The sequence below is a fragment of the Colossoma macropomum genome, unplaced genomic scaffold (genome assembly GCF_904425465.1).
Source record: "Colossoma macropomum unplaced genomic scaffold, Colossoma_macropomum, whole genome shotgun sequence".
Lineage (NCBI taxonomy): Eukaryota > Metazoa > Chordata > Actinopteri > Characiformes > Serrasalmidae > Colossoma > Colossoma macropomum.
Genome location: NW_023494798.1, coordinates 29,036,720 through 29,180,898, shown reverse-complemented (window position 1 = coordinate 29,180,898; position 144,179 = coordinate 29,036,720). Strand labels below are relative to the sequence as shown.

The following is a 144,179-nucleotide window of genomic DNA, read 5'->3' as shown; positions in this document are numbered from 1 at the left end:
TCAAGTAAAACACACACACACACACAACACAACGCATATAGAAAACACATATGCACACATGCTCACACAAACACATATACACATACATACACACTCACAAAACATACATACAACACAAACACAGACAAAACATATGCAAATGCACAAAACATACATACAAAAAACACACACACAAACAGACATCACACAAACACACAAACCACATACACACACAAACCACACACAAATATACACACATCCATATACACACACAAAACACACAGACACACAAAGACACTCATGCACACACACATCCATATACACACACAAAACACACACACACAGACACACACAAAACACACACACACAGACACGCACAAAACACACACAGACACACACAAAACACACACTGAGACACAAAAAACACACACAAAAAAAACACGCAATGCACACACACACAGTGCCTTGGCAGAGACTCGATCACACACTGAGTTTCATGCTGAGCATTTCATAACAACATTACTACAGAAGAAACTAAATGAAACACTGACCCTCTAGTACTGATGTGATAACACTGCCCATCAAATGTTCCTGTGAAGTTTACTTGTTTCCTTACTGTTACTTATCATTTAATTATGAAAAAATACACAATATGGCCAAAGTTATGTGAATACCCCCACTAATTATTGAGATTCAGTCACACTCATTGCTAACAAGTGTGTTTGCAAGTTCAAACGGAAGGTGCCTTCAACATATGGTGGTATTATGAGGGAAGACTGATTGCAGGAGGGGAGAGAACTCCGAGAACTTGGGCTGGAGATCTGGGCCTAGAGATAAAAGAACTCCATGATGAGTTTCAGAACGGCTTGTGCCTTGGACTGAGTGAGATGTATGAATGAGGCTTCTTATGGTTTAGTGGAAGAGTTTAGCCTAAGCAGGAAGAGAGGCCTACTTGAGTTGGCCCTTCATATGGCGAGGTTCATATGGCAGGGTGTGTTGCAACTAAGGTTGTAGATTGAAGAGGATGAAGAGGGTGAAAAAAACGGCATGAAGAAAGAAGGAGGGGAGGGATGGGGGATGAAAGGAAGGGAGAAGAGAGAAGGAATGGAGGAGTGGGGATGAAGAAAGGTGGGACAAAAGGAGTGAGGGTGGGATGAAGAGAAGGGGATGAAGGGAATTTGACTACAGGAAGGATTAGATCACCAGGTCGTCCAGTGCAACATAACTAAGTATGCAAAACAATATGAAATGGATTGTAGGATAAGATGTAGCTCTAGGGAAAAAGTTAAGTACCCAAGATCAATTAATTCTATCAACAGTGCACTGACAGAGAATGCTATAAACAATAGAACTGAATAAATGATTCCTCAGCAAGAGCTCAGGCAGCCAGATTATAACTAGTAATTTAGGTAGGTTTACACCATAGATAATCTGACAAGCCAAACTGGTAAGCGGAAAAAAGAAGGAGACACATCCTACTAAGCAGAAGCATAGCATAGTATGGGACAGACTGGAATTTTGGCTTTGTGCTAGGGAGCAGAGTAGTGGGAAAACATGAAAAAGGACGGAAAAGGAAGCAGGCATGAAGGAGGGACCAGACAATAGCAAGAGAGTGGAGCCATAGCGGCTGTGTCACGGCTTGGAACAGCTGTCAATGGAGTGATGTTGTTGTGTAGAATGCATGCTGGTGCAGATGTCTTCGTGTAGGGCGTGCATGGATGTGGTAGCGTTGTCATGGGGGTTGCACACCCATGCAAGCTGAGGGTGGGCCTTGTTTACTGAGACAAAGTGGAGTAACTCAGTTCTGGTAAGTGATTTGTCCTACAGAATGCATTGGTTCTTGGTCACAGTTCAGTCAGGGGTACAGTGGGGACGAGGCTTGCAGGTATTGAGGCAGCGCTAGCCAGGAATACAGGTACAAAGAAAACTGTTTTGTTGGATGTTGGCTAGACTGTAACAGTGGAAGGAGCAGGCAGCTGGCCAAGGAGAATTCAGGAGAGGCCAGTCAATGTCTGTGGCAGATTGGCTCGTAGCAGTACTTCTGTCTAGCTGCTGACGGCAAAAACTTCATTACGGAAAATGGAAGGTAGGGATGGGAATTTACAGGGCATTAGATTGGAAGGAGGAGGGGTTTCAGGTATGGTCTTCCTCTCAAATTTCAGTTATTCTATAACTCCATTAAAATCAAGCACAAGTCCATTTCTCCATAGACATTGGCAGTAGAATGGGTCCTACTGAAGAGTTCAGTGATGTTAAATGTAGCACTGTAATAGGATGTCACAGTCTGAATGTGTTTTTAACTCTTTATATATATAGATATATATCTCTGCTGTCAGACCAAAACCTCATATCTCCATTCCTGTCGTTTTTCAGTTTTTGACATAATTTGAAAATACCTGTCCTTTACATTTTGTGTAAATTTCAAAATGGATGGACAAAAAGAAACAGGTCAACATTTTTACTTCTTACTTTGCGCAAAAACGGAAAATGGATGCTTTTAAGATCAGATTTGACTGACAGCCGATTTGGTCAGACTCTGAAGATGAGACTACACTAAATTCCCAAACTGTCAGTTGTTCGGTGTGGAGCTGAAGAACGAACTGCCGGCTGGGCAGTGAGTAAGCGGAGCTCATTCTTCTGACGAAGCAACAAACTGCTTATTAAGGAGCTATACTTTGGCTGAAGGAACTGCGAACATTAAAACATATTAAACGCCGCGTTCACAGCCCAGTTTATTAATTTCTTACTTTATTTATTTAACTGTTGTATAAAAGCAATAGAACACTCGAGGTCATGTGTTATCACGAATAACATCACAGCTGTGATGATCTACAATGGTGATATATATATATATATATATATATATATATATATATATATATATATATATGTATACATGTAAACACATGTACGTAACCTAAGTAACCTACAACAAAAGGCAAGACACAAGGACATTTCATGTATGTCATTTCACACAAGTACTGTATTTCACTTTCTATACCTCTCTCTCTCTCTCTCTCTCTCTCTCTCTCTCTCTCTCTCTCTCTCGCTATCTCTCTCTGTTTTTCCTGAGTGCAGCAGTTTTGCTCTCTGCCTCTTTGTTCATTAACCTCAGTGTGAACTGAAATAGCACCTCATTATGAACAAGGAGTGAGGAGAGAGAGAGAGAGATAGAACACACAGAGTGACTAATCACACCGGACTTACATATTGGAAAGAGAGGCCAAACGCTATTCATACTCCCACGAGCCTTCACTGGTCCCAGAAAATATTTGGACTCTTCAACTATGTAACCATTGGTAAACTTTAATGAGGTTCTATAGGTTCTACTCAGAGAAAAACACCTTTAACACTTATTTCTCCACACAACTATCAGCCTGGAGAAGAAGCCCAACCAGACTGCATCAAGGCTACTGTAAAGTACAGAAACCTGGGGCTGTTTTTTTTACAATGAGTGTAAATGAGTGTTTACTGAAGGGATCATGAGCTCAGAAATGTGCAAAGACAAACTTGTCTTACAGAGACAGGTTAAAGACACCCTTATAGCTTGGACAGCAAGCTTTGCTTTTTTAAGGCATGTGTTTAGGTTGAAAACCGCACACATATTAGGTCTCATATGTCATCTACAACCGAATAGTCTTTACAGTCAATCCAACGTATACGAAAAATTCTATTCTTGCTTTTCTTTCATTTATTTGTGGATTTTGTTATATAAATCTAAGGCTTTGCATTTATTATTATATATCAGTTTTTTAAAATGTTTATTGATCCTCTTAAGTCTGCAAAGAAACCGCTCATGACAGCCACCTTATGAAAGAAAACTTTGCCAAAAAGAAAACGATGGTCTTGGAAAGGATTGATCCGGCATATGGTTTTCGTACAATCTTCGTTAAATCAGATTTTTTTCCAGAAGGAATGAATGGGGTGAAAAATTCCCCAAGGGTCCCCAAGCTCTAATCCACAGCCTTACTGACCCTCAGTCCTGTATGTGTCATTTTTTCATCATTCAATCCTGTCATAGACTCCCATTTATTTTCAACAATGCTTAATAACCATTTGACAACCCCCTAACAACCACTCAGTAAACACCCTGTACACCATGGCAACAGCCTAGCAACACCTTAGCAACCACATGAGATAACATAGCAACTGTGTAGCAATACCTTAGCAACCACTTGGGATACCATAGCAACTGCCTAGCAACACCCTAGCAACCACCTGGGATACCATAGCAATGACCTACCAACACCTTAACAACCAACTGGGATAACATAGCAACCACCCAGCAACACCTTGGCAACTACCTGGGATACCATAACAACCGCCTAGCAGCACCTTAGAAACGAACCAGGATGCCATAGCAACTGCCTAGCAACGCCCCAGCAACCACCTGGGATACCATAGCAACCACCTGTCAACCTTAGCAACCTCCTTGCAGCACCGTCGCAACCACCTGGAATACCACACAATGGATGTGCTAAATTGCCCCTAGGTGTGAGTGTGTGTGAATGTGTATGTCTGTCTGTCTGCCCTGCGATGGACTGGCGACCTGTCCAGGGTGTATCCTGCCTTCCGCCCAATGACAGCTGGGATAGGCTCCAGCACCCCACCGCGACCCAGAAGGATAAGCGGTTTAGATGATGTATGTATGTATGTATGTATGTATGTACTTAATGGCTGTTTTGACAGGTAATTAAGTCAGTGAAAGGTGGTCTCTGACTTTTGCACAGTACTGTACCTGCTTACATATATACACACCTAGATGTACACACTTACATGCACCCATGCAACCACCCACCCACACATCAGTGCACACACTGAAGCTAACACACATGAGCTGTGGGTTTTGTGCGGCCCGGTGGGATTTTCATGACTGCAAGGAAGACGGGAAATAATGAAATAAACGCTGAAGTGGCTGAAGTGGCCATTTAAGGGGATTAGAGACAGAAAGAGAACGGAGAAGTGTTCCTGAGCCCTACAGGCTTACAGGGAAGAGGGGTTGGGGGGGTGGAAGAGAGAGAGTGAGAGAAAGAGAGAGAGAAATACAGAGAGAGAGAGGGAGAGAGAGAGAGAGAGAGAGAGAGAGAGATACAGCAAAAGAGAGCGTGGAAGAGAGAGAGATGTATGCGGGGGTCTCAAGCTCTTTGGCAATTAAAGTGATTAATAGTGTGAGCTGAGGAATGGAGGAAAGCTCTTAATGGAGGCAGATTAAGAGTAATTGCGACTGAGCGCATTGCAGACCAGAGAGAGAGAGAGAGAGAGAGAGAGAGAGAGAAAGAGAAAGAGAGAACAAAAAAGAGAGGGAGAGACAGAGTGGGTGCGGGAGCGATAGCAAAGAAAACAGAGAGGTGAAAACCACCCATATGAAAATGAAATAGATTGTTATGTGTCATCCATATATTACTCTGTGTGTCACTATTAATGCATTATGCATTGTATTTCGACTGAAACCTGTTTAGGCTGCCAATCACATTCACAGGCAGTGACGTATTTAGGACTACAGTGATGTTTTTTTTCTATGAAAATTGGATTCCACTGTCAGTTTCTAATTATCTTAGAGGTTAATCTGGTATGTTAGGCCTTTCAGTTCAGCTCCTGAAGATCTGACCTATGGAAGAGCTCACTCAGCTGTATTATCTAGAAAAAAATCCTTTTTTGTTTCAATAATTTAACCCTTTTGTTTAGTACCAAAACTTAACAATGAATTTAGAGTATTAGTAATTATATTTGCTTATTGAAATTACAAAGTTTTTAAATCATTCGCAATAAGCATGATGATTATATTAAATAACAAAGTAATATTACAGACATGTATTTTTCAGTTCCCGGAAATCATTAGGCCTACTCACTGTCCACTCTATTAGACACTCCTACCTTGTCAGTCCACCTTGTAGATGTAAAGTCAGAGACGATAGCTCATCTGCTGCTGCGCAGTTTGTGTTGGTCATCCTCTAGTCCTTCATCAGTGCTCACAGGACGCTGCCCACAGGACGCTGTTGGCTGGATATTTTTGGTTGGTGGACTATTCTCAGTCCAGCAGTGACACTGAGGTGTTTAAAACTCCAGCAGCACTGCTGTGTCTGATCCACTCAGACCAGCGCAACACACACTCACACACCACCACATCAGTATCACTGCAGTGCTGAGAATGATCCACCGTCCAAATAGTACCTGCTCTGTGAGGGTCCATGGGGGTCCTGACCACTGAAGAACAGGGGGCTAACAAAGTATCAGAGAAACAGATGGACTACAGTCTGTAACTGTAGAACTACAAAGTACACCTATATAGTAAGTGGAGCTGATAAAATGGACAATGAGCGCAGAAATATGAGGTGGTCATAATGTTACGCCTGATCGCTGCATATACAGAGTGAGTGGACATAATGCAAATGCAGGCAGTAATTACTGTAAGAGCAGCGTATGTAAAATGATAAGTATGCAGAGTAAAAACATAAACAGTAACTCTGTGCAAATATGAATAGTGCAGTAATACCAGGACATAAAGTACAGTAACAGTGCAGTGGGTGCAATAATGCGGTTAAAGTGGTGGTGTGGAGGTCAGCAGGGTCACAGCCTCAGGGAAGAAGCTTTCCTGAGCCTGCTGGTGCGGGAGTGGAGGCTCCTGTAACGTCTGCCAGATGGGAGGAGGGTAAAAAGTGGTTAGGATGAGAAACGTCCTTGATATAGAGTTTAAATGATTTGTACATCACTGCATTCTGTTTTTATTTACATTTTGCACAGCGTGCCAACTTTTTGGGAAATGCGTTGTATGATAGTACAAGTTATTTCCGCAGTTCTTCATAATGCTCCCCTCTCCATAGTGGGTGTGTGTGCACTAGAGAGGAGCTGACGTCATTGCTGCAATCCTGTGAGTCGGACAGAGAGGACAGAGCGGACAGGAGGGACGGAGAAAAAGTGAAAAAACGCAGAACACTGATTAAAAATGGAAAAGTTCCCTTCAAGATCCACTGAGAACTCGAGACAGAAAGAAAGTGGTTGTAAGCAGGACATGCTCTTTTGCTGCATAGGGCTATCTGGGGTCAAAGGTCAAAGTGGACAAACAGATGGGGGTTGACAGTGAAAGAGGCAGAGAGAGAGAGAGAAAAAAATGTTACAGAATTCAGAATTAGACCTTTTTAGGACAGCTGTTCTGTCTGCAGTTCTACTTAAATTATTTTACTTTCATCTCATTCTTTACTGCTATTAATATCAAATATTTTATGACACAATTTGAAGTCATTTATTTGACAAATATTCACATGATTCCATGTTAAAGCCAGCAAAGCCATCGGAAACAAACTGAACCTGACTGACATTTAACAGAGGTCAACAAAAGTCAGGTATTTAAATTGATTTAGAAAACCCATATTCTGTATTTTGCTTGTTTTATTTATTTATTTATTTATTTATTTATTTCTGAAGTCCACTTATAAATCGTCTGAGAGTTTATGTCCAACAGTCATATTTTTACATGATAAAAAGTATGAAACCTGCATGAAGCTAAATTGCACAAGAGTTGCACAGTGTAAAGCATCCTGCAACTCACTTGAAACTCATTTGCAACATTTGAAAGCATCTCAACCTCATGAAACAAGAAACAGCCAATCAAAACACCTATAATGCTTTACATCATATCAGATGATATAATTTCAAATATAGTGACCAGGTTCACTGGATCAATGTGAAGGAAAATAAAACCAAAAATCAAAAAACTTTTTTTTTGAACTAGACATATGTACAGATATACAAAAAAGCCAATCACAGCTGGAAAAGACATATAAAGATGGTAAATATGCTGCAAATATGTAAAGAACACTTCACAGATTTCTTTATAGTGCAACAGTATGGTTTGATATGTTGTCAAAAAGTAGTGGAGTAAGTGACTGTTTCATGCAACTTTCATTGTTTTTTAATTGCCTTATGTAGCTATCAGGTTGCATAGAGATTGTGTTGCAGGCAACTCATAACATGCAACTCTTTGCAAGTTTCACAGTGTAAAGCCAGTCTTATAATTTAACAGGTGAGGTGCAGAAATTTTAAGCAGAGTACCAATGACGTCATGTAATATGATATGCTTTTATTCATTAATTACATGAAACTGAATATGTATACAGGGCCATATGAATGTCAGACAGGATAATATATATATATATATATATATATATATATATATATATATATATATATATATATATATATACATATATATATATATATATAATAAACATAATAAACATGACAGAACCAGTCAGATGCTTGCAGCAAAACTCAGCGAATCAGACTTTATTTGAAGAGTTTGCCAATACTCATAGTCCTTAACCATGTGTGGGTCAGATCCAAAAAGGCAATCAGGTAAAAGAGTATAAACATAACCAAGGCAACCACAGTAAAAAGGGTAAAGATCAAAAGGCAACGTCAGAGAATCCAGAAAAAGGTCAAAACACCAAAGTGGCAAAAACAGCAAACAGAAAAATGCTCATTAGTTCTACTGGAGTCTGAGCCGGACATACATATACATGTACATATACATATACATATACATATACATGTACATGTACATATACATATACATATACATATTCATATTCATATACATATATTTATTTAACACAGAGCTGCACACAGAGCAGGAGATAACAGGCAATAAAAATTTCATTATTACGTTAGATGACTTTTTAAAGTTTAATCAACAACATTAGGCCACTTGGCTAGAAAAAATACATAGTTTACTAAAACAGTGCACGACTACTGCAGATTTTTAAAATATAAAAGTACAAACCCCTCTCTAAAACACAAACACACGGGTCTATACTACACTCAAATTATAATAAAGTTTAGGTTTTATTAACATTATCATTTTTAACAGTTGAAATCTCCGCATCCCTGGGCTGCTGTTGTTACTGTGCCTAAGACCGATGTATGTAAATGATTTGTGTTATGATGGGCTGTCACTTAAATAGTGTTCCAGGCCGAAATGTACGGAACAAACTGAAATCCTCAGGAAACAATCTTCAGCCACTCTTTTCGGGAGTGTGGAGCCTTTGGAAGGCTGCAGTGATGCATTGGCTTCCTGACAACCATGAACAGCACAACATTTAATCATTTTCCCTCCATTTTCCACTCTAATTACTCTGCTTCACACTGTCTGCAGGAAAACGCTCCACATCACTCCAACATGACTGGGCAGAGCTGAACTACTGTAGGCTGAATGGGTGGTCATGTATTAATATGTTCATGCTGTGACATCACAGCCATGACAAATTCAAAAGGAGCTGATTTTGCAGCTTTGTTTCCACAAATGGACTGTATGGCCTGGGGAGCAATGTTCTGAGACTTCAACAATGTTTACATTAAACACTTTTATTACAGAAAAGCAAGGGAATTTCAGTTTTCTATGGCATGGCCCTTTCAAAGTGGTAGTTCTCTTTGTCTATACATTTCCCATTCACTGCACCAGCAGAACATGTCTATGGGCATGCATTCCTCTGAAACTTTTAGGGGAGAGAGAGAGAAAGGGAATCAAAGATTCAGACAAAACAGAGAGAGCTGTGTGTGAGAGAAAGAGAGAGAGAGCGAGAGCGGAGGGGGGTGGATGAGGGTCTTTAGTAGTTCCCCTCTTTACTCGGCTCTGACAGTGCTGTCGTCCTGCAGCTCTGAATGATTTATTAAAGTGTGGAGAGAGAGATGAGTGGAGGATGAGCGGAGGAGAGGAGAGGGCAGCCAGGCGAGGCCTGATTAACCGGAGGAGGGAGAGAGGACAAGCATCCCTCTATTATTCATCACTCCAGAGGGAAGGAGAGAGGGAGTGCAGCCAGGACAGAGAGAGAGAGAGAAAAAGAGTGAGAGAGAGATGAGAGATATTTTTATTCAGTGCTCCGTTTTGTTGCCCCTTTTAGAGCAGCCCACTAAGAGACGTGTGTGCGTGTGTGTGTACACAGGGGTGTGTGTGTTAGAATGTCTCTCTAAGTGGGTGTATCATCAATAACATGCAACTGGGTCAGTAATGTACGGATCATATAGATAAAACAGAGAGAGAGAGAGAGAGAGAGAAAGAGAGAGAAACAGAAAGAGAGTCAAAGAGAAAAAAGATGAAAAGGGAGAGTGAGATGAGTAAAGAAAAAAACAGGCCCAGAGTAAGAAAGAGAGGGGAGGAAAGAGAGGCGAGAGAGAGAGAGAAAGAGAGAGAGAGAGGAATGAAGAGAAAAAAGAAAAAGAGAAAATAAGAGGCTGAAAGATAGAGAGATAGAGTAAAAAACAATGCAAAACAGATGAAAAGAGAGAGGAAGAGAGGAGAGAGAAAGCAAAAAAAGTGAAAACAAAAAAGAAGAAAAGAGAGAGAGAGGCTCAGAGAAAGAAAGCGGGAAGAGGAAAGAAGAGAGAGAGCGCAGACAGCAGACAGACAAACAGAGAGAAAGAGAGAGAGAGCAGACAGACAGAGAGAGAGACGCAGAGAGAGAGAGGGGAGAGAGAGAGAGAGGGAGAGAGAGAGCAGACAGACAGACAGAAAGGGGGAGAGAGAGAGAGACAGAGAGAGAGAGAGCAGACAGACAGACAGACAAACAGAGAGAGAGGGAGAGAGAGAGAGAGCAGACAGACAGACAGACAGAGAAAGGGGGAGAAAGAGAGAGACAGAGAGAGAGAAAGGGGTGTGATAAAAGCTTTTGGATGCTCAACGGAGAATCAGCACAGCAAAACTTAGTCACCCCAACACTCTCACAGAATCTCCTTTTCTCCTCACAGTCATAAACTGTGACTGGTCTGAATACATTATGTGACCTCATGATGACCGTGTAATAGTGCTCGTCTGTTAGCTTCCTAGTACTCCTTTCTCTAAGCAGAGTCATCCTTATTAAGTACAAAGTGACCCCAACCCAGCCACTGAGACAGCCAGACAGAGAAAGTCCTGATTACCCAGAGAGGAAAGGTTGTAGTGGTCAGTCTAATACAGGTTTGTATAATATATAAACATGATATAGCAAACATAACAAAAATGTAGTACAAATAACAGTATTACTTTTTAATATATTGTATTAGGTCAGGACTGGGTCAGGGATGCAGAAATAAAAGGACAGTCTGTTAAAAAGATGGAAACATATATTTGACAAAAAATTACACACATGCCTTTAACATCAGACCTATCAGTATTTAATTTGTCCACTCTTTCCTTTTTAGGTTTGCCACTTTAACTCTTATATCCTTCCAATCTTAAAACCAACCAGTTCCAGCTGAATCCTCCCAACAAAAGCTGTTCCCAAAAATTTCACTGACATTATGTTCTCCTGCAAAAAGACACTAACCTTTACACAAGCAGCTACCCAAACTCACCTGAGCTACCTTTAAATTTCTTTATTATAAGCATCTAAAATGGCTAAAGGAGAGATTTCTGAGTTGATTAGAAATAATCTAATCCACTTGCTTATAGAAGGAGAACACCAAAGCATAATAAGTGAAAAAACAGGAGTTTCCAAAACTGTAGTTCAAAAATTATTAATGGAAATAGAGAAAATGGGACTCCTAACAACCAAGCAAGAGCTGGTAGACCACCGAAAACTGTCCCCATCAGATAAACAGCACTTAAAGCTTTCGTCCTTGAGAGAGAGGAGAAAATCAAGGTGCTCCAGATCTGAAAAAAACCCACAGGTGTTTCTGTCCATCCTTCCACTGTGAGAAGACAACTCGGCACTATGGGTCTGAAAGGATGTGTAGCTGTCAAGAAGAACCTCACTGAGGAAAGGAAACAGACAAAAAAAAAACATTTTTAACTAGAAAACCAAAACTTGACACCTGAGATGTGGAGGAAGGTTTTATGGACCGATGAGTCCATTTTTTTCTTAATTGGGATTATTTGGATTGAGAGAAAATGCAACCAACTTCTAAGACTGAACTTTGGAGGTGTGGAAAAACATCCCCGCAGATTTCTTTTAAAAACTGAAAGCAAGTCTCTCGAAAAGAATGGAGGCCAAAATAAAGGAAAAGGCTTAATATGGTCATGCAAATAAAGATTGGTTGAGTTTAATTGAGTGCACTTGTTCTATGCTGCACTTGCTCTGCCCCGTCTGCAGGGGATGCTGGCAGGTTTGCCCCCCCATCATTGCTTTGTTGTCTTTAAATCATTAAAAGCTGTGCTTGTTTGACTCATATTTGGAGCCATTCTGCTGGCGCTGATCTGGCGGAAGCGTTCTCCTCGGCTCCGGTTGCTCTCTACGCTGCCTCTGAAGGCTTTAATTCTTTAAAGCAAACGTTGTACATTTATGACCAACATTCAGAGCCAGAGAAGATCAAAACCTGAATATGTGATGCATGTCTTCATAATGAAGAGGTCGTGTATTTCATAGCCTAAAGGCATTTTGATCCAATGCCCAATGCTTCAACTAAAGATGGATGATATGGCAACAATATATCAGTGAACTTGAAGACATCATATGTATACACAACATATGTATCACAGTATTATGTTATCCTTAAGTATGAATGGATAAAATGCACCAGCAAAACAATAAAGGCACATTTTAGAAAAGGCTATGAAAAACTAGGATTTTTTTTCATTCAACCTTTACAAAAATAACCTATTTAGGAAGGAACAGTACAAAAAAAGGTAAGAATAAATTAGTAAAATAAGATGATGTCATTATGGACCAACATTAAATCAGTTACTTGTTATTACGCAGTTTATGCAGTCACTCTGTTTACAAAAACTTTCTATAATTGATCTATATCAATTATATTTCTGCCAAATTCTCATCTCAAAACTATCATACAACAATGTCTCAGACGTAAAGCAGAACATCCAGAATCATTTAGTGTAACAACTTTGTGTGGTGGAGCTTCTAGAGGCATTGAACTCTTCAGACGTCTGGTTCTTATCACCACCACTGTGAACAATTCTGACTCGGTGAGTTTCTCTAGAACGGAGCATTTTACACCAAACCACTCTGAATAACTTTGTTTACATCTCATAATGTAAAAATGTCAAAAATCCAGGTTTTCTTTTAAATGTTTGAAATTTATTTCCAAAACACACACATTAGTAAATTTCTACCAACAGTATGTAACAATTTTACCGTAAAATAACAGCTTATAAATGATTTTGATGGTACACTTAGTTATAATAGGGAGAATGGAGTCGTTGCCACTCCAGGCTGGAATGCTTGCTATAGCGTTATGTAACTTTGGAGGAGCGAGAATGAGACCTTGTGAGAGGTCGCTTTAGGGCACCACGTCACACACCATGTCACACACAACTATGGGTCTTCAGCTAGCTATAAGTAGCAGCTCAGTATTCCCAGCATGACAGAGGCTGTTAAAAAGCCGAAGAAGATCATTGGAGGAAGCAATGAAGAGAAAAAGAGAAAGTTATCAGGCAAGAGACTAAATCTCTGACCGGCTTTTACTCGTTGGTGAGAGTTAAGAGAGATAAAAGGATGCAAAATAGTCTTATGGCAAATGGCAAAACAAGAAAAATCTGTAAATTCATGCCAGTGTCATTTATGAAAGATTGTGATATAGGCTGTAACCTTATCTGTGTCATTCCTGTCTCACAGATTTTGTAGTTTTTCCATGCCAAAAGTCTAATCTGACCTCAGTCCCATTTCCGGCTAGCGTGCAAAGAAATAAACTCATCTCATTTGTTTTTTGGTCAGTCTTTGTCATTCTCACTCCAAAAAAGCCTTGAAAGTTTGTAACCTCCTGCAATAAAATCCTGTAGTATTACTTCGCCTTGTAACCCATTGGGGTTTTTTCTCTTCTGATGTTCTTTACAGGTGTTGTGCTGAATTCTGACTTCCCGGCAGAATCCGACTCCTCTTTACGTACGCGTGCATCATGCAGACATACATATGCTGCTGATTACACACACAATAATGGTGATTCACACATAGAAACAACCAAAATCTATGAAATCTGTAGTGTTCATATGCCTGCGTGTTGTGCGTGCACTCAAAGGGGAGTCTGATTCTGTATCCTTCAGCTCGTCAGAAAATGTGTGTACAGATGTCCATGAGGGGGCGCTCAAAGTGAGATTTGTATTCATGACAGTGGTGTAAAAGTGAAATGCACTCCACAACTGTAGGGGGACCCCAAGAGCAAAGAATACCAATTTCCGCATAATGCTGCTCTAAGGAAACCCCTTCTATGAATAGATGTGTCAAAAACCTAGAAAAAAAGTGTTATTGATGGTTTACTTTGTTGGAACGCCTTCCTCTGTCATTGATTAGAGTAAAAAGAATACAGTTAGGCTGTCTGGCTCACTGAGCTCTGCTCTTATCTGTGGGTTTAGGATTTTCAGCCAGTGTTTTGAATAAGGCCATGTGTTAGTAGGACGTGGCAAAAGAATATAGATGGTGTTCATGTTCATGTGACAGGTAGCCTCTCCGAACTAGTAGCTCTCTCCTCTCCAATCAATTGGCAGGCAAGTGCAGGACAGAGCCGAGTGAGACAAAAACCCATCTGTTGGAGGCTGAGGATGTTTATATATTCATTTGAGTGCAGCTGGAAGTGCTGTCATGTGAGGCAGACCTGTCAGGAAGAGATGGGCCAAAAAATGTCACTGCTGATAATGGCCATCTCATCTGCAGACTAGCACTGTGAGGAAGAGAGGAAGAGAGAGATAGAGAAACTGTCTACTACACAGAAGGTTACATGGGTTGATCCTGGCTGGAAAACAAAGAGAAACACTCTAAAACAGAGGTCTCAAACTGAAATCACCTGAGACCTGCTAGCCAGGTGGTCCTTCTTCAAGGAGGGCCAGTTGTAAAAATGCAGGGAAAAAACTCCTACAATGTTTCAATAATAATAATAATAATAATAATAATAATAATAATACATAAACACACACTTTCTAAGCTGCTTATGCTTCTGGGTCGCAGGGAGAGCTGGAAACATAGCAGTCATTGGGCAGAAGGAAGGAAACACCCTGGACAGGTCACCAGTCCATCGCAGGGCAGCCAAACAGATATATACACTCACTCACACACACACACACACACACACACACACACACACACACACACCCACACACACACACACACACACTCACACACACACACACTCACACCTAGGGGCAATTTAGCGTGTCCAATTGGAACTGAACCCAGGCCCTTCTTGCTGTGAGGCAACAGCGCTGCCCACTGTGCAATGTGCCGCCTGGTAATAATAACAATAATAATAATAATAATAATACACTATTATTATTATTATTATTATTATTATTATTATTATTATTATTATACTATAATACTATCAAAAACTATGAATCTAATAACTTATATTCAACATTTCACAAACTGTGCTGCACTAAATCCAATCAAATGGGCTAATTATGCTCTCCTTTTAATCAAACACGCAGTTGGGAAGTGATTCAGGAAGTACTGACCATGTCCATGATGTGCTCAGAAAAGCATATTGTGACATATTGTGATGTAATTTATCACAATAATAATAAATATTGACACACTATTCACCTCTAAATGTCTAAACTATCTAATTGTAGAGATTATTTATCTTTAGAGGTTTTTATTGAATGCGATGCTGGTTGTGTTTTTGAATAGGCTGGTTGTGATGGGGTTCAGATGGCCTTGTTCTGTTTATTTCTAGGTTGATGTGCTTGGTGCCCATAATATGCACTGTTTATATGTCTTTATCTAGGAACATGCATTCTGACTAATTTTGCTATTAGGTATCTGGAAGCTTTAAAGAAGAAATAGAAATAGGCCTACCTTTTTAGGTGACAGCACTGGTGTTACACAAACTTGTAACAGCATAGAGGGTGCCTCAGGTGAGCTAATCAGCTAAAACTGTTACAGCTAATCATTCATTCGTCATCAGAGTATGATGTGTCAACATGTTAGTTTGTCAGAGAAGTATGTTTTCACTTGTGGCAAAGTTAACACATTGTTTCTGGTCCTAGCCAACGTCAGCAAGAGCAGGGTTGGAAGATTGCTTCTGTAGTTTTCAGCCAAAGAAATGTCCAAAGCCCACCAAAATGCATAAAAAATGACAAAAAATGACAAAAAAAGACAATTTTAACATTCGATATAATAAGAATAATAAAAAATAATTTTTATAAAATAATTAAATTATTCCATTTACATAAATTAAATCATCGTATTTCTGTAGCAGAACTTTGTACAGTCAGTAATGCAGAGTGAACTAGGTGATCTACGCCATGTTAGGCCTCAACGCACATCCATTACATCCACAATAAACTGCTGGGTACCTTAACTGCTGATGTCGATTGCGATCAATACTGACGTGTGTGGCAAAGGCCTTCTCTTAACAGGAGCAGCTAAAACTTATGTCAGTTAAAGTTTTAATAACTGATCTGATGTGGGGAGAAATTAAGCCCCTTCAAATTTCAGCTACATTACTAAGTATTAATTGCATTTTATGTACTTTTTTTAAATACCTATCAAAATAATGAAAAAACAGGCCAAATTTTTCCTCCCTGAAAATCCAACTAACCCAATATGCCTAGTTTGGCAGGACCTTACCCAATTTGGCAATATTGAGCTAGTTAGCCTAGTTAGCAATACAGCCTTCTCAGTCACATCCTTAACAGCATTCCCTTTGCAATGCCAATAAAAAATAATTTAAATGATTAAATGTATCTGGCTGTCAGAAAGCAAATGGATCATTGCAGCCGTCCAAAGGATCCACACATCCGAAATGAGCACACACGTTACCTAAGCCGCTTATCTTTCTGGGTCACAGGGGTGCTGGAGCCAATCCCAGCGATCATTGGGCAGAAGGCAGGGAACAACCTGGACAGGTCGCCAGTCCCCGAAATGAACAGTTGAAGTATTTTTTTCCAATGTTTATGAGGATTTCAGAACTTTTTTGCTATTTGAATGAAAGTGGAGGTCATTTGTGTATATCAGTCTTAAAGGCACAGTAACAAAAACAGCTAAATAAAGAGATAAAGAGAGATTAAAAATTAAATTCAAGTTTTTTTTTTATTGTAGTGCGTTTTGACAACAGGATATAACAAAACAGGCAGATATGACAAGAGCACAGTGATCCATGACATAACATCCACCCATGACAGGATAACCATGACATGGTGTAAGTGAAAAAATGAACTGGAAAGAGCAAATAGTGGCCTGCGAGCCAGATATGGTGGCCTATGAGCAGGTTTTCTCCTGGGTCTCAAACCCATCCTCCAAAATGTACAGTGAACTGCCACTTCATTAAGTACTCTGCACTGTATCTACACTCACCGCATGTTAAAGCACTCGTGTTTAGGAACAGCAAAATTTAACATACTACACAGTCTGTATATTTTGATGAAACCTGACAACTATCCAAATAGTGATTTGAGTAGTCGACTACTGGCACCTCAAATGGTTAAACTAGTACTCAAGTACACATGCACATCCCTATTTTTATATGCACGGCACCTCATGGACCTGGCTTGTAACTCACACTCTTAAGTAAAGCAGACTTCAAATTTTCCACCAGGGGGAGCTATTAGCACATAAGTGGGTTGTGTGTGCATCATTAAAACAGAGAAAATGGCATAGACTATCACAGGAACAACTATGCAAAACATTTACTTCATCAATTAGCCTGTGGAAGACCAACAAAAAGAACAGGCAAAAAGCAGTAAGGGTGCTATGGAAGAGCGATACTTTGAATTAGTGACACTGTGTGGATAGGATGAGGTAGCAGGGCCCTGTATAGGACTGAGCCTCTGTATTAGAGTTATGAATAACAGCACATACCTTGGTGTTGGTAAAACAATGCCTCAGAGCTGAATCCCACACTATTGAATATTGTAGCATTTTATTTGCTTAAAAACCCACAACATGTGTAAAATTTGGAATCGCTGTTTTTGTAGACCAAGAGCCAATTAAGACACAAGGTTAGCAAATACAGTCATATATTAAAATGTTTGCCCCCCTAATCAAAGTTTAAAATTACAGCACACTTAAATTTAATGTTTAATTTTTCTACAATATGTTAAATTGGGGACTAAAATTTGCAGGTTTGCGTATTTAAGTTTGTGTCCACTTATTTTCACTTACAGAATTATCAAAACATGTAATTTAATCAGGCATTTTCAAACTTTTGTATACAACTTTGCGATGGCAAGTAATAATGAGAATGCCAGTAACAAGGGAAAATAGTGTTTAAGCTCTGTCCCTGAAATGCCAGGCAAAATTAAATCCATGTTGTGATAATAAAAGGTGTACGACCGTTGCCCAGCTGTGATGGATGTAAACACATAAACTTGGAGGGAGGTTCAGAGGGCTTACCAGAGGAAAAAGAGTGAAAAGAAGAAAAGACTGAAAAATACAGACACGCGTCCATGACCACAGTACATTTGTGAGAGAAATGCGCTGAACGTGAACGTTTTGGCTGCTGCCCACGCCAACAGCCCTCCAGTCCGCCCCCTCGCTGCTATAATGGGGCTCCAATGAGGCTTCAAATGAGCTCAGGCTGCACAGAATCAACATTCAGCACAAAACCGGCCTGTTCCTGCTGACTGCTCCGAACAGCCAGCCACATCAACACAGCGCTGACAAAGACTCAACACTGTGTGTGCATGTTGATTTTTATATGCACTTCTCTAAAAAAGCTGCTTTGTGTCAGAGCCTATTGTGAAAAGCACTACACAAATAAAAATGAGCTGAACTAAATTGAATGCAGTTATGTGATGTGAAGTGTTTGGATGCTAAATAAAGAATTCAGCTGAAATCTGCTGGGAAGGCCCCCAGCTACAGCAGTGCTGAGCCTGGCAGAGGTGTGATTGGGTTTTTGAGTGCTATGGCCATTTCTCTTGCTTTTTGCAAAATGTACTAGTAACTGTCCAGTCCACACAGTTCATATATCGTCCAATGAAAAACATATGTCTCCATTTTTTGTGATTTTTACTTTTCTGCATCATTTGAGCTCCACAGCTGTCCTTTACATCGTGTGAAAATTTCATGATGATTGGACCAGGAGAAATGGCCCAAAACTGATTAAAATAAAATCTCTTTCCATTAACTTACATTGAAAGTAAAGAAGGTTTTTGCCCTCTCCTGTAAAGTTACTATTTTGGAGATACTTGTTTTTCATTGGACAGCGACGATATGTAAACTGGCACGAAGAAAGTACATAAGTCATCCAATTTTTTTCTAATATTCCTACTGTCTTATTTATAATCCAGAGTTGTGTCCAGTTACAGTTTAATTTCAGTCGTGTTTTTGTTTGTGTTTATGTAAACACTGTTAAAATGTAAAAACTTTAAAAACAGTGAAAAAAAGTTTCCTCAGTCCATACAGCACATATATGGAAAGTTATGCTGCCAAAACAGCCTGTTTTGAATTCATCAGGGATGTGATGTCACAACCATTCAGGCTACAGCATTTTTAGCCCCTCCCATTCATGTTGAGGTGCTGTGGAGTGCTGTTACTGCATAGAGTCTGTAGCAGAGCAATTGGTATGGAAGTTATGGGAAAATGGTTAAATGATTAAATGTATCTGGCTGTCAGAAAGCAAATGGATCATTGCCGGCCTCCAAAGGATCCACACATCCGAAATGAACACACACATTACCTAAGCCGCTTATCTTTCTGGGTCACAGGGGAGCTGGAGCCAATCCCAGCGATCATTGGGCAGAAGGCAGGGAACAACCTGGACAGGTCGCCAGTCCCCGAAATGAACAGTTGAAGTATTTTTTTTCCAATGTTTATGAGGATTTCAGAACTTTTTTGCTATTTGAATGAAAATGGAGGTCATTTGCATATATCAGTCTTAAAGGCACAGTAACAAAAACAGCCTGATTAATTCTAAGATAAAGAGAGATTAAAAATTAAATTCAAGTTTTTTTTATTGTAGTGCGGTTTGACAACAGGATATAACAAAACAGGCAGATATGCCAAGAGCACAGTGATCCGTGACATAACATCCACCCATGACAGGATAACCATGACATGGTGTAAGTGAAAAAATGAACTGGAAAGAGAACATAGTTGCCTGCGAACCAGAAATGGTGGCCTATGAGCAGGTTTTCTCCTGGGTCTCCAACCCATCCTCCAAAATACAGTGAACTGCCACTTCATTAAGTACTCTGCCTTGTATCTACACTCACTGCGTGCGCTTTGTAGTTACAGTTACAGACTGTAGTCCATCTTTTTCTCTGCATACTTTGTTAGCCCCCTTTTACCCTGTTCTTCAATGGTCAGGACCCCACAGCACCACCACAAAGCAGGTACTACTTGGGTGGTGGATCTTTCTCAGCACTGCAGTGACGCTGACTGATCAGACACAGCAGTTCTGCTGGAGTTTTTAAAACTCTGGCCCAAACATGTGCATACGATGGTTAAAGTGTGTGGGCAGTGCAGTGTTAAATGTGGTGCAGAACACAAATGCAGTTACAGGGGCAGTGAAACATAATGCTAAATCAATAGAATCCAGTAAAAGAAGCTGCAGTTAGTACAGTTAACAATAGCACATGCACTGAGGACATCTGGCCTAGTTCTGCAACAACAGCCTCCTCACCTTCATGAGCACACAGCTGCGCCTGAAGAGCAGAGGGAGATTCAGGCTCCCTGAGTATTGAATGCAAAGAACAAAGCCTCCTGAGCCTTCTGCAATCCAACAACAGGCTCAAAGATTCAACTGCCTCACCACTTGAGCAAAATACATACCCTTAATATTTGTATATTAGACCTGTATGTGTCAGGTTTAGGCCCCACTGCCTTCTTTCATCATCATTTTATGATGTATCATTTTATCCATGTTTACATAACCCATGTTGAGGAGTCCAGACTTCACGTCCTCACTCTTGTAACGACACAGGGGAGCATGGGGCATATACTAACATGGGGTAAAATATATATTTAATGTAGTTAAGCTTTATTATCCAGTAACTACAATAAATTACCCAGGAGCTACTATGAAACTACCAGTGGGGGGGACCTAAGGGCCTTTTAGGCCTTAAAAAGGCCAAATGATTTCTGAGAACTGAAAAAGAATCATTTATGTATGTCACTGTTTAGTGTTAGTTGGAAAAAAAGGGTTAAATATTTACAGAAGGGTTATGAGTTTTAATCTTTAGAACTATCCAGTCAGAATATTTTTCTCAGTGGTATCTAAGTAGATACAGCACAGTGAGCTCCTCCACTGGTTAGGGCTTCAGGAGCTGAACTAAAGGCCATACACATTAGATAAACCACCATTATAATCAGGAAGTGATCACATTTTGCTTTGCATTGAGTGGTTTTGTGAGAAAAAAAAACTCACTCTAGGCTTTCAAGAAGTTGTAGATATGTCACTAACTGTGAATACGAGCGGTAGTCCAACCAGGTTTCAGTTAGTCATTAGAAAAGAAAATCAGGGCAGCAGTTCAGGGCTCTTTACTGAAAGTCTCTGTAAAACTGCTATACAAGATAAAAATATGGTAAAGTCTCTTACAAGCTTCAAATAAAACATAGAAAGCTTTTTACAAGTTTCAAATCTAGAAAATGTCCATGTGTGCCAGTGTTAGCTTACAGCTAACATACCACTAGAAATCTCATAGGTGTGCTAGCAGAAATTATCATTATTTTGTAACATTTATGGCCCAAACTGAAGGCCCAGCTCGAATAGTCATGGTTCAACCCTGGTTACTCCTGCATAAGCAGCGAGATGGGGCAGAACATACTGAATTATTTGAATTATTTAAAAATTATTTGAGCGATTTTAACATTTTCATACAGAGAACCTAAACATCTCTGGCACAAATGAAAATACAAACTTTGTTTCAAGCACAACTAAGGGGTTGCTTATATTGCTTCAAAACAGTGCCATATTACAACCACCAAGAGGAAGATTAAAATAATATAGATATTAATTCTTCTTCATTCAACTCAGTAATCACAATGGTAAAAGATACTTTCATGATACAGGATGAAGAAATATCTGCCTGATTGCTGTAAAAATTCGCAAATGACCTAAAAAATCACTATGTGAATACATGACCAACAGCACATTCTACTAGACCCCGTTCATAGGAATGGTTTGAATGGTGGGACAGATTAGAGGCAGAAAAGTGTAAGACTGATCTTACACTTGGTTGTTAGCTTTTGCTTTATACTTTTTTTCCGACTTTAACACAGAGAAACTGCAGAGGAGCTCAGTTTTGTTAATGTTGTCTCTGTGGGACAAACCACATTAGACTGGTGAGGATATACACGTGTGACCCAAGATTAGGAAAGTCCAGAGTAGAATTTTGGCAAAATACATCAGCCATTTAGTGTACAGTGATGATGAATTATCCAGTCTCTCTGAGTGTTTGTCACAGAGCGAGCTCTCTCAGCGTGTATGTAGTACAGAATATAAAATGGCATGCATGTGTATACGAAGTAACTCATTTGCTCAGACAGAAGAAACTAACCGTGTTGAGGTAAACACGCCTGTCCCTTTTTTCTCCAGCAGCTGGAGAACAGTTGGCAGATCAAAAGAGTCCACAGAAACTTCATTAAAAAAAGATTAACAACAAGCTCACGCTTGCCTTTATTACACACTCGCACCACACGCACATGCATAATGAAGCAGGATAATTGATTAATTAAATATGGATAAAATCATATGTTCCTCCACACAACAGTAAACAGCTTAAGGAAAGTCATGCATCAAAGACAGAAAAATGAATATTAGATTTCTATTATCTAATGGGCTAATTTGACTCTGAGGGTCATGTAAATGAAGCAAATTTGTCTTTGTTAGGCTGAAATCAAACTTTAGCGTTAAAATAAACAGGCCTGAGGAATCAGGGGCGGCGGACATCGGGATTCAAGGCTGATTCAGTGCTGCCATCTGCAGGCACTATGTGAATATAGCAGTGAACAACAGTACAGAGTGAAGTGAAACCAAAATAGGAATTGGGGGCTAAATGAGAAGGACTGACAATGGAACTGGGGCACTAGTCTAACAAGACAGCAACATCATATATATATATATATATATATATATATATATATATATATATATATATATGAAAGTTTAGCATGTTCTACCATATTTTGGTAAATACACTAATGTTCAATGTTTCAAAACTACATTTCTTGGCAGTCAGTGTGTTTTTAGCAGTGAAAACACCATATAACATGAGAATAAATACAAATAAACATACAGTGAGTGTCATGTTTTTGTTAAAGTTATTGATGTACAGGTTTAAAGAATACAGTTAGAAGAACACAGTTTTGGTTACTGACTTCTTGTTGCACTCAAGACATTGCATGGATCAGACTTCTTGTTCCAGCACATCCTACAAATGCTCAATCGGATCGAGATCTTGTAATTTGGAAGCCAGGGCATCGCCTTCATCATGTTCCTCAAACCATTCCTGGACAATGTGTGCAGTGTGGCAGGGTACATTATGCTGGTGAAAGAGGCCACTGCCATGAATGAGTGTGTCTGGTCTGCAACAATGTTGAGGTAGGTGGCACATGTCAAACTGATGTCCATGTGAATGCCTGGGCCCAGCAGAAAATTGCCCAGAACATCACACTACCGCTACCGGCTTGTCTTCGTCCTCCAGTGCATCCTGGTGCCATCACTTCCCCAGGTAAACGCCGCACACATACCCAACCATCTCTGTGATGTAAATGAAAATGGGACTCATGAGATCAGTCGAACTGTTCATTGCTCCAAGGTCCAGTTCTGATGCTAGCTTGCCCATTGCAGGCGCTTTTGATGGTGGACAGGGGTTAGCACTCTGACTGGCTACGCAGATCTTTGTGCAGTCGGTGTGCGGTTTGTCTCTCCTCAGACCACTGTCGTTAGGTACCACTGCTGACCAGAAGCACCCCACAAACCTTGCCGTTTCGGAGATGCTCTGACCCAGTCGTCTGCCATGACAATTTGGCCCTTGTCAAAGTCGCTCAAGACTTCACACAGTCCCGTTTCACCTGCCTTCAACAGTTCACTTACCGTCTAATATATCCCAGACCTTGACATGTGCTGTAGTTACAAGATAATCAATGTTATGTGCTTCATCTGTGAGTGGTCATAATGTTTTGGCTCATTTGTGTATCTAATTCATATTAATTTTATTGATGTAATATAACAGAAAAAAACACTTTCTTTTTGTTCTGTAACAGTCTAAATCTGCTACACACATGCATACACACACCTTTCACATGTACAGGACAATAATTTTGACAAACTATCTGAAATCTCCCAAACACTAAAGCACTCACACTAAATATTAAAGTCAAGTTACATACTGATCTGCACCTAATTATTTGGCCTAAAAATCACAACGGTCATTCTCACATAGTCCAGACAGAAGAGTTAACATAAATGGATAGGTTCAGGATAAGCACTACTCATTCATAAACACATACAGAGACTGGCAATTTCACAAAATGCATTCAAAGCAAATACTGTACATAATTATTGTGCACTTAGAACTGATCATACACTTTTACAATAAGACACAAAAACACCCAGGGTACATGAAACCCATTCAACACCACTTTCCTCACAATGTTTGTATAGTCATACAAAACAATATGATTTTTCAGCATAATTCAATGGTTGAGATGTAAACAACATGTATTTCTAAAGTGGTAACTTTATAGGAGAAGGCACATTTTATTAACGTCTGTCATTTTGAAGCATTTTTATTGGTCCATTTAGTATAAAAATTCCCATCCAATATAGTGATGTGTTTTTTCTGGACAGCGATGTCATATAAAGTTGATAATTTAGGACCAAACTTTATCATAATTATCATAAAACAAAGATACAGGCAGCGTATTCATAACCATTTCATGTGATCACTTTCCATGAGAGAGCTTTTAGAAGCATTAAACTCTTCAGACGTCCGGTTCCTACCACCACCACTGTGAACAATTCTGACTCGGTAAGTTTCTCTAGAATGAAACATTTCACATCAAACCACTCCGAATGACTTTGTTTACATCTTAACCATCTAATTCTGCAAAATTTGAAAAATAGGTGGAATTCTCCTTTAATAACATACACAAACAGAAATAAATCAGGATGCACAAAAGCAATACTGAGAAGTTAGCTGCCAAGACAGCCAACCAGCAGAGAGGACAAGGCACAGTAATACAGGCTGTACATTTGCTGTAATCTCATGTCAATCAGTTCTAATGAGGATACTGCAAATGTGAAACTTCATACGTTCTATCTCAACAGTAGGGCTGGTCTTAAAATGTACATGAATGGATATTTATATCAAATCAATACTTCAAAACTATGACTGCTGATTCGCAAATAAATGAACCAGACCTGATGGTCAGTCAGCCGCATAAACATGGCAGGAGGGAGTTCATAAAATGAAAGAAAGTTGCTGAAATTGCCATTAAAAAATTACTGGAGTGAGCAAGTTAGTGTACAAATTCAGATACAGGTGACCTACAATGGTACGGATTGAGAGACAAAAGTCTTTAGTGTCGTATAAAGTACATAGTCTACATCACTTCAAAGCCAGAATCCATTAAACACTACTACAAACATGTCCTTGGATTATCCACACATTAGTCAATGTTTAGTTCTCAGTGATTCAGTAGGTTGAGAGCTGTTGTGATGTGGTAGGAGGAGCTCGGCCTGTAGAAGACGCTGTCCTTCAGCAGAGTGACCGGGGACGCACCTTTGGAAAAAGCTACAGCAGATAAAAAGGATTAGGTCAGACTTCGTGAACAAAATTGAACACATGCACAGCATTTTAGATCCATCTCTGAGCCAGTATCTGCCCCAACACGCTACTTTTAAATGGAAAACTCCAGAACAAAATGCTGTCAAACCTGATTTGTTAAGTGTTCTTTTTAATTACAGAGTGAAAGACAACTTTGCACCTAAATGCACCGGCACAAACTGCAGCTTCTACATCCTGCCAGAACTTTTTTCGGTCACCGCACTGTTGAGTTTAAATGAAACTATAAACAAAGTGCAATACCAACATCTAAACCATAACACGTTGCAATGAATTAAAGATTAAGGCCATCTGAGTCTTTGCATTACAGTGATTTTTTTACGGTATTGTATTGTAAACGGTATTGTAAACTGTGTTTACACTGTTTACTCAAGTTCTACCTCAGTAACTGCTGTGTTTATGTATGTCATCTGACTGCGTTAACGCACAGATCACAACATGTTAAATATCTCTGCACCTTATTCCACAACCCTACCTCATGTCCAGAAATGAGTGCTGTGTCGGCGCTGCACCGTGTCTGTTTACTGTGTCTAATGTCTGTTTTATTTATCGTATTTATTGTATTGTTTCTAGTCTAATTTTTTATTTGCACACTTAAATCTGCACGTTTGCACTTTGTACTATTTTGTTCCATGTTGTGCCGTGTCGCTCCTGCAGGAACGTAATTTCACTCCACTGTGTACTTGTACATAGATGGAATGACAATAAAAGCCTCTTGACTTGACTTGACTTATTTGCTAGGTACACTCTCAGAAAAAAAGGTATGAAACTGTCACTGGGACAGTGCCCCTCTTGTCACTGGGGTGGTACCCTCAAAGGTACATCTCAGTTATTTTAGTCATGGAACATAACTGTACCATAATCCATTGAAACTATGCTTTCTAAGTTGTACTGACTCCACACACCCCGTCTCGTCTCCAGGCTTTTTATTTTATTGTTCTGTTTTATAATATTAGATTATGAAAAGGTACGAATATGTACTTTTCACCTGGAAAAACTTATTTAAGGTACACAGCTGGACCTCAAAACCACTATTGAGGGTACATTTACATGGTTTGTACCTTGGTGAACAAAAAATGAACCTGCACAGAACCTTTATTTTGAAGAGTGTATTCCGCAATGCTGTAAAACCCCCTTTATTGTGCGTAATTCACTGTAATGTGCTGTAACTTAAATGTAAGAATGAGCAATATGACAATCCTTACTGTTATCCTGATCAATTACATCAGAGTATGTTACAATATGCACTTCTGAGCATTTCATGGATATTGACTGTACTTGAAGAACACTGAACTGCATGTTTCATTACAAAGACAGCATAATTATCCTGTTTGACTGAATTTACTGTAGCACAGCACGTGAAACATTGAGTAACATACATGTAGTTTTCGATAATATTTTAAAATGTGGCACTACTTTTTGTTGCCTGTTAAAAGTATCAGTCTTCAAAACAATTAAAGACTGTAATGAATATTATATCCTGTGAAAATATCTGATATATGTTATATTGTTGCCATCCCAACTTTAGTGGCTATTTGTTTTTATGAAACGGCAACAGAATACAATATGGTAAGATACACCAATGTTGAATAAATAAATAAATCATCTCCTTTTAATAATCCCAATGAATTTTTCTGGTAAGCAGTGTAGCTTTTTAACAGGCTCAAGTCAAAAACGATTCCTTGAATAGTACAATAATGTAAAAATGGCTCGTCAGATCAACCTACAAAAATGACTTCTTGTACGTTATTTTTACGATATCACTATCAGGTATAAGGTCTGATCTGACAAGACATTTTTTACAGTGAATGTTTAATATTTTTTAAAAACTTTGTTCATTAATAGAGAATTCAACTGTGTGTGTTCACGTGTGTTTATTGGGTATATTATAATAGCACCATGTGAAAATGGAAGTCTGTTTCATAAACTTTACTACAACAATTGAAAAAACGTAATATATTTTGCATTTAAACACACTGAAAATATAATAATATAATAATAATATAATAGTGATAACATAAAAATAATGCAAAAAAATGTTTATAGTTTCTAAAAGCATTTTTAAGAGATGATATAATAATCTGAATAATGTAACTATTGGTTAGTTACTACATTACAGGTTGCTATGGGCACTCAACTTTTAAATGAATACTCAAACAGTCCTAAACCTAATCTCTATCTGCCACATCTGTATCATACAGTCAATCATTTCTGGCATGATTATCACAGATTATCTCTGTACTTAGAAAAAAACAGAAACCTGTTGACTTTAAACACACTCATAATAGAAGCCAAAGGAAAAGTGCTGAAGCAACAACACTAAAAAAAAGTATTGTCTGTGTAATAATGATCTGGCAGACAGACTTTAGGCTGAAAAAATGGAGAGTTTAGTCCAAGAAATTAAGAGTATTAATTGAAGTCCTCTTACCCCGAAGTAGTTGTTTGGGATGAATCCCTCTCTGCCGCAGAGTGAAGCCCACCACCAGTCCACTCCCTCTGGTTTCTGCAGGATGGTCACCATGTCTCCTTCTTTGAAGCTCAGCTCATCAGGAGCCTGCGCCGGGTAACTCCAAAGAGCGTATAAAACCCCGCTGTTCTCCACCCCCATGGCCTCCTCCACTCCTGATACAACATACACATGCATATACATATTACTTACAACATGTATATATTATTGTATTAAAAGCTACACTGTGTAAGATTTTAGGGATTTGGAGACCTCTCTGGTAGAAATGTGTAATTGCATGCGACATGTGGAAGAGCATTTTGTAATGTGGGCTGTGGTTTATCGGACTCTTCCCTCTATCAGATGCATCTGATTATTGCAAGCGAGTTAAATAAGTATTTAACGAAAACTTCTAACGACAACTATCTGCTACTGGCATCATATTTCAATTACAAGTACAATGATGATTTTGCATTTGAGACCAAAACATCGAGCAGAACCTTTTGAGTCTGTGAGTGTGACGTTTATATGTAAAAATGTAGTGACGTGGTCTGAAAAACTCTCTCGAAATCTGAACTGGTGCCTCTGATTTATAAATGACTATTTCAGGCTTTAAAGGGTGAATCGCAGCAGCGCAGTCACACACCATAATTGAGTATTTTTGTTTTTTTACTCGTATAGCTTTAACATTAGAGCCGGACGTGTCAGTTGGCTGATAATGTCCGATATTGACGATTTGTGGTTTCATCAGTACGGCCGACAAATGTTGCAAATAATGCGTCAATAATTTTCAATTTTTTGGTCGTGGGATCACTTTGATCTCCAGACTATAATGCAAAACATCTGAAAACCCTGTGTTATGCCCTCTTTAATTACTTTCCAGCAATACACAGCGAAGCAGCATCATAGTTAAATAATAAAATATGTAAAATGTATTCAAACCTATAATGTTTGTATTAAATATTTGTAAGGCTGAGTTTCTGCTGTTTATTTCAGTTTAAGCACCGTCACAACTATGTGAATATAAAATTAATATCTAAAACCAAATATCTAATATTTTATCTCCCAAAATTATCGGTTATTATCAGAATTTTTAGCCCGTTAAAATCAGTATCATCCACACAATTTCCACATTGGTCAGGCCCTACTTAACACATACAAATCACTATACATACTTTCCATTGAACTATCTAATGTAACTAAAATGTTTGCTTTGTGGCAATGACTTGTTAAAGGTGCCATAAATAAAGTGTAATTAGAAATTTAAATTAAACTTATCAGTAATAATAATCTTAAAAAAAGTTTTTTATTTACTTCTATGATTGTTATTATTACCTTGGCAACATTGTAAAAGAGGATCTCCCTCAATGTATTCAGAGTTTCAATAAAGTTTGATTGATTGATTGATTGATTATGTAAGACAACTAAAAATGTAACAACAACCAAAAAAGTCTAATACTAACCATACCTAAGAAAAGAAGCTTTGGGCTGTGTTTATTTAATATTTTTTCTAATAAAAATCACACTTTGCACAAAAAACAAATATTTTTTCTCAAGGGAGAAACTGAAAATATCCCTGTAATCTTAGAATGATCATGTTTCCTATCATTGTAGATGCACTTCTACACTTCTAAAGTACACATACACACACCGTGCTTGCATGAATGTCAGTAAACACGACTCTGTGCAAATGTCTGTTCTGTTTCTCTCTGACTTTTGTTTTCTGGTCCCGTGTGCCGTATGTACGGAACCCTCCCTCACCTCTGAGGAAGCTTTCACACTCTTCGTATCCCGGGGCATACGGGTCACACTTCTGAGCCGCTGTGGCTCCGTCGCTCTCTGTCACGGCCATAACAGCAGCACCGTTACGCACCAGAAACTCGCACAGCGCCCGGTCATTACAGGAGGCGGCGCAGTGCAGGGGGGTCCTACACCCACCAGAGAGAGACAGAATGAGTTCAGATACATCAAAAAACACAAATACGCACACAGTCTGAAGTCTGGAATCACATGACTTATTAATGATTATTAACTTGCTTGAAATACTGAAACTGGACACCAGCGTTCTCATCACTATAACCACTTATAACTATTACGAAAACAACAACTAGCAGTAAAATTAAATTATTCACTGTTTTAACTGTAAGAAAATAAAAAGTTTCATTCATTATAACATCCACTGTAACACAAAGGAAAGCGAAGCAGAATTAAGGTGCAGAATTAAAATCCTTCAATGCATGAAGGATAGTTTCTTTTGCTTTGGCTGGGTCATTAAGGAAAACGTACAATGTGACAGGACATAATCTACCATTGTGCTAATTGATGATTACTAAAACTGAAAATCTGAATGAAGGGAACAGTCCAGTTTGAGATTAGTCTTGAGTATGATTTGGTTTCTAACAGAAACAGATGTGCATCTGTTGACAACGATGATACAACAGAATTTAGTGATGCTGAAAGTAAAAGTAATGATGCCAACCATGCTGTGACTCGCTCCCTGCCTGGACAACAAACACAGCACACCAACCAACTCAGAGCTTTCAATGACTCGATAGTCAGCGGTACATGAAGAGCAATATCTGAATATTACAAATAAAGAGGTATTTTTTTCATAGAATTCATAGGTTCACAAAGACAAGGATTTAAACAAGACTGTGTTGAACCTCGTATCTCCAAAATGGGAACTTTACAGGAGAAGGAAAAAACATACTCTACTTTCAATGTAAGTCAATTGAACCAGATTTTTTTCCCAAGTAATTTGGAGTCATTTCTTTTGGTCCATTACTCACGAAATTTACAAACAGTGTAAAGAACAACAGGCATTTTCAAATGATGTCAAAAACTGAAAAACAATAAAAATGGAGATACGAAGTTTTGTTCCGACAGCAGTGATATGCAGTGTATAACAGCTGTGTTTAGAGCTGTTTCAATAAATATCAGTGCACAGTTTTGTAGTTTATACAGACACCATGCATTTTCAATAGTTTATCTTACCGTTTTAAAATACCTACTATCACAGCTTTTAATACTGAGAACTAAAACTGAAACTAAAGAAAAACTCAACTAAAACTTGTCCTTTTTTAAAGAAATTAAAAACAACCTAAAACTACTAAAGCATCTTTACAAGTAACTGAACATAAACTGAAATAAAAAAAATAAATAAATAAATAAAAAAGCAATATAAATTAAATTATAAATATACTGAAATTTTAAAAACTATAAATAAGCTATAAACTATTGCAAGACACCAGAAGTTATTTTTATATGTTTTATTCATTTTTTAATTCAATTATAAATGATATACTGTGATATATATTTATGGTAATTTCTTGTCAATATATCTGCCTTGAAATTTAATCACTACTTTTGTAATATTAGGCTTTCTGGAGTTTACTTGTACTATAATGTCATTCCTGTTGTTATACACTTTCGAATTATCAACAATGATTAGAACTATTTTGGTTTTATATTATTATATTATTATGGTTTTATATTATTAGACACGATTCCAAACCTTTGAACAGTAGAGCACATTCTGCACATACACTCACAGAAAAAAGGTGGTAAACTGTCACTGGGGCACCTTTTTTCGCTGGGGTGGTACCCTCAAGGGTATATCTCAGTACCTTTAGTCAGGGAACATAACTGTACCGTAATCCACTGAAATTATATTTCGAAGTTGTATTTATTCCACACACCCCGTCTCGTCTCCAGGCTTTTATTTTATTGTTCTGTTTTAAGATATTTGCTTATGAAAAGGTACAAATACGAACTTTTCAACTGGAAAAACTTACAAAGGTTCACAACTGGACCTTGAAACCGCTGTTGTACCTTTGAGGGAACATTTACATTGTTTGTACCTTGATGAACGAAAAATGTACCTGAACAGAACCTTTATTTCTGCACACAAGTGAACGAATCAAACTCACCAGCCGTGGCTGTCTGGGGCGCTGACGTTGGCACCGATCCGCACGAGGAACTCTACCACAGCGTAGTGCCCCCCGCAAATGGCATTATGGAGGGCAGTGATGCCTTCATCGTTTGACTGACTCGGGTCGCTCATCTGTTGAAAAAACGCACGTATTACACACAAGTACCACATATTTTAATCCCCTCTCTTCTGTGTTAGAGTAGAATGTGTTAACAGGCTGACCTCCTGCACCGCTCTCTGCACTGTGTCCAGCTCTCCAACCAGCGCTCCGTCCAGTAGCAGCACTAACGGACTGAGACGGGCTCGGGGGATCTGCGCCTTACCAGCAATCCCCTTGTTGGACTTCCGCAGGATGGAGTGAAGACCCTGATGCACATAAAGAGCAATCACAACAAACAACACTGAATTATTTCTGATTCAGAAGTACTTGCATATTTTAAAGCAATAGTTTGGCCAAAAAATGTAAGTTATGCAATTTTCCCTTTACTGTAAATGTAGATCAGCCAAGGCATGTTTGCACTTGCAGCTAACGAGTAATGAAAGCTAATGGATGCTCTAACCACATTGTTTCTATCCAATTTCTGCCCAAATTACAAGCAATAAAATGAAAATACATACAAAATTAATTTTTGTAATAAAAATGCTCTAGTTAATGGCACCTGCAAAAAACTGTTGGTCTGTGGTTTATTGATAAAAAGAGGTTTTTATAGATGTTCTATAGATTTTATAGATGTTTCAATCTTTAATATTATGTACGTTGCAACTTGTGTCTCCAACTTCCTCATAATCGTATTTAATCTTATTTAACTGCTCATAATTGTATTTTTTATTTTATTTGACAGGGTGATTCAAAAGATTCAACCAATTTCAAAATGATTTATTGCACTTGTAAATCATTACAGAACAGTGCAGTAAATTGTAAATGGGTTATGTGAGTATAAGGTTTATTATGTAATTTTACAAGTGCTCAGTATGAACCTCCTCCAGCTTTACAGACAACATCAACACCATAGTCAAATTCATCCCACACTCGATTGAGCACGTAGGGTGTCGCTGCACTCACGGCTCTTTCAGTGCGATTTCAGAGATCATCCAGTGTCTGAACTGTTGGAGGTTTACTGCTGACGAAACAGTCAGAAACTCTATGACCCCCTCTTTCAATTGGTATGTGATTGGTTCCTAAGCACCTCACGGTTGTAAAAATATGGCGCTTTGAAATCGGATGAACCTTTTTGAATCACCCTGTGCTTTATTTTTTTCTATTTTCAAGTCTATTTTTTCAGCCATTGCGTTCTTAAGTAACTCAAAATGATGTATTTACAAGGTGTCTGCCCATTTTTTAGATGACAGTATGTCATACAGTGATGTGTGTCATAATTTATGATTATGAGATAGTATGACCCTATCTCATAATCACAAGCTCGCATAATTTGTTAGCAACATTAGCTTCATAGATCAAAATTAAAGAAGCAAATTTCAGACCACAAACATGTCTTGGCTGGATTTTCCAAATTCCTGCATCACTTTAATAGACATAAACAAAGTTATTCAGAGTGGTTTGACGTGAACTTTTTTAACTGTATGAAAACTTCTTAGCTTTTTATATATTATCCAGAACCACCAGTCAACATACATTTTTATGTGTAATGTTTTAAATCCCCAGGCCAACATTCCTTGGCCACACCACCACCCCCCCTTTTCCAGGGGACCTATATACTTATATATTTTTTTTCTTTCACTTCGCTATTAATATCGCAACTCATCGTTTATTAATGATCATACAGATATAAGGTGATGTGGCACCACAACCACCCAACACCCCTCCAAACACCACCCCGCCACCCTCGCACCCATCCCCTGATTTGAGTGAAACAATGAACAGAAATAACAAAAAAAAACAGAAGTATATAATAATAATAATAAATGATAATAATAATAATGACAAACTGGACATACAGAATAGACAAATACAGACACTTAACAAAACAATAAACAAGACAGTAATGCCCCTTTTTTATGTAATTATAATGTGGGTAGTTATCAAATCCTATGTAGGTGTTTTAACCTTCCCCTGATGAGTTTGGAGAGAGAAATCAGCTCTCAATATATTGTAAAAATTGTGACCAGGTTTCCTTGAATAATTTTGTGTTATTTTTAAAATTTGCTGTGAGTCTTTCCAAGTTGCAGTGATCCATGAGGAGATTAAGCCAATGCTTTATCGAAATTTTGGTTCTGTCCTTCCAGTTCAGCAGTATAACTATTTTGGCAATGGTAAGTGATATGAATATAAAGCATTTGAGGTGATTGGGTGCTGAAAGTGAGGAAAGGTCATTAAGTAGCGCTATAATGGGACATAAAGGGATGACAAGGCCCAAAATCTCTGATAGCCTGTCCATGACCTCTGACCAAAACTGCTGGGTCGGGGGACAATTCCAGAAAGCATGATAGTAGTTGTCTGTTAAAGCTGGACAATGTTGGCATTTATCACTGTGACTAAATCCCATACGGTGTAGTTTAGAGGCTGTGATATATGTTCTGTGAAGGGTTTTATATTGAATTAGCTGGAGTTTTGAATTGCTGGACATAGAGAAGATATCACAGCATATATTTTGCCAGTTGACATTACATGTTTCTTTTATATCTGATATCCATTTTTCAGTTGGGAGTGAGATAGTGTTGTCCTTTGAGGCTGTAAGTTTATATATTTGTGATAACATTTTCTGAGGTTTTAGGGAGTGTAGTTTTAAGTAGAGGGGAGGAGTGTGATTGCAGAGATTTCCACTATTAACTGTCTTCTTTAGAACATCTTTGAGTTGTATATACTGAAAGTGACAATTATCTGGTATATTGTATTTTTCTTTGATGTCATCAAAGGTCATTTTATGTGTAATGTTGATGATGGTAAAATAGTGGTAAATCTGAAAAAAAAAACCTCTCTTAGGGACTATTTTTCCTCACAATGCACTAATGTACCTCTCCGGCATTAATGGATTTTAAAATTAGGTTTTAGGCCAAAACGTTATCTCAAAACTATCGTAAACTTTTGGAAGCATTAAACACTTCAGACATCTGGTTCCTAACACCACCACTGTGAGCAATTCTAATGGAGCATTTCACATCAAACCATTCTGAATGACTTTCGTTACATCTTAACCATTTAATTATACAGGCATTTTGAAAAATCAGTTAAGTTCCACTTTAAGTGTGATTCACTCCATGTTCCCTCACCTTCGGCTGGGCTATGTTGGCATTCATTAGTGGTGGTGGGCTTGGTGTAGGTGGTGAGTTGCTCTCCTCCCCCTCAGAGGAGCTGCTCTCGCTCCCCGTCTCGCCTTTCAGCTGGAGGCCCTTCCTGCGGAACAGTTTATTAATCATCTGCTTGTACTGGTTGGGCTGGATGATGGGCAGCTTCTTCAGCGTATGTGACTGATCCACAGAACCGCGCTTCTTCAGGGCTCGGGGAATTTCTGCCCGGAGCCGCAGTAACTCCTCCAGATCAGGGACTACTGGGACTTCTGGGGCCACCACAGGCTGAAGGCGTGTGGGGCTGAGGGGCCGAGGTGGCTCAGGGTCCTCTGTGCTACCTTCCACCTTCATCTCTTTGCTTTGATCTGCAGAGGGCACTGGACCGTCCAGGACTGAAGGAGGCTTCACTGTGTTTAATCTCTCCACCTCTGCATCCACATCAGCTGAGCTAAGAACTGAGACAGACAGGGTCAGAAAATTAAGTTTCCACATATGTGTTTTGGCTATTAAGTCACTTTATTTACTGTTTGTTTATATATATATATATATATATATAAAAATGTATATGCACACATTTTGACAGTGTAAATGGCAGCTGGTGCTTAAAAAAAATAAAAAACAGAAAAATGTGAGGTTTTATTCTGAGATGTGTGTGTATATACGTATATATATATATATATATATATATATATATATATATATATATATATATATAAAATGTATTCCATGCCTTGTCGTATTATGAATTCTGAATTGTGATATCAGTGATAATCATCAGGTTACCCACTGTAATGGTGCTAAGAATAGATAACTGCTCATTACCTTCCCCATAGTATGCAGGCTGTCTCTGCTCAGAAGGCTGGGGCTGAAATTGATACATGAAGTCTCGGGGCAGGGGCGGCAGAGGCTGGCGGTGCAGGCCGAGATCTATCTCTCCCTCCAGGAGGCCGTGAGGATAGTGGGTGAATGCAGTGTAGTAGGGGTTCTGGAGCCTCATGATGACAGAGAGCGGGATGGGCCTGTGCTGGCGGAGCTGAGGGGCGGAGGGAGGGATGGAGATGCGGGAGATGATGGGCTGAGGGGCGTAAGGTGACTGTGTAGGTGAGGCACGGTCAGGTGGCACGGAGATACGGGTGTTTCTAGGCAATGAGCCCTGAGTTGGTTGGAGATGACGGGGCAAAGGGTCCTACAGAAAGAGGGGTAGAGAGAGAGAGATTAGAATTGCTTTTGGTGTGAGTACTCTGTTGTGGTTAGTTAGAACAAATGAGAACACTGTCATTTTGACCCTGGTGTGCACCAAAAAAGTGCAAAATAGTGATTCTTGACCAGAATATATACACACACACACACACAAACACACACACAATCGAGCTAAAATATTGCAACCACTTGGATAAATCGTATAATGTTGATTAATGTGTCACAATAACCAGTGCATCACACCCTGCTGTGTATGGCACAGACACAGACCGGTCAGAGTGCCCATGCTGACCTCTGTTCACTGTCAAAAGTGGCTACAGTGGCCATGTGGGCATCAGAACTGGACTTTGGAGCAATGCACACACACACACACACACACACACAAACACACACACACAATACAGTATTTAGGCTACAGTGCATGCCACAAAATCAAGCATCCAACTTTACAGCACATCGCTTGTCTAATGTCCCTCTTAATAACCGTGAAATTATTTCAAGCAGCCAACATTTTCACTGTTGATCTGCTGCCACACAAACTGTTTGAACATGTCTGCACTTAGTGGTGCAGGTGAGCAAAGAAAACAAAGGCTGCTTTTAATCACTGTTTCCTTGTTCATACATACATACATCATCTAAACCGCTTATGCTTCTGGGTCGCGGTAGGGGTGCTGGAGCCTATCCCAGCTGTCATTGGGCGGAAGGCAGGATACACCCTGGACAGGCTGCCAGTCCATCGCAGGGCAGACTGTTTCCTTGTTCATTACCATTAAATTATTTGTTGTGTTAAGATTTGTTTTCTGTTTCATTTTGACACTTCGCTGTAGTCCTACTTAATCTTTTTTAAGCCTTGTTTCTCTTTACCGATGGCTAAAATGTTGGTGCATTCCTTACGCGAACTCTGGTGCGAAGGCATAACAGACTAAAGCTGTCTGTACGGACCAAACACAGAATGAACTCACTGAAAATCTATGCCAAGTGCCGATTCTCAATTTTCTCAAAATTTGTGCTTATAAATAAAAGAGGACATATTTTATTAGGATTTAACTTGGACGAAGTTATTGTCGTAGGTACAGTCTTTTGCTGTGGCAAGATGAATCATCCTTTCCATTTTTGCCATGTTTTTGTCAGTAAAACAAATTGAAAAAATTTGGAAATTCTGACTCAAACCTATTCAGTTTAAAATATAAATAGGCTGTAAATGTAATTAATCACCTAATTAGGTCATCAAAATGGAATGCACAGAAAACTAGACTTCTTTAGGAAACAAGACTTCAGAGGGGTCATTAAACAAAGCAAAAGCACACACAGAAGGAGAGAGGAGAAGCAAAACAATGGTGTTTTGTTACTGAATAAACTTGAATCAGCTTCACACTGGCAGGTTAACTTGAGTCGGCTTCCACTTTTAAGTTAATCGGTGGACAACATGCAATTATACTGTTCTGCTGGATCCTAAACAAACATGCTCACACACCTTTCTGGGTGTAGAGGGTGAGTCCAGGTTGGACTCTCTCCAGTTGCTGTTGGGTACGGATGGCCGGATCCACTCGTTCTCTGGAATGGGAGGAGATGTGAGAGAACAATTTTACACTTTGCTGCCTTGTCACTGGTGAGTCAGAGCTTATCGTAGGCTCTGTTTATCTCAGGCAGGGTCAAAAGTACAGAACAGTATAGAACAGTATAGTACAGTATAGCAGTGATAGGAGAACCATCTGCTGCGAACTCACTGTCATACGTGTGGTGTGGTTTTTTCTCATATGAAACGTCCAGGTCTGTTTCATTCCACTTAGAAGGACTCTTCTGCCTCTGCATGCCCTCATCTGAGAGAAAAACAAAGAGAGAATGGTTTAGAGAGGCACTGAACAAGAGGCAAAGCTTTGGTCAGTTTTGTGAAGCTGCAACAACTAGTGGACAAAAGTGGTTACTGAAAAATGTTGCTGCTTTATTGTGTCTAAATGTAAATTACAGACTACATAAAGTACTCTATAAATTAGATAAAACATTCTTAATTGCAGTACAGGTGTAGGGGTGATATGGTTTCTTTTATTCTTTGCGGTATAAAGAATAATGATGGAGGCAATAATATGGAATTAAATTTGTTTTCATTTGACTGCATTACATTTGATATGTTAAACAATTAGAGAAATAATTATTAGAGACACGGGAAGTGGAGATGCTGTGGACGCTGCAGCACCCCTAGATTTCAGGACTGCTGAACTGCGACTGCTAAAAATATTATAAAAAACGAATTAAATGAATAACTATGTATACTATGTAAGACTGTGGTGATTTGGAGTCCTCTCTGGCAGGAAAGTGTAATTGCGCAAGAACATTTTGTAACGCTAGTTGCGCTTTCGACTCCTTCCCTGGGTGGATGAATCTGATGATGGTGAGGGCACTGAAAGAGTATTCAAAGAGAACTCCTGGTAAGGCATGTGTCTTCTGAGGATATAAGGGTGCGTTTATCCTTATGGTTCGGTTCTCTTTGTCCAGACCAAAACAGAAAATGATCGCTGCATTTTAGTTCTGGTTCACTTAGCGTTCATACTGACATATTTAACATCGAACCAATAGATGTAAACAGAAGTTTTTCTATCTTGTGTTCCTTTGGTTGTGCACGATGCAAAGCAGGTTGAAATCCCTGTAACAGCCTCGAGTGGCTTACTGCTTTTACAGAACAGAGAACCCTCAGGACCTTCATGCATTATATACTTTTTATGTGCAGTCAGATGAGTATATTGAGTATTTTATAATGACTTCAAATGTGCTGCAGCCTCATTTTAATACCAAAACTATCTGTTCTATAATTACAGATTCAGAGCTTAAAAACACAAAAAACACATGCACATATCAAAACAGCATCAGAAACTCATCTTTTCCACAAACCAAAAAATTCAGTACAGTGAAGAAGACAGTTCACTGTGTCTTTGGTCCAGTTAAATACCTTTGGTCTGTACTGTATTCATACTTCTAATAAACCACAAGAGTTTGTTCTGAAGTAAGCCTAGACCGAACTGCTCAGGGGGTCTCAGTCTGCTTGTTTGGTGTGCACCAGAGTTTGGATGGTTCTAATGAATTACACTACAGTTCCTTTTAATCAAACCAAACCTGCCAAAGCTGAACACACCCTAAGTGGATTATCTACTATTGTCACCATATCTTCATTAGTATAATGTTGATTTTGCATGTGAGACATTAATATCAAGTCGGACCGTCTTTTAGCACCTGTGCATATGACTCTAATGTGTAAAGACGTATGACGTGGTCCATAATAAACTCCGGCCAAATCCAACCTGATGCCTCTGACTTTTAAATGATTATTTCAGGCTTTACAGCACACTCACAACATATTTTAGTCTGTTTTTTTGCCTCCTGACTCAATGATGCTATTTCTTTCAATTTTAACATAGAACCATCTTTAAAGTCTTTTGAGCTTAGTAAAGACCTGTGTGTGTTTGTTTTAGGGTGAATTTTGCAGTTTAATTCTATGTTTTATTCATATATCTTTCATGCAGTAGCTATGCGCTGTTTAAGTTAATGCTGTATTTTCATTACGGTGAGCCGAATCATTTCCGTTGCCAAGTGCTGGCGCGTTTGTGGAAATGGATGTTGTTTTATCTCCCGCTCGTTTGTGTTTAAGTGTGGAATCTCTGTTCCTGGTTGCTGCCCTACAGTTTTGCTCTTTATCTGACCTGTATGTATTTACACCAACCTGAAAGTTTGAAGGGTATGAAGTTCCTTGGTAGCGTGTTTGCGGCTGGTTGACTTAAAGGACTGGGAGAGGGGGCACGGTCAATCCTTGGAGACCTGCGCCCTGTGCTGGATGATTCATATCCAGCCACTGGATTGGCTGGGAATTGAAGCATATTCGGAGCTGACATGTGGTCATATTTTTGACTGGGCATAGGATTGAGCTCAGAGTAGCTGAAGGATCCGCTCATGCTCCGCTCATGTGACCTCACGGGGGTAGGTGAGGCCCGCCGTTGAGTGTGTGGGGACATGTTGGGAGGGGTCAGATGCCCATGGACTTTGAAGGACTGGGCAGAGGTGTATGGGTAGGCCTGGGGTGTCTGAGGGCTGGGGGGGAAGGGTGGGTTTCTGCCACTGGTGATAGTGGAATCCACTGAGCGAGTGCTGGGCTCTGTAGACCTCGTTATGGTTGAAGTCTGGGGGAGAGACATGGTGGCTCTGCTGCTCACAGTGCCAGAGGAGCCAGACATGCTGGCCCCAACACTGCTGCCGCCGCTGCTGCTGCTGCTGGTGGTGGCACTGAATGTGTTGGTGGTGGCCAGGGGATTGGAGCTGATGGTGGCCTGGGGATTGGAGCTGGAGCTCTACCATTATAGAGTAACAAAAATGTTCAATTATAAAAAACATATAAAGGTAAGAATGTAAAAGAACAAACATAATATGATACTGGTGATAGAGCCCAAAAGAATACAGATGAACTGGAATCATTAAAAGCATATCATTCGCTGTCATAGGAAAACCTCATCAATGATGACCGTCGGAACCATGAGGCAAGCATGGAATTGGACAGACAGAGTCGCACTCAGTGGAAGAACCAATCGAAATCTCCATTTCAGCTGCGGACACTGCCTAGCCAATGACCCTTATTGTGCGTGTACAATATTTTAACAGCCTGAAAAATGCCCTGATTTGCAGTTAAATAATCGAAGTGACTATCAATAATATCAATATCAGCAATAAGAGTAAAAATAGAAAATAACAATAATATTAATAACTTTTCACACAGCAAAGCTGGCACTAAAGTGTATGTACTTATTTTTTCTGTACACACTGATATATAGTAATATTATTACTGAAGCAGCCAGTGTGTTGGGAAAATGATCACACTACACAATCAGATCGGTCTACCACTAAAAAGCAATGCCATTTTGTTCATTTTCACTTTTCTTTTGTTTTTTTCAAATCGTGTGATTGTAACAAGACTATTTAACCTTTGGTCAATGGGGGGCGGAACAATTATATGTATAAGAGGGTAAATTAGGATGTGTCCATTGCAAATGACATGTAAATGAGGTACCCATGAGTGGGCCCTTATGTCCATGCACTGAGGAAACTTCAGTTTTCCATGATTTTTCCTTTAATGTTTTATATACTTAATTTACTGCACCCAATTAAACAAGGCGAATTATGCTGTCTTTGTAATGAAACATGCAGTTGGTCAGCGTTATCTACTGAGAATATCCACAGTATGGTCCGAAAAGCATACTGTGACATACTTTATTGCAATAATGAGTTTAAATGCACTTAATATTCTGATCATAATCAGATTTTGGTAGTTATCTGATTATTCAAATGTCATGTAAACAGCATAGTCTGATTTCTTAGATCGGATTAAGGCCTAGAAATCTTATTAAGAGATCTGATGAAGAAAGCTGGATTTTAGCTCAGTAATCGGCTCAGTCTGTGTGTGTGTGTGTGTGAAAATAGACTGTTGTACTGAAAATAGCAAGCAGCGTTTAACACAGCGCTCGCGAGATGCGACAGAAAACTTTTGGAGCGATGCTGAAACCAACTACATACTTGACAAAACAAAGAATTTGAATATTCGTCGTCTCGTAGATGATATATATTTATATTTTCCACTAAAGTGACTCATTGTTTAAAGAAAAAAAAACTTTTGTTTTGTTTGTGCCACGTCTTCTTCTGTGAGTTTATTGGCGGGTTGCAAAGCAGAAATCTGACAACCGCCTGCATGTAAACCTGTTGAAAGGATTACTTACAAAATCTGATTTCCTGCAGTTATCGGATTATTAAATGCATGTAAACACAATCAGTGATACCGTTTCTAATGCTCACGCCTACATAATTACATCCCATTAAATATTAAACACTTTAAAATGGTCAGTAAAAAAATAGGAAAATTTATTCATCATTTATTATCGGTGCACTCTGCAAGTCAAAAATAGGCTGAACAAATTCATTAAATCAGTCACTTAGTGAGAGCACAGAACAGAACATGGAGTGGGTGACTCTGAATGAGTGCGGCCTGTGGTACCTGTGCTGAAGAGCATTGGGGAGGGACAGAAATCTCCTGCAGGAGAGCGCTAAACTCACGAGACAGCTCATCTGCTGTGGCTAAGGATGCGTTCAGGTCATCATTGATGGTCTGGACTGTGGACAGACACACAGAGAAAGACACAGACAGACAGACAGACCCACAGAGGGCATGAGTGTAAACAGCTATTAAACCCTTAACGGGAAATAAAGTCATGTCAGCTCAAGCCTGGTATGAAACCATGTGACTTCAACTGAATTAAATAAAAGAAAATTCTCTAGTGTGCAACAACTATTGGTAAACTTGCTGCAACACGTTTATGATGCCTGGATGTAAGGGCAAATACAGCAGGTTGTGTTTGATACTCACACAGCATGCTGCTGCCGAAGTTGCCTTGGGAGCTCATGTCGTCAGGCTTCTATTCGGACACGTATGATCGAACTTCTCACTTATTCTGTGCACTTTCTGGATGGTGTAAAGAAAAGACAGTCAGTTGCGATTACACAACATAAACAAAAGATTAGTATTAAATTGCTAGCATTGTATTGCTACATATTTGTGATTGAGACATGCCTCATATTAGGGTTGGGCGATCTGATGATATTTAATTGTAATCGAGATGAACAATAGGCATTTCTGAGAATATCGCAGATATCGTCAGTACTTAAAGAACACCAACTGAATGATTCATTGCAAACAAGCATAATTAGTCAGGTCAAACTCAATTTAGTGCAGTGCAGTATGTAAAATATACAATATAAAATATAAATATAAAATAATAATCACCATATTTAGAGTTCGATGGTTTTTAAATGTGACACTACCAGCACATTTTGCCTGTGTAGCACATTATCGTGTACCGTGAAAATGTCTGTAAGCATCATGATAAACTATTTTGTCAAAATTGCCTACTCCTAGCTTATATTATTAAAAAAAATCAGTTAAAAATTGGTAAAAAGTCTAGGATGGTGATTGGTTAAAAGGCTCATTTGCATGTTGTAGCTTCCTGACATATCAGTATCACAAAGCTGCTATCATGATAACAATTAGCAAACAATGTATTGTGCAGGCATTTCAGACAATCTTGCACAAAAGTGGGAAATACACTAGAACTTATATAACAAAATAAAGTACACCAAAGTAAAGGACTGACACTCAAGTGTGAACCTCAAATATCATTATTTCTTATAATACATGACTTTTTGCTGGGGAGCAAATTTCTATGAATTCTTTTTAACATCTGCTTTCTTCACTTAAACCTAATAGTAGGCCTATGTGTGCTTCTTTCATCAGTTACTTACTGTGTCAAGAATGTGTCAAGAACAAAAGTTTGGTAGTTCTAGCTACTGCACACTGAACACTTCATCAAAATCCCCAGCTCCTGTTATACTGTCAGACTATCGTTTGAAGACTGTACTGTGGTATGAGAACCTCAGTAGCACTCTGCTATTACTGTCTTCAGAAATTTCTGACAGTACTATAAATCTTTCAGCTGTTCCATCTGAAAGGCAGTAAGACCCACGTTACTACATGCACCAAGTACTACATGCAACTGCCCTTGGTATGGGGCAGCGGTGTAGCTGCATACCGAGTTTTACTGGGCTGTTTCGACATACAGATTGCTAAAGGTGCGTTTTTGATTAAGCCCACTCTTGCAGTCAGTCAACAGACATGGTGATGTGATCAGAGGTAAAAATAGACACGTGCTATTCTACACTAGCAGCATGACACACTGACTAACCTTGAGTAAGGTTTGCTAATGTGAAATATGCAGCATCTTAGCAGCTAAGTAGGCTATTAGCGACTTTGTAAAAGATAGACTGGCGTCAAAATGAGGTCAAAACATACAGAAACGGTTTATAAACGAGTGATGTCAAGGGCAAAAAGGTATAACCGTTTATTTTGCACTTTTTTATGTTGTGTCCATTCTAAAATGGATGGACGAGAGTTTGTTGACCGTGTGTGCTGGGCTGGTGCAGATTTATAGTATACCCACTTTTTTCTTTGGACTACACCACTGGTGCAGGTGCTCCACGGAACACTAACTTTAGAATAAATTCAGACATACATAATATGGCCAAAAGTATGTGGACACCTGACCATCACACCTATATGAATGTGTTGGACATCTCATTCCAAAACCATGGGCACTACTATGGAGTTGGCCCCCTTTGCATCTATAACAGCCTCCACTCTTCTTGGAAGCTTTCCACAACTTTTTGGAGTGTGTCTGTGAGAATTTGTGCCCATTCAGTCAAAAGAGCATTTGTAAGGTCAGGCGCTGATGTTGGATGAGAAGGTCTGGGTCACAATCGACATTCCAATTCATCCCAAAGGGGTTCAGTGGGGTTAAGGTCAGGGCTCTGTGCAGGCCACTGGAGTTCCTTCACACTAAACTCATCAAACCATGTCTTTATGGAGCTCACTTTGCGCACAGGGGCTCAGTCATGCTGACACAGGAAAGGGTCTTCCTGTTGCTACAATGCTGGAAGCAACTAATTTTTTAAATGACTTTGTAAGCTGTAGAATTAACATCACCCTTCACTGGAACTAAGGGGCCCAAACCCTGAAAAACAGTTCCAGACCATTATCCCTCCTCCACCTAACTTTACTGTTGGCACTATGCATCCCGGTATGTAGTGTTCTCCTGGCATCCGCCAAACCCAGAATCATCCATCAGACTGCCAGATAGTGAGGCATGATTAAAGAACACACTTCCACTGCTCCAGACTCCAGTGGCAACGTGCTTTATACTACTCCAGTCGACACTTGGCATTGCACATAGTGACCTTAGGCTTATGTGTAGCTTCTTGGACATGGAAACCCGTTTCATGAAGCTCCTCATGCATAGTTCCAGTGCTGACACTGCTTTCACAGGCAGTTTGGAACTCTGTAGTGGGTGATGCAACTCCCACCATCAAGGCCATTTTAACAGGCTTAACGCTTCAGCACTCTGCAGCCCTGCTCTGTGAGTTTGTGTGGTCTACTGCTTTGTGGATGAACTGTTGCTGCTCCTAGACACTTCCATTTCACAATAGTAACATTTACAGTTGACCAGGGCAGATCTCACAGGGAAGGAATTTCACAAACTGACTCGTGGCAGAGGTGGCATCTTATGACAGTGCCATTTAAAGTCACTAAGCTCTTCAGTATAAACCATTCTAATGTCATTGTTTGTCTATCTAGATTACATGGCTTTGTGCTCGATTTTAAACACCTGTTAGCAATGGGTATGGCTGAAACGTGAATAATCAGGAGGTGTGTCCCTATACTTTTGGCCATACAGTGTAGTACGGCCTGTAGCTGATGATTAATTGCCCTGTAAATAACTGCTTCAAAAGTAACCAAACTGGTTTATTAGCAATCTTTCCTTGCCATCTTTTCTTTGGGGTTTATACTATGTTGTACTGGCATGGATCAAACATGTCAGCGAGAAGATACACTGCACTACACTTAAATGGCTGCGGTAAGTCAAGCAGAGTTGAAATGTTTCCCAGTGAGAAAATGAGCAAATGCACTGGTTCTGCAACATTAGCTACCTGGCTGACAGAAACAAACATTACTTAACGATATCCAGTTAAATGACGTCTCTGTGAACGCATGACCTACTTTCTTTTCACATTTCGCACTCCGCTTATTGTGAGAATAGGACTGTGAAATCTAATGACTGTAAAACAATGCGACTGCAATCATCTCGCAATACTGCAACTCGATGACTGTGTAAAACTGACAGGCCTATAAATGAATATGACAGAACTGAGAAAAAAAGACTGAAAAGATTGTCTATAAATGTTACAGCACATGTATATGCAAAATAATATCAGTCTATAGAATATGTATATATACACCGATCAGGCATAACATTATGACCTTGTTTCTAAGCTCATTGTCCATTTAATCAGCTCCACTTACTATACACTGAGGTGTTTAAAAACTCCAGCAGCACTGCTGTGGCTGATCCACTCAGACCAGCGCAACACACACTAACACATCACCACCACATCAGTGTTACTGCAGTGCTGAGAAAGATCCACCACCCAAATAGTACCTGCTCTGTGAGGGTCCATGGGGGTCCTGCCCACTGAAGAACAGGGTAAAAGGGGGCTAACAAAGTATGCAGAGAAACAGATGGACTACAGTCTGTAACTGTAGAACTACAAAGGGCACCTATATAGTAAGTAGAGTAAATGGACAATATATAAATTCTACGCTCATTGTCCATTTTATCAGCTCCATATTTATACACACACATATATATATATATATATATATATATATATATATATATATATATATATATATATATATATATACACATATTGCTACTAGCCAGAATATTAATTTGCCTTTTACATTATATGAACTTATAACAATGATCAAAATAAATGGTCCAAAATTACTTTACATTAACATAAACTTGAGCATGTTTATTTACCCGTCCTTAATAAAACTTGCCTTTTAGGAGACACACAATTTTCTCATGATACAACTCAAAACCAACCACTGCAGCATCAGTGTTACTTGACCAAAGTGAAGTAAACACAGGTGTGTCCACAGGCCTTAGTGCAAACTGAAGGCTGCACTTAAAGATAACATACCAAACCATAAAGATTAGATAAGACAGGCTACAGTTTCAACAGGAGGGAAGAAAAAGCCCGACTGGCATTTCCCTCCAGTGTGTGTGTGAGAACTTTATGGGCTGTTTTATTACCCTCAGCATAGTTTCAGCTCATTTCTATTCACTGGACCTCTTTGACTGTCCCATAATTCTCTGAGCCCAGAGCTGGTGTACAAACTAGCATTGCACCAACTTCCAAACAGCTTCTCCTCTCTCTCTCTCTCTCTCTCACACACTTTTTTGTTTCTTTCTGTTTTTCTGTCTCTCTTGCTCTTTCTGTCTCTGTGTATCTCTCTATCCTTTCTCTCTCTCTTTCTCTCCTTTTGTCTGTTTCTCACTGTCTTTCTCTATTCTTGTCCCCTGACTCTTTCTCCTCTCCCCATCTTTCTCTCTCTCTCACTTTCATTCTCTTCTCTCAGTCTCTTTCTCTCTCCCCTTACCTCTTTCTCTTCCCTCCCCCTTTCTCTTTCACTTTTTTGTTTATCTGTCTCTCTCCTTCTGACTCTGTGTATCTCTCTCCCTTTTTCTGTCTGTTGCTGATTCTGTCTCTGTTTTTCTCTCCCGTTTCCCCTTCTCTCTTTCTTTCTTTCTCTCTGTTTCTCACTCTTTCTTTCTCTGTTCTTGTCCCCTAACTCCTTCTCTTCTTCCCATCACTCTCTCTCTTGGTCTCTCTCTTTCTTTCTCTCAGTCTCTCTTTCTCTTTCCCATTACCACTTTTTCTTCTCCCTGTCATTCTCCCTCTTTCTCTTTCTCTCTCTCTCTGCCTCGCCCAGGGCATGACTGCACTTTCAAAAGCCAGCTCAGGCATCCACTCATTTTGTGGTTTCAGAAACAGAAAAGCGTTCGAGTTTAAACAGGCCTCTGCCGTCCCGCTCACCCCCCCGAACCGCTCACACCCACGCAGAGGCACTGAGGAACACACACAAACACACATGGTGCACAAACACACTGCCATGGCATGACGTCACTCCAGTGCTCTAATGCTTCACCAGGCACTCTGTCAGCAAAAAACAGCATCTAACTGCAATTTATGAAGTACCTGCTTTTCTGTCTTCAGCCTCAGGTACTGCTGCACTAACCCTCTCTGACTGACAGTGCTGTTTTATTCCATGGCAGTGAATCCTGTTTTACTGGCTGGGTGATGTACTGGACAGGTCCAACCCAAGGCCCGAGGGGCAGGTGGCCAAAATCCGCAACACCTGCAGATGCAACCAATAGAGTCAACCAACAGTATGAGACACCATCTGTTAAACTCACACCAACTGAGACCATTCTGCAGCTCAGGATGAGTCAGCTATGAGCTGTAATACAGCTGTTCTCTGCACTTCAAGACAGTGACATAAGCTGATTACTTACACTTTCTGGACAAATTAAAAGCAATAAAAGACGTGCTTATTGTATTCATCAAACTGACTTACAGTGATAAAAATGCTAATATTGATAGAAACATTTTGCAAAAAACTCCTAGATGGAAACACAGCTATTGATACTCACTTGCAGATTTACATTTACACCTAATACACTTATTTAATGTGACTTACAGTTAAATCATGTTACAGAGGCCGGTGAATGTAGCAGTAAGAGCCTTGCTTAAGGACTCTTATTGGAGTAGTGTGGTTCGGTCTTGTCCAAGTGGGGACTTGAACCCAATCAGTCATGTGGAGGACAATGGTGTTACTTACTATGCTATACCAACTGACCAATAATCCCCTCCCTTGTAGTTCCTTCTTCCTTGAGATTTACAGTATGTGTTCATCAGTGGCCAGTTTCTGACCAAAAGTCACTCCTAGCTGGATATTTCTGGGTGGTGAGCCACTCTCAAAGCCTCAGCAACAATAAATATATAATGAGGATGCACTGACAAATTTCAGCTGAAGTTGTTAGAATGTGGCACAAGGTTTCCATTGGAAAAAGAAAAAAAATGCCAAAAATGTGGTTAAAAATTCTGTTTTTTTTTTTCTTACTTTCAGTCACAAATCAGTACAGACATAAATCTAAATAGGTTGAGTAGCAGCAGCAGATCAACAGTGAAACACAAACTGAGGAAATCACAAAACTATTACCGTATTTTTTGGTAAACTTCACCTCTCGTTTTTAAACGAGAACATGTGTGCTCTAAGCAAGGAACTCTAAAGAGACTTGCCTTCCAATGCTGAAGAAATGTCAGACTGCTAGACGGGGGTTCTAATGCCACGTCCATGTGCTTTACATGTTAAAAAAAAACGGGTAATTCAGAATTAGACGGCTTTGGAAAACCATGAAGTATCATCATCATCATCACCATCATCATCTTTAACCGCTTAGTCACGGTAGCAGTTGGGAGAGCAAAGAATCCCAGACAACCCTGTCCACCGCAACTTCCTCCAGCTCATTCTGCTGGACCCCGAGCCGCTCCCAGGCCAACTTGGAGATATAATCCCTCCAGCAGGTCCTAGAACAACCCTGGGGTCTTGTCCCAGTAGGCCGTGCCTGGTAAACCCCCAACCGGGAGGCGGCCAGGGGGCATCCTAATCAGATGCCCGAACCACCTCAACTGGCTCCTCTCAATGCAGAGGAGTAGTGGGTGCACTCTGAGCTCCTCTGGACTGGGCATGCCATCCTTTTCTGGTACATGATATGAAGTATTATATTTTCATAATTTTACTTTTAAATTTTAAATATTAAATTTTATCTTGCAGGTCATTTACAACTAAATTAGTCCTGAACATTTTACAGTTTTCTTTCCCAACATGGTGATTATCACCTCTGAAGCATAGCAACAGCATTACGTTATTTCAAAAACACATGTTAAACAGCTAATTCTACATAAAATAACTTAGTTTTCCGGTTTTGGCCAAGTATGTCCTGAATGTCGGTTTTGATCAAGAATTTTTTCTTTCGGTGCAGCACTCATATATAATAATGCATAAATATAAAGGACATATAAAAAGGGGCTAGTCTGTGGAGCCCGTTTCCTCGTAGCAGAAGGTGATTAATCCTCTTTCCTCTTGCTTCAATGTCGTACAACAGTTTCATGAATCAGATTGATAAACTGTACGTCATTCTAGGTGCTTAAATCTGTGCTCTGCGCAACTTTCACAAATAACAATGAATTATCTTTTGTCTTTTACGTCAGGATGTATCTGTCAGTCATTTCTCAACCAAAGTTTCTTCCAGGATGATGTCATGATTTCTCTTAAACACTGAGCTGGTGAACACTGAGCGGCACATGAGTCTGGCAATATGAGGAGAAGTTTCGTCATTTTGATGATTATTCTTTCATATAAACAGATGATACAACCAGGAACATGCACAGACAAACCACGGAGGTTGGAGGCTGGAGCCACTCTAGTTTTGGCCTCTGTACCAGCGTCCTCATGTACAGTAACCACTATATGGTATACAGTGTATGAGTTTGCTTTACATTGAGTTTGCTTTAGAGTTTTATTTGACAAAGAGTAAGCTTAAACTTTTTTCACTTCTTATCGCTTCAGAGTTAGGAACAGTCTCAAAATTACACAAAGAAAAAGTGATGTCTACTATTATTATTTGGCTTATTACAATACAATATATATTCAATTTTTGACCTTATTTAAAAGCGCCTGTAGTCCTTTATACAGTGTGTAAATTTCAAGATGGATGGACCAAAAGAAAAGGGCCAAACTGACTTGGAAAAAAGTCTGGTTCCATTGATTTACATTAAAAATAAAAGTGTGTTTTTTCCTTTTCCTGTAAAGTTACCATTTTGGAGATACGAGATTTGGTTCAGACAGCAGCAATATGTTAATAGATATATAAACTCCATTTTAATCCACTTAATTTTAGCAGCAGCCAGTAATAAAGGGATACGACAGAGATTAAAGCCCTTGTCTGCTCATTTTGATTATTTTTTGTATATATGTATAGTTTTTGTAACGTGTTTACTATGAACTGGCAGAGGAAGAATAATGTTGATCTTTTCTTTTGAGAGGCTTTTGAAATGACTTTTTGTGTCATTTTCTGTGGCCTGCGATGGACTAGCGAGCTGTCCGGGGTGTTTCCTGCCTTCGGTCCAATAACCGCTGCTCTAGCACCCCCCGCGACCCAGAAGGATAAGCGGCTTGAAAAATGCATGTGTATGTGTGTGTGTAGTTTTCCCTTTGGCCTTTTCAGCACATTTAAAAACCCATGCGTGAAGCAGGAGGACTGTTTTGTCCCGTTTGCTGCGCAGGTTGTGTGGGCTCTGGTTATTTCAATGCAAAAGCTCTGTTGGAAGGGAAATTCAAGCTTAACCGACATCCAGTGCTCAAATGCGCAGGGAACATAACATCACTGCTTAGGGATCCTGTGGAATGGAATGCAGCTAATGGTTATGCTAGCCTAGGGCGACAGAATGTCGAAAAACAAGCTGACATCAGCTGTTGAAAGAGTTGAAGCCATTAAAAAGGAATTAAAAGGGAACAACTGCTCTGTTTCGGCTTGACGGGTGGGTAAAATTAACTTATTTTTGTTGTTTCACAGAATCAGAAGGTCAGTATTGTTTTGTCCCGTTTGCTGATGTTTGTGGTTAGTTTCGCAGCAATTGTAGTGGCAGTTTGCTAACCCACAACCTAGCTAACGTTAGGTAACATTATATCACAGCATTTGTCCGTACAACATCTGTGAGGAGTTTTAAAGCTATGAACATCCAAAAAGTCTCGTTTGCCTTCTGCATCTTTAAATGTAGCATCCAGCCCCGGCCTCAATTGGTATCGGCTATCGGCCGATCGGTATTGGACCCGAAAACACTGATCGGTCCATCTCTAATGACAACTCATGACAGCACATGACATCTACCATGACATGTTTATGGCAATGTTGTGCATCATGGTTCAAGTAAAGTTAAAGTGTTACCCCATATCAGTACATCCAACAACAAAGGCAGCATGGAACTTCTTTTATACAGTAATAGGGATCAATTTCACTATGACCAGTGTGGACATTCATGCACACTAACTGCAGATTTTAATCAGAAGGGACAAAGACAAAGACACGGAATGTATCGCATGCAAGACATTACGAAAAACAGGGTTCAAAAGACCTGCAAGTGTTAACATGGCTGTCAGCCGACGGTGTGTAAATGTGCGCTGTTGATTACATTCCATTCTATGCCACACCAGGCTGAGTCAGGCCTCATGCCATTATCTATATTGATCTAGTGCAACATCAAGATTGTCTACAGAGTAACAGACACACTGAGTCACAGGTCATTCAGTCAAACCGGTACTCCATAAAAACTCCTTTCAATACAATCCTCCTCACTCCTTCATCTATATTCCTTTCTTCTTTTTCATCCTCCCTCTGATGTTGGCTCATATTTCATCATGAGTTATTCTCTTCAGCTCTGACCACAACACACACCCCTCATTACCAATGCAGCAGGTATTCAATCAGAGGCGCAGCCTGATTGACAATTCAGTTACATTCAGTTCACTGCCATTTAGTGCTGTGTATACAGAACATACAGTGGCCCCTAAAAGTATTTGGACATTAGTACCACACTTAAAAATGTATTCAGTTCATAGTGTTAGAAGACAAAATGTCAAACCAAGTGGGATTTATTTTAAAGAGGATTCCACACTTTTTCCACCAATTTGCATATTTGCACAATCTGCATAATTACATCGTTTACATGTAAACTAAATGATTCAGAGTGGTTTTATTTGAAATGTGCCATTCTAGTGAAAATTACGGCATTGCTCACAGCGGTGGGGACAGGAATTATGAAGAAATTTTGAATTCTTGTTTAAACATCATTCCGAGATGTTTCAAAACGCAGCTGGTGAGTAATCGTTTGAACAGTTTCTTCCGCAGGTTTTACATCTTAAATTGTCTTTGTACACATTCGAGTTCATGATCCCATCAATGAGCACAATCTCACCAAAATCACTGTTTTACATATTGACAAAATTCATGCATTTTATGAAAAAAAACCTAAAGAATATCATTAAAGTTAACCCACAGTTAAACATTCTCACATTCTCTGTCAGTCTGAAAAACCATTTCACCATGCAAAGAACCCTTTACACATTAAAGGATCTTTGAAGAGACCAACTTTGAGAGTGTACTTGAGCAACTTTGTGAATGCAAACTGAGATATCGTTTGATACCAAGATATACCTGGAAAATAGAGTGATATTAATATTAATATGATATTAATACTAATTCAGTCCAAATGTAGGGCACACTGCACGTAATTACAGTTAGTGGTGGGCAATATGACGATATTTTATCATTATTGTGATAAATTATGTTACAATGCACTCTGAGCATATCGTGAATATTTACTTTAAGACCACTGACCAACTGTTTCATTACAAGGTGAGCCTAATTAGGCCTGGTCAACTGGATTTAGCGCAGTGTTGTATGTAAAACACTGAATAAAAATTGTTGTAGTTGTAAGTTCATTATTATTATTATTATTATTGTTGTTGTTGTTGTTGTCATTATTATAGTATTTTTTTATGCGGCACTACAGGTTCTATTTTGTTTGTCTTATTAAATCTCAGAAAAACATATTTTGATTATGTATATTGTGTATTGTGAAAATGTCAAAGTATGGCGATATGATTTTTTTGCCACATCACCAACACCTAATTATTGCTCTGTTTCACTCTGTTAAGGGGAGCTGGTTTATTGCATGTTTGCTGTGGGAATCAGGGAGGATTAAATGATTAAGATGATGCGGTCAGGGAGTGACAGCTGTTATTCAGTACAGCATTATTCAGACAGGCTCTCCCTCACTGGTCAATTTCTTGATCACTCACTCTCTCTCCGCACCCTAATTTTTCAGAAATTAAACGGTTCCTAGGAAGGCTTTTGTTCATCCAAACCCTTTTTCTCTGCTTCTTCCACGCTTCTGTAACACAAACCACTTCCTATGCTTTATTAGGCATTTGAACAGTCTTGGTTTGTTAAATCCCACTACACTTCCTCTCACCAACTAGCCAGGAAATGTTCCCAACCAATCCCACCAAAATTACGTTGTTACTAATGATGATGTTATGTAACAAAACGTGACGCTATACAATACTCACATTTAGCCGTATTCAAACCAGACTAGTTTTACCTGAGGAGATCCTACAGCTTAAATGATTACTGACGAGATCTGTGATTTTAATCCAGTATGTATCTGCAGTGTGTGTAGTTTTTATAGTCCATCCATCCATCCATCCATCATCTAAACCGCTTATCCTTCTGGGTCGCGGTGGGGTGCTGGAGCCTATCCCAGCTGTCATTGGGCGGAAGGCAGGATACTCCCTGGACAGGTCGCCAGTCCATCGCAGGGCAGACAGACAGACATACACATTCACACACACACTCACACCTAGGGGCAATTTTAGCATGTCCAATTGACCTAATTGCATGTTTTTGGACCGTGGGAGGAAACCGGAGTACCCGGAGGAAACCCACGCAGAAATGACCCTGGTCACCCGGCTGGGAATCGAACCCAGGCCATTCTTGCAATGAGGCGACAGCACTACCCACTGCACCACCGTGCCGTCCGTTTTTATAGTCTAACAAGAAAAATTGTGGAGTGATTTTAATCCAGTATGAATCTTTAGAGTGTTTTCTACATTCTAACATTAATAATTGTTGAGTGATTTTAATCCAGTGTGAATTTGCAGTGGAAGTGATTTTTACAGTCTGACAGTAAAAATTGCGAAGCAACTTTAATCCAGTATGAATCTGTAATGAGGGTAATTTTTTTACAGTCTGACGGTAATAATTGTGGAGTGATTATAATCCAGTATGAATCTTCAGTGTGTGTAGTTTTACAGTCTGACTGTAATAGTTATGGAGTGATTTTAATCCAGTATGAATCTGCAGTGTGTGTAGTTTTACAGTCTGACAGTAATAATTATGGAGTGATTATAATCCAGTATGAATCTGCAGTGTGTGTAGTTTTACAGTCTGACAGTAATAATTGTGGAGTGATTTTAATCCAGTATGAATCTGCAGTGTGTGTAGTTTTACAGTCTGACTGTAATAATTGTGGAGTGATTTTAATCCAGTATGAATCTTCAGTGTGTGTAGTTTTACAGTCTGACAGTAATAACTGCGGAGTGCATGGCTGAATCTGGAGCTCCCTCATCAGTAGTATTCCTGTTCCAATCCACCTCATGTTACTAACATAATAAAGCCTGCTAACAGCAACAGTTATGCACTGTGTTGTATTTATTGAGTATTATTTGTGGAAATTACATGGATTCTGAATCAATAAGCCAGTTAAATCTCTAACAAAGTATAATACAAAACAACAACTGATAAAACTAATCCAGCTCCAGATGTGCTAAAATTCAAATGCCACATAAAAAAAGTTGGGACTGACACTGATTCAGCTTCGTAAACTTTAATTCAACGAGAGCTCAAATCCACAGGAGAGTGTTTAAAGTGGTTAAATGAGAACACAGTGGTTTCAGATCATCTGAAAGAGGTCGGCCTCTTCCTGACTGAGGCAGATTCTCTACAGCCTGATGCCCTTAGTTATCTCTCCACATTTGAAAGGCTGTGTTCTCTCTGTAATGCTCTGTTATAATAACACATGATCCCATCGAGCTCTACACAAATCACAGCAATGTGAAAACTTGACCTTGATTCATTGATGGAACTGTGCCTAACATAACTGCACAGAAAGCGAGCTTAAAACCTGAATAGCCTTGTGAAAAAAAAATCACATTTACATGGAGTTCCTTTGTCTAAATGTAGTTGTAGCAGTGAAATTAAAGAAGCAAAATTCGAGCACTAAACATGTCTTGTCTGATTGACTACAGAATAAAGAATAAACTTAATAAAACTTACAGAATAAAATTAAAAATATACAAAAAAATTAAAATAAAAAATAAAATTGTCATTGTATGCCAGTATATCACTTGTAGGTGATGTGGTTGGTATCAGTAACTCAGTAAGAGTTAAACAAATTGGCCTTGGCACTGAGTTATATTAAGGCAATTTAATGCAAATAAATTACAAAATTCAACCCCAGAGTCTGATGTGTTCATGTGCAATATGTTTGTGCTTCATAATATACAGTCGTATGCCAAGGTTTGGGCATCCCTGCTCATAGTACACGATTCATTTGTGAAAATTAATGTTAAAACAGCTTCTACATCACACTTTATTAGCTGAATTTAACAAATTAGAGAAAAGATAAAACATAAAATGTTGGCATATTTTATATTTTTATATTTTATATATTCATCTTTGATTTTTTTACAATATACTAAGCTCAACAAATAAATATCATTTTTTGCAGTAAAATGAGCAGAAAAAAAAATATTATTTAAGGTAACCTATTTAACGTGTTAACTTATTTTCACTCATTTTCACAAAATCAACAAAACGTAATTTTTCTGGGGGTCAAACTTCTGCATATGAATGTATAAACCACGTGTGTCAGGCTCCAGTCCTCGCAGACCAAAACACTGCAGACTTCAGCGCACTGCCTCATTAAACACACCTGATTCGGCTCATTAGCTACTTAGCAAGGCCTTCATGAACTGAATTCAGAGCGTTAGATGAGGGTAAACGCTAATCTCCACAGCGCTTTGGCCCGGAAGGTCCCCAGTTTGACATGCCTTGTATAAAGTGATCCATTTTGGGACGTGGCTGGTGAAAGACACATCCCAGATCAAAGCAGCTCACTGGGTTATTTTCAGCAAAGCAAAGTTCCACTTAACTCGAGTGGTCACATCACTGTTCCTGGTACTGAGGCCTGAGGTCCTGGATGTGTGTGTCTTTGGCAGGTGCCGGGATTCATTTGGCCAAGATTAGTTTGTGTTCCATGTATGTTTAGGGCGTCTGCATAAAGGCCCATATTCTAAGCTTTTACTGTATTTTATTTATATATTCATTTATTTATCATTAATGTAAGTTTATGTACCAAAAAATGATTCATTTTTACATTTCCAAACCTCTCTTTTTCCAAGAAAAACAGGCTGTTATTGTTACTGTACCTTTAAGGCTTGTGTATGTAAATGATCTCTGCTTTGATTGGCTGTCCTGCATTGCGCCACATTCAAAAAGCAGTCTGGGCTGAAACACTCCTTATAACTTTAGTGTGAGCGGGTGGGGCTAAACTGCTGTAGGCTGAACAGATGGATATGTGCAAATACATCTGTTTTTGGGACAGGACAAAAATTATGAATTCAAAAAAAGCTGTTTTTGCAGATTATTTTTCATATATGGACTGTATGGACTGAGGAATGAACAGAACTGTTTCAACTTCAGCAATGTTCACACACTACATCAATTTTTATCTATGGGTCCTTTAAAGCAGGTCAGGGCCTCTAATACTGACTCAAATACTAGACGAAACTAAAAAACACCAAAGCAGAGTCGAATAGTCGTGAAATTGGTCTCCAAGTGTTGGATTTCTCAAAATAGCCAGCCTCTGTCTTAATAATAGCCTCAAACACAATGTATTATTTGGACAAGTTTGAGCAGGAAATCGCCCCAAACTAGTCTTTCCACTTTTAACTGATCTGAGCTTCAGGGTGAACTCCCCCGCTCTGGGGTGACCATTTGAGTGACATTTACAAAAATGTATTCTTTTAATGCAATTCACTCATTCATGCCCAGCATCAGCCAGCAGGTCCAGACGTCTCACTCCTACAACTCAAGAATAACTCGGTGTGCATTGTTTGCCATGTAATTAGGGCTGCGGATGTCAGATTTGTTAAACAAAAACAAAAATTGTTTGAACAGTGACACCTTTTGGTGACTTATTTTTATTATTTTCCATTTCAAGAAAAGCCTTTTGATTAGTGACACTTTTACCACTTTTGTGAAACCATGCACTACTGTGTGGAAACAATCCTTTAGTCACCAGCAGCACAGTTTCCAGCTCTGCACACCAGACTCCTTGGAGACGGTTCAGAGACTCTGTTCTTAAATTTTAATATTTGTAGTTGTAGTAGCAGCAGCAGTAGTAGTAGTAATAATAATAATAATAATAATAATAATAATAATAGTTTACTTCTTCTTCTTATTATTATTATTTTTATTATTAAGTAAAGATGATGAAAAAGAAATAAAAAAATATTTACATTAAAAGTATTTAAAAAAGAAGTTAAAATAAAATTTAAAAATTGAAAATTTGAGACTGAAGTTCATTCACTCTCTATGGTGAAATGCGTCTGGAGCTTTGATTATTCTTATAGAATATTCAAATATTTTAGATAACATGCAAAAGAATGTCTGAAAATGAAAAATGAAGACATTTGATGGTTGCAGCCCTACATTTAGTTACTTAATTATGATACTTAGGATGTAATATATTTGGAAAATGCAGGGGTTAAATATTAAGTGATTTAAAGTAAGTATAGATGTTTATACAATGATTATTATGTTGATTTTTGAGCTATTTTCAGATTTATCTCCCTCTATTCTTTAACAAATCACTTTTGATAATCATTGAAGTCAATGTTTTGAGAGTAGTCGTTATTTTGAGATACAAAGGCTACATTTTGAGAAAATACGTTAATATTTCAAGTAAAAAATCTGACATACTGCTGCCATTTTTCTGTCCTCTACAAGTAAGTACAGATGGACCAATCAGTGTTTTTGGGGCTGATACTGACTGCCGATCGCCTTTCAGTACAATCAGCTGATACCAATCGAGGGCTGCACTGTTAAGGCCCGTTCACAGTACGATTTTATCAGATGAAAATAACAGATGTTATTCCTGCGTTAACCAGTGTCTGAAAGCTTAATGGTTTGCATGTTACTGGTTGGCACAAAAACCTCCTTTTAGGAGCCACTGGCTCTGTTTGTTTGTCTGGAGCCATGTGAAATAGATACAATGCAGAAAACCGCTACACTTACTTAACTTAAAATCCACTTCTCCAAAGTGGGAGCTCTAAATGTTTTTAATGAAACACACAGATGTTTAATGTTCTCCAGTGTTTCCTGATGTGCTCAGAAAAGCTTATCATGATGTAACTTATTGTGATACCAATATCGTCATTTTTTCCACTTCTAGCCCAGATAATCATTAAAAAAAGAAAGAAAACAGATTTCAGACATCTGACCACAAACTCTTGGAACTGTATGTGAATGGAGCCCGAGACAAAAGACACAAAGAGAGGGTGACCCGAGTTCAGACGTAGCATAAGAGGTTTGGAATCTGTGAAGAGCCACACCAGGACAGAGCACTTATTCATCACTAGGTGAAAGAGAAAAGGAAGAGGGTGGGGGTTTGGTGGCAGGATAACAGCAGGAGGGATGGAAATAAATATCCAGGGATTGAACATCAGCCAACATCAATTGAAACAGTTACGACAGTTTCACTATGATTCAGCAAGACGTGTGAGCAAATCCCACCTAAAAACAGGCTGAGCTGTCGACGTTTATCATCTTGAGGGCGTTAAAATGTGTAAAAACTTGTGAACTTTCAGCCACAGAGGCAAACATGGCAGGTGTGTCAAGTGTTCACAGTGCTGATGTTGAAAAAGTGAAGATCTTCCAAGACTTCCATTCTCTTGACATCACTGTTCTCTAGTTATCTTAGAACATATCTAAGGCTTCCCACCAGGCCACTCCTAGAGTACAACCCGAAAAACTTCCTGTGGTTACGCCTGCTTGAACATTTATGCTTCTATAATTAACTGTCAGTTAGATTCCCACGTGCACAAACAGAATTTCAACCACCCTTAAGCTTCATAACTAATCCCAAGAGGCCATTTCTGCCAAATTTATCTACTCACTGACATTAATAACAGACTTCTCAGTGCTGTTGTCGCATATCGAATCTCCATTTTTGTCATTTTTTGACACAGTTTCAAAAGACCAGCTGCTTTTTACATTATGTCAAAAAATCATGAATGGTGTAACAGAAATGATCCAAAATGACTCTGAATCAAATGTATTTACATTGACATCCATTAACTCTTGCTTGGTGTGGATGTTTTTGTTACTCAGTGGTCTGGTGGACCCACCACATGATTGATTTTTAAAATCAATACAGCCATAACAATTTATGTTAAAAAAACCCCCCAAAAAACAGATGTTTAAAATATCACCAGGGTAGGGTTCTCCTTTAGCAGCTGTAGCCAATCAGCAGCCTGTCCATGTTGTCCACCCTCCCACACACACACATATACAAACACATACACACACAGACAGACAGACACACACAGCAGGCCATGTCAGAGGAGAACAGAGTGAAGGACACAGCACCTCCACACTTTTATGCCCTGCAGGTTCAGCCCAACACCACATGTGTAATATAAATGTGTGGGGGGTGAACAGAGTGAAGGCACTGAAAATGGGTTATTTTATATGTTCTTCACAGAAAATGAGCAAAGAACAAGGAATCTGAGGTTTAAATAATAATAAATCACATCATTTTTTCTTCTGGTAAATATTGAAAATGGAATCCCGCAGACCTGAACACCACACAAGCCTTGAAGGTTAAGAACATTTCTCTTTTTGTGCTCTTTGAATACTGTGTTTTGTAAATAGGTTACTGTAATAAATAATAATGTAAATAATGAACTTGCAGTGTCTGCCTGAGGTGGAAAGTGATGGAAACGGAACATCACATCCTTTTCACAATCACGTTTCGGCCACACAAATATTTAGACTTTCTAATTTGTTTTTTATTTTCGTAGTCATCATCATTATCCAGTTATTACTGTCAACACCGCCACTGGCAATTCATCATCTGTCTGTAAAGCACTTTGAGCCGCCACCGGCATGAAAAGTGCTATATAAATAGAAATTATTATCATTAAAAATTATTATTATATACTCATCATATTAAAAACTCAAAAACTGAATAGGATTAATAGGAATATTTACACCATCACACCCTTTATGGCAAACAAAATTGTTCCAAACCAGTTATGTTTTACCCTACATGTATTTTTCCTCTGAGTGTTGCTGCATTCAAATTAGGAGGTCGTTAAGGAGTCGAAATATGAATTTTTACTAAAACTAAAAATACCCCTGAACATACCTGTAAGCTTTGCCCAGGGTTCTAATTCAGTTGCTTTGACAATAGCAGAGCACCTTAGCAGTAGCTGGTGTTGTTATATAATAGTGTTGAAGTTTAATAAGAGACTTACTTTCATGCGATGTCATTCCAATATGCACACGCTCAGAAAAAAAGGTACTAAACTTCACTGGGGCAGTGCCCCTCTTGTCACTGGGTGGTACCCTCAAGGGTACATCTCAGTACCTTTAGTCAGGGAACATAACTGTACCATAATCCACTGAAATGATATGTTCTGAGCTGTACTGACTCCACACACCCCGTCTCGTCTCCAGGCTTTTATTTTACTGTTCTGTTTTAAAACATTAGATTATGAAAAGGTACAAATACAAACTTTTCACTTGGAAAAGCTTATTTAAGGTTCACAATTGGACCTTAAAACCACTGTTGTACCTTTGAAGGAACATTTACATTGTTTGTACCTTAATGAATGAAAAATGTACCTGAGAACCTTTATTTCGAACTGTGCAGGAGTGGACGCTTGCTATCAGCATCAATGTATTAATGTTCATATGTTGGCTCTTTAACACCCTCCTAATTAAGAGGATCCAGTGACATTCAGTGAAAAAGTGTATGTGGGACAAAAAATTACAGGTTTGGAAAGCGCACAACTTCAAAATTCCCATTCATTTTTGCCCTAGAGAATTCCAGCTTAGACCCAGAGTTGCTAATATGGGCATGACGCCGATTACTGAATGGCACACAAATTTAGAGGGATATGTGTGAGAACTTAACTGGTTTGGTGGTTAGTTGAAAAGATAAAAAAGCACAAAATAAAAACAATAAAAATAAAAATATGAAAGTGGCCTCTTAGGTAACTCTGCATTTTTAGTGGCCAAAATGTGAGATGTTGGGGCCAGACAAAAGGCAAGGTCAGCCCATGGATTTAGGCCTGCAGTTTGCACAGTGTTAATTGGTGGAGTATAAGCTTCCATTACTTGTTAGCCTCCTAGCTACAGTACAAAACTATCAGACTTAGTCCCAAATACATCTTTGGAACCCAGGAAACAGTTGGGATAAAAGGAAAACTGTAACTTTTTCTGTGTAAATTTTAAACTATGTAAATTTTTCACTAAACTATTTGTTTAACATGACAGTTCATATTTGTAAACTGAAGAGTAACATATTTAGAGGCTTTTTTCCCCCCATCAATCTCTCTTTCCCTGTATTATTACTAAATCTGACTGAAGACACTGATATAGACAAATACCTGTGTCAGCACACACACATAACAATAAACTGGCATTGTCGAACATTTATTGTTACTGTGTCATGGTTGGTGCCAATAGGAAGTGCCAATTAGGTCCCTCACCAGCCAGCACCCCAAATACTGATCCAAAATACACAGTCACACCATGTTAGTAACATAATAACAGTGTAGTAATCTTGTTATACTTGTCCACAAGTGTCAAGACAAAAGGGTAGTAATCTGACAAGGTGTGTAGAGCTGTATATGAATAAAATGTTATGAAAACACATGCAGTGTTCACGTATTAGTTATCTTAACTGTTGGCATTTGTGTTGGTGGTGGTGTTCCACCCATGTAAGTGGCACAGAGACGGTACTTTGGCATCACTCCAGGTTCACTCAGTGTTCTAAGGAGCAGCATGTGATTCAGGAATCTCTCAGGCCTTCACAATGCCGAGTGCTAGACATTCCTCAGCAGCTACTTAGGACACCGAACATACACCCAGAACACTGCAACTGACACTGTCTTATAAGAGCAAACACACAGACCAAACACGTACACATACACCAAACACATGCATGATACATATAACCAAATTTCAAACATGCCGAGGCTGTCGGAACAAAACCTTGTATCCCCAAAATGGTGACTTTACAGGAGAAGGAAAAAACATACTTTCCTTTTAATGTAAGTCAGTGGAACCAGACTTTTTTCCCAAGTAATTCTGGGTCATTTCTTTTGGCCCATTCATCATGAAATTTACACACAATGTAAAGGACAACAGGCAATTTCAAATTATGTCAAAAACTGAAAAATGCTAAAAATGGAGATACAAGGTTTTGTTCCAACAGCAGCAAAGTACAAGAACCACACATGAACCAAACTTTCGCAATTTCATACAAAAACCAAATCAGTCTTGCACACAAATGAAACTCACACAAGCCAAACTTAGACTGAACAAACTCATTCACATGAACTAAATGAACACTTGAATGCATGGACCAAACCGTCACACACAAACCGAACTTGTACACATGAAACAAATTCATACACAAAACAAAACTCGCACATGAATCAAACCTATCAACAAACTGAACTTGTACATGTGAAAAACGCACAAACCAGATACATTCATGCAAATCAGAGGCATGCACACAAGCCAGACTTGTAAGCATGAATGAGATTCCTATGCAAGAACAAGACTTTTATGCGAGAACCAGACGTTACGCATTGCCAGACGCTTACGTACAAATGAGACTCAAACACATGAACCGGACACTCATGCACAAACCAGACTCGTACGCACAAACCACAAGCTTACGCACGAGTCAGACTTGTATGAATGATCCAGACATGTACATACGAATGAGACTCATACACACGAACCAGAAACTCGTGTTAAAGCCAGGTGCTCACACACAAGATAGACTGGTATCCATGAACCAGACTCATGTGCATGAATCACACACATACGCATGAATCAGATATGTACGCATGAATCAGACACATACGCATAAACCAGACTCGTGTGCATGAACAAGACTCCTGTGCATGAATCACACACGGACGCATGAATCAGACATGTGCCCATGAATCAGACACGTATGCATGAACCAGACACATACGCATGAACCAGACTCATGTGCATAAATCAGACTCATGTGCAGGAATCAGACACATACATATGAACCAGACTCATGTGCATGAACCAGACACATACTCATGAATCAGACTCATTTGCAGGAATCAGACACATACATATGAACCAGACTCATGTGCATGAATCAGACACATACGCATGAACAAGACTCATGTGCATGAATCAGACATGTACACATGAACAAGACTCTTGTGCAGGAATCAGACATGTACACATAAACCAGACACATAGACATGAACCAGACACGTTCGCATGAACCAGACTCATGTGCATAAATCAGACTCATGTGCATGAATCAGACACATACATATGAACCAGAATCATGTGCATGAACCAGACACGTACGCATGAACCAGACTCATGCATGAATCAGACACATACATATGAACCAGACTCATGTGCATGAATCAGACACATACATATGAACCAGACTCATGTGCATGAATCAGACATGTACGCATGAACCTGGCTCATGTGCATGAATCAGACTCGTGTGCATGAACCAGACTCAAAGGCATGAATCAGACTTGCACGCATAAACCAGACTCATTTGAAAAAACCAGACACGTACACACGAACCAGACACATGCATATGAACCAGACTCAATCGCGTTAACCAGACATGTATGCACAAACCAGATACTGACAAACACACATTAACCAAACCAATAAAAACTTGTACACATAAATCAAACTTTTACATTAACCAAATGAACCAAACATGTGCATGAACAACCAAACACATCAACCAAACTCATACAACAGTCTCCAACAGTCAGGAAATCACAGGATTCGGTCAGTATAAACAAGCACTGTCTGCCATGTGTTTAATTCCTGTTATTAATAAACCGGTTGCTGTGTCTGGTCTTATCCCAGTAATAAGAGTGTGTCTGAGAGTCACTGTCTGTGTGTGAGACCTGTACGAAGACAGAATGAGTGATGCATCCAGTGGTAAGTTTGTTATAGCTGTATATATCTGCTACACAGTAGCTTGGACCGTACCAGGCTTCTATCCTGTTTTATCATTTTAAAATGAAAGAATGAATAAAAAAAGAAAATAAAACAGTTACTTATATGTGAAATGTGTAGTGGTTCTGCAGAGACACTCAGGGGTTTTACATTAACTATTGTTGCTTTAATCTCAGGATACTTTTATAAAGAATTCTGCTTTGAGAATTACTTTTGCTCAAAATGTATTTTTTATTTTTCTTGAAGTAAATACAGGGACACTGTGAGCAGCAGTATGAATATTATATGACTGGCAGAGCTCCACAGTCTGGAACACATTTTATGGATGAATATCATGGCGTGTTTTTCTCAGTCACCTTGTTTTTTTTAACTGATCTATTATACAACTTGATGTATAATAGAACAGTATCAAGGCAAGACCTTTAAAAACTAATGAATTCTGGGACCCTCTCAAGTTGCCATTTGCCACAGCTCGTGTGAACTGATCTGATCTATAAATGATCACTGTCAGGTTTAACATCTCCTGCATCAGAGCAGCGTCCAACCACCTCCATCACTGACCCTCCAGGTATGAACAGAATATTAAAGATTTAGCAGAGAGAGCATTAGCTATCTACGAAGAGGAAAGGTTATTCCAGGTAATCTCACTGTTAGATCCAGGCTTCAGATAAGCATGGAACATTTAGTCTTCATAGCTTGAGTGCAGTATTGCTAGACTGCACGGCTGCATTACTATACTGAAGCAAATGCACATCTGCAAAAGTCTGAATATTCCTGGTCAAAGTACAGGTTTTGTTCATTTTCTAACTGAAAACAACATTAACACATCCTCTACAGAGAACCCATGTAAATATGGTACTGCTCTGTAAGTTTTAGTGCACAATTTCTATTTCTTTGCTGTGCTGAATGTAACATTTTGGAAGAAACGTAAAACATAAAATGTGCTGTAACTTCTGTACAGGTTATCATTTATGTTATTTTTCCTTTTAAATATGTAAAATTAAGCAAATAAACAGTAATTGTGCATTTAAATGTGCAGAAGTGTGTTCTCTGTATTGCATGTGTTCATTTATTTTCACTCAGAAAATCAAAAAAACACATCATTTGACCGGGGTTGCCCAAATTTTTGCATGCAACTGCAGATACTTCGGTTGCATACGACTTTATATGCATTTAGGACTGTCACGATTCATTGATTAAACGTCATTTTATATATATATATATATATATATATATATATATATAATATACACACACACACACACACACACACACATATATAGACAAGGCAGCACCATGAACAAGACTTCAGTAATATGGTAAATACAATGGAGATCATTACACCACATCGTCCCAACAACACATCTCTGACCTTGCTGTGCCCAGTGTGTACAAGGAGGTAAAAACTAACTTTTATTTTATTTTTTTTCTGATAAAGCCAAATAATAATTCCTTTTTTCAGACTGCACGAAAAGTAGTGCTATAATGTTGGCTGGTACAGGCGCTGTGATAAATGCAAATGCATAAAAAGTCAACTTATGCTTACGGTGATGTGATTTTTTTATGACAGTTTTTCCTAAAATTAGATTTAAAAAAATTGTAATATACTGTCTTGCTTACAGTATCGCAATATACCACAGTATATTGAATCGTAATCCCTGTACTGTGATATGTATCGTAGCGCCAGGTTCTTGCCAATACACAGCCCTTTTGGACCAGTGTTAAAAACTCCAGCAGCACTGCTGTGTCTGATCCACTCGTACCAGCTGTGGGGGTCCTGACTATTGAAGAAAGGGTGCTAACAAAGTATGCAGAGAAACAGACGGACTACAGTCTGTAATTGTAGAACTACTAAGTGCACCTATATAGTAAGTGGAGCTGATAAAATGGACAATGAGTGTAGAAACAAGGAGGTGTATTTAATAAAGTGGCTGGTCAGTGTGTATACAGTATATGCAGTACTGGGCAGATCATTAGAGGAGAAATTGATTAATTGATTCATTTGTAGTGAACAATTGTTCACTGCTATTCAAATTACAGTTGCTAAAGGGAAATATTACATAATAAATGTAGTCTATATAATCGTTGTCTGTTAATGATACTTTACCATATTCACGTGAGAGGATGCATCTGCTGTGTTATAAAATAAACACTTTGTAAAAAAATACATTCACTCTCTAAACTCATCCCTTTGCTGAAAATCAGCTTAAATACTTAAAATAGTACTCTGACACTCAGCCTGGCCTGGGGTGTGTGTGTGTGTGTGTGTTTGTGTGTGTGTGTTTGTGTGTGTTTGTGTGCTAACAGAAGCTATGGGAGATTATAGCTGAAGCATGTCTGAGCAGGTGTGAATGCAGACGCAGCAATGCTGCTCAGCTGGATCTCACAGCTTGTGGTGTTAATAGATGCTGGACACAGTCCAGTGTCTTTGCTATTTAAACACACAGCAGAGCAGCCACAATGATACCACTATAATGACATTATATCATAAATAGTGATGGTTATTTTCGTTTAGGTTGGATGTGGTATTGTCCTATTGATTCTTCTGTCATTCTACACCTTTTAAGACAGTCTGTTTACCGAATTTAAACAATTCTAACTTGTAGCAGAGGTTTTATACCACGGTTCACAAACGATGTTAATAATAATAAACCATTTCTAACTTATTCTTGGTCTTTAAATTTTGGGATGTGCCATGTATCGTGACTGGGATATCAGCAGCAAGTGCTGGATTGGGTATCCAAGGGGACAAAAAATCATCTAATCCCATTCTGTAACAAATCTGTCCTGAAATTGCACTCACTCTCACTGTGTGATCTGATGTTGTTAGCTGTGTACTGCTTCCTGTGGGGCAGTAGAGTGACTGAACATTATGAGTATACTATAGAGTTGGGCGATATGGCATAAATATCATATCATGATCCTTAAAATACATTTTTTACCTTTTAGTCCACCTGAAATACTTTTAAACAATCTGACAGATGAGAGCTGTATCCGTTCTTCTTATATTTCATGTCATTTCTGCCTTTTTTTATTTATTTTGCTGTTTAAATTGTATTATTTGATGTAGATGTTGCTTTACACTCTTAATAAAGGAAGAAGCATGTTCTTTTATTTCTGTTTATTATTTTACTGTGGTGTATATTTTTCTTGTATGTTTTACACGGCCACACTTTCAATGGCCTAACATGCACCCAATCAATAAATAAATAAATAAATAAGATACACAATATGTATCACAATATAGCCGACACTCAGACACAAGAAAGTGCCATCAAAAACTCTTGGTAGCATGATTTTTATGTAATCTTCACTGGAAAAGGAACTCTTTTTTTTTTTTTTATCCGATTTCCAATATTATTATAACGCTAATTTTCGCTAGCACCTCTATGGGGTTTGCCATGTTATCCTATCGCTTATTTGATACTTTATTCAAATATGCAATTCACTTTAGAGTTGCAATGTCCATATATTCAAATAACCTCTATTTAATTATACTTTCAACCCCTCCTCCATGCAGAAGTCACTGTCTTAAGCACAGTGTTAAAAAGCTTATTTAAATCTTGGGATCAGCTGATACTCAAGGTTTCAATATCGGTATCATGCCAGCTCTATTTAGCAGTCAGTGAAAGGATATTCGGTTATCCATGAAAATAATTTATAACAATCTTTCCCCACTGTAATTAAACTTTCCTCCAGTCAGTGCTGCATTTCTCTGTGTTTGACCAAAGCAAAACAGAGAAATATGAACTGAAATGTTCAATGTAAACCCATAACCTTATTCCAGGGCATATGTTCATTTTCACCATCATATTTTCCTCCCAGTGATACAATATAATGAACAGACAGGCCGTGATTTCAGTATTTGAATGAAATCCTGGAACGTTTCACAGAGTATTGGATTACCTGTGCGCACCCCTAGCTTTCCCGGCCTCTTTGTTCTCTGTCCTGCGGTTTTTACATGCAAATCGCATCACGTTGATACTCAATCCTCCAGATATAAACAAAATCTCCTGAAATTTGCATCACCTTTACCTCGTACAATGCAGCAATACTGCTGAAGCATCAATCAATGAAAGGCACACCAGTATAAAAGCTTTATAATGAAAATGATTCCCGGCTGTCAGGCCAACTTTTCTCCTTGTCTGTTCCTATTCTTTCCTTCCAGTGAAAATCCAGTCATAACCTTCAGCCTGAAACATTACACTTTCACTTACCAGCTCAGCCTCTAACACAATAGCTGGAACTTGGTGGGACAAGAAATCTGGTGCCTGATCTTTTTAAAAGATTGACATCAGCTATGCAACAAAACAACCAGAAGTGGGTAGAACTAGTTCCAGACACTTAAAGGGAAATTCCATTGATTTTTCTGCACAATTCAGCCTTTCAGATGTACAAAAAAAGCCATTCAGAGAGGTGTGATGTGAAATGTGTCGTTCTAGAGCAACTAGAGCCAGAATTTGGTAACAGTGATGGTGACAGGAACCTTTTTCATTCATCAAGGTACAAATAATGCAAATGTTCCCTCAAATGTACAGCAGTGGTTTTAAGGTCCAATTCTGTACCTTAAATAAGGTTTTCCATGTGAAAAGTACATATTTGTCCCTTTCCATAATCTAAAGTTTTAAAACAAACCAATAAAATAAAAGCCTGGAGACGAGACGGGGTGTGTGGAGTCAGTACAACTTCGAAAACATAATTCCAGTGGATTATGGTACAATTATGTTCCCTGACTAAAGCTACTGAGATGTACCCTTGAGGGAACCACCCCAGTGACGAGAGGGGAACTGCCCCAGTGACAGTTTAGTACTTTTATTTCTGAGAGTGCAACATTACAAATAAATTCCCAGCAAATAAGTGTAGATATAAATAAAACAGTATATATAAATTGAATAGTAACTAAAATGGCTATTTTTGTGTTGTACATATCACGACCCCTGCTTCCTATCACCACCACTGTAAAGAAATCTGAGTCTAAGTGTTTCTACAGTGAACCACTTAATGTGGAACCGTGCCAAAATACTTTGTTTACATCTCAATCCAAAAAAATCCCCAAAACAGAAGCTCCTAACAAACTTCAGTTCCCATACTAATAGATGCCAGATATGCTGAGCAGCTCCACCGCAGCTCTCAGTACTTGAGGATACCTTTTACTTGCTACTTTTGACTCATTCTTTCACTGAAGTGACAAGTGACAGCACTTTCACTTCAGAGTAGTTTGAAGACGCATGTATTGATTATGGCTGAAGTGAATAATAACAACATTATCCTATAAGAACATTGCAATCACAATCACAATCACAACCAAAGAACATGCTTGGGTTCTAAACTAGCCACAAACTTGTTCACTCTCCAACAAGGCCGAGCCCTGAGCTCCTTGTGTAAGTGGAGGAGAGCAGGCCAGTCTGAACACATGCAGTCTGTTTTTGTCTGCCTGAAAACATCTGATTCCAATTAACTTCCACAAAGTGCCTGCAGAGACTCCTCCTAGCTCACCTATCATACAAAAGAAAGGCAGCGCAGCTTGAGTTGGCTTCTTGTTCGAATTTTCCGTTCCACCTTAAATGGTGCAGCACTTCCAATGGAACTGCTGCACCGTTTAAGGTGGAACGGGAAATTCGAACAAGAAGCCAACTCAAGCTGCGTAGGGAGGCAAAGAAATCTGTGGATACTGCATTGAAATACAACTGTCGAGGCTGAGAAGAGCAGAAGGCTCCGTTTTAGACTGCTTATGCTGAAGGTTTTAGCTCTACTAGTCCTATAAGCCTCAGCGCGCGGCGGCTTTATGAGCGTGAAACTGCGAACAGACGCGCCGCAGCGCAGAAGTGAAGCTCAGACTCTCTTACCCAGCAGCCCCTCACGTGGGATTCACGGCAGCTCTGTAAGCCTCGTTTCCAGCTGGAACAAACTTCCCGCAGCTGTAATGTTGTCCTACATGTCTTACTGGGAAAGACAAAACAAGTGAGCCGCTGCTGAACACTGGAGTGAGTTCACTCTGGAGTTTGGAGGTGTCTCTCACTCTCAGCCCAGCCCACCGCTGCTGGCCCAAACTCTGAAACGCTGAAACCCGAGCCAGGTGTGGAGCTGCAGCGCCACAGCTGGTACAGGTAGTGCTGTGCTAGAATAAGAGTCCAGATTGTGGGGTTGGATCAAGTCAAGTCAAGTCAGCTTTATTGTCAATACTACAATACGGGACATACAGCGTATTGAAGTCTCTCTTAGACCCCATTTAAAATAGAATTTAAATAGACACTAAATAAACACTAAGCACTAATCGTACAAATAAACACTAATTGTAGAAAAATAGAGTAATAAAAAATAATATAAATGTAAGAAGGTCCTGAAATTAACACTAAAGTGAGATAAGGCACATACAGATTAGGGCTGTGGGTATAAATAGTGCAAATATAAACAGTGGTGCAATTAGACTGAGCTTATGGAGCAGTTAGAGTGATGAGTGCGTAACAGTCCCTGGGAATGTCCAGTATTTCAGTATTGGGGAGTGGCAGTCAGGAGTGTGTGTGTGTGTGTGTGTGTGTGTGTGTGTGTGTGTGTGTGTGTGTGAATGAATGAATGAATGAATAAATAAATAAACTACTAACCAGAGACTTTTAACAGTTTAACAGTAAAAATAATTGATAGATTTCATCTCAGCCAGTTAGTAAGTAAATAAATAAGTAAATAGATAGATAGAAAGACAGATAGATAGATAGATAGATAGATAGATAGATAGATAGATAGATAGATAGATGGATAGATAGATAGAGATAGATAGATAGAAAGACAGACAGATAGAAAGACAGACAGATAGATAGACAGATAGATAGATAGACAGATAGAAAGACAGACAGATAGATAGATAGATAGATAGATAGACAGATAGATAGAAAGACAGACAGATAGATAGATAGATAGATAGATAGATAGATAGATAGTCAGATAGATAGTCAGATAGATAGATAGATAGATACATGGTGTTATAATCGCTCCCCTGGCGCTGATGAATATTTATAATAAAGCAATAAATATTTATAACAATGTCATAAATAATTATAATAGTCAGAAATATTACGCGTTCCTTGGGGCAGCGCAGGAGCTGCGCAGATTCTGTTGATCTGCAGGTTTTATATGTTCTTCATTTTTAGAGTTAAGATTATTTAAAGTTCTAAACAAAAGTCTTTTGAGTAACAGAAATGCTGTGAGGACGAGGCTCTTCGTACTACACGTTTTCGGGAGTAATGATTTGGTGATGTACGAATCTGCGTATCCTGCGCTTCTCGAACGCATCCCGGATACTCACAGGCTCCATTTTCTCGACCACAGATATTATACATGGAGATCTCCCACTCTGAGTGCTTCCGGTCTGGAATTCCCGTTAGAGGGCGCACGAAAGAGACCAAAGTGAATGAAGGCGAATGGAGCTAAACGGCTAACATTGTGAATTAAGATGTATGTATGTATGGTGAATATTGCAGCGATGGATTAGATGAAAATGTGAATTAAACATACTAATATCTTTAAGGTTTTCTATGGTAATGTCGCACTGCAGTTGCTGACTGCAAACATGTTTCCCCTAAAAAAAATCTTGCTGCATAAAATAAAAATACATTAGTACTTCTCGAGAAGATTTCTGATAGAACACATCCTTGCAGTTTCCATAATAAAATCAAGTTATGGCGTTTTCGACCGTCAACATGATGATTTTTAACTGAGCTCCATTCACTCCCATTCATTTGAACTCTCTGTGTCCGGCGCCCTCTAGCGCCTGGATGATGTATTGTAAGAGTATTTTTGATCCAATGGAGTGAGTAGCGGAAGGGTGCGGAGCTCTCCGCAAACTGGCTGCGATTGGACCTTATGTTTTTGGGTCCCGCCTCCTTCGCTGAAGGTGCTTCCGTCAAGATGGTCGTGGGTGCTTTCCCCATCGCCAAGCTGCTCTATCTGGGCGTCAGGCAGCTCAGCAAACCGGTGGCGAACAGGATTAAAGCCGGAGCGAGGAGGAGTGAATTCTTCAAGAACTACATCTGCCTTCCTCCAGCTCAGGGTGAGCAAACTGTGAGGTCAATTCAGATCAGAGACGGGCGCGATAGACGGCTAAGGGTACAACAAGCACATGCACAGCCAATAGACTTCAGAGCAGCGCCGTCTGTAACCAATCAGCAGTGCTGATATTACAGCATGCAGCGTTTACAGTGATGGATTCGCCAATAGCCCAATACAGAAACAGAAGGCGTGTCTTTCAGGTCCAAAAAAGACCAATGGGCGCTTCCTCAGTCTCTGTCATTGAGTGCTTGAAAGTGCCTTTTACCAAATTCTGACATTGCACTTTTCTGTTTTCTGAGTCTTCATAACATAATGTGTACACTCTTAAAAAAAGATGGTTCTTCTAGGGTTCTTTAGTAAAAGCAATGGGTCTATTTAGAACCATGAGCACCCAAAGAACCATTTGCATGCTTTAATGGTTTTTCCTCTGTAATTCCTGTAATTTTAATTCCTCTAGCTTGTAACAATAGCACTCTTTTTGGTGCTATGTAGAAAAGGGTTCTATATAGAACCATATATAGCACATTTTCTATCTGAAGAACCCTTTCACCATGCAAAGAACCATTAAGAGTGTATGTCTAGATACTGATAAACATTGCACAGTTTTCTGATCTTTAAAGTTTACATCTTGCATGGCTGGTGCTGTTAAATTCAACAAACTGTGGGAAGATTGTTCTGTACTCAGTGTGTTTACGTGCACTTAATAATCCGATAACTGCGGAAAATCAGATTTTGTCAGTAATCCAATCAACGCATTTACATGCACCTGAATAATTAGATAATGTGAAAACTCGAGGTCTACACGATCAAACAGTAATCAGATTTCTGTTTTGCAACCAGCCAATAAACTCAAAGAAAACATAACGTAAACGTAATGACTTCAGACTCACCACCTTACCCGAAAATATGAACCCATATCTTCTAGAAAATAAAGAATAAAGAACCTTTATTTAGTCAAGCATGTAGTTGGTCTCAGCGTCGCTCCAAAAGTGTTTTGCCTGCGCCTCCCAGCAACACTGCTTGCTTATTTCTGGTACCACCGTCTGTTTTTACACATGCGCAGACTGAGAAATCCGAAAGAAATCAGAGTAAGAGTTTACAAGTGCTGAGAAATCTGATTACTGAGCTAAAATACAACTGTTTTTATCTGATTTCTTAATCAGATTTCTAGACCTTATTCCAATCTAAGAAATCAGATTGTGCCGTTTACATGACAATTTGAATAATCAGATAACTGCAGAAATCCGAATATAATGTTATTTAGAAATCTGAAAGAAAGTCATGTTTAAAAATACAGGCTGTTCATTGTGTTCCCTGTGATTTTGATAGATCTAGTGTTTTGTACCATCACGTTATCATATTTTTGTTATTTAAGGAACACTTTCATTAAACTGAGTAATGTAACCTTAGCTACACCTGTTGTAAACACGCATGTTGGTCCTCTACAGTAGTGCAACAGTAGTTCTGAGATTGAGTTTAACTACTAGAAAAACCCCTTTCTGATGACGTATCTGGAAGGTGGGGGGAGATTAGGCATGCGTGATATGGCTAAAATACAGTGTAAAGATATTTTAAATGGGATGGGTTTGGGGCCGACAGAATGCACCAGCAGTGTGTCATGTAAAAATACTATCAAAACTATGAAAACAGACTCTGTCAAGCCAGTGAGGCTGAGGGATGCAGTGGTGCACTACTGGATACAATAGTTTTAGGCTAGAATGCCCCTTTAAGCATCTGCAGCATCTGTAGATTATGATGGACTGTAATGTGTTGATAAAAGGGAAATTTAACTGTCCCCCAAAATTTTCATTGCGATGTGAACAATCTCATTCATGGTGGTTTGATGTGTAACTGTTCATTGTAGAGAAACTTAGCAGCTCAGATTTCTTTACAGTGGAGGAGATGGGAGCCAGGGGTCACAATGTCTAGAACTGAAAATGCCTAAAATGCCTAAAAACTGTTTTTGTCTTGCATGTACCTCTCTGCCATGAATGGATTATTAAAAAAATATGTTTTTGGCCAAAAATGTATTGCAAAATAAAAAAAGCGTATCTATAACCATTTCACATAAGAACTTTTTTTAGAGGCATTAAATGTTTTGGACGTCTGGTTCCTGTCACCACCGCTGCGAACAACTGTGACCTCTCTGCAGTGGAGCCCTTCAAACCACTGTCAACTTGACCATGTTTATTATTGGATTATACATAATTTGGAAAATCAGTCAAATTGCCATTTAAAATTGTAATTTCTAAAAAAGAAAAACAGAAACGTATTAAACCGTTGAATTATATGTAACAGAAGCCACTGGTCAGGTGCTTCAGCTAGTCTTTTAAACGTAAAGGGAAATTGTGAGTCAACAGAGTCATACAGGTGCGGCAGATGGTGATTAGGTGGAGGTTTTCCTACAGAAGCTTGAAACCTTGTGTCCTCTTTCTCTCTGTACAGTGTACCACTGGGTGGAGATGAGAACGAAGATGAGGATCATGGGTTTTCGCGGCTCCACCATCAAACCGCTGAACGAGGATGCGGCCGCAGAGCTGGGAGCGGAGCTGCTCGGAGAGGCCATCATCTTCCTCATCGGCGGTGGCTGCATGGTGCTGGAGTACAGCCGACAGGCCGCAAACTCCAGGCGGAAAGAAGAGGAGCTGACAGAAACCATCAACAGCCTGCAGGTGCAGATCGGAGAGCTCGCCCTGGCCACAGAGACTCTAGACGCTCAGATCCGAGAGGTCAACCGGCTTCTTCTGTCCTTTCCGTCTGCTCCCAGTAGCAAATAACAACACTAACGCAGGGTCCCGAGTGGAACTGAGGGACAGAGTATGTATATGTAGGTGAAGTGCGCTACAGTACAGAGGAAAACTGCCATGTGTAGATGAACATGCAGCCTTGTGGAAGTCCACATCAACATAGTTCTCTGTATTTTGGTCCTGAGGTTGAGATCTAGAGTCAAGAATACACCAGATGTTGTGGTGCAGTGAGTGATTGGCACAAACCAGACCCCTGGTCTGTCTTTTTCTCTTTTGCTGTTTGGCTGAACGTTGCATGTGTGGGGAGGAAATATGTAGGACCTGTGTACCTGTGCATATCATACTCTCCACATAGTATTTCACTGAGCAAAGCGCTTTAGATTAAAAAATAGTTTGGTTCATTAACCGATAGCTCTTGGCTTAGTAAGATAATCATATAAAAGGCTGGTCATCTACAAAGGAAAAGGTCACAGAAAAGTCTAACTTACAGTGCTCTCCTTACCACAGGGGTGTCCAGTCTTATCCACAAAGGGCCGGTGTGGCTGCAGGTTTTCGTTGCAACAAAGGCTCACATGAACAGCTGTTTAAATACTGAGACAGACTGATTAAACAAGTGTAATCAGGTGTGCTCTTCTTTTTCCGAACGAAAACTTGTACCCACACCAGCCCTTTTTGGATAAGATTGGACACCTCTGCCTTAACAGAATGTAGTTCTTTGACCAAGGCATGTTTCCAAAATTGACCTCTTTTCGGAGCTATGAGGCTAATGTGGCTAATAAGTAATGGACGTTATTGTCACCCAAAGGTTTTTTTTTATATATACATTGTATTATGTATACAGTACTATGAAAAATCAGGCTTAGGCTTCTGTTAAAAACCATATATCTTGGCAATAAGTGCGTTTCTGTCCATAAAAAAAACAACATAGGACATTAGATTAAATCCTAACAAACTCCAATGCGGGAAAAAGTAACTTTGATTGTTGAGATCTTGAAGCATAATTTTGAAGCATTTCTCTTGATCAATTTCTAAAATTTTCATACAAGGTAAAGAAGTAAACAAAAAAAAAACCAAAAAAACAAAAACGGGAGTTTTTCATACAAAAGTTTGGGCGCCCTGAACAAATGATGAAGTTTTGTTTATTTTCTAAGTGAGAACTAGTTAACACATCTACACAGAACACGCTTCTGCACATTTTAATCACAATTACTGGATTAATGGAAAAAACAATAAAGCATAAAATCTGGCTGGTGTAAAATCTATGGCACATTTTATATTTAATGTTTTAACATATTAAAGCAAATAAATAGTAATTGCACTATATTTTGCAGAAAAAAATACCATGTTTAAATGTTTTTCGCTGTAGAGGACGTGTTAACTTATTTTCACAACAAAACATGGAGAGCATTCAAACTTTTGCATACAGCTGTATTTTTTTATCATTATTATTATTATTATTGTTATTATTTAGGCTTTAGCGTATAGTTCCTTTGTAATGCTGTGCTTACATGACAGATAGACATTGTTTTGCTTTCCATGGAGCAGTGATGGAAAATTTCTGGCACTGCCAGTGGCAACAGCAGTCAAGGAATGTTTCATGAATAGTTCAGTTTTCCCAACCTCTGCCATCAACGTTGTTGGTGAAATAAGCCAGATATTGACTTTTTTGGGGGGAGGCATGGATGGTGAGAGTCTCATTGCTAGTCCAGATGTGCACAGTATTATACAGCAAACAATTTAAAAAATACTAGAGCTTCCTCCGCCTCATTCCACCTTAAATAAACAATCAGCGCATATAAAGCGCTCATCTAATAATCGTCCATTTTCGCCTGTAACACTGTCGCCATGCCAACACTTGGGTGGCTGCATGCCACATTGGTCGCAAACCGCTGTGAAGCACAGAACAGTGTTTTTACCAACAAGTAAATGCAGCATAAAATTGAAGCTGCGAGCTTTAGACACCAAACATGCCTCAGTCAGGTGACTACATTTGGGGCAAAAAGACTTTTTTCAGTTCTTTAATGGTTTCATGAACTAACTGACCACAGTTTCTCAGAATTCAAGACTACGGTTAATTTTAACCAGTTAGCTCATTATCCCATGCCTGCAGCGCCGAGGGAAGCTTTGCTTTTGCTTTTGACATTTGTAATCAGTGCTTTTTTTACATTTGACAAGGCCAGTGAGGTCCCCTTGTACTGTTTCACGCTTTTCCTGCTCTAATACACCCATTTCAGCTTACGACAGGCTTAATAATTAGCTAATTATCTGACTCGAGGAAAGTTGAGGAAACCATGCAGTGCAAAGGGGACTTTCTTTGACTGGAGTTGGGCAACTCTGGTTGAGGTGATCATAACGGTGTCAAAATCACACACAATTAATCCAGCGTGTTCCCAAATTCCACAGCTGTGCACTGATCCTGTTAGCCTTGAAAGACTTCCAAAGTGGCATGTGCATACAGATGTATATTGATTATTGTAAAATAAAATGAGATATTCTATATGATGGTTGATTTTGTATCTTGAGTGTGATTGTATTAAAAGTGTGAAAACATATATTGTGTGGTTGCAGATCGCTATATACGCTGTATGCCTAAAAGCACTCTGCTTCTATTTAAGCTACTTTAAGGTGTACCAAAGATTTTGTATAGTTATACTTTTGATAACATATAACAGTACCTATTTGAATTGTTATATGTGATTATATGTCATTTTTATAACTTTATTCACAACCAAATGTATTGCTTTGCTAAAAAAACAGACCTGTGTGATAAAAATACTAGATTTAAAATAGTAAGTGATAAAAGATACTACTAGATAAGTACTTTTTATCCCTATGATTTGATCAGTTTGAGATCATACAGACCAAAGGAAATGTCTAATTTCACATATGGACATTACTGAGTTAAGTGATGCCTGCAAACAAACCAATAAACAGGAGGTGGTGAGAGTCTAAATAGAATCACTGATTTGGTCGATTTGAGGTCATATAGACCAAAGGAAATGTCAAATTTCACATATTGACATTACTGGGTTAAGTGATGCCTGCAAACAAACAAACAGAATGTGGTGAGAGTCTGAATAGCAGTACTATGACTGTCCGCTGGGGGGCAGCAACGGGTTTTCGCGACGTCACTGCATTAGCTCGCTGCTAGCAGGCGGTGGCCGCGTAACAAAACGATAATTTCTGGTTTTGGGGGGCCGCAGTTTTTATATTTGAGGAGTTTGTAAAAGGTACGTGCTCTGCGGACATTTCATTTTATTATTCGTGTTGCAGGCGCATCACCGCAGCTGCAGGTTTTTATATAATATGTAGCTGTTAGCCTGTTAGCCGTTGGCGGTTTCTACGATGTAACTTCAGTGTAAACACGGCTAACAGCCAGTTCGCTAATCTTAATAAGACACCGTGCTTTGCTCGTTAACCTTGGTAAAAAATCTTATCTAACTGACCACAGTAAAAAAGGTGTTTAGTCGAAGGATTGTGCTCTTGTAGGGAACTGAATCCTAGCCAAAAGCAGTGCTTTTAGCCCGCTTCTTGTTCGTGTTTTCCGTTCCACCTTAACTGGTGCAGCAGTTACATTCCGCGCGTTGCTGCACCATTTAAGGTGGAACGGGGGAATTCGAACAAGAACCTGGCGAATAGGAATCTTAACTTCAGCCTTGGGTGCTTTTCTAACTCTGCTCAACATATTTTATTTTCTCTAACGTTGAATTAAAATGTGCTTCTGTAGCTAATGCTGGTCACAAACAGTGCTCCTCTGTTTGACCCCAGTCCAGAAAATCTTGCTCCTTCACTCTTTTAATCTTTCTCACATCATCTTTTTGAAAGCATCTGAATAGAAGTAACGTTAGACCGACCACAGTTCGTGCATAACAAGCACAGCCAAGATAGCTAGTTGGATGTTTGACAGCCACACTGTATGTTAAAATCAAGGGTATTGATAGAGAGTTTGTGCTTTTGCTGCAGTTAACAGCCCCCACTATGCTGGGCAGGTTACATGTAATGTATTTAGAAGAACTTGGAACTATTGTAGGTTCATCCAAAGTGTAACTATAGACAATTTAGCCCCTTTAGGCAAATCATAACCAATTTTGTGGCATGATCCCCCAAGTAAGAATCTGTTTTTATCTCTCTTCACGTTCAAAATGACCAAAAATTGATATTAAGCAACGAGAGCACCAGTAAGATCAGATACTGATGTTGAATGATTAGTTCTGGATCGCAAGCGATACTCATCTTACAGGTATTGGATTGGCTCCATCACTCCAGATAATGCAGTTCCACTGTTCCACAGCCCAGTGCTGGGGGCTTTAGCCCCTCTCTGTGGCACTTGGCATTTGGCGTTATGTGCAGCTGCTGCTCCCTTTCTATAGTGGAGTGCTTTCCTATGGATATTATACATGTTGTATGTCAAAAGTATTGAATTCACTATTTAGACAGGATGTCTGGATACTTTTGGACATACAGTGTAGTACTTGTTGGTCTTGGTCAGTCTCTTTGTGGTGCCTTGTGTTACTTGGACATTAACCCATTCTTTGGTGCTTTATCAGACTAGGAAAACAAGCGGAGCCTGTACTTCCACCCACAATGGATATTGATGTGAAGAAGTTGAAAGTCAATGAACTGAAAGAAGAGCTCCAGAAGAGGGGGCTGGACACTCGCGGGCTCAAAGCAGACCTGGTTGACCGGCTGAAGGCTGCTCTGGAAGCTGAAGAAGCCACACAGCCATCAGAGGATGCCACGGCTGGTGATGCACAACACACTGAAGCAGGTAGGACGATTCTTTTCCATTATGCGTTGCTTTTATGTTAATTTAACATTTGCATGCGATCAGATGACTATTTTCTGTTTACGTGTTTCTGTCAGCATAGGTTAGGGGTCAGAAAGGAGGATTTCTCCATTTACCAAATAAGACAGGCCTGTTGAATAGAAGGATTTTTGGCCAGTCCTCACTTTGGGCTTAAAGGGCATGAATTCTCCCCGTACCATTCACTCCCCAGTCCATATAATCCGTATATGGGAATTATGCTGCAAAAACCAGCCTGTTTTGATCTGTTTTGTTAGAATTATTTTTGTGATGTGATGAAAAACACCACATTTACATATATTTGCATATTTATCCTACAGTAGTTTAGATCCGCCCATTTACGCAGACGTTATAGGAGTGTTTTAACCCAGACTGCTTTTTAGACATGGCATAATACAGGGCAGCCAATCAGAACAGAGATTGTTTACATATATATGAGTTTTAAAGGCACAGGAGCAAAAACAGCCTGCTTGATTTTAAAAGTTTAAAAAAAAAAAAATAAAGGTTGAAAATTGTCATGTAACTATGAATTGTGGCTGTTTTGGATACAAAAAAACACACAAACATCAAAGTGGACCTCGAAATAATCAAAATGCATGCACAAAAAATAGGTTACTGAGAAATCCTGCTTTGTGAGATACCCCATAGGTGTTAAAGGTACATACAGATGCATAAACTCTAAATGTATATTGGTCAGTACATCAATATGCAGTTAGTATTCCACTGACACGTGTGCAATGACAGGTGCGGAGGAGGCTGATTATGAAGAGGGCTCTCAGCAGGGGCAGCAGGAAGATGAGAACACTCACTCTGGGGAACATGAGGAAAAAGTGGCTCCTGAAGTGGATCACAGTGCCCCTGACCTCTCTGTAGATGTCAGCATGAACAAAACAGAGATGCTGGAGGAACGTGAACCCAAACCAGAAACAGAAGCACAGCCTGTCTATAAGGAAGGTCAGATTGTTGTTAACATGATGAGTGCCCTTATCATGTGTCTGTAATGTAGCGTATGTGTCTAGTAATAATGATAATAATCCTAATTTATATTGGACATTTCATTTTAGTTATAAATTTAAAATGACTTAATACAGGAAGGAATGCGCAACATTGAAGATAAATAACATGGTCTGTCTAAAAAAGTAAAATTTGTGATAAAACTGGACGATTACAAATTGTTAAATAATAAAGCGAAAGAGACCCAATTAACTAGGCACCTGCTAGGCTAAACACTGTTGTTTTAAACTGGATTTAAAATCACCTTCCTGATAATCCTGATATTCTCTGCGTTCAGGAGATATATAGAAAAAAAATCTAACACTAATCGTAGTGGCCTCTGGTGCTACTTAAAGGGAAATTCCACTGATTTTTCAGCAATTCTGCATAATGCAGTTGTTGAGTTGTACAGAAAGTCATTCAGATTAGTTTGATGCAAAATGGTAGAAAAACATACAGACTCATATTTGTTTACGGTGGTGGTAATAGGAACCAGGGGTTGTAATGTCCACAGCACAAATATAACCGTTTTATTTACCATTTTAACCACCAATGAACCGCTTCTGAGTTGTTATGTAATATCGGTGATGGTAAAGTGGGAAATCTGAAAAAATGTTTTCTTTTGGAACTGTTTAGCCTTATAATGCCCTGCATGTGTCTCTCTGCCATGAATGGCACTCAGGCCAAAACCTTAACTCAAAAGTATCGAAAAACAATATTGTATGCGTTAGGCAGTGTGGTAGCTCTTAGAAGCAGTGAACACTTCCTCCTGAATAACACTGAATAATTGTCACTCTGTGAGTTTCTCAAGAACAAAGCATTTCACACCAAACCTCCATTTAATTATGGAGGAATTTTGTAAGTGCTTTTGAGCATAAGTTGAATGTATGAACTAAAATAGGGATGTACAGTGACACTGGATTCATATTGTTGTGGGCAGATAAATGCTCAAAAAAACGTTATCAGTGTTAGACAGATGTTTATATTTAAGAAACATTTCAAACCAGCATTTGATGGTGTTTTTTTATTGTACTGTGGAAGAGCAGAATCTGTAGATGATGCTGAGTTGCTGTGCTAAAATATATTAATTTTATTAATTGTCATATATTTGTAAGCATATAGAAATAAATACATTGCTAATGTTGCTAATCCAGGTAGCTGTAGGTCCAACTTCTACATTTTATAAATATTTGTGTATCTCCATCATGAAAAATATCACATATTGGCATTGCCTCACATTTCCTGTACTGTAATCTAAAACGCACACAAAATTTCCATTTTCCATCTCCTCCCTCCTCCCTCTGTAGAACAAGAAGAACAACTAGTAGATGTGAAGAGGGAAGATGAAGCAAAGCCAGAGGATCAGCAGCCAGAAGCAGCCAGTAGATGGGAGGACAAAGAGGCCCAGCAGGGCTCACAGCACAAGTCCCAACAGGACAGCGGCGCACACTACGGCCGCAAGAGACACTACGATGATAGCCACGGCTATGGCTACTATGAGCACCGGGAGGACAAGAGGTAATGGCAGTATGACTGGTTTTATGGTTTATTTTTACATCAGCAGTGTTTCCCAATCCTGGATCTGGAGTTCTCCTCTAATGCTCACCTGACTCAACTCATCAGTTAAAAAAAAACAAGGCTTTCGTAAGTTTAAAATAGTCAAGTCAGAGCGACTAAAAATTATTTCTGTAATTGATTAATCTGTCGACTGTTATGATTAATTGAAGTTAGGGCTGCATGATATGAACATAAAATGAGATGTTGCATAAAGCTGTTGGATATCACAATAACTATATGAGTAGCTTTTCTAGAGAAGCCCACAAAAACAAATACATTTATATTTAATGATGGTGCAGAATTGTTGTGACAGTGGCCATTACTGCTTCACATATTTTGCACACAACACTGAGAGCAAGAATAGTCGTCACAGTAAAAGCATTTTTATTATTCAGTAGTAAACACAGAGTAGTTTTTGCCCAGAGTAGTAATTGCCCATTTAATCAAATTGTAAAGTTATTCGCTCTTCACACAGGAAATATTTATTTCTTTAACAGAATGTTTTTCATTACAAATATGAGAGCTGTACAGTCTTGTGTAATGTGACTGATTTATCAAGCTGTCAAAAGCTAAGGTAAGAAAAGCTTAGCTAGGTAACTGATCTTAATATTGTTAGGTTTTGTCAGACATCATATTAAAATAAGTGTTAGCAAATACAGTAATCTAGACTCAAGTAACATTTGCATTCTTTAGAACAAATAAATTCATAGATTTGACACTGAGCTGTGAGCTTGGTCTTTCACAGAGTTTCTTTCACATCCAAAACTTAAAATTTGATTCACATGTTCTTCAGTAACACATTTTCTGCCAGTGCCGTTCTTGCTCTAGGTTTGTTCTGAGGAGTTTTGTTGGAATTTGCCTTTTGCCTGCCTGTGGAAGTAGCTTCTAAAGACAACTGTGATCAGCTGAAAGGCCGGTCAATCATTATTTTGTGGCCAGTTGACTTGTGAATGGTGGCACTCACTTCAAGGATACTCCAGGGCCGGAATTGAGAAACACTCTTTTAGAGAAATGAAGATTGCTGTTCTGGTTGGTTTCAGCTAATATAATCTAAAAACTGGCGTATGATTTAGGTCCCGCTCGCCTCAGCCACCAGCCGAAGAAGACGAGGACGATTTTGATGACACGTTGGTAGCCATCGACACTTGTTAGTGCAATTCTTTCTCATTTCCTTACCAGAATGTTCTCAGATCGTTCTGTATACATGCCTGATTATGATACTATATGCCCATCATAAGTATAGATGTACGACGTATAGAAGTAAGATTCTGTTTATTCACGCTTTTGTAGATAATTGCGACCTGCACTTCAAAGTGTCCCGGAACAGATACAGTGGCTACCCTCTGACTATTGAAGGCTTTGCTTATCTCTGGTCTGGAGCACGTGCTACTTACGGTGTGAGCAAAGGTCGTATCTGCTATGAAATGAAGGTAATTATTTCTTTCTTCTTATAGATTTAAAACAGTATGACCATAGGCTTTACTGAAATGGTTCCTGATCCCAGTACCGAGAACTCCATTTCTGCATATGCACCGATATGGATTTCTGGGCTGTTCTCGTACACTATATCAAACTCAACAATTAATTAATGAGCCCCTCCTATGCTTAATCAGGTGTATATATCAATCACAGAAAATTTCCAGAGTGCTGTCACAAGAACAGTATTGAGAATGCTTACTCTGTTAAAGTGGAACTGCTGTCAGGTGTTGTTTGGCACAGAGGTGCAAAACTAATTTGTTATACCTGTTCTGGCAGATAACCGAAGAGATCTCAGTCAAGCATCTTCCCACCAGTGAGCCCTGACCCTCATGTGGTGCGAGTGGGCTGGTCTCTGGATTCCTGCAGCACACAGCTTGGTAAGGAAACATTTCAGGATTTTTTTTAACATTTCCCCATGTCTGAAAGAACTTATAGTTTGTCTAAGAAAAGGGCAGAAGAGGTGAATTGAGAGAAACTTAATAGTCTAAAATTAATAGGAAAGGGCTAACTTGAAGTTGTGTCTATTTAAGCAGTATATGAGGAGCATGAGGCACTAAAAGAATATTTTGCACAAAATACAAAACATCACATGTTGCAGTAGCAGAGTTGATCCACAAGAGGAGAAGAGAAATGAGCCAGGTTTACTCTCTAGTAAAAAAAAATTGCACTAAAATATGGACGTTTGGATTGCAGTTGATGTGTTTTGCTCTTTTATTCTTTAGGAGAAGAAGCTTTCTCATATGGATATGGTGGAACAGGCAAAAAGTCCTCCAACTGTAAATTTGAAGATTATGGAGAGAAATTTGGTGAAAATGATATCCTCGGATGCTACATTGTGAGTAAAACTAGCATTTTTGTCACATTCCTAGACATTATTCATGATGATTGGAGATGATGATGTGTGCGTATTCCTGTCTCTTTCAGGACTTTGACAGTAGTGAGGAGGTGGAAATTGCATTTTCCAAGAATGGGAAGTTGTTGGGAGTGGCATACCGGGTGTCTAAGGAGGAGCTGGCTGGTCGGGCACTTTTCCCACATGTTCTGGTCAAGAATTGTGCTGTGGAGTTTAACTTTGGCCAGAAAGAGGAGCCCTTCTACCCCTCGCCAGACGGATACACATTCATTCAAGCTGTTAGAATTGAGGACAGGACAAGAGGCACTGTGGGCCCAGAGAACAAGGCTGATTGTGAGGTAAGTATTGTTGCATTTTGTAATGGTAAATGATTAATTATTCTGTTTTTACTAGAATGATCTTTAGGGTCCTTTTTACATCATTCTATGTTTATTGTATTTTTTCAGTTTATGTTTTGGTCAGCCTAATATTCATACATGCTACTGTCAACACTGCTGTGCATTTGTCTTAGATCTTGATGATGGTTGGTCTGCCTGCATGTGGCAAAACCACCTGGGCCAACAAGCATGCTGAGATGAACCCTGACAAGAAATACAACATCCTTGGAACCAACGCCATCATGGACAAGATGAAGGTAAACCTCACACTGTTACAGTGCCAGGAGCGTCTTGTCTATACATTTGTTGCAAGTCATTTATGTAAAAAATTCTATGTATGTATGTAATAGCACACAGATGGGCTCATTTAAAAGTGAATATATTACCAAACATGAATGAACTGCATTAGATGACATGCCGAAGTAGACAGACACCATTGTGCTCAGAGCTTGCTGCCGCTTTTATTAGTTTCCTTTGTTGGTGGTTTGTACTTTGATGTTTATTTGGCTGGCTTAGTTTGTTCTGCCTAAGATGCAAATGTAAATAAATGAAACGGCAAACCAAACTTGCAATTTTATACTTGTTCTTCCTGTAATGGGACACCGTGAAGCAAATGAGATCTGCATGAAGAGTGAAGAAGACAAGAAGGGCCTTAAAGCCTGAACAGTGTTGAACCTGAGGTGCATGCAAATTAATATTCCTTCTGTCAGTTTTAGCTTTTAGAGGCATTCTTATTTATCCTTGTCCTTAGCTTTGTAGTTTCCTGTGGGATTTCCTGATAATGAGTGACTTGGCTGATGTACTGGAAGATGGATGTTTTTAATAGGATGAAGATGGAACATTGCTTTGACTCTGAACATGGATTGCAGTCTCAGTTTTTTTAAGAACTGTTTTTGTAACTATGTGATGTCACATTCTTTCAAATGGGGCATTGAGCTATGCAAAATACCTCAGTACAATAATTCTGACACAAATCAGTAAACCTGCCAGATGTAGTCTACTGTCCTACTGTTCATCCAACAATCAGGACTTAACCCTAAGGGGGTTTTAATTTATTTTGAAAAAATTTTCTTACATTTATTTTTTTGGCACAGTTAAAAAATGAAAAATTAATGTGTATAAAATTTAATTTACAGTGTTTGCAACAACCTGTTGCGGGACCGAAACCCAGCACTGTGATAAAAGAGGAGGTAAAAACCTGCTGAATTGCATAGATGCAGACTGCATGATATACGAAGCAGCTTTTAAAACATTACTTCAGTTATTGCATGTTGTTTGCATTTCAGCCCCCCGATATATCTGAAAATGACCTTCCGCAGTGGGAGGTGGAAAAGCATGTGTTGAAAGATCAGCTGAAAGAGCGGCAGACTGAGATAGAGGATCTTAAGGTCCAGCTGGAGGAAAAGGAGGCGGAGTGCCAGTGGTTGAAGCAGGAGCTTTATCGCCTGTGGGAAATTGTCCAGTCAGAGCACCACGCATCGTCGTCCTTGTCCACTCAAACTAATGTTCCAGGCTCGGTTTTCGCAGATCACCATGAGGAGCCGACCCCATCCACTTCAGAAAGAAGCACTGACTTCCTGCCTGTAAATATCGGCTTCCCTGCCTCTCTCTTCATGGATCGCTGTTGGAGCAGTGAGGCGTCCGTTCTCCCTGATGTAACTTTAAGAGAAATCACTGCTGTCAATGATAAAATCTTGTTACGCATGAGCAACAACAGGCCAGACCGTTACGGAGCCCTGGTTTTCAGGAGCATCATTTCTCAGGAGCTTTATGAACAGTGGGTAATGAATACTAACTGGGACGGTTCCCGAGGCAAATGGGGAGTGCCCCGCAATGTTCGAGATTTTGTAACGAGGAGAGTAAGGGAGAGATTTCCTTACATGACTAACGAGGATAAAAAGGCAGTCAAAGAGCGTGTTAATGAGTGTTTAAGGATGCGGCGGAAAACGATTGTTCCAATTCCGTATTCAAGTAAATAAACTGATATGGATACTAGTGTCTGGCTTTAGCATACTGTATTAACTCTGATTTATTTATTAATGTATTTATTTTTAAACGTTTTCCTTTAGGTTGTCTTTGAACAGACCTTGTGGATTTCTTTGACTTGCTTCAATCTTCTGAAATGACGCTAATACAAGCATGTAGCTGGTTAATAATGTTGGAGTGCACGTAATGTTTTCAAAGAAACCTTTAAAATGTTTTTGAAATGTTTGAAGTGTTTTTAACTTTTTAAAATCCCAGATTTATTACATGCCAAGCTGTATTTTTAGGTAACTACTGAGCTACAATGCAAACTAGTTCAGTTATTCCTTAGTTAGAAGTTTGTAATAGTTGTAAAGTTTGGAGCTGCTGGTGGCTGCTGGCCGTTTAAGGGTTAAGACTGATACGAACTGATATATTAAATGAGTCCATCTGTTTGCATAATGAGGGTCCTTAAAGGACTCCTTTTTTTCACTTCTAGGCACTTCAGACACTTGCCTAGGCATTGGTCACCTTCAGTTTTTGTTACTAAATGTGTATTGTACTGATGGCCTTAAATGATGGAAAAGATGATAAATGTGCTTTCTGTAGATTCCTATTTCTTGCAAGAAATATAAGAGAGTATATGATACTGTTGAACCTCTGTGTCTTTTAAAAGTTGGCTGTTGGTTCCTGGTATTTGCAGCAGACTGACACCCAAAACGCCAAAATCTCAGAATGTTTGGACTTCACATTTCATAACATTTTAGAAATAATGTCCAAATTTGGCTGACGTCATTATTATATGAGAAGTCTCATACTTAGCATGATATTTTCTGGTAAAATAATCACATATGCGGCAGCTTTTGACCTACTTTCTATTCTATTTTAGTTTATGGGCTTCTTTATATTAACTGTTTTAATCAAAGTCTTTAATAAAACTCACATGTTAAATAATATGATACTGATTAGCTCAACATCTTAAGAACTATTTAATCTGCCATAATAATAAATGTTAACTACAAACGTGTTCATGAGCTTCTGTCACAGATTCGCAGTGACTTGTGTGATATCAGCAACAGCGTTTTCGTAATCCAGCTAACCACCAGGACACTTAAGCTGCACAGAAAATACTGTGGTTCAGCCGTAGACGAGGATCAAGTAACTTTCATCTGCATTTATTTTTGATTCCATTCACGTAAAGTAAATTAAGGAATCATTACACTACATAGGAGAGAGAGAGGTAACACAGGCAGTTTCGTTACAACCCCCACCTTTCTCTGTGAAACTGACTACAGGTGCGCGAGCGCACGCACTTAAACGTGAACCCCAGTTTCGCAGCGCGTTTTTCAATCTGTTTAATGGTAAATTAGTCCTCTCTAATTATCGTCTTTTACACATCGCCATCGTTACTTGTCATCGACGATATCCGATTACATCGCCGTATCGCCCTGGCCTTGTCCAAAGGACAGCTGATGCTAGAAAATATTCATATATGCGTATTGCGTGCAGTTACACATTTCCACCAGATAGGTTTCCAAAATTTTATGTAAATTTAATGTATAGAGTTTTCAAGCATTTTCAGTGTTGCAACTGAATATGAATAAAATATGATTTCTTATTAAGTCTCAACCAGATTATAGAGATGTATTGTACATTTGCCTGACACATTACAAATAATGATGGTACTGGAATCCGTTTAGAACAAAAACAAGCTTCTGCTGCAAATCCTCTGAGAGAAACATAAACATTATGCCATCATCATATTCAAATAACCAAAAAAGAGATACTATAGTCCTTCATATTGTGGTTGAAGGGATGCATGATCAGAATCAGTAGATTTTTGCTCAAAACCAGATTTTGATATTTTGATTTCATCCAGTCTGTTTTGCAATTTTATGATAAATGTTATATGATTGTTATGATAAATAACATGAGGCAATTAAGTGCTCTTGCGCTGTACTTGTGACCAACATGTTGTAGCAAAATTTTATATTACTCATTGTAATAAATAGCCAGTTGTCTCTTATTTTCAATGTAGCAGTTTATTTGTAAAGAATTTAAAATGCCAGTTTGGCCCTTTAAGGAACAAATGTTATTTATATAATGACTTTGGCTCATAGAAAGTACTGGAAATATTGTAGTGTGTTTCATTTGTTCATTTAGCCTGTACATTCTGAGCTTTGGGTTTAAAAAAAAAGACTAATAAAAAACAGCCATCGGCCAATTTGACTATAAAGAAATCGGCCATAAAAATTCATGATTGGTGCATCCCTGCTTCAAAGCATTGTTCAGTGTCCACATCTGGAAGGCTCCCTGTGTTGATCGTAGGTGATGGGACTGCGACGCCAGAGGAACTACGCTGGCCGCTGGGATATCCTGATCCAGCAGGCCACCCAGTGTCTGAACAGGTTGATCCAAATCGCCGCCCGCAAGAAACGCAACTACATTCTGGACCAGGTACTGCCTACAACCCCCATAATTCTCTACAAAGACAAAACTGTAGATGACCTCTCATGCCCTTTCTCTAATGTATTATTTATTTATCTTTCAGGGAGCCAAAATATGATAGAGTAGAAGAAGCATCAGCCTCTGTTGAGTTTTGTTGTGCTGTATTGTAAAGAAATGCTGCTATTATGTAAAATGACAGGAAAAGTGCTTATCACTGCTGTTCTCGTCAGTATCTTGAGCATCCCTTATCTCTCATATTGCATATTGTCTTGTACAAGTAGTCCATTACAGTGTTAAGATGTTGAGAGACAAGTAATCTCTGCCTGGTGAGTAAGAAAAACAACTTTTGTTGCTACGGTAATTGTAACAGAAGTAACCTTTGTAGTGATTTTTAAAGAGACCTCAGGATCATGTTCACAGTTGGAAATGTTGAATGTTAATGTTTTGATGAAACATTTAAGGTAAGTGAGAACTAACATGTTTAGCTTTGTAGGACATTGTTTGGTTTGCAAGGTAAGTAGGGTCAGATGGGTGAGCCTTGGTTACCTTGGAAACAGTGAGTATTCTCAGGTAAGTAGTATATGTGTGTATATGTCTGAAGGACTGAAGCACCAGTGCTGGACAGGTGAGTAAAGGTAAGTTATGGGACCCTTTAAGGATAGTAGAGTTACGCTTTTGATCCTTAATTGCTTTCTTAACACATTTTAAGCACCAGTAGAGCATATGGTAATTTATATAAGAGAGACTCATGGAAAGTTAGCAATAGAACATGAAAGGCTTTTTGTTTGGTTTGGTTTGTTTTTTTCCACTGTACTGTTAATATATATATTTTTTATACATTAATTACATTTATACATTTTATATATTTGTATTATTACGTATTATTTTTTACAAAGCAGTAATTTTGAAACAGAATCAAACCTTTTAGACTTCAGCCTTAGTTAATAATACTCATTTAGCATTTTTCATTATGAGGATTGTTTAACAGTCACCAAGTCGAATTGTAAAGGGAAACCTCCCCTGATTTTTAAAAAAATTTCTGCATAATTAAATACCTAAAAGTGGTTTGATGTGAAATGCACTTTTCCCAAGAAACTTACAGAGTCAGAATTTATAGAAAGCTGCATTTCAGTATATTTTGATGGCGTCTATAATGAACATATGTTCAGTTACTACAACAAACAAAAAAAAATCAATTTGGAGGAACTTGATTTAGGACAATGACGTACTGTTGCACAGTGGCAGCACGCAGAGAAATACATAATGAAAACATATTTTAGTATTAAACAATTAGAGTTTTTGAGAAATTTAGTTTGTCCAAGAAACATTGTCATTGTTTCTGGACCTCGATCAGCTAGAGCTGTTAGCCTAGTTAGTGGTACAGCTGCGCTATTTCTGACTTCTCTGTTACATCCTGAACAACATGTCTTTGGTACCGGGCCTTCGTGAACTCGTTTTTGGAAGTAACAAAATGTAATATCATATACGTACTTACTGGGAGTGAGGACTAAAGTAACCACATTTCACAGTCCAAAACATAAAATCTGTTTTTCATTGAACTGGTCGAGTAATCTTTTTGGTTAGTTGGTTGGTTAGTTAGTTAGTTGTTTTTGTCCCTTTAGTTCCCAAAAGAACTGAAATTCCTGGCACTTCTCAGTGTTAGAGTTACAATAGAAATCAACACAGCTGTCAGCCCATGGCTGCAGTGAAAATGGGCATTGGAATTATAATGTTGGAAATACACCTCCTATAAGTAATCCTGTTCTATGCCATTATTTCCTAAAGAACACTGTGATGGCCTGCTGGGCTGTAAGAGTCACCGTGTCATACCCATGTTGCTAAAGCTTCCACAGTTAGCCTAAGAATTTTCCCTGGCTATAATTTTGTAAGCCTCCCCATTTCTTTGAAACACTGAAATCAAGATGTGTTAAGAGAGATCCTGCGTTTACAGAAAGGGAAGTAGCAAAGTACAGGTTCATTTGTTTGGCTTTAGTGTTCACTGCTGAAAGACGCTCGTCATGAGGAAGCTGAGTGTGTCCTCACTCAGCTGCTTGGTCAGTGTAGCTGAGGGGCAGGGAATCAAGTGGTAAACACAGAGATAACAGGCTGGCTGGTTAAGCCGATTCATACAGGCTGTGAAATATCCCTGCAAATAAAAAGAAATTGCTATCAAACATTGAAATATCTTGCCAAGGCATTGGTAGCAAAAGGGATTTATGTTTATTTAACTCATGTTTGAACATTGAATTTGGCTATATGTTCAGTAAATCAGCTCAATTACCTATAGAAACATATAGCTGAACAAAGATTTACATTTTGAACTTGGATCCATGTCATCACTGCTGTCTAGATAGGCAGAAATCGTCAGGTTCCTCTGTCTCCATGTCTGATAGATATCATATCTGAACACTCTTTTGAGTGCTGTGAGTCAAAAGCGATATTAGAGATCATAGGAGCCCTTTGTGGCTTTATAATGACCTGCAGATAACATGTTTACCATTCTTATTGCAAACTAATCACTAAGCCAGTTTGCAGAGAACATACATTTTAATCAGTGATTTGTAAAAATTATTATTATTATTGTTTGTTGTTGTTATCATGATTATTATTATTATTATTATTATTAGTAGTAGTAGTAGTAGTAGTAGTAGCAGCAGTAGTTGTATAATTTTAAACAAGTAATTGGTTATAACTGTGTAATCAGGATGGCCATAGATTGAAGTATACTGCCACCATTTACATTTACATCATTTAGCAGACGCTCTTATCCAGAGTGACTTACTAAAAGTGCTTTGTCTATCCAGAGAAAGTATCTTCGCTAGTTACCTCGAGAGAAAGCCAGTCCTGAGCTCAGATACTGCTAGAATCAGAAAGTCATTGACACCTAGAGAAAAAGGAACAGAGTTAAACACAGAGCAGTGCAATACAATACAATACATAAGTGCTGTACAATACATTACAATCAATACTTAATTCAGTGCTCATTGAAGTGATGTATAAACAGATGTGTCTTCAGATGCCACCATGAACAGTTAGTCATGTACTCGGTTACCCATGCACATCTGTACTAGAAACCAGATGCCTGCATTTAATAAAAGCTACCCCACAGTTATTGCATGAAATGGTTATGAATGAGCTGCCTGGTTGCCAGTAGTTTTGTTGGCCAGTAACATTTTTTAAATCACTTAATAGAGGAAAGGTTATTGTGGGGCAAAATAGCAAAACTTTTTCCTTTTTTAGGACTAACATTATCAACGTTATAAACAATGAGTTGCTAACCACTCTATGTGACTGAAATATGCAGAAATTTTAAAATATCAGTGGCATTCCTGTTTGAGTTACTAATATCGTTTAAATGCTTTAGGAATGATTTTTAATCTTAAACAGCTGATGGATGTAGTGCTGACCTGTTTTTGTATTGCAAGGAGTTTAAAGCAGTTCTTTCTTTTGGAGTCTTGTTTGAAGCTATACCTTAGTTTTGTGAAAGGGTCCCTATTAACCCCTTTGTTGTAGGTGGGGACGATGAGGTGTTCAAGGTAAGTAAAGTGGAGCTGTGAGAGGCCATCAGTAGTTCAAAAGGGGGAAAAAAAAACCTCTCTCACTTCATCATTGCAGGGTTCGAGTCGCCCAAGCCAGAACACAAAGTAACAATAACGAACAGCTTCTACTTCTTTCTTGTCACCATTGCTAGACAAATGTATATGGATCAGCCCAGAGACGAAAAATGCGTCCTTTTGAAGGGTTTCAACGCAAGGCTATTGTAATTTGTCCCACGGACGAGGATTTAAAAGAGCGAGCGTTAAAGCAAACTGATGTGGAAGGGAAGGATGTGCCCGATCATGCTGTTTTAGAAATGAAAGGTAGGAATGCTGTGGATAAAAGCAAACCACTTTTAAGTAAAACAGATTCAAGATCTATGCTAAACTATTTGTTTTTTTTTGTTTTACAATCAAACTTGGACAATACCCCTACCCCCTTCATCATTGCTTACTGCCAGAACTTGCCCTTTGAAGGCCCTTTGGCCCAAATTTGATTTTTTTTCTGCCCCACCCCTCCCTTTTGTCCTGTCAAAGCACTGCAAACTGAGCAGTATACTAATAAAAACAGATGCTTACTGCAGCTTAAATAGGTCTATTGTTTGATCTGAAATTTGTACTGAGATTTCCATCCAAATTGGCATAGTCCAGAATGTTTGGAGGTGCTTTGCCTCTGACCGGTGCAACATCAAGGCATTACTTGGTTTGCAGGGCACTGTTCGCTTCCCTCACCCCTTAAATCTAAAACTTTCTGCCTGTCTGGATCATTCAGATGTTCTTTTTTTCAATTTTTCCTGTCTGTATAAACTAGAGCAAATATTGAATCCTTGCCATCAGGGACGCCATGTTTGCTCCAGGCTTTATTGTTTTTGTCTGCCATCTCCACGTGGTTCTGTGTTCTCTTTTTCATCCCTATGTTCTTCTTTTAGTATTGTGAAATACCTCTTACGTGATATTAATTGAGCTTCTTCTTTTGTCTCCTGGTGGTGTGACTACCTGCCTCCACTACATCCCCCTCCCTCTCTTCTGCTTTTCTTTTTTCCACATCTGTCCTTCCTCCTCTTTCTCTCTTTTTCTCTCTCTTTCTCTCGGCTGTCCCTTTCTCACTTTCTGGCATGATGTCTGAAGCCAACTTTGTGCTGCCGGAGCCTGGAGACTTCCTGGACGAGGTGACCTTTGTTGAGCTGCAGAGAGACGAGGCAGAGAAGCTCGTGAAGGAGTACAACGAAGAGGGCCGCAAGGCAGGGCCTCCGCCTGAGAAACGTTTCGATAACCGGCAGATGGGCTTCCGTGGCCATAGCGGAAGTGGTGGTGGCAGCTTCCAGCGCTACGACAACCGTGGAGGCCCACGAGGAGGAGGAGGAGGCGGTGGCTATCAGAACCGCAGCAGCTCAGGCGGAGGAGGAGGCGGCGGATACAGAGGAGGTCTTGACTTGCTTATTGCTTATTGAGAAGTGCTCTCTACTAGCAAAGTGCTACATAGTGGACCATGTAAAATAAAATAAAAAAAACTAGATAATCTTTTTTTCAGTGCTTTAAAGCTGCACTATGGAAGATATTTTGTTAAAATTGAAAGAAATTGCATTACTGAGTTGGGGGGGCGGCGATGGGGAACATGCTAAAATATGAAATATGGTGTGCATGCATGGCAGCGAGTCACCCTGTAAAGCCTGAAGTCATAATTGAGTCGGATTTTTTGAGTTGGAATTGGATTTTTCTAACCACGTCATACATCTTTACGTATTAGCATCACAAGCATAGGCTGAAAAAGAAGCTCTGGCTTGATGTTTAGGTCTCTACGGAGCCCCAGTGGTGACATCCTGTATAAATAAAAATAACGCGTGGCCACGGCTTAGTAAGACATGCGAACAAGATCCTAATGCATAGACACAACTTAGTATGGCATTAATTGTCTCATTCCCACGCCTTACTAAGTCGTGGCCATGCATTAGGATCTCGTTCCCATGTCTTACTAAATCGTGGCCATGTGTTATGTTTATTTATACAGGATGTCACCATTGGGGCTCCATAGAGACCTAAACATCTCAATTGCAAAATCAGTATTATACTGATGAAGATTTGATGACAGATGTTGGTATATTATACTATAACACTAGAACATCTGGAATAAGATTCTGGAGTTGATGAGCCTTGATCTAGAACGTCTTCTAAATCTGCATTAAGAAGTGATGATACTCATACATCTGGATCAGTAATTCAGACACCAAATCAGAAAGCCTTCATTCTGTGTGAATCATTCATTGGAAGTAGAGAGTTTTTCTCCTTAATTCTCTCCAATGTAATTCAAGTCCTGTACAAATCAGGCTTAAGCGCAGAGACCCCAACAAACAATATCTTACATGTTGAATGCATCTTAAATTGTCAGGTTACAATCGTGGTGGCTACAACCAGAATCGCTGGGTTGGGAATTACAGAGACAACAGCTCAAGAGGCGGATACAACCGTAACCAGCATTCTGGAGGAGGATACAATGGCAACCGCCAGAGTTCCTACAACAAGGATGGATACAACCAGGCAAGTGTTATGTTCATCAACAATGTATATATTACTTGAAAGGATACCTTTGCACAGTGTCTTGTAAGTCTCTCATGTGTTTAATGTAGGGGTACAACCAGGGATACAACCAAGGCTACAACCAGGGCAACTACAACCAAGGCAGCTACAACCAAGGCTATAACTATGGCAGCTACAGCCAGTATCCAGGATATGGCCAAGGCTACAGTGATAGTCAAGCCTCAGGCCAATCATACAACCAGCAACAGAGCTACAATCAGCAGTACCAGCAGGTAAGCTGGTATTTAGAGCTTAATTTGATTTATCATTGATTGCTGTTTGTCTGTAAAGTTGACTCTCATCCAGTACCCAGTAGAAGTGGAAATCACAGGGCATCTCACGTTACGATATCACGATACGTTGCCCACGATAATGATGATATCACGATACTGCGATTCTTTGATCCTCGAAATATTGCAAGACAGTTCTCTATGATACATCTGTGATATATACTCTTAAATAGGCAAATAGCAGGAATTATGTATTTATTAGTGTCAGTTTAACAGAATGTGACAACCAATATAAAACAATGTACAACAAAGTGCAGAGCTTAGCTTCATGCCTCTTTAACATACATATACTGACTGCTTGTGTCATCATTCCAATGTAAAATAGCCATAAACTGCCAGAAAGCAAAACCGTTCTGGGGTCTAAAGGTAGAACACAACTTTGCCTCACTAAAATCTTTTCTAACTGTGCAGACTTACAGAAAAAAAAATAAATAAATACATTTCTACAAAAAATATATAGGCTGACATCGAGTTGGGGCAACGTTTGGTTGTTTTCTCAACAACCAAATCAGGATGATGACGAAGAAGGAGGCTATGCATGTTCGTGTGCTTTATTTTAACGAGACGGTTCTTGCAAATCGTAGAGTCTTTGTCTATTTCCTTTCCCTTCAATACTGTAAAAGCCGAAGTGAACCCAGACATTCGACTTGAAAGTGGACGGTGCCTGTCTGATTTGTTCCCCCCTCTCCCCCACTGCCGTTTCTCCCCTGTGAGTTTCTTTTTTTTTCACCGCAAGGTTACCCTATTCATTTGATGAGCACCTTAGCGCCACCATGTGGAGTGATGAAATAGTGAATCTGGTAAATCAAATTGGAGGGGGAGTCTGTTTAGAGTGTTTACAGCGCATTTTTCAGTAAATAGTTCGATATTTGGCACTAATATATCGATAATATATCACAAAAAATAGCGATATGATATAATGCCATATCAATATTTTATCCCACCCCAAGTACCCTGTATCAGTAATTCTCCATTGTTGCTTTTTCTCCAAAAATGTGATAATGTTAACATGGCAGTAGGGTAGGAGTAAAATGAATAGGTTTGTTATTTTAAAAAAAAACTTGCTGGCTATTTTAAATTGGATTTTTTTTATTTCTTTTTCTGAACCATGCATATCTTATTTGAATACCCAATTAAGTAAAAAAGAACACTGAAATGTGTTCCAGCCACCCCGTCCTCTTGTCTGTGATGCTCTTCCCCAAGGTTTTAGACCTTTTGGAAAAACTGATGCCCATCTATCCAGACCCCACTACACCACTATGAATTGGTGCTGGAAAATGCCATTGTGCCGTTTGTCAATGTTGTAATTAACATTCTGGCTCGCTCTCTCCCACCAGTATGCCCAGCAGTGGCAGGAGTACTACCAGAACCAGAGCCAGTGGAACCAGTACTACAGCCAGTATGGCAACTACTCCGGGCAACAAGGCAATAGCCAGGGATCCCAGGGCTCTCAGTGAAGTGCGTGTGCAAATTCCATCCCGCTACTGTCATCCATCTTATTACACACTCACAAACAAGCATGCGTGCCCCATCACCTTTTACTGTAACTCCATCCTTTTGCATATGTTTCTGACATCCTTACCTGCCAAACAGCCAAGAAGCTGCATCTTAGATTCTTTTGTAGTTTGAGAGAAAACATTGTTCTAGTTGGAGAGATCAGAGAAATATCCTGTTATCTTTGTTTTGAACTGTACATTAAGAATGTCACAGAACAACTGTGATCACATTTAACCCACGTGCATTATGCATCCAGGTACTGTTACCACAGTGACAATGCAAAACACTACAGGAAATGACTGTATTCATTTTATGTGGTAAATGTTGATTTAGCGATATCATTGTGACTGATTCCTTCCTATTTTTATATAGGGGCGAAAAGCAAAGCATGTTTTTCTTTAACGTGTTCCAGTTTTGTGACTATCTATCAGGTACAAGAGGAGATATAAAACCAGGCAGTGTAAAATGACAGCCATTTAATTTTTTTTGTAGATTTGCCAGGTTTTAATTCCACAGATTGTGTTATAGAAGAGATTTTAAGAATGTTGATAATCCTAATTCACTTATTACAATGATATGTCTTTTTTTTTTTAACTTTTTTTGGAAACAGCTTAAAAGACTTTGTTCTTTGTGTTTGTACAGTCTGGTTGGATCATTTTTTTCAGTCTGAAAATAAATTCTCATAATACACAAGTATCAATGCTGTATGTGACCTTCATTAGTGAAAAAGACTGTACAGCCTGTTCATCAGATGTGCCCCTATTCTGGTAGGTTGGTTTCTTTTCTCAGTGACCTGCTAGTTGCAGGTATATTTGAGCAGGAAAACCACCAAAGGTCCTGTCCCTTTTGGCCCACTTGCAGTCCTGGGGTCTTCATTTGTGCATGCCTGTGCCTGTGAGTACTGCGAAGTGTCCCATTTCTCATTTCGGGGTTCAAAGAGCCAATCTCAAACATCTGTGCTCGCTTATTATGGCCTTTAGTGAAGGTGCAGACTCTGGAGCAGCCTCTTACCTGAAATTCTGTACAGGCAGTGACCACTGTTTACAGCTGTCTGACCAACATATCTGATCTATTATGAGTTGTGGTATGCTTGTAATCTATTTTGAGCTGTAAATAAATTAGCTGCATTGGGGTAAACATTATGTCAACTCATAATTTCGCTGAGTAGACTTCGTGTATATCCTTTGCGATACACAAGTCTAGCCTGATGTCAACAATGTGCTGACCTATAGGGCAAGAAACCTTGAGGGTACTTGGTTTGAGCCTTAAAGCAGAAGCTGCCCAGAACTCCAGCCAAAGTTCTCAGAATTTCTCCCCTCCTGCAGTCTTACAGTCTCTTCTCTTACTGTAGCCATTCCTTGAAGGTGTGATCAGAGCTCACAAATTCTTATTAGATCCTAAATAACAATGTAAATTGTATTAAAAAATTAAAAACCTTAATATTTTGATATATATTAAAAAGCAGACACTCCTAGTCCCCATTTTTAAAAGAAAGATGAGTAATTCATATTAAACTCTGAATAAGTATATGGTAACTCAAAATGTACTTCCGAGCTGCATAAATCATTTTCAGTCATTGTTTCCACTCATTTTGCAGTTGATCAGGTTCCCCAACCTTAGAGACCACTTTTCCGATACCGATATTGAAACCCTGAGTATTGGCTGATAGTGATTCAATATGCTTTAAAGGGTCAAAATCATAGAAAATTGAATTTCCATATTTCATTAAGAAAAGAGTTTGATGTAATATGTAAACACTGTCAAAGTTTCAAAACACATCATTAATTCTCCAGTCGATACTGTTCATATATGGAAAATAAGCTGCATGAACGGTCAGTTTTAAATTGACTGCTTCTGTGATGTCACAGAAACAAACATGTTTATCTCATTTCTCATATTTAGTCTAGAACAGTTTAGGTCCGCACATTTATGCTGAAGTTATGAGGAGTGTTTCAGCCTGGCCTGTGTTTTTTTTTTTAAATGAGGCACAATATAGAGCAGCCAGTCAGAACAGAGATCATTTACATATATCAGTCTTAAAGGCAAAGTAACAAAAACAGTCTAATTCCAAGGGATAAATGGTGAGATGGCTGTAAGATAAATGGCTGTATTTAGTACATGAATTCACAAAAACATTATAAGTGGGCTTCAGGGTACAAAATATAATAAAAATGTAGGATATGGGGCTTTTAAAATCTGTTAAGCTTTAAAATTAGTTAGTTTTTAATGGGGATAGGTTATCATGCTGTTTCAGGACAGATTTGTTACAGAATCTGATCACATTCTCATTTTTTCCTCCCATCAATCAGCTGGTACCAATACCCAGTACCAGAGCGGTACTGTCTGTACCAAAAATGACTAGGACAACACAACTCATTTTAACATTTAGCATTTAATGCAACCATAACTAATTCTTTTGCAGAAAAACAAAACAATCCCTTTTTTTTTTTGCTGTTTAACAAAGAAGGTCATGGTCTTTAGGCAGTGCTAGGAGATGGAAAATACTGTAGATTTGTGGCTTGACAATAAATAAAAAAAATAATCTACAGCCTAAATCCAGAATTTAGTAAGACACATTCAAGTCGGAAATGACAACGTAAAGGTTTGGAGCAATGTTGTTAGAGGAATGATCCAAAAAAAAACACATACACGTCCGCAGTGTTCATTTTCACCATTCTACATCGTCTCATTCAGTGTATTCGGTACCCTTCTTCCCTGCTCAGAGTGAACTGTTCATTGCATAAGGCACAGTGATGCATTATAGGATTATCGAGGAGTCCAGCACCAGACAGCATGGCCTCTAACCTGTTAGCAAGCCAGAGCGCTTACATTCATTCCTATGACACAAGCTAAGGGGACAATGGACATCCTTGCACATCTCACAGTGAAATTCACAGTACAAATGGCGTCAGTGTGAACATAAAACGCTGTAGGTAAAAGTCAAACCTTTTTTTTTTTTAAGAAATATAACTTCTGATTTATACAACACAGCTCTGGCATCAAGCACCTTTCTGTTCACGGTGAAGTCGATTGAGCCACGCAGACGCTTATATAAACAAAAAATCCATGAGAAGGACTGAGCAGTAGTGAGATCAGTTCTCTGGTAGTCTGCCTTTGGATGCTTCTGTAGAAATGCTGTTGATTTCGATATGTATAGTTCATTGGCAGTGGATGCTGGTGATTAGAGACCTGGTGCTTCGCGTCCAGTATGGCTCTGAAGGTGTAGGCTGGCTGAAATTACGTTGTGCTACTCTCAAGTTGGTCCCACTCAGGCTATTGTTAATGCATGTAAAAGATCATCTCATTGAAACCGTTCGGTTCTCTGTACAGTGTAAGTTCATGTATCCTGTTCCAGTGTGTTTACATAGTCCATTCCCAAATGCCAAATGTAGATCCAGTGTCTAGGTGCCATGTAAGTGTAGTGCCATGCGAGCTTCAGTCCGGCTCTCTGCGCTTGTCTTTGTGCAGTTGTAGCTCTTCCATCTTCTCCTGGAGGAACGAGCTGGGGGCAGAGGAGCCCCTCATTCTTGCCGGCAGCGTGGCACTCTACAACAATACGAGGAGGGAAGGGAAATTAGTTGATGCTCACTCAAAAATGTATCTCAGCAGTAGCTTAAGATAGACATATTAATGTGTAATATGTTTAATTATGTAAAAACGAGATGGAAAATATATAGTAACAATGAAAACAACACAATACTAATACTAATACTACTTATAATAATCATAGTAATATAAAACGTGCCATAATGTTTGCACCGGCCAAATTTTGTGTTTTATTTTTTTCTTGTAGAGGATGTATTGACTTATTTTCTCTTAGAAAATTAATTTCATTTGATCAGGGATGCCCAAACTTTTGCATATGACTGTATCTACTGATTAGGGATGTAATAATACAGCATATTGCATTTTGTCGCAGTGCATCGTATTGTATCGTGACTAGCATGTTAGCTTATGGCTTTGTTAGCATATAGCTCATGTTAGCTTGGGGCTAATACTACATTTGAGTGGTGTCAAAACCGGGAAATACCCAGTTTGGAAAGATTGAATAAAAAAAGGCGCGGTATCATTTGGTATCGAGCATTGTGATACTGCACTTGGTATCAGAATCAAAATTCTAGTATCATGAAACTCCAATTGTGAGTATCAGTGACTTATTCAGTCATAAAATTAAAAATTAACATTTATTTTTTAAATGATTAATTTCTAAATGATCGCTGTACAGTACAGTGGATATCCACATTGTCAAGCTCAGGCATCTATTCTTACCCTTTCCACAGGTGAATGTAGTTTGCGGTTTGCTACTTCTGGCGTCCAGACTCCGGGATCTGTCTGAGTGGACCGGTCAGACAGTGTAGCCCCTTCTGCGTCGCTCTCTGGGCTGGTGTGACCTTTGGAGTTCTCTGATCCGTTTCCGTGAGGGAACACAAAAGTGTCTTCTTCTGAACCTTAATGAGCAGAACAAAATATATTAAGGAATAAGCTGGGTCATCATGGAGTCCCTAAACACAGACTGTCGCTGCTTTATATGTGGACTTCATGAGTAGTTAGGCACGGTCCACCTCCCGTTGTAGGTGTTGCTCAGTGGCCCTTAGAGAACACATGGTTAAAATCAGGTATACATTGTTTTTTGTCATCTTTAATCTCTGCAAGTAATTCACAATGGTGCTTTCTTTTTTTTTACATTCTAATAAGCTTCTATCATGTTTTTAGATGCGTCCTTTGTTTTCTTTGTGTTTTGATTTCAGTAAAAGTCTTAATTTCCACCTTTGCCACCTTCAGATTCAGATGGGGACACTCACTCCAGCTGTTGCCCTTTGGCCTGAGGCCGGACCCTGGGCCTGGAGTACAGGGACAGGAACCTCCAGAAACCTTGAACCTCTTCATGCACTCCATTGCCACCAGGTCCTTACAGTGCTTATGACAATTCACTCCACAGTCTGGGAGAGAGAGAGAGAGGGAGAGAGAGTGAGTATGTGAGTGAGTGCGAGTGGGCATGCTTGTATTTAGAGTGTCTGATCATAGACTACAAACAGTACAGGGAATTAAAATGAAAACCAAAACCAAACAATATTTTTCACTGAATTTTCACAAAATTGAGTAAAAGCTTAGATAAAATGTGCTTTGTAGGTGAGTTATTAACAGTATCAGTTTATTCTGGTTCATTTTTATAGAATTAGGGAAAAAGACAAAATTTGAACACAAAAAAGTGAAGGGTGTCATGGACTTAATTGACCATGATTATTGACATGACCACAGATTTATTTATTTTTTTTCATGGTATAGATTGTTACGAGTGGGCTTTACACATAAAAGAAATATCAGTGCTATCTCATGGCTAATACCACCTTTATTAGTAATAAACATGTTTTCCATTAGACGTCGGCTGTTATTCGATCCAAAAATGTGTTAAATCCAAAGATGTTACATATGGACATTCAGCATCTTGGAATGAAACTCTAGAAACTCCTGGTTCAAGTGGTAATCAGTTGGAATAAACTGAAGAACCTTGTGTAAGAATGGTTAATAATATACTTATCATACAACATTTGCGCCCAATGGGCCTGGGTAAAATGTAAAATGACCGCAGCACTAAGTCAGCAGTCACTGCTACATTTGAAATAATAACCCCATTTTAAAATAAAGTTTTCATTCTGGAACTGCTGAAAGTGATTTTGTTCCTGTTTCTGATGAGTTTCTGTGATAAATGTTGTTCATTTTCAGTTTTGTTTTCATTTCCTGTTAACCATTTCTAGTACCCCTTTCAGATTAAGTGTCTTTTTTTGTAAAACGTTTGTCGGATCTCACTGACCTTTGCAGTGGTAGCCTTGCTTTATGACTCCCCACAGCTGACAGAAAGGGAAAAAACAGAAAAGAGAATGAATGAATACATATAAACGCCAAACAGTTTCTTCAGAAACAACTTTGAGTTAAAACAAGTATTCAAACACTTTTGTTCATATTATTGGGCAGAGGAGCCCCTCATTTTTGCCAGCAGCAGGGCACTTTACAACGATACAAGAAGGGAAGGAAAAATAGCTGATGCTAACTCATTTTTTAAAAAATTGTAAATTTCATAACCAGACACGTTTTTATTGGCCCAGTAAGAAATGCCAAAAAGTTTGTCCCAGCAGTAGCTTATATATAAAGCAGTAGCTTATCATCAGCTCCACTTACTATATAGGTGCCCTTTGTAGTTCTACAGTTACAGACTGTAGTCCATCTGTTTCTCTGCATACTTTGTTAGCCCCCTTTTACCCTGTTCTTCAGTGGTCAGGACCCCCATGGACCCTCAAAGAGCAGGTACCATTTGGGTGGTGGATCATTCTCAGCACTGCAGTAACACTGACGTGGTGGTGGTGTGTTAGTGTGTGTTGCGCTGGTACGAGTGGATCGGACACAGCAGTGCTGCTGGAGTTTTTAAACACATCAGTGTCAGTGCTGGACTGAGAATAGTCCACCAACCAAAAATATCCAGCCAGCAGCATCCTGTGGGCAGCATCCTGTGACCACTGATGAAGGCCTAGAGGGTGACCAACACAAACGGTGCAGCAGCAGATGAGCTGTCGTCTCTGACTTTACATCTACAAGGTGGCCTGACAAGGTAAGAGTGTCTGATAGAGTGGACAGTGTTTAAAAACTCCAAAAGATGTTGCCATTAGTTTCACACAACAAGTAGCAATCATAATGAAGGTCAAGGAGCTTAATAAAAGTTCTCAGAGACAGCATTATTAAGCAACAATCTACAGAGCCTTGAGAAAAGACCTTAAACATCCCAATCCGTACAATTAGATCCACAACTAATCCAGGTGGACCATGCTAGATTTCTTAACGTGCTCTCAGACTAATGATAAGGAAGGTAAGAGTAAAGCCAACAGTCACTCAAAAAGAGATGCAGGGTCACCTATATGCAGCCAGAACAACAGCTACACAGAGAACAATAAGCAATTAACTGCACTGCAATCATGTCCATTCCTCCCCCTGTAAAAACCTCTTGGTATTAAAAATGCAGAAAAATGCATGTCTAACATTTCGACACAGACAAATTAAAGGTTCTTTGGCAATAATTCAGCTTGTCATGTTTGGAGAAAGGCTGCACATATGATCCCAACAACTCCACACTCGCAGTGAAGCATGAAGGTGGGAGCACCATGATATGGAGCTACTTCTCTGCAAACAGTACTGGGGCAATAGACAGCATCGAAGGAAACATGAATGGAGTGATGTACCAGGACATACTAGATTTAATCTCATTGGCCAAGAAACTAATCTGGAGAGAAGATGTGGATGTTTCGGCAAGACAACAACCCCAAACATACAGCCAAAATAACCAAAAAAATTATGTGAAGAAGCTTGCATGGCCTATCCATCTCCTGGGTTCAATCTTTTTGAAAAGGATTTTGAAATGGCGACTCCATCATAGAGACCCTCATAACCTTGAAGAATTGAAAATGGTTTGCCAAGAGGAAGTGGCCAAAATTGAACCACAATGCTGCAAAAAGCTAATCACCTCTTAATGTAGATGTCTCGAAGCTCTAACTGCTAAGAGCTAATGTTATTGATTTGTGGTGTCTGAATATTTTTCCCCCATCAATTTAATTTTAGCTTTATTTATGCTTATACACACTTTGTTCATATTTAGTATAAAGTATGAGGTCAAAACATGGGCATTTTTAAATATTATAATAACCCATTAAAATCCCAGGCTGAGTAACTACAGGGACTTCAGTACAAACTGGTTGAGGTTTCTCAGGTTACAGAAGTGTGTAATAAAACTCTGGGCTGCCGGTGAGCCCTGGCCATTTAGGGGTTAAATAACAAAAACAAAAATGTCTGAATACTTGTTTCACTGTAATTAACAGAACATATCTCATATCTCCATTTTGGTCGTTTTTGAGTTTTTGACATGCTTTAAAAATGCCTGTTGCCCTTTACATTGTGTGCAAGTTTCATGAAGCATGGACCAAAAAAAAACAGCCCAAAATGACTTGGAAAAAAAGTCTGGTTCTTTTGACTTGCTTTAAAAGTAAAATATGTTTTTTCCTTCTCCTGTAAAGTTACCATTTTGGAGATATGAGGTTTTCTTACGACAACAGCGATATATTTCTATATGAGTAGAAGTTTTCAATACTCACAAAGCCACCGCAGGTGTCGCAGAAGGTGGGCCTCTTGTACGTGGTTTCGTGAAAGTTGTGCAGGTTGTGCAGGTTGAAGCCCAGCTTAGCACACACTGACATCCCTCGCATGAAATACGACGTAATCTCCTCTCTACTGATCTCTCCCTCCCTGAGAGAGAGAAGGAACAACATAACAATGATAAATAAACAAATTCTTTTGTATGTAAAATGTTTTATATGAAGTTGGCAACACTGAACTTTTTTTTTTACCTGTCGCTGTCATGCGTGCAGAACGAGAAGGGGAAGTTTGCAGCTATCTTTTCAAAGTCCTCCAGAGAGATGTAGCCGTCCATGTTCAGGTCGTAGTTCTTCATGATGGACTGCAGAGGGAGACAGAGTGTGTGAGCTGACTTAAAGGTTTCCTCTTGACGGTTTATCTCATTTTGGGTGTGAAGGGCTTTGAATACAGTACATTAAGGAAGTGAAAGAGTGCAGGCAGGAACTGGCCGCCGCTGTGTGCCTGGGAGAGCGTTTCTTACTTACGTCCACCATCTGTTTGACATGCTTGGAGATGGTGTCAGGGTCAAGTCGAGGAGCCACGCCTGACCCCCACTCTGCAACCACGGGGGGCTTCACAGGGGTTACAGGCTAGAAAGAGAGAGAGATAAAGAGAAATAATGTAGATGTGTTTCAGCCCCAACATTATCTGTTTTTGTCTCACAAAATCACTGACTTCTAAAATGTGCTGAAAAAAAAACATCTGAAAGTGAGAACTTCCCCAGTGCGCTCGCCACTTTTAGTACAACTACTGTGTTTACTCTGGGAAAGACAGGACATGTTGTACTGCTAATACCCTGATATTGAAAACCACCAAAAGGAGGGTTTCACATTGGTTGCACTCAACAGCCACAAGCTGCCATATTTAGCGGAAGGGGCCGGGCCATCATAGGAAGTTGCAGTTTGAAATTTTTAAACATAAGTTAGATGCATAGTCAACCTATAGACACGTTTCTGTGAAACATCATCTCAGAGATGCGTGCGCAGCTAAAAAGCAGAAAGTGACAGAAAGTGGCACACTTCACTTGTCGTTGTTGCTGTGCAGAGAAGATGGCTGCAGAATGTTTAGTTCTCAGTAATTTCTCACCAATTTATTGGTTATATGGTCATCGGCACGGTCCGAGCTACTTAGGCTTCGTATGTAAGACCTAACAAGCTTGTAAAAGCTTGTGACTAAGTTGTATTTACGACTGGTAAACTCAGGAGATGTGATGTATAGCGTGAACTTAAACCTTTCATGAGGTTTAGTGAAAAACGCTAAACTTGCTGTAAACTTTCAAAATTTATTATATAACTATTATATAACTTCTATTAGATCTATGTGCTTTTTAACACATCAAACAAAAACCTTGTCAGGACTGTGTTCTCTGGATCTCCATGCTGTCTTTCTCTGTGTGGTGGGCATGTCTATGAACAAAACCCCTAACAGAGTTCAGTCGTATTTACTAGTCAGCCCTACAACCTTCTGATGACACCCAAACACAGCATTAGCTTAGCAACACTAATGGTATCACTATGTTCCTGAAATTGTCAAATAAGGAGAGGACAGACTCATCAAACAACTAGACCAAGTAAATTCATAGGAGATGTCAGCAAGCCATAAAGGCGAATAGCAAACTTAGTGGGGTGTTTATCATAGAGACCTGATGACTAGCCGATACTAATAGTCAACTACTGTTAGCTAATGTATTACTTAATGTTACATTAAAATACAAATGCAAGACAAACAGATCCAACTCTGAAATGGCATTTTACTATTGAGTCAACATGAGTTTACAAACAGTGAGAACCCAGTAATTATATAATTACTATAATTATACAATTTACCAATATACAGTTCACCTTTTTTGGCTAAGACAGTTTGTCCTCATAAACTTTAGCCAGTTAACTTCAATAATTCTGTTGTGTTCTGGTTTGTTTTTTACTTTGTGTTTTATTTGACAGAGTAAATGGTTCTTTTGTCATGTGAGCGCTGCACACGGACAAAACAGATATTGCCACATGCAGCACAATGACTGAGGCACAATGCATTAGCAAAATGCATCTGCACATCTGTCTCATCTTGTAGATAAAACTCTGCCAGCTCATCGCAAAACACAGCATGACTCTGCTCTCTTTGACTTCCTTTGTTTATTTTTGTATGTTTATTTAACTGTGTGAGATACAGTTTTGGTAAAAAAAAAAGTTTCTGATTCTGTATGAAGTGGTTCGTAGGATGACGGGACAACAAATAACAGTAAAGAAAAGTAAAACTGTTATGGCTAATTATTTTAATGGTGAAATGTATTATATGGGTATGCATGGATGTATGGAGGCTGCGAATATAAGGTTTACTGTCTTTAGTGGTTGACACCTATATAGATGCCTTTGTCGATCAGTAACTTCATTTCTATGTGACACTATTTGCCTGAAGCTATTATGTAGTTTATTGATCCTACAAGGAAAATTTGTCATTTTGCTGCCTAACTATGCCCAGCAGGGCAGCATCACTTTGGGCAGTGGAGGGGTTAAGTGCCAAGAGCACAACCAGCCACCTATTTCAATACCGGTTTTAACAAGCTCTCATCCAACTGGCCTCATGGTTTCCTCTCAAGGGCATCTCAACACCATCTCAAGGGCTATTCCACTACTTTATTAGCTCAAGTGAAGAATGCCAAACGAGCCCTTGGAGGGGCGAGGGATCAAGTGAACACGACGTGTTGACTTCAGCAGCAAAACCTAGAAATCATTGCGACCTGGCGCACTTCCCTTTTCAAATCTGAAAATAATGCCAGACAAAGCTGTTTATAAGCCATAGCAGAAAAGTACTTCAAAATTCTTAACATTTCCAAACCATATCCTTCAATTTGCTGGGCTTTTTGCTGATACAACTTCATCACTTTACTCTGCTAGCAGGCTAGTTAGCATGCTAAAGCCTACACGGCTAACAACAACAACAACAAGACAGGCACCACACCCCATAATTCTACACCAAGTTTATAGCCAGACAAAGTAATTACTCACAAATGTTATGTACGTTATGCCCAACATTTGCATTGCAAGCTGATTAGCTCACTGAGGCTAACTTGCGCAGGAATACGCAGTCAGTACAATTTCAACATGCTGGAATGATAACCCAGTATGTTGTAGCTAATTTTAGCTTGCTAACATTAGCCAACTGCTAACATGGTCATGACTAAATGACTGAAGTACTGTGTGGTAATGACATTTCCATTTAGTGCGAAGCATATAGTATTTGGTTTAAGACAACACAACCCCAAAAATCTGTGTATAGTTTAAGAATAATATAGTGGATGGTACCCAGATTGAGTTTACAGGTCTTTTCAAAAGTGTATTGACAGTTATTCTTTTTTTATGTCACACAAAAATACTGAAAGATGATGGAAAAAGATTTTTATAGCCTACAATTTTTTTTTTTCTCTCACAAAATCAGTGACTTGTGAAAGCTGGAAAGATGAAAGAAAGAAAAGGACTCCAACGTGCTCAGCGTTTACAGGTAAAACACAGACAGGCGCATACGTCGGCTGGTAGAAGAGCCTTCGTGCGTAATAATGCCCATGCTCAAAGTGAAACAGATAACGATCTGCTGTCTGTAAGAGCTCCAGTGCTTTTTTTGTGGTTTTCTTTGAAGTGTGTATGCACAAAGACAGAACGCTCTGCTCCATGTACACACAGTGCATGGAGGGATACTCCCTACCTAGAACCAGGTCACAAGGTCAATTCTTTTAACATAAAGCATACTGTAAATATGCAAAATAGTCTATACAAAACAAAACCTAGGTCAAATCTTATCAGATAAATCTACTTGCATGTTGTGTGTTGACATAAATTGGCATTATATTGAATCATACAGCAAAAATCAGTTGGATGAGGTTGCAGACAAACTGTATGTCTGCATGACACCCCAATCCACATTAACCTAGTTACAAAGGCATTAGACTATACTTGCTTTTATCTGCTTGTCAGTGGTCACAGCGATTACTGCAGCGACTTAAAACAGGAAATCAAGTTTTGCTACGTGCTACTTGCAACAAATACTGGTGCACTGTTTGTCTGTCACTAGCAGAGTGCCATCTAAACTAGGCATGGGTGTTTTTTTTCAGTTTAAAAAGTCCACTTTTATTGGCCCCTTTGGGGTCAGTGAGGTTGTCAGGGTATGCTGAAAATAGTGACACATTGAATTTGCTTAATTTACTCAAATGTATGGCAGCACATTCTGGACTTTATTCAAATTCACATGAAAGTTTGAAAATGCTATTTAAATGGAGTATAGATGCTTTTCCAATGTGAGTGTGCATTGCATAATTCAAGTTTAAATGCAAAATGTGTATTTGCATTTGCATTTCTGTGCATAATGGCTGTTAAAATTAATATGAAAAGGCAAAGTGCTTTTGACATTTCATTTTCGATGTCTTAACGATATGACTGACATTAAAGCTTGAAAAACAATCGCCCGTTTTCAACGGCATTTCCTCATCGTTGCGCTCCAGCTCTGCCAAAAATGAAAATGCAACTACAATCTCATCTGCAATCGCATTTTCACTGTCAACAAGGCTTTTTGTCAATCAAACACTGTGGGCGGGATGTCAGGAGGAACTTTTTAGTTTAATGGTTTAAGCAGAAGTGGTGCGTCTAAATTTTGGCGTTTCTGGAGCAGATCAAGATGGCTAGGGTTAGGGTTAGTAGCAACTGTTGCTAGTGACATTTTTTACACTCCACCAGGCCAAGGAGAATTCTGTCCAGTGATTTTGAGTTGTTTTGTGTGGATGTGATTCCTGACCACCTAGCAGACTTGTGGCGGCACAAACACCAATGTTAGTGACATTGTGACTGGCTTCAGGCAGAGGCTTGCACGACCGTCAGAGGAACAGTGGTCCTGTATTACCACTGCCCTGCATGTTTTAGTACTTCCTCTGCTTTAATACACTCGTTACAAACACTCAGGAGCTGTAAACAAGATGGGCGGCCCGGTTTTCCAAAATCATCTTAATGGGAAATACTGTGTTAACTCACAGTGGTCCTACGCTTCTATAGTAAGAATATCCATCATTGGCCATCAGGTCCTCCTACAGTCCTGTGAGCCTCTGCCCAAATCTGGTCACGATGTCACTATCATTGGTGTTTGTACAGCCACAAGCTCTCCTAGTCAGTTAGGAATCACTTCCACACAAAACAACAATAAACTCAACAACACAACACTTTGGATACAATTATCCTCGGCCTGGTTAGTGAGTATTAAAATGTCACTAGCAGCTGTTGCTATTGCACTAGAACTGCCAAAGTTTATACTTTTTCGTCACTTCCTTTTAAAACACACCCTACCCTACAAAGCCCCTCCTGATGTTCTGCCCGCTGCGATTGATTGTTGACAGGAGGAAACAAGCTTGCAGTTGCATTTTCATTTGGGAAAGCTGGAGTGAGACGGTGAGGAAATGCAATTGAAAATGGGCGATTGTTTTTCCTTTTTTAATATTTTAGACCATTAAGACAACGAAAGTGAAATGTAAAAAGGACTTTTCCATATTAACAGCTATTATGCTCCAAAATGCAAATGCACATTTTGCATATGAATTTGAATTTAAATTTAAATGTCTTAAAAAATGCACACTTACGTGGGAAATGCAATTGTAAATACACAGTTAAATTAGCATTTTTAAATTTGCATTTGAATTTAAATAAAGTCCAGAATATGCTGCCAAACCAATGAGTACATAATTTCTACATGAATAAAATATAATACATCAATGCATTTTATTCATGCGTACATTGTGTACTCACTAAAGCAAATGCAGCGCTGCTTTTTCAGTGTATAGAACAGATATGGACCATTATCGTATCTCCGACAGTGTAACAGCACATTTACACATCTGCAGTCTTATTCAAAAGTTTATGCACCCCTGGACAAATGATATGATTTTCAAAGTGAAAATAAGTTAACACATCCTCTAGAGGGAACACAGTTTGGACATATGCCAAATTTGATGCTTTATCATTACAATATGTGAAATTTTAGCAAATAAATACAAAATGTACATTAATTTTGTGAAAAATTGCCATATTTGAGTTTGTTCCCTGTATAAGATGTGTTCACCTATTTGAGGTTAGAACATTTTTGCATACGACTTAATCATCAATCCATTGTGTGAGTTTGCTTACCTGTATTTTGGGGTTTTTGGGCTCCTTGGCATAAGACAGCTCGTAAATCTCATCCTCAGTGTAGTACAGGTCCAGAGAGAGCTGTGTGGAGGAGAGTAGAAATACACACAGGTCACACAGAGTTTAGCACTGCTTTGTACCCCCAGGGCCTGCTGAACACCAGCAAACCACAGTGCTCTACTTTGTATTGAAATATTGGTTCTTATTCCAGTATATTTTCTGTTTTAACTCAGTCACCAGTCCTGGGAACACTTAACCCCCATAGTTTTGTGGTTAAAGTGCTGCTGTCTATAAAAATCAGTGGTGAACCATGACTATTAGTGCTAGGTCTTCAAATGCAGGCAATAAATATCAATGTTAGTTGAAAACAACACCTCTATGACAATGCTAACTTCTGCTAATGCCCCAATGGGATTCTAGAATTATTTTAGCGCTAAGCTAACGGCAAGTCACATGAACATTTTTTGGTCGTTCTAGATTAAACACGGACATTTGAAGCTTGTAAAAGACATTCCATGTTTATTTGAAGCTTGTAACATGTGTTAACATATATTTTTCCTTGTAGCAGTTTTTAGCAGTGACTTTTTCAGTAAAGAGACAGAGCCACTGCTGGGGTTTTCCATTTCTAACAACTGACTGACATCTGGTTAAATTATGACCCATAATCACAGTCAGTGACATATAGGACTTTCAGAAAGCCTAGAGTTATGGTTCTTCACAAAATGTATCCCACCCATTGTAAATCAGAGTAAGGTTGGTTGATTCCTCTGTCACTTACTAATTTAGTAGTTAATCTGACACTTTAGGCCTTCAGTTTAGCTCCTGAAGGCCTAACTAATAGAAAAGCTCACAAAAAACCCTGATTGGACAATTTTCCACTGAGTGTTTCAAGGAATAAACCCTATTTGTTTCCAACCAAAACTTATCAGTGACACATGAGTGTTTCTACCATACCTGCAGAGTTTAAAGACAACAAACATGATATATTAAACACAAATAATCTAAAATGACATATTTTTTTTTTATTTTAAAGAAATCTTTACAACTTCTGTGAAGGCCTAGAAGGCTCTGGTGGTTCACCACTGATAAAAATCAACAAAAGTACACTGCACAGCTAAAAACTGCAGTAGTAGTTAATTTGAACCTTGATTTTTGTCCGTACGTTTCTTCTGTTTTCACAGATAACATATACAGCATCAGAAACCTCTGTAAAAGATTACTTAACCACTCTACATGGTTTGAGGCAAGTGTATGATAATTTAGGCATGTAGTTTGAACAATACTAAATAGTGTACATCATGACATTTCTTGTAAGCAACATTAGCTTTGCAGCTCCAGGGCCAAACTAAGGACGCAAACTTTAGACACCTCACTCTTCTTTCACCCTCCAACAAACAACACCTCACCTTAGAGACGCAATGAAAAAATGGTTTTGGTTCAGTGGCTACATTTGGTAAAGGGCTAATTGTGTCAGTCTGACTGTTTACTGACCTGACTTCGGACAGTAGCTCATGCGGGACGAATAATTAGCTGATGAGTTTAAGCAGAGAAAAAAAAAGTGTGAAATCGGAACTTAGATGCAGCTGATAAAAACCAGCCTTAATCAACCTGTTCTAAATTGAGCTGCACTAAAAGCACCTTTGCCTTAAAGCACATCATTCCAAGAACCATGTATAAATAACAGAGTGGGGCCACAGACCAATGCGGGAAGGAAAAAGAAAGAGCCATGGAAGTGACATGGCTGTAAAATACCTCTGCAGGTTAAAAATAAGCACCCCTGTTGTTGGGTCAACGAATCAGGCAGGTGTATAGGCCTAGAAATGTTAATGTTTTTCTATTAATATTTTGTGTACAGCAGCATCAAAGAGAAGACGTATTTATAACAACACCGGCACTCAGAGCGTAACTCAACACAAATACTTCTACGAAGAGACGATTCGAGTGAAACAACCCTGTCCACCTCTCCTCTTTCTCCCCACTCAACTCCCACCCCCAACAAACAACACCTCACCGTCAGGAGGTGCAGCAGATCCTTGTTGGCCTCGAAGGGCGGCTTGCACTTGTGGATGACTAGCAGGTCGCTGATGTTGCTGTACAGGTGCTGCAGCTTGCCCAGGTTGATCTTGTCATCCTCCAGGTAGTCCGGCAGCGCCTCGTTCAGGGAGATCAGGTCTTTGAGATGGACGCCCAGGATGGGCACTTTGAAGCCAGTGCACTCGCTATAGACGCGTCTGTAGTTAGTGTAGTTACTGTAGGAGGAGAGCAGCTCTGTCAGCTCACTCAGGCTCTGCAGACAAGGAAACATAAGAGTTGAGAATGATGTTTCATTTCATTACATAAAAAAACACATTTGGTGTTATTAGGATTATTATTATTTAATTAGAAAAGTGAGAAGAGGCTGGAAATCCACATACATGGATACAATGCCTTACACTGGTATGCCAATGTTTCCATTTTCAGTTTATTAGAGGATTCCACATTATAAAAGTACAATATGTCGCTGCTGTCAGAACAAAACCTCATATCTCCAAAATGTTGACTTTACAGAAGAAAAAAAACGTCCTTAATTTTATATGGAAGTTAATGGAACTAGATTGTTTTCCAAGCACTTTTGGAGCATTTCTATCGGTCCATTCACCCTGAAATTTTGACACATTGCAAAGGTCAGCTGGTATTTTCACATTCTGTAAAAAAGTGCAAAACGACAAAAATGGAGATATAAGGTTTTGTTCCGACAGCAGCGACAATGAAATAAAAGAATGAATACCCTCAACAAAATTACAAGTCAAATTACATGTTTGAAAATAATATATTAACACAAAATATTAACATATCCTATAAACGTCGAACTTTTCTGTACACAATTTCCATTTATTTGCTGAGTTTAAAATATTGAAAAATAATAATAATAATAATTTTTGTGCAGGCCGTGTGCTGTGTTTTCTTTTGTTAAATTAAGCATGTAAACAGAAATTGTGCATTAAAATGTCTAGAAGTATGTTCTCTGTGGGGAGGATGTGTTATATTATTTTCATTCAGAAAGTCAACAAAACATATACTTTGACGTGCGAACCCAAATTTTCCATGCTACTTTATAAAAAAAATATATATATACATACATATATATATATATATATATATATATATATATATATATATATATATATGTATATATATATATATATATAAACAGTGTAGTTTGAAACAAGCCACTTACATACAGGTGTTTGGTAAACTTTAGAGTTAGAAAATGTAGAGTTGGAACCATAATCATTATACAATAGTATGAGTTTCTCATTAAAAGATAATTAGTGGAGTAACTGCCTTTGTTAATATATTTCAGGCAATCACTCCTGTTATGATGAGGGAGGGTGGGGTATGAGTAGGTGTGTGCAAACGTTTGACTGGTAGTGTATGTAATATATCAAATTACATAAATTACATAAATACTATATGCAAATGCTTTGGCACCCCTTGTCAAATTACGTTTCATTGATTTTCTAAGTCAAAATAGGGCAACAGTTCCACTACAGGGAACACACCTCTGCACATTTTAATGCACAATTACTGTTTATTTGCTGTATTTAACATAAAATGTGGCCTGTGCAAAAGTTATGGCACTTTTTTTTTTTACAATATGTTAAAGTCAGCAAATAAACAGAAATTTTGCTTCAAAATGTGCACTGAAGTTTCCCAAAACATACCATATTAACGTTGTTCCCTGTGAAAGATGTGAACTTATTTAAAAAATTAATTAATAAAATATTTAATACAATATTCAATGATATTGAATGATGTTTAAATATGTTTACAATAACAATAATAATAATAACAATAATAATAATACAATTATTAATTAAGACATAAAAAGCTAGAAAAGTATTTATTTATTTACTCAGTATTAATCCTAATATGATTTTTGATATTACAGTGTATCCTGATATTATAACAATCGATTGTTGTTTGTGTCTCTATAGCACCTCTCATACATTTACAGCATAGTTGCACAAAGGAGATATGGTGAGCAAACACCCCTAACAAAAAATTCTAACGAATAAAGAAGCGGTAAATAGGAAGTACAAATGAAGGGCTGACTGATGTGGCGGGTTCAGGCCTGCTGTGGGAGGAGCCGTGTGTTTCTGTGAAACGGCCGGGGAGCTCCAGTGTTGGGCGACGATTCTTAGGTATTTCTGTGAGATTACGCTAACCTTGGTGATGTCAGAGGAGAGCAGGCTTGCCGTGTCTTTGAGTCTGGAGATGGAGCTGTGGCACAAACCCCCTATCACTGCCATCAGAGTGTTGAAGTTCTGCAGAGCTCTCAACTTCTGCTCCCGTACACGGATCACACATACAGGGAGAGAGAAAAAGGGGAAGAATGTGAGAAAGACAACAGCTCAGAGGTTACAGTTCCATATTTCTGTCACTATTCATGTCACAGTGAGTGCATTCACGCTCTGTCCTCTCTGTGTATGCATGTGCCCCACTGCTGGGCAGCCATGGACCCTGTTTCCTGTAAAGTTTGTTCTCGAAATGGCCAGGAAAGTTATGTAAGCGTCCTGCCAGAACCTTTCCTAATACAGGAACACGGCTGTCAAAGACAGGCCTAAATGATTACCAACCGCTCACATCACAAGACACAGCAGCTCATTTCCTATGAGTTTACTTAAGTTCGCGTGCTTGTGCTTGTGTGGTGAAAAGGCACAGCCAGTTCTCAAGGGCAGAACACAGGGCTTGCCTAATGACATCACTTCCTGTGATCTAGCCAACAACATCCTAAGGTATGGACTGGTTTCATTGGGTGTCGGCTGCTGAGGTAGACATGGGTCATGACTCGCTTCATTTCCACAATACTGGAAATTCATCAACACAAAAATGAACTAAACTAAAATAAACTATGTGTCACTCTGAAAACATCTGACGTAACTCTCACACATAGCTCTGAGACCCTGAGAATACACTGACACAGGGTCTTGAAACACACTTGTCACGCTTTTTTTTACGTCAATCTTGTGGTGAAAACGCATTTGACCATTGCAACATTTCATCCACTATGTTATCGTAATACTGGTATTTCAGAACATTGTGTCTGTATTTATTTCTGTGTGTATAAAAGTTTTTGTACAAAATTAAGACAGTATATATTTATAGATATATCTGTTGTCGGAAGCAAAACTTGTATCTCCAGAATGGTAACTTCACAGGAGAAGGAAAAAAACCTGCTGTACTTTTATTGTAAGTCAATGGAACCAGATTTTTTTCCCAAGTCATTGTGGGCTGTTTCCTTTGGTCCATTCTTCATGAAATTTACATACAATGTAAAGAGCAACAGGCATTTTCAAATTATGTGAAAAACTGAAAAATGACAAAAATGGAAAAAAAGGTTTATATATATATATATATATATATATATATATATATATAGTTCTTATTTATTTTTTACATAATTTGAAAATGCCAACTGTATTGTGTCACTATTTAGAATGGACTAATAAAAATGATCCAAAATTAGTTTGAGTACTTACTAACTTATAGGTACCTATATAATACATACATTTACCTGAGTGGGGATTTACCTGTGCTACATGAATGAACTTTGTGAAGACCTCAGCCCTCTGTTGTGGAGTGTGTCTGTTGAGTATCATCAGCTGGACCCACTGGGACACTCCGTTACACAGCATGACGGAGCGCTCCAGAGCCGGGTTATTTCTCACAGAGCCGTGCACCACGTAGCTGCGGTAGTCCAGGAACTAGCACAGCAAAAAAACACTCACTTAACAATCACAGAATCAGCTTAACCATCACAAACTCAGCCACATACTGAGCTAATCATAGTCTGAAACTTCACAGTCATTTCAGGACAAATGAAGAGTAAGTTGAAGTCAGTCATGTGTTAGTTTCAGTTTACCTAAATATGACTATACTATACAGAGTACCGGTCAAATGCTGGGTTACACCTGCACATAGGAGAGGTTTTCTTAATTGCTGACCATTTTCTAGGCAAGATTTGTTGTTTTAAAAGTAAAATTATGTTAAGGGAGCCAGTTTAACTTACTTTTTAAAAACCAAAATATCAAATCATTTTTATAGTGCATGTTGGGATAGTAATAAAGGGACCAAAACCATGAAATAACATATATTGAACTAGTATGCAAAAGTTAGGGTGACCCTGGTCAAACAATGTTTTGATTTTCTAGGTCGAAATAAGACAACACTTTTTACACATTTTATTTGCTGAATTTGACATATTGGGGGGAAAAACATAAAATGTGGCTTGTACACAAGTTAGGGCACCATTTGTATTTCATGTTTTTTCAAATATGTTAGACTTCGCAAATAGAAACTGTGCAATAAAATATACAGAAAATGCCACATTAAAGTTTGTTCTTTTAGAGAATGTGATCATTTATTTTCCAGTTAGAAAATCAACAAAATGTAAATTGACCAAGGGTGCACAAACTTTTGCATACCACTGTATGTAGTGTTAAACAAATAACAGGTTAAAAAACCTGTTTCAGATTCTTAATGCTTTTCCAACAGGCCTGAGCAAGATCCACATACGCTGCGACCTTATTGGCTCCTGGAAACTACTTACTGGCATTGGTCAGTCAAAATTCACTTTGTTTTAAAACGTGTTTTGGAAACAAATGTTAGTATTTATCGTTCTCTTAGAGACTTTAAGCAGTTAAGCATCAGCTGTTAGTTCACATTGTCTCTGAGGTGTTTTAACCAGTTGCGCTGGTAGGCTACTGTACATATTACTGAGCTCCTATCAGTCACACCGACTTAGGTTTAAATGGTGAGTGATTAGTGATACGGCCAGCTCCTACTAATGGTAGGCCTGTGAGGCAATTCGTGTTTACTGTGTGGTGCATAGCAGACTGTCTCTGGAGGAAATTTGAAAGGTGTGAGCGGGTGTGGTGTGTTTGAGGTCGGCTGACTCACTGAAACACTGCAGAAGTTTTTGAACTCCAGATAACTGAGGTGTTCCGCCATCTCATCGGCCTCCATGTGGTCAAAGAGCAGCGAGACCTTCCTCTTCTTCACCAAGGGTGATGGAGCCTGGGACACATTCACTGGAGGATTGCTAGGGGGAAAGACAAAGGAACACATCAGAACAGAAGTAACATGATCATTTATTTATTATGAAGTTGGATTACGCGACTGTGATACTATAAGCAACTGAGGAATGGGTCAAACCTAAAGATACTCTAAAAAGTTAACCCTTAAATGCCTCTGGTTGCCGTAGCAAGTCACAACCTCACCCCCACCCATGTCATCCTTTTTTGAGAAGCAAAATGTTATATTAACAAAAGAATCAGTGGCTGGTCTGTTGATCAATCTATTACTATCTATCTACTATCTAACTATCTATCTATACGTACACATTTACACTCACATATATGGCTCATGGGTCGCTAATGACCCAACTAGGCCTGTCACAATAATTACAAAGTCACTAATAATTTAAGCTGACCACCATTATTTTTCATAGTCATTATGTTTCACAATAACATTTTATCACAACAAGCAGAAAGTGAAATTGATGTGTTTTCATCAGTTACTTTGAAATAAATTAACATAAAAAAAGTCGGAAACAGACTTTTCCCGGGATGAGTTGTGGGTCTTATGAAAAACAACAAAAGTTATAAACTTTTAAATAAGTGCTACAACATGTTTAGGGAAAAGTTTGCTTGTTTGTTTGTTTGTTTGTTTGTTGGCTAGGTAGCTAATACTAATTTTAGCATGTATGCTTGCAAAACAAAGCTTTTTGCTCACACTCTGAAGAGTTTTGGTTGACTTTGGTTGCTCATGATTCTGTGTAACTGTATCTTTGTGACAATTGCACACACACAACACTGCATTGTATTGTATCATGTCAACGTGCGACACTGTGTTAGCTGCAAAGTAAAGATAGCTAAGAAACAAGATAAGCTAATCAGCCAAGTTAGATGTTTTAGGCTTGTTCTTTAAAAGTTGCAACAAAAAAAGACAAATAAATTGTTAATCACAGTTATTTATATGACAATTAATGGACAATTAAAATGTCATCAGTCGCAGAAACATGTTTAAAGGAATATTCCAGCGTTTTTCAACCATATCGCTGTTTGTCGCATCTGCATTTTACGGTTAGCACAGACAACAATATCAGTGTGCTTCCCTGTACATAGAAGAGAACAGAAAGCCTTGTTGACTCAAAACACCCATAGAAGTTGCTTTGGCACTCTTAAGCACTATTCGGACAGGATTAGCTGAACATGGGGAAGTAACGTAATGTAATTTTACTAGAAGATGCCTGTAATGTTTATGAGAAATCTCAGCATTAATGACAGAGATGGGAGTGGCCACTTAATCTACATCCCGCTTTTACTCCAGAAGAGAGCAGAAAACATGTTAAAACATGTTATTCCATTTACTGTAACCATCCATCTCATTGTCTTAAGTGAAAGCAGTGCGTCACGACCATTTTCATTAGCTTTGGAATTCACGGGAAACAGTCAGCTTCACCAACACAATCAAACTTTTTCCTGTAATTTGTACATGTTCCGTGTGAGATGAGACAATGACGTCACAAATTAGCTTGATTTTAACCACAAAGAACAAAAGTGATGCTTCTTCCTCAATACTTATAAAACTCCTTTTCCACAGAAAATGCATTGTCACCAACATGACTGCTGACATGGAATCACTTTAGGCAAAAGGTAAAAGTCACCGAAATCTATACTAACGCAGGAGCGTTTAGTCCATAAAACAGACTGACATGGTGCATCCAGACGCGACTAAAATCACTGAGAAAAAATGACATTACCCCACCTCCTCACATAAAACTAATCCTGTCTGGATCAGGTTTTAATCTGCAGTCACACCAGACATTTGCAATTTCTGTCACCTTGTAAAATGGACCAAGACTGGACTGGAAGATGAAAAAATCCTCCACTTTGTTGCTATTAGCAAGCTATAAACAGTAAAATAAAAAACATGAAGATAATTACAGTAGATCATTCTTTACTCACTGCACACTGGGCTGTAGAAAAAAAGTGTAGATGTTAACAGGTGTTAAATTTGGCAGCAGTGGGGTGACGTGTGCAGCTGCAGTTGTGCTTAGCCAAGGAGCTAACATGGCCTACCATAACCAGTAAAATCGTGAAGATAATAATACAGTCTTATGACTGACTTTTAAGTGTTTGTTTTCAGCCTGCTGCTGCAAACAGCCTTAGCCTGCTGCTATACGATGCAGAGATCAACACAGTCAAAGCAGCAGTGCTATTGGTGGAGGATGTGAATTCGCATGTGATCAAACTACAGATAAATTTCTTTTTATGAAGATAAAAATCTTTATTTTTTGGTCTTGACTCAGGCTTGCATGCTCCTTGTCTCTGCCTTGACTCATTGTTAATAAGGCTTAATAACAGTATCATAAGTGCACTGGAATATGCTTAATTCATCCTAAATATTGCCTAATAATGTAGTAATGAACATCCAGATAATTAGTAGTTAGTGGTTTGATAAGATAGTTGCCAGTTATTGGCTTTACGAGGCTTAATAGTGTGATAATGGACTTTATGCAAAAGATAATGATGCATAATACATAAATAAAAGTTTAGCAGTTGATTACCAATTCCAGGTTTAGGCTTAATACACACATTAAAAAGTACATTATTATATCTTCCTATACAGAAGTGTAGCCAAGTTCACAATCTAGAAGAACAAGTGCTTGTGATTCAGATTTAGGCTGCAGTTTGATGTTATACTATCATGCTAACAGCCTGGAACTCAGGACACATCACTCCAGAAATATCCTAAAATCGCCCACCCATTACTTAAAGAGGAAGTACGAAGCTTTTCCAAAAATGTTGAAACCAGGTCATGTTTGGGCGGGGAGAGGAACTCCCTATTACAGTCTGACTCATTCAATGTGAGATCTGGATGCACTAGTCATCCAAACCATCGCAGACCAAAACAACCTGTCACTTCCCTGAGGATCAGCTAGTCATTCACTGACACAGCGCAGGTAAGGGCGTGTAAAGGCCTGCTCTCACTCACAGGTAAGGTGTGTCGATCAGCTGGCAGTGGGAGTCCTTCTCAACCCTGACCAGCGCCCACAGATCTCCCATTACCTCCTCCAGCAGAGGGTCAGTCTCGAACAGCAGAGGAAACTGAGCTATCCAGTGTCTGAGAGAGGACAGAGCAAATATAACAGGATCAAAACCAGCCCCATTGTTTCTGCATATATGAATATTCAAATATTTTCAACAACATATAAAAAATTTATATACTATCATTGAAACATTGTAGAATTATGTTTTCAATAATAGAAATGTTCTTACAGATATATGTATAAACAACTTTATAGAGAACTTATAATAAACTGCCACTTTATAATAACTTTATAATAAACTCATCAGACAAAAGACCACAAAATAGTTTCTGAGCTCCTTGAAGCAAAAACAAAAGAAAATTAACAAACAAAAAAGTCTTTATTTTGCTTTTGTGCCTTTGTCTTTATCTGAGAGACAGTTTAGCGGTTTAACCTTTTTCAATTAATGCAATCAAATAACATTCTTTACCCAGAAACCCTGCATGCACACCGGCAGCAATGTGACAACAAAGCGGCCTCAGGTCATTCATTTTCAATCAGAACTTGTGAATTCCGGTGACCGGAGGCAGCGCGAACGTTGGTGACGAAAAGTAGGCAGAGTCGGCAAAACAACAAAGATGAGCGAAGTTTAACTTTATGCAAATAAGGAGCGACACAATGTGGTGACTACCAATAGGAATTGAGCATTGAGCAGCATTGTACATGCTTCATCTCCGCCACAGTGAACCGGTATGCTCCTTGTTTGGTTCCTAGATAATTGTTCCTAGTAGAGATGATGATAGAGATAACGATTTCTCACCAGGATTTTTATTTTTAGTGGGAATGCATCTGACTGCGTCGGTGAACAACGTCAGTTCAAGTTGAGAAACACCCACAGGCGATGAGCGATCAGCAGTGTGAGCGACAAGAGGTGAAAAGTCGCTGCTGGTGTGAACACAGGGTGACTCTGTTATCAGATTAACTAGGACACTGTTGTCTCTCTGTGTGTGAAATGTTGTGACTCTGTGTTGGGCTGTTAGTGAGCAACGAGGGGTGAAAGGAGGTTTCACCCCTCATCGCTCACTAGCATAACATTTCACAGGGGTAGGTGAGAACCCCATGCTGTGAAAACAATTCACACCTCTTAACAAAGACGACCGTACTGAGATAAAACAGAGAACAAAACTGCTGCTTGTTATCATATAGAAACTGCCACAATAAACCCAAAGCATTAAAACACTACAAAAACATCATGAGAAATGCTGACTTGCTTGCTTGTCTATGGAGGTGAAAATCCAGTTTGAATCACACGCATTTCCATCAAACTAAATTCCATCAATATTATATAAGAAAACATGCATAATTCAGACGAGGGACCTCCAAAACAGACTTTGTTCAGTAAACATAAAGTTTAATTTCTGTATGAAGCAATTAGGATCATTCAGTGGCGGTTAAGCAGAGTATTAGACAAAATTCCACTTATTGTTGCTCATTTTCCACTCACAGTCCAAATTACTCTTTTTTCCTTCCTTCCTTTCTTGAGTTATACTTTGTAAATTAGTTCAATAAATAATGTTCGTCTAGTAACAACATTTTCTATAAAATCATTTTATGTTGGGCCAAGTCATTTTTTTTCCTCTCAGTTGTTTTTAATATTTGTCCAATTTTATTTTCCAAAGTAAAATTCTGCGTGCATTTAAAATCTGTTTGAGGAGATTAAGAGCTAGTTAGATCTTGTACACGGGACAATAATCTGGGTAGTCTGAGGCTGGACCAGCAGTGGGAAACAGTCAGTGTGGTGCTGACCTTATCAAGCCAGCGGACTAATATATGCTTGCTATCTGGGATGCCACAGTAAAGAGAATCAAAACTGGTGAAATGTTTGAATCTCTAAGCAGACTTACCTGATAAAGTGACAGATCTGAGGTCGTCTCTGGGCCCTCTTGTCCACAGGACAGTCCTTATATGTGATCTCTTGTTAAGGAAGAGTCATTAAAGTGGCTGGAACACAAACCCCATCTTCCACACACACGGTCAGAGAAACCAGTCTATCCACAGATTTGCAAATACCCTGAGCCAAAACAAAGCTTCGGTGTTTTGAGGATTAGGTGCCATGTGATGCTTTGGGTACCTCCGTCTGAATCCTGAGCTGTTATTTGAACCTTTTAGACATGCTTTGCCATTCTACCATCTCTGTGGCCATTATGCCATACGATACAATACTTTATTTCCCTGTGGGGAAACTTATCTTGCACTGCCATTCTACCATAATAACCAGAGGTGGGTAACTAGTTATACCAGGGGTCGAGAACACGCGGCTCTTTTACTGCTCTGTTGCAGCTCCCCAGCAGAATCAGAAAGAGTGGACACACTAAATGCTGAAAAAATGATACTATATTCAGATTTTGAAGCTTCTGTGTAAATTCCTGTTAAATATATGTTTTCTACTCTTTCACGATGCTGAAAAATGGGAGGCTTTTTTGATTGGAAATTAAATAAATGAAAGGGTGGTCTCTGACTTTTGCACAGTACTGTATACAACATCCTACATAAACGTTATCTTATCTAACCATCCATTACACATCCGAATCCCTAAATATGTACATTAACAACAGGATGAAAGAACGTAACCCAAAAGCACCAATGCTGTCTGGAAAGGAATAAATGGTGCAGAATAAACGAGTGAGTGGAGGATATAGAGAAAGCAGCTTATGGGCGAAGACGTGTGATGGCACGACCCAGTTATGCATCATCAGGGTCATATTGACCAGCTGGATCCCTCTGCTCAGCTTCCCCTCAGTGTCTGTAAAACACAAACACAGAAATAAACAATCAGGAAGAGAGAGAGAGAGAGAGAGAGAGAGAGAGAGAGACAGAGAGAGAGAGAGAAAGAGGGAGAGAAGAGAGACTGACTTACAGACAAACAGATACAGAAAGAGAGAGGCACAGAAAAAAGTAACACAGTGAGAAAGAGAATGAGAAAGAAAGAAAGAAAGAAAGAAAGAAAGAAAGAAAGAAAGAAAGAACAGCAGCAAACGAGACAGAGTGTGAGGGAGAGAGGGGGGACACAGATAAAGAGAGAGAAAAGAAAGAGAGAGAGACTAAAAGAAAGAAAGACAGTTAGACAGAGAGAAAAAAACCTTAGAACGAGACTGAGACGTTGAAAGAAAGAAAGAAAGAAAGAAAGAAAGAAAGAAAGAAAGAAAAACAAAAGAGAAAGAAAGAAAGAAGGAACAGCAGCAAATGAGACAGTGAGGGAGAGGGGACACAGAGATAAAGGGAGAGTAAAGAAAGAGAGACTAAGAGAAAGAAAGAAAGAAAAAGAAAGAAAGAAAGAAAGAAAGAAAGAAAGAAAGAACAGCAGCAAACGAGACAGAGAAGAGAGAGAGAGAGAGAGAAAGACAGAGAGAGTTAGTAAGAGAGAGAGGGAGTCAGGCGAGAGTGAGAGAGAGAGAGAAGAGAGAGAGAGAGAGATAGAGAGAGAGAGAGTCAGCAAGAGAGAGAGAGAGAGAGAGAGAGAGAGAGGCCACACAAACACAAACAGGCTTTGTGTCATTAGCAGGACAAAGACATTCCCAGGGCCTGAAAAGCAGTAAACGAAAAGATTTCACTCTCAGTCTTTCGTCCACTCTTTGTCTCTTATTTCTCTTTTTCTCACACATTCCTCCGTCTCTTCCCTCCCTTCCATAAGCTTATATAATCTGGTTGGCACAAGAGACACCCAGAAGCTTGTAGAGGAGAGGAGGCCAGAGACAGGGCCTGGACTCGAAATCAGGCCAGAGCAGTTCCACAGCACTGCACAGGGCTTCACCGGCTCACACAGACCCACCTCACAGACAGAGAGCTGACAGAGACACAGTCAGTGCACAGTTAGACACTGCTGTGCTGGAATTACATGAGGAAGAAAGAAGAGTACAGAGCCCTGCTGGTGGCATCCTGTATAAATAAAAATAATGCATGGCCACGACTTAGTAAGGCATGGGAACAAGATAATTAAGTTGTGGCCACGCGTGGGAACGAGATCCTAATGTGCGGCCACGGCGTAGTAGGGCATGATCTCCTTCCCACGCCTTACTAAGTTGCAGCCATGACTGAATTATCTCATTCCCACACCATACTACGTTGTGGCCATGCATTAGGATCTCGTTCCCACCTGTTAGTAAGACGTGGCCACGCATTATTTTTATTTATATGGGATGTCACCAGCAGGGCTGTGCAGAAAAGTGAGCCTTGCCCTCATATAATAAAAACTACAACGGTAAGTGACCTCAAGAGTGCACATGTACAACACTGACGCTTCAGGTTTGCCACAGTATACCAGAAAAAAAAAAACAACAACAACAACCTCAATGTCCAGTTTTAGTTAGAATGTTCAATACATTAGGACAGGGGTGTCAGACTCAACCCCTATAGGGGCCATATTAAGAAATCTCAACAAATCTGTGAGCCAGAGAAAAAAATGTTTTTATTTCATGTTTAATTAACGTTGTATGCTTTAACTGGCCATAGTTTGTTTAAAATACACAAAAACTTCAGCAGTAAAATATAGGCACTTGTAGTAGACCTTGAAATATTAAATACATGCATACTTAGAAATTTTTAAATGTAAATGTTCCCAAGAGCTCGGCGTTTTAAACCTACCGATTTGCTTAAACTAGACTCCTGGCATCCTTTCTTTGCTCAAGTTCATTAATTCTTGGGCTCAATTTCTGAGCTGCTCAGCTAAGGTTTGGTGTTTATATTGGTATAACTGCAGCTAAAATGCAGCTTGTGTGTTTGGTGACATGACTGGTGGGGAATTGGGTAGAATTGAGGTGCAACCACTGTTCCATAGATTGTTGTTGGTGTAGGAGAGTCAGAGATCACATTATGTTGCAGTGCATGCTGGGGACTGTAGTGCAGCGCATTGTGAAACGGGCTAATATTAATAGAAAATTAAAACACTTTTTGCAGGCCGGATAGATTGTGAGCCAGATCTAGCTTGCGGGCCTTGTGTTTGACACTTGGTAAATACAAAGATCCAACTTGGTCTTTTTAATACAAAGTTTGCAATAACTTAGCAAATTAAAAACAAGAAAAACAGTGTGATGATAATAGACCTATTAAAGTCAATATGATTATTTGTTAACACCACAAAGGTTTGCACACCATTAACACATTTTCTTAGCTGACCATTCAAACCATTCGTAGTCATGCAGGCTGAAGCCCAGCTGCAGCACACTGTATGTCGCCATGATAGAATCTGTGATTGTAGCCTTCTCATTTTAATACAGCTTTTAGATTTAGTTTTTACAGTGATACCTTCAGCACCGGAGTGAAGGAGTGGAAAGCTCTACTTCCCCTCCAGAGCCTCTACTGTATCAAGAATCCATGAGCTGTATAAACGAGAGCAAGTGGCTAATATATGATATGGGTTTGTGATATATGCACTCATCGGTTTGAACATGCAGCCACTGTTGCTCTCACTGGACGTCAGTGATGAAAACTGAACATCATGTTCACTCTATGGTTATCATGATTTTCATATTGAGGTTCATCAAACCCCGCATTTATACAGTGAAATTAATATCAGGGAATTATTGAAGGTAAAAAATACATTCTGATGAAGCTTATTTTGTTCACTCATGTCATTATAAAAAAGTACATTTTTTTTAAATGGAACAAAAAAAAATATCCTTAGGGTCAAACTTGGCCAAACAAGACAAATACGATCAATTGTGATTAACTACACAAATTAACTACACAAATTACTTTATTCATATATCAGCCATTTGCTAGCACATTAGGTGTTAGCATGTAGTTGTTCATGTTAATAAAACTGTTGTAGGTATTTTCTTACTTCAGTGAAAAGTAAGGCAACATGTCCCCAAACAGACTCTGACTTATATATATATATATATATATATAGACACCCAGACATCCAGACAGACAGACAGTATATCAGACTGACCGAAGCAGTGGAGGCAGCGCTGGATAAGTTCTTCCAGGTTGGCGGAGCGAGTGATGGACGGAGCCGAGGGACTCTGCAGTACCCGATTGATCTCCTGAGGACTCGGACAGGTCATTCTCCTTTGAATCGCCCGCCTGTTCTTCATCGTACTGCCCCCTTCCTGACGGGACTTTCTACTGGGGAGAAAGAGAGAGAGAAAGAGAGAGAGAAGAGACATCGCGAGAGAGAGAGAGAGAGAGAGAGAGAGGGAAAAATATATTTTAGGTCTTTCACAAGGGATTTATAGAAAAGAATCAGTCACAGAGTGAAAATGATTAAAAAATTTAAAGAGAGTGAAAAAAATGAAAAAAGCTCAGATGGATATTCAGGGCTGTGCGTATTAATACTCTTTATCACTGTAACCTCATAAATAGATCACAAAAAGTATCCATGGCAACCAACACTTTATAGAAAAAAAAACCCTACAGTGCCACTTCACTAAACATCCCTCTGATGCAGAAAGAACAAAAAAGAGAGAAAAGGTGGTCATGATTCGATGGCTGACCAGCAGTATTCTCATGTATATTATATCAAAGCTGCAATAGAGGTTGTAGTCCAGGTCTGCTTTCACTGTGGTCAGTTTAAAGTGGCAGTAAAAAGGCCGGCATAAAGTAATAATAATAATAATCAGATGTACAAAATTTTCCCCACCGTCTCTAATGTAGTCAACCAAGACATGTTTGATGTCTTTAGTTTTGTACTGAAGCTGATGTAGCTAACAAGAAGCTTATACTCAAGCAACTAACAATGTGCAGACTGCAAGTATAAATCATCACGTTTACCTCAGTCTGACTCAATCAGACTGGGGCTGAATCTCAAATGGCTCAAACGGCCTGCACATAGTGCACTATGTAGTTCCTAAAATAAGGGCTCCTGCACCCAAAAGGGGCACAGTTGGGATTCAGCCATGCGTTCACAATTCCCTACTGGACAAGGATTATGTTATGATCCCAAGGTATTCCTTGAGATCTTCATACAACTGTACACCATGTAGCTAAAGACTAAAGTATCAGCCATCTTAAGGCCTGAATTTAGTCTATTTTGGTTGGTAACAGTGTGTCCTACAGTGTAAGAAACCACATGGTTTGAGGCAATTGTGTAATGATTTAGGCCTGCAGTTTGACGCTCACTTCGCTGTTATAAGCTTTTATCATATTAGCCTCGTAGCTCCAGTGCAAAACTAAAGAGGGGGTAAGCAAAAAAACTGCATACATTTGACCTTTTTGATGAACGGTTGCCTTATGGCCAGCCTGTTGTGCTGAGCTGTATTGTGGCTGCTGTGGTGGGAGGACAGGTTTTAGTGTGTTGGGCCTGTTCTGAGGCCTAGCGCTCCAGTTTTGGGGTTCTTTAAGCTTCAAGATAAAAAATCCTGCAGTGGAGAGTGCATGTGATGTGTAAACTAAAGTGGTTGGGCTGAAAACATGCTGACCTGCACAAGTGGAACATACAGAACCCTCATCTATCTGATAACTGTGGATTCACTTTCTGATCTGTGTTCTCAGTTTAGTGAGGTCACGTGTGTGAGCATGTGCACGCATCACAGATGGGGGGAGCTGGTAAATGAGAGGGGGAAGAGAGTGATAGAGAGAGACAGATAGAGAGATAGAGAGAGAGAAACAACGAGAAAGAGAAAGAAATTTCTGCTAATGCTCTTTGATCACTACAAACACTTCTTACAGCTCACTCTAACCCACCACAACACAACATTTCACTTTGGTAAATCAAGACAAAAAGTTTGAGCACCCCTGATCTTAAAGGGATATTCCATGATTTTTTCTAAATTTCTGCATAATTAAATACTTAAGATGTCAACAAAGTCATTCAGAGTGGTCTGATGTGAAATGCTCTGTTGTAGATAAACTACAGAGTCAGAATTGTTCACAGTGGTGGTGATGGGAACCAGACGTCTGAAGAGTTTATTGTCTCTAAAAGCTCCCTCACGAGAAATGAGCAGATGAAATGGTAACTGATATGGTGTCTGATGCCTGAGACATCATTGTTTGATGATAGTTTGATGTTTTTTTTAAATCTATTTTTTCATAGTTATTCACTGTGGAGAGGTACATGCTGTAAGCAAAATAGTCCCCAAAGAAAACTAATTTCTTCAGGTTTACCGCTATTTTACTATCATAAGCATTACAGATAAAAACTCAGAAGACGTGCAGGTTCACTAGTCTTTTTGGATAGTAAATAAAATGGTTGTATTTGCGTCAAATATTGTGACCCCTGGTTCCTGTCATCACCTATAAAGACTCTAAATTACTTTGTTTACATCACTACTGAATATGCAGAAATTTTGAAAAACTGGTGGAATTCACCTTAACCCAGTATTGCACAATGTTGCCTCAGGGCAACAAACTCATTTTCCTCACTTTACAATAACATCATACATATTTAAAGGCAATGATAGGGGTAACAATAAAAGGAAGAGTTTGAGTAAGTTAATAAAAAGCATGTACTTAGTTATACTCTCTTAGTGGGCACTTTTAAACCTCTTTTTTAACATTCAGTATAACTTTTTTGTTATGAGAATTTGCAGAAATATGTCTGTTGCCTAGAAGCAATACTATCCGACAGTGGAATGGATTTAGCCAGTCACAAGCCAGGTCTCACCACTTTAGGGAACACGGCTCTGTATCATTTCTTCTCATTGTCGCACAATGTTGCCTTAGGGCAACATACTCCAAAAGGACCTCTGCACATATTATTTTTTTTGCGTTTTTGAATTTAATAATCAGGTCCATTTTATGCAAGAAAAATGAATCAAATATATATTTTTTAAAATTGCTATCATAATGCGTGCAGTAGAGGGTTAAAGAATTACTATTCTACTATTCAGTATGCAACTATTCAGTAAACTATGTTATATAATTAGAATGAGGAACTCAAGGGCAAGTCTAAGGGGTCAAATAACTAAATGGCGGTAAAACTCACTTAATTGAACTGAATTAAATGGAATTGAATTGATTCATTCATGCAATGTTGAAGCACAATTAATCTAATTAAAATGAAACCGTAGTGCACAATAATAGTAGTGACGAATGATTGCTTACAATGTTTGTTTAGAGATGCCACATAACGCTGAGTCTCCAGTTTAAAATGCTTTGCTATTGGACTATGTTGTTGTAGCTCACAGAAGCTAAGTAGGCTGGAAACCATGCTAATATTAGCTTGATTACACAACAAAAGTCTAGAGCTGATCCATCCTAACAGTGGCTTTTCACACCAACACACATCCAAAATATAATTAATAACTTAGAACTAATAACTTAATAACACACTCTAGGTGCCTCAGCAATGGAGCAAGCGAATCACATGCACCCCTACTGTATTACAGTGCGTTAGCACAAGTACATAAAGTTTTATTTTTCACATAATTTTATCAACTTCCCGTAAAAAACAAAACTGTCACATGAGAAGGAGAAGAGTGAAATTGTCTCATGGCCATTTCACAGTCATCTCAAGGTCAGGCCTATTTGTGCCAGTGAGAGGAGAAAACTATCACCTGTTTTTATCTCCTCACTGTTTCTGGCAGCAGTATGTCAACTTGTTATTATGACAAAAGCTTGCCTTTATGCCTATGACTGTTTTGTAGAAACAATGTCTTATTTTCTTGAGATTTTGACTGTTATGTCGAAATAATGGCACGTTATTTCAAAATTGCAACTGATTATGTTGAAATAATTGCTTGTCTTTATGAGATTTTGACTTCTATAAAATTAAAGGCTTGTCATTTTGAAATTATGACTGCTTATGTCAAAATAATGTCTTATTTGCAGCAGGACGCTTCCCCTCTATCATTAAACACATGGACAGGGGTCGGTAACGTGGCTCTTTTACTGCCCTGTTGTGGCTCCACAGCAGAATTAGATTTTTAGGTAAAAATAAAATAATCCTCCTTTGCAGTAAAATAAAGCTCTGCTGATCGTTTTAACACAGTTTTAACAATAAATGCTCTTAAACGCTGGAGTTAATGTATAACTGCTAACTGCTAATTCACCCTGAAGGCTGGCGCGCAGACTGCTGGTCACCACAGCAACAACAACTTTTATTTATAAGCACTCAGCTGGTTTCCTGATACCTCCACCTTAAATGGTGCAGCAGTTACATTCTGGCACCTCAGGCACCATTTAAGGTGGAACGAGAAAATTTGAACAAGAAGCTGGCGAATGAGAAGCGACTTCAGCCTCGCAAAAAGTCAAACGTTGAGATTCAATTTTACAAGAAGCTTTTCTGCCTTTGCTGAAAAGTTTCCTGCTGGAGATGCGAGAAAAACAGCTATAGCTGAGCTAAAGCTTAAAGCAGAGCAAAGTAAGTCTGCATTTTCGTTTATATTATATGTTTAGCCTATACTAGTACTTTAGCACATACTGAGACATATTTACAGCCAAGATGGCAAAATGGACATAAAATATTGTGGCTCCCAAAGTGGTTTGATTGTTGTTGAAAGGACAAAATCGTGCTTCTTAACATTTGGGTTGCCGACCCCGGCATATGGAGGTGTGAATGATTACGGCATACTAATGTTTATTAATTAACACATTTTAGTATAATACAACATGCTCACTCGCTCCCCACCCCCACCCTGTAGGTATTTTGGCAAAAACTCAGTTGTGTGCTTTACTTTCTCAACAGGCTGAATTTAATTTGGGTGAACATTATGTACAGCCTGCCCACCTCCCATAGCTGCTACGAAAGAGCATAATTGTGGGCGGAGCACAGATAGATCAACTTAAATAGACAGACACTTCGGGGTGTACTGAGTATGCTTGTGCGTGCATGTTCCGGAGAGTGTACCTGTATGGCATGTGTGTTTATGTTTATGGAGAGTGGAGGGTCTCGTGTTTGATCATATCCACAGCGCTGTTTTGGCCACAGCAGTGCACTGTTTGTTGTTGCTGTTCATGTCCCATTACCTGCCTGGTGTCGGCACAGCAGACAGTTCACTTTACCGCTTTACGCCTGTTTGCAATGAATGTCACTTGGCAGTGCTGTCAATGTCACAGGAAGAACGACCGTCACATATTCTTCTCTCTTTTTCTCTCTGTCTCCCTCATTCTCTCCTCAACTTTCCTTCACTGTATCTCTCTGCTGCTTTGTCTCTACCTCTCTCTTCCACTCGCTCTCACTCTCTGGCCTCCTCTCCTCGTCCTCTCTCACCCTGTATTTCTCTCACAGTCTTTCTCTCTCACTTTATCTTCCCCCTTTCCCTTCCCCCACTCTGTCTCTCAACCTCTCTTTCGTTCTCTGCTTCTCTCTCCTTGTCTATCCTCTTTCTCTCTCACTCTTGCTGTCGTGCTCTCTCTCTGTCTCTCTCTCACTTTCTCTGCCCCTTTCCCCTCCCCCTCTCTCACTCTGAATGACTTTCTCTCCCTTTTTTGATTTCCCCTTCTCTTTCTTTCTGTCTTGCTCTCTCTCTCTCTCTCTCTCTCTCTCTCAATTTAGTTCAGTTCAAGAAAGGTTTTCAGATTCTATTCAGAACAGCGTTATTAGCATAGCTGTGTGCAGTACAGTACTGCCAAAGCATAAGCGGACATAACCAGAAGAACTAGAGCAAATAATAACCACATATTAATATTATTATCATTATAATTACACTAATTAACTCCTTCCACTGGTGGTGGAACAAACTTCCCCTGGCTGTCCAAACAGCAGACTCTCCCGCAGTCTTCTGTTGTTTTGCACTTATACTGCGTCTAATTCTGTATCGTTTTTCTAGGTATCAACACTGCTTTTGTTTCTAGCAGTGTCTGAGCTTCAGGGTAGTTTGTATGCTACTGTATTTGTATTAGCTAAGATAATTTCTCTGAGTGGACAGCAAAGCACTTTTGTAAGTTGCTCTGGGTAAGAGCGTCTGTTAAATGCCTTAAATGTAAATTTGATGATATATTTGTAATTTTTAACATAAATATGTTGCATAGTGTTGGGGGGTTAGTGTCTCTCTCTTTCTTTCTCTTGATGACCACCAGCTAGCCAGTTTAATTATATATATATATATGTATATGTGTGTGTGTGTGTGTGTGTGTGTGTGTATCTCACTGTTGACAGAACAAAACCTTGTATCCCCAAAATGATAACTTTACAGGAGAAGGAAAAAAACATACCTTACTTTTAGTGTCAATGGTCAATGGAACCAGACTTTTTTACACATCATTTTGAGCCGTTTTTTTTCATCCATTTATTATTAAATTTACACACAGTGTAAACACCAACAGGCACTTTACAAACAGACATAAATTAGAATTAAATGTATAAATTAGAATATAAATTAGAAATACTTTTATACTATAGTTCTTTTTTTGCTATTTCAAACTAAAAAGTAAAAGTTTTAGAGTTTACCTGTTTATCTCTCTCCTTTTCTCTCTCTCTCTAAAATAATGAGTGATAAGTAATGAATTCCTTCACAGAAGCAACAAGGTGTTTACACACTGTAACAGTAAAACGCGTCAAGGCCTGTGTGTGTGAGTGTTTGTGTGTGTGTGACAGATAAAGTGTTCTCTGAAAGTCTGAGTGTGTGTGCAGTGTGTGTGGTCAGGCTCCATGGCTGCAGCGACAACACCAACAGGAAACGCTTGCTGTCTGCAGAGAAGTGGTGACAAGTTCTTAGAATGACCAACCCTCTCTGTCTCTCTCTCTATCTTTATCTCTCTCTCCTTCTCTGTATCTCTCTATCTTTGTCGCTTTCTTTCTCTGTCTCTCTATCGTTGTCTCTCCCTCTCTTTCACTGTCTTAGACTTTAGTCTCTCTCTAACCTCTCTCTCTCTCTCTCTCTCTCTCTCTCTCTACGTCGCTCTCTCTCACCCTCTCTCTGTCTGTCTCTTTAGTGGCCAGTACAACTTGCTCATTTTCAATTCTCTTCTAGTCGCAGTTTAGTCCAAAACACTCTCACATCCCAAAAACACACACAGACACACACATGTACACACAGACAGAATTTCGTTTTAGGGGGGCCCGCTTACAGGTTTAGGGGGAGGGGGCTGCTAACAAACATCAAGGCCCAGAGGCATCAGCATAGTGAGGGCAGTGACGACTAGCTAGTTTCATTATAGCTAAAATAATTTTTAATATTAAAAACGACACATATACAAAACATCAGTGGTTAAGATGTAAACAAAGTCATTCAGAGTGGTTTGATGTAAAATGTTCTGTTTTAAAGAAACTTATCAACTCAAAGTTGTTCACAGTGGTGGTGATAGGAACCAGACATCTGAATGGTTTAACACCTGTAAAATAGAGCTGGGGGCCTCCAGTCCTGGACCAAAACTGCCAGGTTCCTACACAGTTTGGTGATTTTCCTGCTCAAGCTCAGCTGATTCACCTCCCCAGTTATTTACCAGGTTTAGTTGGTGAGCTGGAGCAGGGATATCACCAAACTATGTCAGACTCCAGCCCTCGGTTCCCCCCTGCTCTAAAGACTCCTAGACTCATAGAAAGTTATTACCTGAAATGGTTATGAATTCACTGACTGATATCTGAGACACTGAGTGCGTTTACATGCACTTAATAATCCGATAACTGCAGAAAATCAGCAATTCGTCAGCAATCTGATCAACATGTTTTAATACATTTGAGTAAGCAGATAATGGGGAACATCCAGGTCTACATGAGTCAGGCAGTAATCAGATTTCTGCTTTGCAACCAGCCAGTAAACTCAAAGAAGAAGACGTGACATAAACATAACTGTCATCTTGCAGCAGTGCTGCTCGCTTATTTCCGATACTAAGAAATCCGAAAGAAATCAGAGTAAGGGTATACAGGCACTGACAATGGGGTTTACAGGACCATTTGAATAATCAGATAACTGCAGAAATCAGAAATTATGATCGTTGAGTAGGATTGTTGAGTGCATGTAAACACACTCAGTGTTTCACAGTAGTTTAGATATAAGCTTCATGGCAGAGAGGTACATACAGGGCGTTGTGAGGCAAAATAGTCCCCAAAGAAAGCTGTATTTTTTCAGATTTATCACTACCAGCTTCAACATTCAACTAAGGAGACACATGTAGGTTCACTAATGATTTTGTTTACATCTCGACGCTTGAATAACGTTGAAATTTTAAAAACTTGGCAGAATTCCCCTTTAATGCATACACAGAGACACACATATACAAAGTCCTTAACCAGACTCAATATTTACTTTTCATCTAAAAGAACTATTAGTCTGCATTCCTCTATCAGTATTGACTCAAAGGAGGCACACCTCTCTCTCTCTCTCTCTCTTGCTCTCTCAGTAAAGGAATGGATTGAATCCCATGCAAATCCTCCATCACATCTTTCTGTCCCTTATTTGCATTAACGTGCTTTATTGCATAAAAAAACACAGCACACACACGCAGGCAGAGGTGAACACAGAGAAATGTCCAGACCTAAAAGGAAAGAATACACGCCAAAAATGTAAATGTATTTGTAAATATGTTCACGCAAATGTAAATGCCTGTAGAATTCTTCAGAATCTGACCGGCGTTTTACAGTAACAGAGTCGCGTATGACGGTTATGATTAGTTAATGTCACATTTGACGTTACTGAGGCATTTTTGATATTACAGTGCGCTGTGCTCATGTACATGTGTATGTGTCTCTGACTTAGACAGTACCTACTCGTTCTCTCTCACTTTCTCTTCCTCTCCTTCGGCACTCTTGCTCTATTCAGGTCATTCAGAAAACAACTTCTCCTTTTCTTTGGAAATCCCCCCTCGACTCCCCTTCCCTTCACTGCCACAGTAGCCGGTTTTTTACTCCCAGTTCCTGGCTCCAGCTCCAGCTAGATCTCCCCATTAACCCTCCTCTTCCTGCACACACACAGTTTTGTATTCCTATCTTTGCAGAGTGTTTCAAGCGCCTAAAACCAACCCTAATATTAAAGGGGAATTCCAGTGATTTTTCACAATTTCTGCATAATTAAATGGTTGATATGTTGACAAAGTCATTCAGAGTGGTTTGATCTGAAACGCTGTGCTGTGGAGAAATGTACAGAGTCAGAATTGTTCACAGTGGTGGTGATAGGAACCAGACGTCTGAACAGTTTAATACCTCTAAAAGCTCCATCACAGAAAGCTATTACATTTCATGTTACAAAAATGCCTGAAACATTGCTTTATGAAGGTTTTCGCAAAGGCTTTGGCTTAAAATGTATACATATACACATATATATATTTTCCAGATTTGCCACTATTTTTTCCATTATCAACATCATTCATAAACTCAGAACTTATAAGTAAGTTTATTGGTCAATTTTGGATAATAAATAAAATGGCTATATTTGCATTGTAGACATTGTGAGCCCTGGTTACTATCACCACCACTGTAAAGTAATCTAAATTGGCAGGCTTCTCAACAATTAATTAGTCCACAACAAACTATTGTGGATAACTTTGTTTACATCTCAATGACTGACAGACTCAATTATACAAAAATAAAAAAAAATCAGTGGAATTCCCCTTTAAACTTCATAAGCAAAGTCAAATCTTTTGGCTCTTTTCTTTTTCAAATGAAAGCTGGTTTGTTTGTAAAAGAGCATTTTTAATTGAAGGTCACACAAAGTCCAAATGGCCATGTTTTTCCCATTAGTGGGGATACTTAGTCCCCATATAGAGCTAAATACATGGCCACACAATGCACACACAGAGTCAGGGAACATGCAAATTCCTCTCTTTCTTTCGTTAATTGATTAATCGATGCCAGAATTGTCTGAAGGCTTTGAAGGCCTGTCTTGTCTGTGTCCCCAGCACTCAGCCCTCTCACACATAACCAGCATTGTGCTTCATGTCATCGCTGTCATATCAAAACCATGTGACTTCATTGGTTTTGGGGGTTTTTTTTTAACACCATTTCAAAACTTTACATTGTGTGAACATCTTTTCACATTAACGTATATTAAAGATACAAGGTTTTGTTATGACAGTGACAATATGCAACTCGTGAATCTCATTTAGGCCTAAAAAGAGACCTGCTTACAGGCTTCGAAACAAAAGCCTTAGCTGGACTACAAACACCACGATTATGTGCTGTAAAAACTGGTAAAACTGGATTATCAAAATGTTTGTTTATGTACACAAAAAAGACCCATTGCACTGAAAAACAAGACGCACAATAGGCTTATCTGTGAAAAAACTCCAAAAGTGGGCAAAAGCTCATGTGTGAACATCCTCTGCTCACATACACTCTTAAAAATAAAGGTTCCTGAACAGTTCTTGGCTTGGTTCTAAGAAAACTGTTTAATTGGAACATTATATGGAGGTTATATAAACTAGTTGCACATTTCATTTACATAGTTCCTTAACCCATTAAATGGCCAGGGCACAGAAGTGGGCCCAAAGCTTTATTACACCCTTCTATAACTCAAGAATAGCTCAGCCAGTTTGCACTGAAGTCCCTGTAGTTACTGAATAATAGGTTTTTTTGTTAGAATTGAAAGATATAGCATTACTGAGTCAGAAAAAAAAGCTATAATATGGCATGGGTCACATTTTAAGCCTGAAATATTAATTTAACTTATTACATATTAAGGCTTATTATTCAGTAACTACAGTGACTTCAATGCTAACTGGCCAAGCTATTCTCAGATTATAGGAGTGTGTAATAAAAATGTGGGCCTGCCAGTGGGCCCTGGCCATTTAAGGCATAAAGACGACGGGTTTCGCAGAGCGTTTTTTGCCCCACAGCATACGTCTTTAAGTACATTTATTGTCACCACACTTATACATTTGCACAGTAAAACAAAATTCTTTTCTTTGTGTGTCAGAAAGCTGGGGCCAGAGAGCAGGGTCAGGTTGAAGGAGCCTGGCTGAAGGGCCCTACAGTGGCAGCTCAACAGATGCGTGTATTGAATCTGCAACACAGTCATCAATCGCCCACGGCGCTAACCACTTAACCACCACTTTACGTATTAGCGTCACATGCAAAGGCTCAAAAAGAAGATCCCGCTCGATGTTTAGGGCTCGAATGCAAACATACTGATGGAAATATGATAACAATAGTACATAATTCACAAGATGCGTCCTTCACCAAGTTTTGACTGAGTTATCTTTGAATTCTCTGTCGACGCAAACTCAATCATAAGATTCATCCGCATGGGCAAGGGGTCCGAAAAACAACCCTTGCTTTTAACAGGCATTCTTTCACAGGCATTTCGCATGCAGCTACACATTTCAACCACAGGGGTCTCCAAATCCCCAAAACCTACACAGTGTAGCTTTAAATAATCATACAATGAAAGGTTCTATAGGAGAGGGAGAAAAAAATTGATAGAGTATAATGTTCAATATTTTGGGTTTGAAAAGAATAAGGAAACGGAGGCCTAAGTATGGATATTTTCTTATTTATTCAGAATATTTTATAATAGACCAATTTAATATATATTAAACCCATTGTTTGAATAATAGATGAATAATAGACTCTGTCTTAATCAGGATAGCGCTGTTTCTGTCTGGTGAGACCAAAGCTTCTATCAGTAGAGTTATTGTTGGGAATTGTGTGACAGTGTAGTAGATAACATGGGGTTCAATCACAATTTAGACATAAAAGAAAAGCATAATATGCTAATAGGTGAGTGTCCAAAATAATATTACATTTACCTGCCATTTTATATTTCTCCGGAGAAATGTGTTTACCTAATGTGGCCTGTTTTTAAACCGTGTTTATCTGCTGCACAGGTAACAGCATCTACTAAATATGAAACTGCAAGAACAATTCATGTTGATTTTCTACTTTACAATTCTGTTTTGCTTCAATAAAGACAATAACAGTGACGCAAACACAGTGTAAATAGCACAGAAAGGTTTCTCTTTGCTGTCACAAGCAATACATCAATATGTATAGCATCACTCAGTGGATCACAAATCTTTAAGTGCTGCTTTCGTATTGCGATATTGTATTGTGGGGGACCTGCTTTGATTCCCACACCTACAACCACAAGTGGTTCTTTTATGGTGGCGCTACTTGTGGTTCCAGTTGGAACCCTTGGTTTTTATGACTGAATATAACTAGGAAAAGTGGACTTTTACACAAACACAGGTCTGGAACACCAGCATGTATCACAAAATAGCACTTGATTTGCTTGTCCATGTCAGAGCTCTTACTAATAACTGCTGTCAGCCTCGTTTTTGAGGCTGATGCTATCAGCTCTTAGCAGCACGCTGCCTGTCATTTCCCAGCAATCAGATAACACCTCAGAGATAGCCTGAATAAGACTCGAGGCCCACAAACCTCTCTCCTAACAACCTCGCGACACTTTCTCCCCTTTGTTTTTTTACCAACGGCTCCCTTCCTCGCGCTCTCCTCTCTGTGTGGAATTTCTAAGAAAATTAGTTCAGCCACTGAAAAAATTTGCATCACTCACTGGCAGAAGGAGGAGGAGGAGGTGGAGGTGGAGGAGGTGGTGCTGCCACCGCCGCTGCTGCCGGAGCTATTCCGCTCGAGAGTGGAGTGCGCGCGGCGCGCGACGTAGCGCGAAGCTTTTTTCCTCGCTTTGTGAAGGTCCTCGCGAAATGACATCGTTTCTCTGTCACCTCTTTCTCTCTCCCCGTCTCTCTGTCTCTGTCTGCGTCTCCTCCACGGCAGATGACAGCAGCGCGAAATATTAAGGTCAAGAGCAGCGACGAGAAATCCCCTCGCAGAGATCAAACGATAGCAACGCGGATGATTCAAAGCACAAAAAGTCCTCCGAACGTGCAAAAGTATAAAACGGACACATTTCAAGTCCCAAAACCGAACTCCAGCACTTGCTCGCTTCACTGATCAGTGCATCGATGTCTCATGTCTCGCGCCTGAGAAAAAAAGCAGACTGCTGCTCTCTCTCGCGTGCAGGGAATTGAAACCTAAACAGCAAATTCTAAAGAACATGAAGGGAAGCCACAGCCTCGTCAGGTAACCACAATTATAGTGCCTCGTTTTTTTTCTCTCTCTCTCTCTCTTTTTTTGCACTACTCTGCACAGCCCTAACGGACCTCGCAAGACACTGCACTGCACTGTGAACTTGTAAACATAACCCATCTAGAAACATGGTTCCAGGCCAGCAGGAGAGCAAAATGTGGCCCTAAAAGATAGTAGAAGAGCAAAATGTGGCCCCAAAAGTCTGCATGAGAGTAGAATTAGCCCCCAAAAGTCTGCATGTGAATAAAATGTGCCCCCAAAAGTCTGCAGGAGAGCAAAATTAGCCACCAAAAGTCTGCATGAGAATAAAATGTGCCCCCAAAAGTTTGCATGAGAATAAAATGTGCCCCCCAAAGTCTGCATGAGAATAAAACGTGCCCCCAGAAGTCTGGAGGAGAGCAAAATGTGCCCCCAAAAGTCTGGCAGGAGAGCAAAATGTGCCCCCAGAAGCTTGCAGAAGAGCAAAAGGTGCCCCCAACAGGCAAGCATAAGAGCAAAATGGGCCTCCAGAAGTCTGGGGGAAAGCAAAATGGGCCCCCAAAAGTCTACATGAGAGCAAAATGTGCCCCCAAAAGCCGGAAGGTGAGCAAAGTGTGCCCCCAAAAGGCCTGCAGAAGAGCAAAAAGTGCCCCTAAAAGCTATCAGAAGTGCAATATGTGCCTCCAAAAGACAGCACATGAGCAAAATGTGACCCCAAAAACCCACAGAAATGCAAAATGTGACCCCAAAAGCCAACAGGAGAGAAAAAATGTAGTCCCAAAAGGGAGCTAAAGAGTAAAATTTGCATCCCAAAAGCCAGCCGAAGAGCTAAATGCGGCCCCAAATGCTTACAGAAATGCAATATGTGCCTCCAAAAGCCAGCAGGAGAGAAAAATGGGGCCTCAAAGGCCTTTTGAAGAGTCAAATTTACCTCCCAAAAGCCAGCAGATGAGCAAAATGTAGCCCGAAAAGCCTGTAGAAGAGCAAAATGTTCCCCCAAAGGCCAGCAGACGAGCAAAATGAGCCCTCAGAAGCCTGTAGAAGAGCAAAGTGAACACCCAAAAGCCTGCAGAAGAGCGAAATGAGCATTGAAAAGCTAGCAGAGCAAAATATTCCCCCTCATAGGCCATCAGGACAGCAAAACAGCAGTTGCACAAGTACAGGTGTAGGTGTGTCAGTGAATGTGTTTGGTGGGCTGTTAAAGGCCCCTCAAAGAGTGTTGGTACCTTTTGGCCTCTTTCCGGATCATGGTGAAAGCCTGATCTTCTTTCTGGCTCCCTCCGCTGACCCTCTGGATCCGTAGGGGCATCTGTGTGAAAGTCCCGGAGCTCTACAGTCCCATGGGGCTCAGCTGGCCAGCCGGCTGGCTGACTGTCAGGCTGGAGGAGGGGTTCTATCTGCGCCTTTGCCCCACAAAAAAGAGGAGCCCAGAGCAGCCTCTCTCTCTGCCTGAGAGGCTCCGCTCTGTTCACTGCCAGAAACACCCCGGACGAGCGAGCTGTAGAGCAGCAGCTGCGCCTCTCCCTCTGTCTCTCACTCACTCGCTCTCTCTGTGTCTCTCACTCGCTCTACCACCACACCTCCACCTGATTGAGTAAACAAGCAGAGCAAAAACCAGCCAACCACGAGAAAAGAAGAAGCAGAAAAAAACTCCCACTCAAAAAGAAGCGACTGATTAAACAAAAATGGCAAAAAAAGTGAGTGATATGTAAAAGTGTTGAAAAGGGAACACTCAGATTGAGGCAGCGAGCTAAAAGCAGTCAATACAAAACAAGTGCCCATGTGAAACAGAGGCACTGAGAGATAGGGGAACTGTCATCTGTCTGTGTGAAAGAGGGAGGGCATGACTATGACAGACAAAAGGGAGCGGACGAGAAAGGGCTGTTGTGAAACGCAGCGTGAGAGTGAGCAATACAAATTAAACATAATTGTAAAAGACAATCAGAAGTGGATAGCGAGGGCGAGACAGAGAAAGAGGGAGAACAACAGAAAGGCTCCAGCACTGAAAGAGCTCTGCTCCCGGGAGAGAGACGGATTAAAACTATTGTTTGGCCCTAAATCACATTTATACAAATTTTGAATTTAGCAGGAAGGTTCTACAGAACCGGGCAAGACATCACAATAACAAGACACCACAGTAACAAGACACCACCCTTCATTTATATCATTTCCAGTCCATCCAGTAAGTATAAGTTATTCATTTTACTATGGAATAAATACTTCAATAACTAAATATAAAATCATTTTTTTCATCGTTTAGTGTGTCCACTAACCTTCATTACAGCTTCCATTCTTTTCAGAAGACTTGCGTTCAGTTTTTTACGGAGGTCCGGAGAGGCCATGAGCTGTTGTTATAATTTTCTGGATTGTTTTCTTGAGATAATGAGTGAATTATTTTGTGATTTCAAAAAAAGAATGTTGTTATCTTGAGATCACAAGATCATTAACTCGTCATCTCAAAAAAAACAACTGTCATCTTGAGATCACAAGACAATTAACTTGTTATCTCAAGAGGCTTTTGGGAGCTCAGAAAATGATAAGTCTCTCACAGCCTCTCCGGACTTCCGTAGTTTTTCAAGAAATCTACAAGGACATTTTTTACACCTCCAAAGTTCAGTCTTAGAAATTGGTTGCATTTTCTGCTTCTCATGATCCAAATAATCCCAAACAGATTCAGTGATATTGACGTCTGGACTCTGGGGTGGTCAGTCCATTGTTCTGAAAACACCAGCAGCTTCTTTATTTCTTCTTTTTTGTCGGTTTCCTTTTCTCACTAGTTAAGTTTACATGCAGCCTGATAATCCAATAATAATCTGACTAGTACCTCAATTGGAATAGAGTTGTCCGATTGAGGCCAATCAGAATACAATTT

General features: G+C 39.2%; 4 protein-coding genes across 10 annotated transcripts; 2 read left to right on the top strand and 2 right to left on the bottom strand.

Annotated features, from left to right (window-relative positions):
- Positions 1 to 24,843: 24,843 nt before the first annotated feature.
- Positions 24,844 to 70,959, bottom strand: ppp1r13l (protein phosphatase 1, regulatory subunit 13 like). Its single transcript, XM_036584977.1, has 13 exons — positions 70,751 to 70,959; positions 42,845 to 42,940; positions 42,476 to 42,591; positions 40,163 to 40,784; positions 38,178 to 38,270; positions 37,925 to 38,004; positions 36,073 to 36,436; positions 35,233 to 35,705; positions 32,227 to 32,370; positions 32,003 to 32,136; positions 29,835 to 30,001; positions 28,056 to 28,249; positions 24,844 to 25,576 (listed from the first exon to the last, which is right to left on the bottom strand). The coding sequence occupies exons 2-13, from the start codon at positions 42,879 to 42,881 to the stop codon at positions 25,541 to 25,543; spliced, it is 2,460 nt and encodes an 819-aa protein (XP_036440870.1). The 5' UTR covers positions 42,882 to 42,940; positions 70,751 to 70,959; the 3' UTR covers positions 24,844 to 25,540.
- Positions 70,960 to 72,780: 1,821 nt separating this feature from the next.
- Positions 72,781 to 76,762, top strand: opa3 (outer mitochondrial membrane lipid metabolism regulator OPA3). The gene is made up of 2 exons (XM_036585576.1): positions 72,781 to 72,948; positions 75,393 to 76,762. Exons 1-2 carry the CDS (start codon positions 72,807 to 72,809, stop codon positions 75,722 to 75,724), a joined length of 474 nt encoding a protein of 157 aa, XP_036441469.1. The 5' UTR covers positions 72,781 to 72,806; the 3' UTR covers positions 75,725 to 76,762.
- Positions 76,763 to 78,807: 2,045 nt separating this feature from the next.
- hnrnpul1 (heterogeneous nuclear ribonucleoprotein U-like 1) lies at positions 78,808 to 98,760 on the top strand. The gene is given in 17 exon segments (XM_036584846.1): positions 78,808 to 78,924; positions 80,242 to 80,462; positions 81,243 to 81,452; positions 82,799 to 83,009; positions 84,122 to 84,195; positions 84,339 to 84,478; positions 84,804 to 84,845; positions 84,847 to 84,904; positions 85,250 to 85,362; positions 85,452 to 85,718; positions 85,892 to 86,014; positions 90,048 to 90,176; positions 93,859 to 94,027; positions 94,832 to 95,128; positions 96,090 to 96,238; positions 96,328 to 96,510; positions 97,905 to 98,760. Coding segments are annotated over 16 exon segments (2,469 nt in total). The 5' UTR covers positions 78,808 to 78,924; positions 80,242 to 80,278; the 3' UTR covers positions 98,025 to 98,760.
- A 2,706-nt stretch (positions 98,761 to 101,466) lies between these two features.
- On the bottom strand, positions 101,467 to 143,268 carry rasgrp4 (RAS guanyl releasing protein 4). 7 transcript variants are annotated; one of them, XM_036585254.1, is made up of 17 exons: positions 142,534 to 143,268; positions 128,420 to 128,595; positions 125,167 to 125,272; positions 124,374 to 124,436; positions 122,436 to 122,564; positions 119,337 to 119,478; positions 117,968 to 118,141; positions 116,603 to 116,719; positions 114,406 to 114,681; positions 112,395 to 112,475; positions 106,725 to 106,829; positions 106,452 to 106,561; positions 106,200 to 106,350; positions 103,877 to 103,913; positions 102,867 to 103,004; positions 102,334 to 102,512; positions 101,467 to 101,610 (listed from the first exon to the last, which is right to left on the bottom strand). In XM_036585254.1, the coding sequence occupies exons 1-17, from the start codon at positions 142,614 to 142,616 to the stop codon at positions 101,500 to 101,502; spliced, it is 2,178 nt and encodes a 725-aa protein (XP_036441147.1). In that variant the 5' UTR covers positions 142,617 to 143,268; the 3' UTR covers positions 101,467 to 101,499. The 7 variants fall into 7 exon arrangements, with proteins under 7 accessions (XP_036441147.1, XP_036441148.1, XP_036441146.1 ...); XM_036585255.1 differs by having other exon boundaries at positions 128,420 to 128,592; positions 142,534 to 143,266; XM_036585253.1 differs by lacking the exon at positions 142,534 to 143,268 and adding an exon at positions 140,796 to 141,046 and having other exon boundaries at positions 128,420 to 128,592.
- Positions 143,269 to 144,179: the final 911 nt, after the last annotated feature.

What these genes read in the sequence shown, in the direction of transcription:
- ppp1r13l (XM_036584977.1), bottom strand. Translation starts at nt 42,881, where the DNA reads ATGAGCTCCCAAGGCAACTTCGGCAGCAGCATGCTGT. An exon ending in TGCAGAGAGCGGTGCAGGAG is followed by an intron (nt 32,137 to 32,226) that starts GTCAGCCTGTTA and finishes TTTTTTCAACAG; the next exon opens with ATGAGCGACCCGAGTCAGTC. An exon ending in TCCCAAACAACTACTTCGGG is followed by an intron (nt 25,577 to 28,055) that starts GTAAGAGGACTT and finishes TATCTGCTGTAG; the next exon opens with CTTTTTCCAAAGGTGCGTCC.
- opa3 (XM_036585576.1), top strand. Translation starts at nt 72,807, where the DNA reads ATGGTCGTGGGTGCTTTCCCCATCGCCAAGCTGCTCTATCTGGGCGTC. An exon ending in CTGCCTTCCTCCAGCTCAGG is followed by an intron (nt 72,949 to 75,392) that starts GTGAGCAAACTG and finishes CTCTCTGTACAG; the next exon opens with TGTACCACTGGGTGGAGATG.
- rasgrp4 (XM_036585253.1), bottom strand. Translation starts at nt 140,950, where the DNA reads ATGTCATTTCGCGAGGACCTTCACAAAGCGAGGAAAAAAGCTTCGCGC. An exon ending in GCCCATAAGCTGCTTTCTCT is followed by an intron (nt 124,437 to 125,166) that starts ATATCCTCCACT and finishes ACAAGAGATCAC; the next exon opens with ATATAAGGACTGTCCTGTGG. An exon ending in GCGACACCTGCGGTGGCTTT is followed by an intron (nt 103,914 to 106,199) that starts GTGAGTATTGAA and finishes CCTTTCTGTCAG; the next exon opens with CTGTGGGGAGTCATAAAGCA.